General features: G+C 44.4%; 9 protein-coding genes and 3 non-coding genes across 16 annotated transcripts; 6 read left to right on the top strand and 6 right to left on the bottom strand.

Moving 5' to 3' along the window:
* Positions 1 to 2,199: 2,199 nt before the first annotated feature.
* Positions 2,200 to 68,006, top strand: mbo (Nuclear pore complex protein Nup88). Of its 2 annotated transcripts, XM_043420665.1 has the most exons (15): positions 2,200 to 2,222; positions 2,298 to 2,787; positions 3,299 to 3,531; positions 5,453 to 5,885; positions 54,178 to 54,347; positions 64,628 to 64,750; positions 65,024 to 65,302; positions 65,391 to 65,583; positions 65,945 to 66,105; positions 66,215 to 66,300; positions 66,551 to 66,798; positions 66,894 to 67,010; positions 67,103 to 67,329; positions 67,455 to 67,703; positions 67,789 to 68,006. In XM_043420665.1, the coding sequence occupies exons 4-15, from the start codon at positions 5,676 to 5,678 to the stop codon at positions 67,850 to 67,852; spliced, it is 2,127 nt and encodes a 708-aa protein (XP_043276600.1). In that variant the 5' UTR covers positions 2,200 to 2,222; positions 2,298 to 2,787; positions 3,299 to 3,531; positions 5,453 to 5,675; the 3' UTR covers positions 67,853 to 68,006. The 2 variants fall into 2 exon arrangements, with proteins under 2 accessions (XP_043276600.1, XP_043276601.1); XM_043420666.1 differs by lacking the exons at positions 2,200 to 2,222; positions 2,298 to 2,787; positions 3,299 to 3,531; positions 54,178 to 54,347 and having other exon boundaries at positions 5,574 to 5,885.
* On the top strand, positions 4,685 to 4,758 carry TRNAN-GUU (transfer RNA asparagine (anticodon GUU)). Its single transcript has one exon. It is a non-coding gene; the product is annotated as a tRNA-Asn (tRNA).
* On the top strand, positions 5,223 to 5,296 carry TRNAT-AGU (transfer RNA threonine (anticodon AGU)). Its single transcript has one exon. It is a non-coding gene; the product is annotated as a tRNA-Thr (tRNA).
* PNKP (Polynucleotide kinase 3'-phosphatase) lies at positions 48,592 to 52,103 on the bottom strand. Of its 3 annotated transcripts, none has more exons than XM_043420668.1 (6): positions 51,874 to 52,103; positions 50,542 to 51,380; positions 50,119 to 50,397; positions 49,687 to 49,968; positions 49,537 to 49,598; positions 48,592 to 48,932 (listed from the first exon to the last, which is right to left on the bottom strand). In XM_043420668.1, the coding sequence occupies exons 1-6, from the start codon at positions 52,013 to 52,015 to the stop codon at positions 48,809 to 48,811; spliced, it is 1,728 nt and encodes a 575-aa protein (XP_043276603.1). In that variant the 5' UTR covers positions 52,016 to 52,103; the 3' UTR covers positions 48,592 to 48,808. The 3 variants fall into 3 exon arrangements, with proteins under 3 accessions (XP_043276603.1, XP_043276602.1, XP_043276604.1); XM_043420667.1 differs by having other exon boundaries at positions 48,592 to 49,046; positions 51,874 to 52,102; XM_043420669.1 differs by lacking the exon at positions 51,874 to 52,103 and adding an exon at positions 51,822 to 51,855 and having other exon boundaries at positions 48,592 to 49,046.
* On the bottom strand, positions 67,705 to 69,679 carry LOC122411680 (3 beta-hydroxysteroid dehydrogenase/Delta 5-->4-isomerase type 4). The gene is made up of 5 exons (XM_043420671.1): positions 69,523 to 69,679; positions 68,885 to 69,415; positions 68,635 to 68,793; positions 68,305 to 68,561; positions 67,705 to 68,184 (listed from the first exon to the last, which is right to left on the bottom strand). Exons 1-5 carry the CDS (start codon positions 69,557 to 69,559, stop codon positions 68,032 to 68,034), a joined length of 1,137 nt encoding a protein of 378 aa, XP_043276606.1. The 5' UTR covers positions 69,560 to 69,679; the 3' UTR covers positions 67,705 to 68,031.
* Positions 69,679 to 76,823, bottom strand: Cse1 (chromosome segregation 1). Its single transcript, XM_043420664.1, has 15 exons — positions 76,509 to 76,823; positions 75,841 to 75,986; positions 75,403 to 75,741; positions 75,203 to 75,310; positions 75,024 to 75,116; positions 74,741 to 74,908; positions 74,525 to 74,654; positions 74,155 to 74,318; positions 73,594 to 73,783; positions 73,231 to 73,429; positions 72,790 to 73,142; positions 72,397 to 72,700; positions 72,089 to 72,256; positions 71,702 to 72,012; positions 69,679 to 71,615 (listed from the first exon to the last, which is right to left on the bottom strand). Exons 1-15 carry the CDS (start codon positions 76,591 to 76,593, stop codon positions 71,470 to 71,472), a joined length of 2,904 nt encoding a protein of 967 aa, XP_043276599.1. The 5' UTR covers positions 76,594 to 76,823; the 3' UTR covers positions 69,679 to 71,469.
* A 676-nt stretch (positions 76,824 to 77,499) lies between these two features.
* Positions 77,500 to 82,601, bottom strand: LOC122411681 (structural maintenance of chromosomes protein 2-like). Its single transcript, XM_043420674.1, has 6 exons — positions 82,565 to 82,601; positions 78,600 to 78,742; positions 78,286 to 78,521; positions 78,084 to 78,147; positions 77,745 to 77,926; positions 77,500 to 77,660 (listed from the first exon to the last, which is right to left on the bottom strand). The coding sequence occupies exons 1-6, from the start codon at positions 82,584 to 82,586 to the stop codon at positions 77,540 to 77,542; spliced, it is 768 nt and encodes a 255-aa protein (XP_043276609.1). The 5' UTR covers positions 82,587 to 82,601; the 3' UTR covers positions 77,500 to 77,539.
* RhoL (Rho-like) lies at positions 81,073 to 92,491 on the top strand. 2 transcript variants are annotated; one of them, XM_043420675.1, is made up of 6 exons: positions 81,073 to 81,408; positions 89,814 to 90,061; positions 90,813 to 90,948; positions 91,292 to 91,406; positions 91,523 to 91,640; positions 91,885 to 92,491. In XM_043420675.1, exons 2-6 carry the CDS (start codon positions 90,037 to 90,039, stop codon positions 92,085 to 92,087), a joined length of 597 nt encoding a protein of 198 aa, XP_043276610.1. In that variant the 5' UTR covers positions 81,073 to 81,408; positions 89,814 to 90,036; the 3' UTR covers positions 92,088 to 92,491. The 2 variants fall into 2 exon arrangements, with proteins under 2 accessions (XP_043276610.1, XP_043276611.1); XM_043420676.1 differs by lacking the exon at positions 81,073 to 81,408 and adding an exon at positions 88,861 to 89,263.
* Cbp20 (cap binding protein 20) lies at positions 92,487 to 94,028 on the bottom strand. The gene is made up of 3 exons (XM_043420677.1): positions 93,793 to 94,028; positions 93,381 to 93,701; positions 92,487 to 93,095 (listed from the first exon to the last, which is right to left on the bottom strand). Exons 1-3 carry the CDS (start codon positions 93,847 to 93,849, stop codon positions 92,991 to 92,993), a joined length of 483 nt encoding a protein of 160 aa, XP_043276612.1. The 5' UTR covers positions 93,850 to 94,028; the 3' UTR covers positions 92,487 to 92,990.
* Positions 94,029 to 94,136: 108 nt separating this feature from the next.
* On the top strand, positions 94,137 to 99,122 carry LOC122411679 (adenylate kinase 8). Its single transcript, XM_043420670.1, has 8 exons — positions 94,137 to 94,560; positions 94,640 to 94,949; positions 95,051 to 95,220; positions 95,303 to 95,480; positions 95,611 to 95,735; positions 95,850 to 95,959; positions 96,028 to 96,169; positions 96,240 to 99,122. The coding sequence occupies exons 1-8, from the start codon at positions 94,273 to 94,275 to the stop codon at positions 96,498 to 96,500; spliced, it is 1,584 nt and encodes a 527-aa protein (XP_043276605.1). The 5' UTR covers positions 94,137 to 94,272; the 3' UTR covers positions 96,501 to 99,122.
* Positions 99,123 to 110,259: 11,137 nt separating this feature from the next.
* On the bottom strand, positions 110,260 to 110,366 carry LOC122411751 (U6 spliceosomal RNA). Its single transcript, XR_006261211.1, has one exon. It is a non-coding gene; the product is annotated as a U6 spliceosomal RNA (small nuclear RNA).
* A 2,086-nt stretch (positions 110,367 to 112,452) lies between these two features.
* LOC122411094 (homeobox protein GBX-1) lies at positions 112,453 to 118,308 on the top strand. Its single transcript, XM_043419632.1, has 3 exons — positions 112,453 to 112,895; positions 115,170 to 115,506; positions 116,576 to 118,308. Exons 1-3 carry the CDS (start codon positions 112,826 to 112,828, stop codon positions 116,844 to 116,846), a joined length of 678 nt encoding a protein of 225 aa, XP_043275567.1. The 5' UTR covers positions 112,453 to 112,825; the 3' UTR covers positions 116,847 to 118,308.
* Positions 118,309 to 124,543: the final 6,235 nt, after the last annotated feature.

A 124,543-nucleotide genomic window follows, 5' to 3' on the forward strand; every position in this document is an offset into this window, starting at 1 on the left:
ATCCGGCCAGTCGTAACCACGTCGATTTGACGTCTTTCACAGTTTTCAGTTTTCCAACTATTTTTCAGTGATCAAACGATAAAACGCTGTGAGTGATCACGCTACCTCGAACGACAGGCATGATTCGAGCCTCGTTTCAGTGCCCACCCTCGAGCCTCGCATCGAAATAACCACATTAATAAACTCAAATGGCCCATCAATCTTTCATTAGCATGCACGATACTCGTGTGAATAAAAATATCCTTCTTTTACTGTTAAAATATCATTTTTTAATACACTCGTTCGAATCGTTTCGTTCTCGTATTGGAATCATTGAAGATACGTTATCTTTTCACCACATCGGGGGGCAGAGGTGCTTCCAGCTCCGTTGCGAATGAACTTGGAACGCTTCAAATCCATCTTTTCCTAGTTTTTATTATTTATTATTTTTTAATTCATCGTTCAAAGAGTTTTTCAATCAATTGAAAAATAGGGTATTACACCTTTTTTCGAATAATGTTTTAAAATAATCCTGAGATCGTAATAAACCAGTAGAATTTTTATTTCAATTTTACAAGACCGAAAACTGTATTTAAAACTATTTTTTATTTATGACTTTCAATTTTTGTACAGAAACGCTAGCCGCCACGTTGTTTAGTAAACAATACAATTGCGAAAGACCAAGTAATAAGATTTGTGAAAATAATGAGTTATAGTGGAATATGATTGGTGTCTCGTGCCTCAATGCAATAATACAAGTGTAAAAATGCCACAAAAATTTTGTATTCATCGCCACCATAAGCATATTTATCATTGGTAGATTTGTACTTTCTGCTTTCACAAAAATCGTTTTCCATAATGCGATTTTAATCAAATGAATGATAAAGTCCACAAACGTGCATAATAACTTGTAAAATTTCAAAATAACACAGAGCGCACAATGAGAATCTATATTGTTTACTATCGGAGTGACGTCACGTTGGAATCCAATATGCCGGATGGCGTTTTAGACATTTAAAAAGCAGATGAAAAAAGACGATTTTTAAAATTAAATTATAAAATTAACATTGCATTTTTATGAATAAATATTGACGTTTCTCGTTTACTTTTTACCAAATCTATCATAATCATGCATTTTTATATATTTTTTTACATGCTCTAAAATACCCTATTCTTCTATATAAGCAGAATTTCAAGGAACATATACGAAAAATGGGTTTCAACAAAAAACGCCATTCGACGAACGATTTATTTCGGCATAAATCCGTTTTGGAAGGTTTTTATTAATTTTCGAATAAAGAGTCGTAGGAAATGGCAATCCTTCGAGTAAGAAAGGGCACAAAATCGTGGGGCTTTATTTACCGCATAAATTTACCAATTTATATATATAATTATTTTATTTTATAACTATAATTTATTTTATAGATATAACTAAACAGTTATAACACCGCTCGTGTGTTTTCCAGAAAAATGACAGTTTTATTACAGCCCTCGGTCTCGTTTTAGCCCCCCCCCCCCCCCCTCCCACCCTCCCTCGCCCCGACAATGCATTCGTTCGAACGGCACTTTTTTGTTATCTTGATATTTTTACGAAGGGTATTTTCCAACGTCGTGGGTGTTCTTTTCGTTTCATTTAAATGAAGAACGGAGCAACGTGGTTTGCTGAACAAGAGAATAAGGGAGGAAAGTATTCGTGTACGAGACACGAGACACTTGTATATACGCTTATGTATATATATCAAGTAACTTTTATGTACCGTATATACGTGTATGAGAAATAGAATGAGAGGGGCGGGGGGGGGGGGGGCTGCGGAGGGATGAGCTCGGAGCTTTCTAGATTCGTTCCCAACGTAGAGGCGGATAGAACCACATTTTCATTAAGGCTCCTGATTTATCGGCATAGTTAGCCCCGCCGACCTGTTCCTTCCTCTCCTCTCCCCCACCTTCTCAAGCAAGACGCGGAGCTTTTCATCCCTGTACACCTACGCACCCTTCAGCCCTTGAAAAGCTTGTCTGTCTTCCCCCCTTGGCTCTCCCGTGCTGACCTGCCACGTGCAAGAATAATCTTTGTCACCGGGATACCAAACTCGAAGCACTTGCGGGACGAGCTAATAACGATTTACATCAATTTTTTAACCTGAAAAACGAACTCCGTGAGTTTGGCAACAAATAATTTCATTTCTTTTATTATTTTTTAGTTCGAGGAGGTGAAAAATCGGCCGGGATCGTCCAAGCGAAAGCAGGTAATCGTAGTTCCATAAAAGAAGTCATTTTTTGTATAAATTTGAATGGTGAGTTTGATCGAAAGAATTTTTCAGTCAAAAACGAAGTATTTGGGCTTTCCGAATTGAATACTCGACCCCAAGTCCCTTCGATGCCCGCTTCAACTTCGAGAATATCCACATAATTGATAAGGGACGAGAGAAGGAGCCAAAAGCTTTATATTCGAGAAGACGGTTTCCAGCTTGACCAACGGCCTAACCCAAACAGTTATGGATGAGCTTTTCAGCGATAGCTGAACATCACATTTCACCCTAAACTCGTCTATGGTGGATCCACGTACGAGCTATCCAATCTATCAGCCTTCGCGGTCGTGCAGACTCCATTTATAAACGCAGCAGCACGCGAGAAGAACCGCTTCGGATGCTGCGGCTGTTTTGTGCAGTGCCGAGCTAAAAGCAGACGCGGGGGAAGAGATTTCACGAAGAAACGATGCCTCCCTTCTTCGAACAACATTTCTCCACGACCGAAGACGAATCGACGACATACCGTTTCAGTCAGCATCGAAAGAGCTCTGCACACATCAATGTAGAAATCTCATCGCTACACGATACATCTTCTTGAAAATTTTGCATACCTTCCCCAGCCAACTACCGACCTAAAATTCCTTGTACTCGTATCCCACTGCAATCAACCCTAGAAATTCATTTTTTTTCTCCTATGAAAGTTTGAAGCTCCGGTTGCATGTTTTTTTTTCTATTCCCAGTTTTATCGATATTTGCTTGATTTTTTGAATATTCGGTATGAATTGAGAACTTTTGAATTCCTTGGCTTTGCGGCAGTCAGAATTAATGGGGAATGTGGATTCGAATTGACCGATTAGCAGATTTTTTTTACGATTCTTCATACTTATTGGTATTCCGCTGACTTATTAATGTGTTCGTTATTCTGCTCATAACTGGGGGAATTGGAGTCACGAACAATGAATAATTGCACGATCCCGTGCAGGCGAATGCGACACTATAATTTCGCTGATTAACATAGAAAAAGGCACGATGGATGAATATAAATATCTGAAATTGATCATTTCTGCTTTCAGGAATAGAGTGAATTATTAGGAGCACTGGGAATTGGCAGTTAATTAGAAAGATTATACGTGCATGGAGCGACGTTCCTAAATCGTGGAAGGGAAGCTGCAGATGTGGGAAGATTGGATTCACTGTCGAGGGCTCTGGATTTTTTTCTCCCTTGTACTCTATTCCGAATGAGCAAAATATTTTTGTAATAGCGAAAGCAGGCAATTGCTCTCGCAGATTTTATGAAAACTTGCAAGTAAGTAAATGATGATAAATTTTTATGTTAAACTTTTGTAAAATTCATTTTAACGATTCTTGTAACGTCGAGACTCATTTTATTATGAAAAAACGATGTCGGGCGGGCAGTTACACGTCTGAGCTGCTCCCGGTACATTATTATTTCGGGGTGTTTAGAGCCGCCATCTTTTTGTACAAGGGTTCGGCAAAGATATACATTGCTAGAGGAAGTTTATTAGGGCCGAAGAGAATTTCTAGGAAAACCGATAAATTTCATCGCGAGTGTCTCTTACTTGTAATTAAAGGAGCAATTTAAAGCGACCGTTAATGTCAGCATTCCTAAACCGTTTCGCCTTTGGAAGCTCCGCGTTATTTCAGTATCGTAATACGCGTACGTGTCGATGGCTCAACGCCAAAAAAAAATCGTTCATGAAACTATGAACGCACTTTGAACATTTTTTTCCCTCTGAAATTCGCCATAAACTTTTATTCGGATCAGCACGACAATTCTGATGAACGCAATTGCTTGTGGTCGGCTTCTGATAAAAATCACTGCAAATTTGTAGTCAATAAAAATGTCGATGGAATATTTCTAATTATTTTAGTAACAATCAATGAATTTATCGAGTTTATCATGTCAAGGTGAACGCAAATTTTTTTCACGAAGTCCTTTTAGATTTTTGTCCTTTGAATTGAAACTTGCAACTCATTAAATCGTTTATTTTCATTTTTTTTCAGCATCTCAATCATTGGTGGCTGCTCTAAATAAAAAATTTTGATGAAACTCTAATTTTTTTCGTTTTTCGAATTAAAAATTTTTTGAATAATTAAAAGCTCCATGGTGGCGCGAGATCGGCGAATGTGATTCGTTCGAAGTAAGCTCCGCGGACAATGGACACGAGACATCGCGTTGAATGCATCAATATTTGAATCTAACTGCGCTCACGTTTTCAGAATCTCCTGAAATTCCTCGCAGCACGCTTTTTCCTTGCCAAGATTAAAATCACATGGAAATTTACTCGATAACGCTCCTAAATATCTGAATTATTAGAGGAAAAAAATGTGAATGCTTTTTCGATGAGTGAGAAAAAAATTGCTTAAAGAATTCGAGTTGAATATTGGGATTGGGCAAAGAAGTCTATGAAGTGTGACGAACTTGCATTAGTAAGAAAGCCTCCGTGGCGCAATTGGCTAGCGCGTTCGGCTGTTAACCGAAAGGTTGGTGGTTCGAGCCCACCCGGGGGCGTTTATTTTTTTCATTCTCAAACTGGCTTTCACGAGTCTGCTTATTATTGCCGGCTTTCACGAACGACCTCGGTAGACAGATTTCTCAACAAGTCGAGTCACCGGTTTAACGAAGCGATAAGAGTGTTTGGCGGCTTTGAAAACAAATAAAAAATCGGAGTTGAAACGAAAGATTCAATTTTCCAAACGCACCTTGCCAGTTCGATCGTTTCAGAGCAGCTGTCAATTTTTTTTGCTGATCCGATTGTTACGTCAGAATATATTTAAATGTTGATATAAAATTCTCAACCCTTTGCGTCAGAACCTTCCACGAAAACGCAAAAATACTCCAACTTCAAAGCGACTTCAATTTTTATAATTTTCGTTACATTCCGGTGTCTTGGAGTAACATAATGAAAAAATAAGACAATTGAATTCAGCAAAGAAATGGAACAATAATGAGAATTTTTTAAATGCAAGCACGAAGGCGCCGTGGCTTAGTTGGTTAAAGCGCCTGTCTAGTAAACAGGAGATCGAGGGTTCGAATCCCTCCGGAGCCTAGGGTTGAAGCCTCGCTGTAAGCGAATGATCAATTCCATTTATTTTTTCCTTCTATTTTTATGATTTTTTCGACCAACTTGCCATGTGCCTATTACTTACGATCCGATTGGTAAACTTTTCCCAGAGTGAAGTAATTTGTATTTTCTTTATTGCAGAACAATCGATACAGTCGGGGAATATCGATGTCAGAAGTATCGACGAACGCCGCCGGGTGATTTGAGCGCCACGACGTTGGCAGCCCTGGACGGACGCTCAGCTGAGCCGTCCCGTGGCGCGCTTCGTTGTTGTTTCGCACGTTTCCCTCGCAGCGTGGATTCTCATTTACGAGCGCGTTGAATAGTCGTTGCACGTAAAAGCAAAGAACATTCTGAGTGAACAATGAACTCGTGCACCGATCCGCTACACCTAAACGAGCATAAATTGTTCAAACATCTGAAGGATGGACTGCCAAAAAGTGCCAAAGAAACTCGCAACATTCTCGAAATACGCGATGACGTTCTCTACGTTTGGAACGCCGACGAGTGCTGTGTTCTCACACTCAACATCGCCGCAGCATGCAGCAAACCCGGCGAATCGATTCCGTATCAAGTAAGCACTGACACATTTTTACAATTGAATCAAAATTTCCCGGTTTCGAGAACAATCGCTTTCCACGATTCTCGTACTTTTGAGCTCTCGTCCTCAATTTAAATAACATTTTGACATAATTCTCGACGCTGTTGTTTTTTTGCCCGCCATACTCGAGCGAGTGCGTAACCTCGTGACTCGAGATGCTCCACACGTTCGATCGCCCAACGCATGCGCGCGCGTCGAAATTTATCCAACCACGCAGAAGTCACGGAATTTTGCGTCATTTTCATTATTCTGACTTTTTCAAAGTTCAATATTTTTCAAAATTATTACACAGGTCGACGTCGCCTGAAATATGAATTCCGGGATGTTTATTTTTTCTCATCGAATTGATAAACAAAATAAACAATTTCGCTACTTTTATATTTTGAATTTCCACTGTTTCACTGGAATAAAAACAGTGAATTCGTGTTACTGAATTTTCACAAACATCACAGCACGTTAATGTTGATAATTTTTTTTTCAGCGATATTTAATTAAATAATCGAAAGGATTGGAAGTTTTTATGTCTCAAAATAGCACAAAGTTTTCGAAAACGATTCGAAATTGACTAAAAAACGACAATTTCGTAATATAGGCGCAGCGCTCGAGACAAAGTCACGTAGACGAGGGAGCGCCGCCAAATTCGAAAACTTGCTACGACAATTGAGCTTGTGCTTGCCCCATAGAGAATAGAGAAGTGTGAAAATCGAAAAACTTTAAAACAAAGTTCAAAAAATCGTCATAATTCTAGTTTTATACACTGGTACGATGAAACTCTGACAAAAGAACGACTCGCGTCGATAATAAAAATATATCATATCTTTTGAAGCAGGGTCGCATTAAGCGTTTGATTGGAAGGCTGGTAGTGGTAAAGCGTGGATGAAATGTGGATCGAATAGCAGGTAAATGAGTGCGGGCGCATATGGCTAAATGAATTTAGGACAATGTGCCCGTTCTCGTTAGCCAGAATAAAAGAAATGCCGGAAGTCGGAGATTCCTGACCGACGCCGGGAATACTCGTCGGGTCGCTTGAATTCCGATGAAATTCAGAGTACGTAAAATTGACTTGGCGTTGTATACGCGCAGCGGCGTCTCCTCCCCCGGATCTTTCGGAGTAAAACTCACACTCTCTGCGGGACGAAAATATACGTAGGTGGCTGGTAAGTGCAGGCGAGGAAGCCGCACTTGGAAAATGATTACGCGGTAAATGAAAGGGATGCTGGAGGGAGGGGCGTATAAAGGGTGTGTAGAGGAGGATCACACGATAGGAGAGAGAGTGGAATTCAGAGGACCGCGGCGAGGACGGGTCAGAACGTTTCATTCGCGCCGGTGCTTTTATTTCATTTCAATGGCAATGCTCGCGTGGGATCAGCGAGTACATTAATGCCTCGACGCCCTTGCACTCACCCCGCGATCTCGGATGCCCCAACCCCTTTTATGCTTCCCGAAAAGAGCGGTAACGGGATAATTTATAGGAAATGGGTTGTTCGACGCTCCGGAGTAATTTAATTAAAATAAATGTCCGCGTGGCCTCTCTCCCTCTCCGCGCCTAGACTCGGGCCAGCAGGAGGACTCTCACACCCTCCACACTCCCTCGTGCTAGTTGCAACTCGGACGAATAAAATGCAAATTCAGACCCTTCCTGACAATCCTTTACATATTTCTACACATTTTCATTCCATTTTATAGATATGCGCATGGATATTCCCTCGAGTGTAAGGCTACACTCGGATGAACGATGCAGACTCGTGCACAAATCCATTTGCGTTGAGGTGGCTCCGCAACAATCTTTACTCGCCCTGCTCCCTAGCCTCAAAGTGCACCAAGATACCGGAGAAAACGCGCAAGTGCAGAGGGACTTTGGTACCATTCGAGGACAGATTTATATCAAATTACCAGGCTCCCACGTCAGTGGGAACGAATTCGGTCACTCATTTACCGAAAAAGTTGAGTCGAACGGCCGGAGTATCCAGGATCTTGGCTTCGAATCCCCGAGGATTATACCTCGGAGAGTGATGCCCCTGAATGGATGTACTCGACTCGCTACGACGAACGACTTACTTACTCACAGGCTCCTTCTCTTTTGGACTTGATAATACGACTTCCGGCAAGGGCGTTAATACGCCTACAGAGACGTAGAGAAAAGCCCGGCGGGTGTGAGGAGCGGTGGTTCCCCGGTGCAACTGAAATATCAGTCGTAAATAATAAAAGTTAGCTTCGCGATTCCTCTTGGTGAGAGCACAGGCGAGAGAAGCCTCTTTCCCTCGCTGGTACTCACCGCCCCGTGGACTTTAAACCGGAAGATAGGTGTCGCCGAGCACCCCGGCGCGGGGAGGGCTGGCTTCGGGAGAGATGGCCTCGCGCGCTCCGAACTCTCGGTGTGCTGCGGAACGATAGGGGCATCGGGGAGGGGTGCACAAGGGAGCACAGGAGACAAAGACGCGCCATTGTCAACCGCGACTACGCCATCGGAACTCGCCATCCGCCGCGGGAAACTTTGAATCATTTTTATTGCATAGAGTTATCTTTGTTACCAGCGGAACGAACGTCTAAACGCGTCCTCTCGTTCTCCTTCTCATTCTCTTCTCTTCCCGAAGCCCGAAAGCCTCCTCCCCTTATATCTCACTATAGAACGACCCGCCACCATCCAACTCGGCTACCCTTTTTCGAATGGCCACCGGCTTTGCCAACCCTCCTCCCACCTGCCCTCTTTCTTCTTCCCCTTTTTATCTCTCTGTCTTTTTACTTTCTATATCTTTTCTCACCCAAGAGATACGAGATAATACCAACGCGAAAACGTTCACACCCCTTTGACTACCCCCAAATGGAATAACTTCTTTAATTTGCAAATTTACCGCGCTCATCCCCCCCCCCCCGACCACCGCACTAACATGACGCCCAAGAAAGAACGACCTCAGCGCTCCCTTGTCTACTCACCAATTCACCCGGTTATCCCACTCCTCCCAACCTTAGCCCACTCGCGTTCAACTCTGCCTCTTTCTCTCCTTACTACTGAAAAATAACACTTTAGATTACTTCTTTAGCAACATTCCTCAGCCAACTAATCAGAATTCTGCGAAAATGTCTCCGTAAATATTGGTCATTTGGAACCGTACGGTTGATTGAGAATGATAAATGTTTACGGCGATCAATCAAATTTCTGATACCGACGCCCGCGTTACTTTAATCCATCGATGCAGAATCACAAAAAACATTTGTGACGATCGACGTTGCACCCCCCGAATCTCGATATTTCATGCCCACTCTTTTTATTGATAGTTTGCTGGTTACCAAATTTTGGGGTTGAAAATGAACAATAAGGGTGAAGAAGGCGTGAGCTCGGTGTTCTCTTCGCTGCAGGACTTTTGCCCTGGTGCGGGGCGAATGAAAGGACGATATAAAAAAGTGCGACACGCTTGCGAAAGCCCATAAAAATTCCAACGACGTGAAATCGTGCTCAATAACCCGCATCCCGAAAAATGTCTGTGGGATCCTTACATTTATCTCCTTTTCTAACACTCGGACGAATTCCCATTCAACACTTCTCGCCATTCGCAGATAAATGTGTGAATAAAAAATTCTATTATATGGAAATTCGACTATTGAGATTTGACCACGAAATTCTTAGCCACAGAATCCCGTGAATTTGTTCCCGAGAAAAGAGGCCAACAATTTTATTTTTCCACTCTTCTTTTTTAAAAGATGAAAGACCAGGCCACGAGTTTAGAGAAGAAAATTTCTTTGGAATGGATTTCATCCCAATAGTGGCCTTCCCCGTGTGCACGTATAAACTCGAGATGAAGGCAATCTACTCCGCTGACCCGACCCCTTAACGAATAGCGAGAGAATAGTTTGTTCCAGTTGTCCAGCCGAAGGGTGCGCCTTATCTAAATTAAACCGCGTGCTCTCGCTCTCTTTCCCTTACGCAACGTCACGCGGAATCTTTTTAGTCCGCTCGAGTGGTAAAAAAGCGGCGAGGGTGGGAGCTGAAACGAAGGAGCAGGGAGTCGTGGGAGGGTCAGCGTCGCGAACGAAATAGAAAATTCCTCGCGGATATAGTCCGTGAGATTCCTGCAGGGACTTTATACCGACACCGGGATATGAGCTCCGTGATAACATCGGGTAATGAGCCGCCTTCCACCGCCGAAGCTTCTTCCACGACGATAATTAAAAACTATTTTTTTCCTCGTGTCTCTGACGTTTCTAACTAATCGCGCTTCCCGTATGCACAAAGATTGATGGTGATCAAATTTGTAGCAAAAAAAACTCACACACCGAGGTCCAGGAAGCAACGGGAGGCGAGAAACGTAAGCGGGAAATTTGGGGAAAATTTGAATGATCGATTCTTGGCCTCGCTTCCACGAATGCTGATGGATCCTTCGTGCGAGATTTGAGCAAGCTCAGAAAGCCAGAATCCAAATTTTTTATAACTGCCCAAATGAAAGTATTATTTCGTCAGTGACAAGAGCATTTGTCTCGCCCCCTTTCATGTTTCGGAAGAAATCTAATGATCAGAAAGTTTGCGAAGACGATAATTGTTCATTTATGGCACGTACAATGATTGTAGAACAAGAATAAGAGATATAAGATTATGGGAATAGTCGTTTTGCTCGAGAGAATGGACGATACTCTCCTCTATCTCGCGAACGCACAAGTACCTTAAATTCTCGTACACTCGGTGAATATGCGAAGGGCGAGGGAGAGAGGAAGGTACGACGACTCACATTGTCTATTGTCAAACTTGCCCGTTAAAATACACGAAACGCCTTCCTCTGGCACCCTCGAAGAAACAAACCTTACCCCGTAGATCTCAGGTTGTACACCGGCAGGCCAAAGGCAATAATTTTCCAGTAATCGCCGTGACCAAATCTTAGTAGAGTCGAGAAATTTGTAAGGGCTGCGCTTGTTCCTCCGCATTATATTATTTCATATATACGTATATAATGTTTATTGCGCTGCGTTCCGCGTACCGCCAATTGTCTTGTGTTTTATGCCTGCCAGCAGAACTCTACTTAGCATTATTATAGACTTTAACGACTAGGGCTGATCCCAATTGTTCTTCCTACTTGCTCACAAAATCGCTCACGATAACTGTTTGTACCTTCTGTTTTTAAATTTTACGCACTCCGAACAATAATCTGAGGCCATGAATGGAAAAAAAAACATTGTCAATCGATCTCGATTGATTCGTTTTCATCGTTTTAATCTTTCAAAGAAACTCGAATTTTTTGGGATTGTCGTGATAGAACGTTGGTCGTTGGACGAATGAGCAAAAACTGCTGATTCGTTAATTAAGCAATGTCCGATGCACCTGGTTCTTGATTAATCGAATTTGATTGCTCGTACGACTCGGAGTGAGCAAGATCTCGGAGAGCTTCGCAATGCATTTATTTAGAGTAGCAGTGAGGTTACTTTTCTTACGAGCATATCATATTTTATCAAGAAGAAGTTCTCTTCCGGTGGTGTTGGATACAAGGGGATGGCTGGCTGACTGGCTTGCCACAGGGAAGTGGATGATGGGTCTCTTTCCACGAGGTTGGTACAAGGAGCTCCGGACAAAACTAGAAGAGCTACTGGGAGAGGTTGAAGCCAGTGGGAGAAGAAGCATTGTCAGCTCGAGGGTGGGCTTCCTTCGCGCCTGGGAGCTAATGCATTTCCTTTACAGTTTTAATGGGCATTCATAACTAAGTTTAATAACGCACCGGTAGGAGGGCAAAAGTCGTCGTGGTTGCATATCTAATAATTCCTTGAAGTATCCTCCCAGCGCGAGGGCACTCTTCCCGAGAAGAAAAGCACGCTTTCTCATCAGGAAGTGTGCTCCCGGCACGCCGGGGGTTCTCCAACGGCATTCACGTGCATATCGAGCTAACCTTTATGTTCAACTTGACAGTGGTACGTCGTTTCGCGAAGCGATGCGAGGCTGAGGAGGCACAAACATCTCGATACTCGACGATCGAATTAGTTGCAGTTCTTTTGGATCGGAGGACCAATAACGATCGGCTGTAACCAGGAAGAGGAATGCTAACGAGAAGCTTGAAGATTCGTTCACCCTGCAATTGGTTCGAATTTATCAGGTGCTGAGAGTTGAATCTCATCGAAATCATCCAAGTTCCCGAGCTTGAGCCTCGGCTTTGTCACGGTCCTCGAGGTGCTCGCAGCTCGGTGCATTATCATGGTAATTCGTTAGAAACAAACATAACGAACGTAGGCGATGGCGGCTGCTGGAGGAACAAGACAAGAGATGGTCTCAGCCGAAGAGGGAAGCTTCGCGAGGCACATCCGGATGAAAGTGCGTTCAGGACTGTGGGATCGTGGCGAATGAGCGGGAGAGGAAGAGCGAGGGAACCCGACGAAACGAAAGGCTTGAGACGCCGCGTACTAGCATGACGCTTCTGCCAGGGGGCGAGTTAAAGGCGCAAGATCTACAGTGTTTTGGACAGTGTCCATTGTCTCGAGGAATATTTATCGGTTAAGAAGCGTCGCTCCTTCTTGGCGAGTGGCTCATCCCCGGCTCTTGGCCCAACTAAGAAGAGATCCTTGGACCAAGACGCGCCCGGGCTTATGGCGTAACGCGGGATTTATATCGTCTCAGAAGCGAGCGCAACGTGCAAGCCACCCGCCACCAGGATGGGGGTGAGGCGCGAGAGCCATCCTATTATGTACACGCGATGCTTCGCCGAGACATGCTGCCCCTCCGCTCGACCCCTTTCTCTCCACCTTCCGGAAACTACTCGCTTATATATTCAACAACTTCTCATAACTACTTCTTCGGGGCTCCAAAGAGTTGCTTAATTCAATTGCGTCTTCTTGGAAGACGCGGCTCCCGAGGCGAGAAACCGCCCGGGCAAACCTTATCAGGATGCTTGATGTCCAAATGCGGAAAAATTGAGACACGATTCCGCTCGTTGACGCAGCGCTTTCCGGCAGTTCGATCTCGGCCGTCGAACTTTGAGCCCGAGCCTGCGAGACTCTCCGCGTTTCTACTTCAGTCTGCTCTCGCTCCTCGGGCCGGAGCTCGACATCGGGGAACGAGGAACTAGCTTATCGCTGGAAATAAACCTTTCCCGATGTTTTCCATCAGGGAACGCTGCTTCTGGGGTAAAAAACGAGCGAAGGAAAGTGGCGATAAACGAAAAGAATTGCAGAGCGAGTCGAGCCGAAGGAAAGTATCTCTGACTCTCGGAGGGGGGGAGGTGTGCGGAAGATTCGGCAAGGTTTACGGCACGGTGAGATAATGCGCAATCATTTCGAAATGGAAATTAAAATCGGATGATGAATCCTAACGATGCCGTTTATTATTTTAATTTTCCGCGATGCTGCCGGCCGCGCTCTTCCCCGCGGTATATTACTTCGGCTCCGGATACGATTTTCTCAGCGGTCTTTCGCCCGGGTGAAAGAGAGGATAGCGGTATACATTAAGTTGGGCGTTGATCTCGAAGCTTTTCGCTGGGCTGTACACCGAAGCCGGTAACTCGAGTTCGAGACACTAAATTACGTTCCTATTAGCCGTATAATTACAAGATGGTCCCAGTAATTTCCGTTTATTCCGAGTTTGCCTTTGGCTCGAACGGCTCCTCGCGCTTTTTTCTTCCCCCCTTTCCGTCTCGGCCGCGCTCACCTTTTGCTGCGTTTAACCTCACCCCGAGTCCGCAGCACCGCACACTTTTTTCCTCACTCCTCCGGGCATTACATCATCAGCATCGCGATCCGCGCCCGGCTTCTTCTCCCACATTTATCCCGATGCGAAACACGCGTGATAATAAAAAAAGAAATACGATGAGAACATGGTTAAACGAGCCAATGATAATCGTCTCAAGGCACACGAAGATTATTTTCCTACGCGTACCTACCTGCTTTTATCTTCTTGCGTTAAACGCACAAACGCGGTTTGCGCCGGCCGTACAATCGAGGCAGGCAGCAAACGCGAATGCGACGCGGGTAGATACACGTACTACGGAGCTTATACGAATTTATATATTTCCCAGCAACGAGAATCGCCCGAGCGAGACGCCTAAAGTCCCTTGCACTTTGTGCTTCTTCATTTTATTTGAAGCTCCTTTTTCTTTTTACTTTTTAACCCGCGCTCGCACCCTCCACCACCTACGCATCCTTCACAGAGCTCACTGATAGCTCTCGAGAGCTCTCCTCTCGATCTCTCGCTTTTTTCCAGTCCTCAGGCACTTTATTATAATGTAACTGTTACGTTTTTATGCCCCTGCTCGTAACGCGAGGGATCGTTGAGAAACGACGTACGATACACATCGTACGTGGGCACATACATATTTCCCTATCCGAGGATGAGTCTTCGTGTATGCATTTGTGCTTTTAATGGGCGCCTCACTACAAAACGCTCTATCTCATCTGGCCTCAGCCCGCGCGTATCGAGTCCGAGTCGTATATCTCAGTGATTTCTGCGCGCGTGGAAAAGCAGCTTTTCTTTTACGACATCGTGTGTGCATTTCTCTCTGCCTCTCTCTCTCTCTCTCTCGTGCATTGTAAAACTCGTAGCTTTTTTCGTTGCCGCGCGGAGAGAATTAGAAATCTCTGACTCTTATAAAACGACGCAGCCCTTCGGTATTCCGGGTGGCGATATCGCTCGGACGCTCGGTGCCTCGGGGAATCCGTTATGGCCGACGGACCATAGCCCAGGTCGCCGTTTTTCATACTTTCCGTTTTTCATACTTTTATCGCGAGTGCTCCTTGATATTGGGATCCGACATGTGCGGAGCTTTTTTAACAGGAGCACTCAAGCTTCATGGGCTCGGAATCAATCTATTCTGGTAGAAACGAAGATTCTGCGATGCTGCGAACGCACCGCTGCCCTGTTCCGGAGCTCCGACCTGCGGAGGAGACTCCAGCGACTGGTGAAACTGATTATTTCATCGGAGCGAATGTAGCTAATGAAAAAATTCGGTAATCTCAGAAACGCCATTAACGAATGGGGAAAAGATGATCACGCACTCACTTTATTAGCTAACAGCCTCGAGGCTAAACACCGACAAAGAATGAAATCGTGGAACACATTCGTTGGATTAGAATTTTGTGGCAAAAGAACTTGTGATTCTGCGGGGGTAAAAAAAGTGGCTTTTTTCGTCGAGTATTAGCGAAAAAAGACTTTTATGCCAACGAATCTTTTACGAGTAAAACTCTCGAGCCAGAATTTCGCGCAGGTATACCGGACACACAGAGAAACTGGAGAGAACGAGAGAGCGAAGGGCACGGGGAATTAAGCCGTTGGAGCCGCAACGACGTTAATTAGATAGGTGAGTATTATTTTTATCCGCAGAGTCGGGCATAATTAAAGCCTCTCGAGTAGATAAATATATCAGAGACCGAGAGGTAAGCACCGCGAGGGGCTCGGCTACCTTGAGCTTTTCCTGTTTGCTTCCCTTATGCTGTTATGTGTTGCTTGGTACATATCCACCGAGAATTCTCCATAAGCACACTCCGCTGCTGCTCTTTTCTCTGCCTAGAGCCGTCCCTTCGTCTAGTGTATTAGCCTTCGCCGAGTGACTCCTAACTCGAACGAATATCAGTTATTGGCCACCTGTCGAGTCGAAAAACCACTTTTCTCCTCACTTTCTTCGGTCTTGGTGATTCTCTGACTCTATATTTTGATTATTTCATTGAAACAGTGGAAAAGGCCACCGGGTCGTTGCTGAATCTTCGCTGTCCCCGATCCTTCAAAGGAATTCCAAAACTGCTCCGTGAATGGATGGTCCCACTGACGATGGCTTCCCGAAGAATCCTCGTCTTTGGCTGCGCCTCTTTCCGTTCATTCGAATGTTCGAATGGAGTCGCTGCAAGGGTGCCGCAATGCGGCCAATAATTGTGCGAGTTACACGAACTGCGATACTTGATGCTCTCGTTTGCTTTTCTCGCGGAAAAAGCAGCTCGCAGGAGCCGCAGCGAATTCTTGCATCCACCGCGCGGATGCTCGACTCGTCGCGGCACCTTATAAAAGAAAACGCGGAAGATACTCAAAAAAGGGAAAGATAGAAAAAGAAAAAGGCCGTTAGCGAAACCGCCGCTTCGTTTTTCGAGTTAATTTGAATTTCGTAATTACCCGAGCCTCTCCCGCTGCATATCCGCTCCGAGTACTTCGCCAAACTCTCTCACTCGCTTTATGCTTAGTGTATACTTAGGAATTCGAATAGGTATGTACGGGAAAAAAAACTACTTGGCCAAGATACCCCCCGTCGCCGCCGCCGCTCTTTCTCTCTTTTTATGTACGCCACTTTTTTATTTGACTTAATTTACCTTCTCGTTGAGCACGCACTCGCGAACCCGTTGCTTTTCACTCGCCAGCAAAAAGGAATGTGCGCCCTTATGAGAAAAATAATAAAATCGACTATGAGACATGCGAGAATGCGGCGAACTCGCGGATTCGCTGCGCTTGGGAAAACTGAGTCGAGCCACTGGTGCAAGTGGATTTACTTAGCCTCGTCATTGATTTTCGTCAACGCTCTTTCATAAAACAAGAAAGACTTTTGATCTCTAATTCAGAGTTACCCAACGCTTGAGACTATCCGACGACTTTGCGCGTCATAATCCCTCGAAATGTATCGCCTCGTCCCCGCCAATTCGACTGAGAATAAAGTCCCATGACTTCCATGAGAGATGACGACAATAATTTGAGGAGGAAGATTAAAAAGCGAGAAAGAAAAACATCGAAATGCCGAGGCGTAAAATTTAATTCTCAAATGCTTTCGCAATCTCTTTTATTTCAACGCTCGGTAGGCGCACTTTTTCAATTCGTCTCATGAAATTTAACATCTTCATCAAGATTTAAGGTCGCGACACGGTATATACAGCGCGGCGATCTATCCCCCGTCAGCGTGTACTCGAGGGGCTTTTATCGGGAAGCGAATGCAGAGGAGAGAAAAGACTGTATACAGGAGGGAGAGAGAGAGAGAGAAAAAGTGCGCACGAACGGTGCGGCGGTGAGTGGTGCTAGCACAGTATGTATATTTGTGCCAAAGTTTTCAACGGGAGTGTCGTAATTACCGAGTATTTTTCACGTCTCGCCCACTACCCGAAACTCCCTCACCCGAAGGGCTGATTGATACTTTGTATTCAGCTCGAGGGCATCGCTTCTCGCTCCCGTTTGCGCTTTTTTCTCAGCGTCATCCCCCGAAGAAAAAAAATGGAGGGTGCGCTAACTCGGGGAAAGACACGCTTCGGAAGCTTAAGACGTTCCCCGAGATGTGAAAATGAGGCGCGAGTGCTCGTCGGACGAATCGAGACGTTTTTGACAATAAAATCAAGTCATTCGAAACTTGTCACCGCTCGTTCTAATTCTATGTTGTCAATTAATTGAACCGGAATATCTTCCAAGTACGAAATATGTCAAGATCCATCTTTTAGATCACCGATCGAAACCTGACGTCTCTGAAAGCTCGATTGCTACGAGATTTGTTCGTGCAATTTCGTCACGACTGAGCACTATTGTTTTCGTGAACGAAGTGTCTCAAATAAAGTAACTGGAAAATAAGATTCACGCTGTTTTTTGAACTCGATAAAATTCTCCGGCAGCATCATCGTATCGCGCGTTGCGACGTCGGAGCAATTTTTTTCCCTCAGTAAACGGGATCGTTGTCGAGGATATTAAAGAGCTATCACAGAGATGCTTAGGCACAGAGATGCTTAGGCACTCTGATTAAACTAAAAGAGAGGTCGTAGTGTGAAGAACGAAGAAGATGGAGAGAGAGAGAGAGAGGAAAGTGTGTGTGTGTGTGTGTGTGTGTGTGTGTGTGTGTGTGTGTGTGTGTGTGTGTGTGTGTGTGTGTGTGTGTGTGTGTGTGTGTGTGTGTGTGTGTGTGTGTGTGTGTGTGTGTGTGTGTGTGTGTGTGTGTGTGTGTGTGTGTGTGTGTGTGTGTGTGTGTGTGTGTGTGTGTGTGTGTGTGTGTGTGTGTGTGTGTGTGTGTGTGTGTGTGTGTGTGTGTGTGTGTGTGTGTGTGTGTGTGTGTGTGTGTGTGTGTGTGTGTGTGTGTGTGTGTGTGTGTGTGTGTGTGTGTGTGTGTGTGTGTGTGTGTGTGTGTGTGTGTGTGTGTGTGTGTGTGTGTGTGTGTGTGTGTGTGTGTGTGTGTGTGTGTGTGTGTGTGTGTGTGTGTGTGTGTGTGTGTGTGTGTGTGTGTGTGTGTGTGTGTGTGTGTGTGTGTGTGTGTGTGTGTGTGTGTGTGTGTGTGTGTGTGTGTGTGTGTGTGTGTGTGTGTGTGTGTGTGTGTGTGTGTGTGTGTGTGTGTGTGTGTGTGTGTGTGTGTGTGTGTGTGTGTGTGTGTGTGTGTGTGTGTGTGTGTGTGTGTGTGTGTGTGTGTGTGTGTGTGTGTGTGTGTGTGTGTGTGTGTGTGTGTGTGTGTGTGTGTGTGTGTGTGTGTGTGTGTGTGTGTGTGTGTGTGTGTGTGTGTGTGTGTAAATTGTAGGAGCGTGTCACGAGAGATTCGGATGGGGGGTGAGACACGGTTGGTGTATCCAACGAGGCGAGAGAGAAAGACCCTTATAAACTGGAGCCCCATTTCACTCAAGGTTCATCTTTAATTTCTGCTCGTTTTTTTTCGACTCGAGGCTCTTTTTTTGCCCTCTTTCCCGTATTTCCTTGACACTTCTTTAAATTCTTGGAGGCTTCTCCGCCCCTCCTGTAGCAGCAAGCAACGATTCGGTCGCTTCTCATTCCTCCCGTTTTTCACTCGAGTTGCGCGATCTCTTCTTCCATTGGTCCCTTATTCGTATTTTTTTTGACCTCGCACCTCGTCCGGGAGAGATTCTCTCTCGGTAGCCAAAGTGGTAGGTACTGCTCGCTCATTTCTCCGGTTGTCTCACGGCGATTAACCAGAGCTGGAACGTCCCATGCTCGGCACCCTCTTGCCACCTCCTCGTCCTCCTCTCCTTCTCTTTCTCTCCTTTTTCAGTCTTTTCTTTCGTTCGAAGCCTCTTGAGGAGCGAAGGAGAGCCTCATCCCGGCTTCTCTATTCCGGCCAAGTTCCTTCAGCTTCTTTCGCTGCCCTCTCGCTGCTAGTCACATCCTTAATATCGTCTTTTTAAGATTTTTTTAAGCCCCATTAGGGAAACTATATTGCCACTCGCCGACGCTCAGCTCCCGCTCCTTCTTGCTTTCGCTCCTTTATTCTCACCCCGACTTTACACGTCCTCTCTGTTCATTCAGCACGGGACGTGAGCAGGGGCAGGGGCCAAGCAAGTCGGTGAGCGAGTCGAGAACTCGCGCTCTCTTCTTTCCCTCCAGCCAGCCAGCCAGCCAGCTTAGTACGAACATCCAAAAAGCATACGCTCCCAACTCCTCATCTCTCCTTTTCCACTACTTCCCTCACTCGCGAATTGCGCAAATAAATTTTCTTTATTTTTACAACCGAACCGTGCTCCACGAGAATGAGAATGACTGGCCTGCTCTCTCCCAGCGAACTTGTCACCCTCGGCCAATCGTCTCACCGGTTTCTCTCGCTCGCTTATCATTACCGCATTTTATTCCTTACTGTCGGCACGACTTTGTACTTCGCTCAATGACCTTTCGAGCCGAGCAACATTACGCGACCTGAGATCCTCAGGATTTTACGATCATCCGAATGCCGATCCGAGCTCCCGTAATGCCCCGGCGACTATGCCAATCGACGTAACTTTTTTCATAACTAAAAAATTCATGGCTAATGCCGAAGAAAACGTTGCTCGTACATTTATAACGAAAAATTATGAGAGTTTGTCGCTCGAATGTCTCTCGATACAATTTCAGCTCACGTAACAACTCGATTTTTATTTTAACAGCTCACTTTACAGCTCCGGAAACTCTCTCCGTTCGACCGTCCCCGGCGAGTCGTCCAAAAATCTAGAAGATTACCCGACGTGTCATAACTCATAACTGACGGAAATGGGATCGGAGTGTTATCGAAGCATCGCCCCCTCGTGGGTAGTTTGTCGCCTAAAGGCCGCTCTCCGTAGACTCGAAGCATCATTTTCGACGTCGCTGATAGATTTATTCGCATTTTGAGAATTCGATATCGTCGATTTGTTGGAAAATGTTGTCGGAGACAACAGATTCTGATTTTCAAATGAGATTACACTCGGATGCGACCCTCTTGGCGTTCGACGAAAAAGCTCTCGGGGAACCTGCGGAGCAGCGAGGGCGCGATTGAGAATTCTTTCGAATCCAGTGGGGAATATGAGAAAGGACACTCACGAAATTGATCCCGCACTCGAGTTGGGAGAGAGAGAGAGAGAGAAGGAACCTTGAGGGGAAATGGGATAAGGGCGAATTTTAAAAGTCACAGAAATAGTACGAAAATAGGAAAGCAGTGGCAGCGCACGCCTTACGAAATAGCGCGAGAGCGCGCGGCACGGCTTTTCGCAATTAGACTTTTTAATTTTTATTAGCGACTCCGCGGTCGGCGGCCGCGCCTAAGCGTATGCATAATGCCATGAATATTTTCGTCGTAACTCTGCCAACTTGTCTCCCAAGGAATTAACCCTTAAATTAGCAGTTAGCCTCCGACGCGGTCTCAGACGCAAAGTCCCTGCGTCTCGGTAAATTAGAACCTCTCGTAGCTTCTCGTGCACCATAGGTACGGACTAACGGAGAAAGAACGAGGCTCTCACAAACGCATAACGAAGAAAGCTAAAAGACAAAACCCTCCTCCTTCTATATACGTATACAAATAACTGCGCTGCTTTTCCCTCTTTGCACCTTGCTTGCAAAACTCTTTCCCATTTTATGCCCCCGACCCCTGATCCTTTTGCCCCGCTCCAGAAACAAAAACTTTTCGTAGCCGTCCTTCACGCCGATCTTCCAACAGCCACAAAAGAACCTCCTCCGCGCTTTCCTCCTCGAGAAAAACTTGCCGAAATCCTCTGGGGAATTATGACGTTAGTTCATTTTGTTTATTATCTCTATTTCAGAATAACCAAGCACATTCATTGACCTGTCATTGAATGTCTTTTTAATTCCGGACATCTCATGGCTTTTAATGTTGAATACCAATTTGACTCTGTTATTCGCTTCGCCTTCTCTGCTGTCTCGCGTAAAAGCAGGCTTTACTCTCCGTTTGAGAATCTTTGAGAAAGTTTCCTGTGCGGTATAATGTTGAGAGATTTACCTCGAAATCTTGATTTTTCAATCTCGAAAATGTATGTTGGACGAAGATAAGGATAAAGGGAGAAATTATTGAAAATTAGAAGCATTCGATTCTTGACAAATTCAGTTTTTCACGTCATTCCTATTTTGCAGTTTGAAGATAATGAGAAGAGCGCGATATTCCTCGCTGATTGGTTCACGAATGAGGAGTCGAAAGGGATGGAAGAATTGGTAGAGACTTCAATGCTGCAAGCTGTGCGAATCGAACGCCTTCGTTTCGCCTCCATTCGCGGTCGAGACCAAGGAGAAGCGCTTCAAGTGATACGAAAAATGCTCAGGACCGAAAAGTCCGTTCGAGATGATTATTGACTCGAATTGATCGGAGCAAAAATTGGCTCTGATCGAAACGGCGGTTCGTCTCGGGGAAAATCTTCCAAAAACAGTGGACCGAAATGCTCGTTTTCGCTGCAAGATCGAGGAAACGGAGGCGACCCAAGGTGATGCCTGGCTCCGGTAATTCCCCGGTGATTTTAAGCGCTTCGGCGTGTGCCCGGATGGCTAAGAAGCCGGGGATTTACGGTGAACATAGCGAATAAAAATACGACGGTTTCTGGGCAGTGCGGAGGAACTTATTAGAGTTTTGCTTCCGCGAGTTGAGCTCAGGATTCCGGACGGTGGCCGAGTCAGGGATGGTGGTTATTTAAGCCGGTTTCCTAAGTGTGCATACTAAATATGATAATATTGCAAAGGTGGACGGTAGAAGGAAAAAAAGCCCAGATATATACGAAAAACGTCAGAGTGGTATTTAGCCTTCCGTAATTAGAGAATCGTGACTCGTTTGCAAAAGTTTCGCATTTCCGTCGTTTCGCATATGCGTGTTAAACGCAATATACCCGGAGCCGCGCTCGCTTCTCATCTCGCGTCTTCTCCATACGTCTCTCTCCTACTGGGAATACATTATGCGACAGGAGAAGGGCTTTTGAGTAACGCCGATGGACCCAACGTGACCTCTCGCATGTTTTTGTCGCCTTCGACTCGCGCGCGCTCTTTCAAAACTCCTTATTCTGACTCCGCCATGCTCGTTCAGTATCGTCCAGATTCAAGGCGATCCCCAAAATCAAGGGCTGGAAGAATCTCGCGAATCTCCGGAGAGGTTGACTCGAGCCATGAATCTCTGGACTCTGATTGAACATTCGAAATAAAAAATGAGCCGCTGAAGGTCAAGCGGGCGAGTTTTTTTCCCCCCATTGCTATTCCGCTCAAACAACAACCTTGAAGCGTAAGGAAATGATAATTTTGGACAATCGAGTCGATGATCATCGACGAATTAATGCTCCAATGGATATCGACCGGTTGAAAATCCCATGGGAGGGTGCCCGACTCGAAATCCTGGTTTGCAGAGAGTCAGAATTTCGTAATCTCAAAAACATGCATAAAACAAGTGCAACAAAGTGTGTTCAGACAAGATATGCCCTCGAGGAGAGCGAGAAAATAGCAAAGTTCCTCTTCTCTGGTTCTCCTGTCAGAGCTCGCGGGCTGGCCAGACCGGCGCGATGGACTCGGTGGGTGGAACCCGTTCGAATTCCCGGGATGCACCGTTTTCGTGTGCCCAACCCCATCTCGTGCAAAACCAGCACCGCGCTACGTCTGCTGATACTCCTTTGCACACCCCACGCCGAACTTGCCCTCTCCCACGTCACTGGCAACCAGAACCAGGTGTGTTACACCGACGTGTATACACTCACGGGGCTCGTGGTCCTATCTCAACGTTCAAACTGTACCCACGGATTCGACTTTCATCCCCTGGGTTCACTGTTGTGTGATCCAATGGGTGGAGGGAACCCCCTTGGAGGAAGGAGCAGCAAGTTTCTTGGCAGGCTTGAAACTGAGTATTTGGGGAAAGACACGAACCCCGGAGAATCGCTAATTCATCTGGTGACGCGATTGACCCAACGTGGCGAGTGTCCGGGACTTGTCCAAGGTGTTTTTTGGAAAAGCTTCGGAAATTCTGGTCCCTGCATTGCTGTTGTAGGCAACCATATTTCTAGCAGGTAGCGCGTCGAGATACGAGAGTCCGAAAGAGTTGCACAAAAGAGAGGGTTGAGAGGAGAGCACGAGCCAGGGCCACCTGAGTGTGCTTGAAAAGGCAGAGAAGAATCGGCCAAGTGCGCCGGGGCGGAAGAGAGCGACGAGCTACGAGTTGTACGTACAGGATAAAAGGCGATCTTGCCCCTGGAGAAAATTCCGGACTCCGGTGTTCGGGAAGAACGAAGGGGAGGCTTGGTAGCGAAGGATGAGTACCCCTTTGGCAAACTTGCTTTCCTCCTGGATCGTTCTCGCAGTAGCTCCCAAGCCCGAAACCACCCCCAGTCATGTCCTCCCTTCGGTCACTCTCATCCCCTTTCGTGGATGCTCCGTTCCACTTTCTATATCGCCGGAGTTTCTCTCCCTTCTTCTATTCCTCGGAGCGAACATCGCAACCGACACAGCCGTAATGATTTTGTTTTAAGGGCGTGTTTAATTATGAATCCGGATCCGGTGGAAGCTCCACCTCCGCTAGAGGAAACGGCGAAAGCACTAGCGCGGGAGTGACGCTTTTCTCGCGTCGTCCGGAGGAGGTGCGCCAATGTCGAAATCAGGGTGGTGGAAGACCTCATTCCTGTATAAATACACAGATACGCCTATAAATATATGCGAGTCGTTCTCCACAAATAGAACACGCACACACACGCACACACACACACACACACACAGGTATGGGAAGAGAGCGAGAGAGAGAAAAGCTCCCGCATTCTCTATCATTCCCTCGAATTTTCCCTTTCTCGTGACGCGGCGGCCTCTCTGCTCCCACGCGCTCTGCAAAATGGATAGGGAGGAGGGTGCGGGAACGCGATATGCTGATGGCGGGTCCGGGTGCTGCCTAGGTGGCCCTCTTTCGGCCTTAATTGCACCGTATATTATCCATGTGGTATTTCTAATTACTTATTTTTTTCTCGACCTCCTGACTCGCCGTGTCTCTCTTCATATCTCTTTTCTCTCCTCCCTCCTTTCCTTTTGCCCGGTCTAATGTGTTTGACAGACTGCCTGGGAGCGTTTAATTGGTGTGTGATAATAATAACAAGATTTCAGGCTCATAAAATGGAGAATGCATTGCGATAGGGACACTTTCTTTCATTATTTTCCAATGGAACTCTTGATGGCGTGAGTTTTTATGAATTTTCATGAAAATCAACGATCGGTTGGGAGACTTTGATTGATTTTTGACACTCGATAGCAACGATTCGATGGGAATCGTTAATGGCAAATTGTCACCGTGACGTAGCCATCGCTGCACGCGATTTAAAGAACGTTGGATTTTAGTAGTGAGTGCAGCTCGTTTCGCTGGATTTTCTTGTCTTTTTTATATTTTTCAATGTATAAAAGTGCTCCGCTCTCGTAGGGCATGTAGGAAGGGCGTGGGTGCTCAAACGAGCGGATATTCTCTTTGACAATAATTCCCGTAATTTCTCAGTACAAAGCGCTTTTATCCGAGCTTAGCGTTGCGATACGTGCACGCGGTAAAGAGGAAGACGAAGAATCAGCGAGCGATTCGTTTTGCTTCTTTTTTATTCTTCCTCGCTTCTTCCATCACGTTGTTTATTTTTATCCGCGTTCTGTCCCTTCCGCCTGCTCTCCCTCTGTCTTTTCGTCGAGATTTTTCTTCCAAGCTGCTGCAAGCTAAATGTAGAGACTCCATTATATTTTCCGTCTCGAGACGCTCCGCGCTGTGCTCATCTCCTCGCGGTTGGTTGATCGCGTCACTCTCAACACATTTCATTTTTTTTTTTGGTACATTCTATGCCATTCGTTGCCGCGCTACGTCAAGTACATTGCGACTGTGTACCGCAGGTACAACGGGAGCACGAGAATCCGAGGAGGTAGTGGGAGGGGAAAAAAAAAGAAGCGAAACGAGCTGGAGCAGGGAGTGGTTCGTAAAGATGAGAATCTTTCACAGCTCTTTTGCTCCAACCTCCGCGAGGAAGCTGAACGCGATTATTTTTATTCTTTTGAAAACCAAGATGAGCCACGAGAAAATGCCACCTTTTTGCTGAATAGAAAGATCGACTCTATGCGGATACTTAACCAACGAGGTCTGGGAAGGAGTCCTCCACTTTTTCAGGGCGCAGTTCTCCAAATCGTTAATTGTTTCCACGTCGACACGAGCTCCCTTCAATTTTCACGAGGAACGAGAGAAAAGAGTTTTTAAATGAGCTCTAACATCTCTCAAAACACGCACTCGCTCGCTCGTCCTTCAGAGCAAAAGTTTCTCGCTCTCTCACAGCTCTTTGCTCATCCTCTCTCGGTCACACTTGCCCTCCTCCCTGCCCTATTCGTCCGCTGTACGCTACAGGTTTGCGGATTAACGCTGCGTTTTCCCTCTCTCGAAAAGCTTGTGTTTCAACCGGCCGCACAGAGGATCTCAGCGTTGACCGCTCCCCCGTTGATAGCAGTGGACGAGAACAACCTCCTGGTGCGCTGTTGAGGCTAGCCGCGATTTTTCACTCGAATTCATTTTATTTCCATCCCTCTGTGGAATCAGCGAGTTCTAACGCGATGGGAGCAGCTGCGAGACTTCGTTTGAACTGCTCCCTGGCCACGAAAGCGTCCTGAACGTCGAGCGCAAGCTTGGCTCTTATATTTTGAAAACTATTTTTCATCAATGGCAAAGAACTCGATCAGCAACGAGGATAATCGATTTGCTCGAATCTACAACTCCCTGCCCATGATTCGCTCACGCCTCAATCTCGTCGGCAGATCCAGAAGGCGTTGCAATTGGTTCTCTAACCGAGTGCAATTTGGTCACGCGAATGACCAGCACCGAAGAGGCACAATCCAGCCTGGCAATTCCCCGGGGAGGAAAGCCTGCGATGAGCGTTGCGCTTTGTGCCATCTCCGGGCGTCTCTGTCCCCATGCTCGGGAGACCACATCGCTTCTGCTCCCTCTCTCTCCCTCAGGAGACGTATTCGGGAGCCAAAATAAGGGCTTTCTCATTCCACAGAACGTCAGCGTTCAACTGGTCATCCCTGGTCGCATATCCGCGGCTCACTCGCAACACACTCCGTATACATATGCGCGCAGCCTCACTTTGTTTCAATTCCTCTCTGATGGTCGCGCAGCATCGCCGCGACACAATTAAAATAGCTGTGCTTACCAACGGTTCTTGTACGTACGTATATAAGGGATGCCGGCAGGCGGAAGAGCGAAAGAGACGCTTCGGACGGTGCAAGGGGGCTGTGTGGCCAAGGGGTGAGCACCTCGCGGACGCTGCTCTCTCCGTCTCCCTATTTCTCCCGCGTAGCCCAGGCTACACCGCGAGGGCGCTGGTAAGTTCTTTCCGCTCGGCTGCAGGCAGAAAGGGAATTATTTTAATTGCGGACAGCCTCGCTTGGCTACCCCGCACGTTCCTCGACCCTGCACCTCTCCCGCGCGCGCTCTCTCTCTCTCTCCCTGAATTTCTAGATCCTTCTCTCTAACCCCGTGTTACAGTCTCATTCAACCCACACGCGTGTGCTCTCCACATGCTCTTTCTCTCGGCGCGCAATCCTCGCTGCATTTCACTCTCACTCGAGCTGAAGCTCTGCTGTACTTAAAATTCTTCTTTCCCTCGGTCCGGCGAGCCCGAAAAGACAATTTCGCTGTTTTTATTATCAAGTATTTTCCGAACAATGAAACTGCACGATTTCATCGCGTGGCTGAACGGAGTCGCGACTACTATTTCAATTTTCGTCATGCGAAAGTCAATGGCTGCTCCGGAACGATCCCAACGTGGTGGCCAAGACCCGAAGAAATACCCCAGCTTCTTGTTGCTACGAAAAAACATTTTTTCCACACGTGACCGATGAGAATCACGTGCCAGCAGAGCATTGACCCTGCGAGGTTCGAATGCCATCAATAAGACGTTTCAGCTGGACCAAAGCATTCGTCCGAACGCAATTACGAGTCAAACCTACTCGAAATAAAGACGGAAACAAACGGGCCCGAAGTGGTCTTGAATTTAGTGAACTCGACGACTTTACACCTCTCGAGGGAGTACGTGACCGGGTACAAGCTCCGTGGATGTTACAATGTGGCAATTACACGCTGTATAACTCGTCAGCGCGTGTACACGATATATGGGAAAAGCATAGGGAAGAAAATATAAGGAGAAGGCGACGAGATACGAGTATGGTACCCGGCTCACTCGCAAACAAGTCGGAATAATGGCCAAGATGTTGTCAGCGACACAATGTATCCCCTGCTCCGAGTGTTCCTCTGCTCTCGATTGTCCTTACGCGCTGTACACTATCCAACCCTCAAAAGCAATGCAACATCCCTCCGTTGTAGCTCCGACGACGACACTAGTTGCCCATCGTAAGGTGGCCATTCGGAATGTATGCTTGAACGTGTGGATGCTGCGCAGAGTCGTTTGACCGCTGGAGAAACGGCACTCGAGCAATTAGAGAAGTGAGTTACCGAAGGGAATATCCGCGGAGGCACGAACGGCCAGTAAAATGTACAATGGCAAAATCGACCTCGAGCTTCGTAATGTTTGCGGAATGTGATGAGCTTGAGACTCCGACCCGAAGATTCGTTCCAGTTTCCAGCAGACATTGGAAGAACACGTCACCGACGATACTCGAGTCCTTTGACACCAGGATTCGCCTGCGAGACTCTGCTCTGGAGTGGAAAACAACGAAAGCAAAATTGCCTCGATTCGGTGCCGGAGAGCATTCGTGATTAAAGTGGTGGAACGATTATCGCGTGAATGGTATAGAACCGGTCATCGAGCGTGGCTGAACAGGAGTCTGATCCCGGAACAATGGACCGTTGAAAATGACACCCATCTCGAGTGCCCGCATGGATACTCGTGGCGTTACATTTGTAGTGTCACGAAGGAACTTGCTTGAAGGTACAATTGAAAGAATCTCGGCGGAAGTCGCGGGCGCAGTAGAAGCCTCGCTCGCTGGCACAGTCGAAATATACGGGAGGAGGAGGCGAGCAGGCAGGTTGCAGTTTTCAAGAGAAGCAAGAGCTTCCGCTCGCCCGTAAAAGGAAGGCGGTTCGCCTCATTGTTAAACAGCCTTGCCGCCATACGATGACGCAATTATCCCTCTCCCCTTCGTCCCAGGCCCTCTATCTATGTCTCTTTCTTTACCGTCCGTTACGAGAAAATAATTAATAACAATTAATCTCTTGTGTGGCGCGCACACGCGCTTCTATACGCTTTCGGCGCACTCATACCAGATGAGCGAATAGTTAAGGTAATACACGTTGACGTAACTACGGGGCGTGCAACATTACCAGGCGAGCTGTCGACCGCCTTCTGTGTGTGAGCGTCTAGTAATTATGCTAGGATTATAAAGGTCGAGGACCACCAAGAATCGTTGTCGTCGTCGTCGTCGTCGTCGTCGTCGTCGCGCGATCGTACAGCATACCAACAGCCCCGGCAGAACGGCGAGACTGAGCCGCTTCTCGTCGAGGGCTGTTCACTTGCCGTTTGCACCCCGCTTTCCTCCTCTCCATCGCGCGACGTGCACTCTTTCTCTTCTCTGCCCACCCGGTATATGTCGCGTGTGATTCGTTCAACCCGACTCTTTGTTCAACGCTTTTTCATCCCCTAATTTCACCCGACAACCTCCATCGCGCTGTGTCTCTGCCTGCAAATATCAACGTTTATTAAACACCTGATTCCAGAAAGATTTTTCGAATACGTCGACACCAGGACTCGTAGTAGCCTCTAGTCGAGCGGATTGTTATAGGTGGAAGATTTGGGAGCTTGTTGATAAAAAGCAATAACCTTGCCAGAGTTAACTTTCTTCTGAGGAGGAGTGATCACTTGATTTCATTGAAAAGGGTGATAAAACCTTGCTAATCCCGGAGTTGCCTCGACATTTTCCCAATCGCCTCCGCTTCTGTCTCCGTCGACCTTTGGCCAGGTCCCTTTTTCACACCGGAGTGCTTCTAGATCCAGCATATGACATGTTGTGACCCTCGTCCAAAGTTTTTGCGGACGATTTTTGTTCACCCCTTCGAGCGATTAATTTTGATGGGGAATCGAGAGGTTCGGGGGGCAGGGGAGCGACACGGTGAATAAAATGCTTTCAATTTAATTGATGCAAAGAAATATGCGAATGGACGAGATCAGTGAAAATCCTATGGAAGGTGGCTCCCCGAGGTCTCTCTTGCCATCTATTTATTCGCTACTTATTCTCCTCATCTCTTTGGCGACTTATTTATCCAGATAAATAATAGGAAGTAAAAAGCCGCTTCGGGGATAAGGCAGCTATACGACTCCGATGTATATTTATAAGAGAGCAGGGAGCCCCGCGAGCCCACCTAACAAATGTTCGCCACTCGATCTAAATTGAGTTAGGAGTTTCCTGCTGGTGGCCTCCGTCCCAGTCCCCGGGCTTTTCCCAGTAACAATATACTCTCCACCTTTCCATGCGTCGGTTGGACCAATTCTTTATCCGTGTGTGAGGATCGTTCGGATATTTCTCGGGCCGATGAACTCCTGTGGCCCTTCGTCCTCGAAACAAGTCGTCACCGGGCGAGCGAAGAAAAAGGAATATCCAAGCCTCGAGACAACAACCACATTGCTGCGCTTTTTTCGAAGCTCGCTTCCCCCAGGAGCCGCCCCTCGTTCCTTCATTCCTTCGTCCTTCCACATCCGTAGCCGGACTGGATAGATTTTTCTTCACGGTCTTGATCTAAGCTCCGGCAATAAAGCGACAACGAACAAGTCCGGAGTAACTTTATCTTCCTCCTCTTGCCAGCTTTACTCCGCGCTCTCATTTTCTTGCTATCCACGAGACTGCGAAGATACGCGATTATTGGCCGCATCCAACCCCCGAACACTCGGCTCTGAAGATCCGTTCACCGACAGAAACACCGCCTTTGGCCTCATACAACCGATTTACCAATAAACAATCCTCATCTCTGGATCGATGATGTTTCCCAAAAATCGGACTACGAGCCTTTTCTCACGTAAAATTCGTGAATGCGGTTAACTCTCGACTCATCTTTGGATCACGCGAATGAGGCAATTACCTGGAAATAGAGGCAATAAATGTCTCGTCATTCTCTTGATGAAGCACCGCTTTCGTTATTACGTGCCACGTCGTTTCTCGTGTGTGCGTATGCGTTTCTCTCTCTCTCTACTCCTTCCGGTTAACCTAGATGTCCGGCTATCCGCGAGCGTAACACTGCTCTCATCGTCGTCGCCACTAGCACCCACGTCTCGTGTATTTCGAGCATTCGTACGAAAGGTGAAATGCGCATTCCATTGTGGTGTATCGTTCAACCGGACTCGAAGGCATATTCTTACTTGAATAAATGCTTTCCCCGATGTCGCTATTGCTGCTGAGCCTTCGAGCGTAATGCCTATTACGCCTGTCGACCCTTCACCGGAGCCCCATTCGTGACGAGTCGACATACTCCCCGGTGATAAATGGTAGCAGTGTCCATGTGTTTTCTCTCCGTCCACTTTAGTGAGCGTCTTTTCATCCGCTCCGACTGTTTCTTACACATACCCTCGCTCATTCCTTCCCACCGGATTATTGTGCGGTGCTCAATTCGATTCGAGTATGATTACTGTGCTCGGTTGTCCAGCAGGATCTTCCATTGGGCGGGGAAGTCGAGGTGAGGTTTTCATTTGCCAAAAGCATCTTGGAAGTTTCGTTGAAATAAAAATAAAACAACTGATGATTGATCAAGCGCTGAGCAATGTTGCTAACTTCGAGAAAGAGTTGGCTTCGGAAGCAAGTCGGTGTTTATCACGCTGCAGGCATCGGTGCGAATTAGCGACGTCAGAGGCTCCTCCGGAAAAGACGGACGGTCTGTTGGGAGTGGAGGAACGAGATGAAAACCTTTTGGAAAATAGAGGCAAAGATCAACGGAAGAAGATCGGAAGGTTAACGGAGAAGGTGGTTTTATCCGTAAGAAATAACATTGAGATTCCGCTCGTCTGCGGAGTTGCTAACGATTCTCCTCCGCGTTGTACAGCGGCATGGGACTCCGTCGAGAATGATGAGAGGGGTGGAAAAGGGACGCGTTTACGTGGGGGAACGCCGAGGGACGAAGACGGATGGAAACGGAGCTAAGGAAGCGTAGTGCTTTTATTGCCTGGCTCTTTCTCTAGCGAAAATTCTCTCCTGTGGATGCCAGGCACTCGGGAAGAAAAGGACCTAACCCGAAGAACGGAAAATCGAGTGCCTCGTCCATCGCGCCCTTTCAACTACGTGCATCCAACGGTCGGACTCCTCGTGAGAGTTTCCTGCCGCTTTCTCGCTCCTTCGCTCACCCGCGACATCCTCGTACTCCTCTCTCGTTCGTCGCCGACCTCTTGGCCAATATCCCACAATTAGCTTATCCTGTTAAACCCCGGGCCTCTTTCGTCGCTTCGTTGAATTCGTTAAAACTAACTATCCAACCCCTTAAACGCGGATGACTTCTACCTGCGTATGTACACCGACGTCCCCGCGAGGCGATTGCCTTCGAAACGGATCTGCGTATGTGTGCGCAGGTGTTTATAGTCGTCGACCTCGCTCCGTGGTTTTGCCCCGCCACATTTTTTACCTACTGAAAAGTAAAACCAGCTACTCTTCCGGCGTAACGGCGAGCACCGAGTTCCCCGTTTCGGCTCATTCGAACGAGATGATCCTGCGAATTAGCATCCTCCCCGGAACTAGCCGTTGCGTCAGCGACGACTCGTCCGAAAAAAAACACGATCCAGGAAACGTAATCCCGTGCACTCGGTCAGGGAGGACTTTGAGAAAAAATTACGGTTTTCCAGGACCACACCTGGCGGTGCATCGACCGGGTATCAATATTCTTGTTCCCAGGCGATGACTCCCGGTGCCCGGGAGATTTTTATCAGTCCAGTTAGCAGAAGTGCAGGATCACTTGAATAAAGCCTCGCAATAAAGTCGATCCTGAGCTTTATCTCACAACGCGCGTGCGTGGTCGATCAGCGAGAAAATGTGCCGGATTTTCTGAGCCCGCTGACTGGCTAATGGCGTGTCTGAGCCTCCGATTTTTCTCCGGCGAATCCGACAGTCGATAATTCAAAGGAAAAAGTCAATGTATCAGAGGCTCCGAAGATTTCCCCTCGGAAGCTCCCTCCGCGGATATTTATATCTCAGTTTAGTCATACTTAATATTTATTATTCGACGTCCCTGCGGCCGAACGGAATGCTTTACACTAATCCATGAAATATGTGAATTTCATACGCACCATCGTATCGAGCTCTCCATCCTCGAAATTGGCTTTTCACGCTGCGCCGCAGTTGAAATTCGAACGGATGAAGTACGAGCCACACCGAACAGGCGGGAAAGAGATCCAGCGTTATGGATATTCGCCGCTCCGAGTGAGAAAACGCATCGATACTCAACAGGTGGAACGACTGTTACGAATAACTCGCTTTCCCGATAACATTCAATCCGATATCCATTATCGAAATAACCAACCCTCCTCTGCTCGGATATAATTGTTCAATTAGCTCACAAATTCCAAAGGTTTGCTGAAGTTCGTGGGAACCCCTGGCCACTCATTTGGTGACATTCCGATTAATCATCTCCATCGTATTTTCATCGATTTTCCATTATTCGTATTTTGCGTGTTCTTAGCAAGATTTGGAGTGCAAAGGAACGGGGCGTATTTCAAGAAAAATCATTCCCTTCACAATTTTATCTCAGAATACTTTCTAGTTTACGAATCCTCTGTGACATTTTAGTTCTTTTGCTCGGAAATACGAATTTTTGAATGCTGCGTGCACGAAGCACCAAGTATACTCGGGGGGGGGGGGGGGGGGGGGATCAGGAAAATTTACCAATGAATCTAGCACCAAACACCTTAAATACATCATATTAGCTTCCTTTTGAAAAGATATGAAGTTTGCAGCATGGAAAACAAATGTGTGCTCACTTTTTTTTGCGGAAAGCACTTTTTCAGCACAGCGTCAATTTCGATGGGTTGAAGCAGTTTATCTCTTGGTTTAAGAATATTTATGGTACAATCTGACCTTGCTGATCGATGCAGTGTTGCGTAGAAGCAACGTACGCCCCGAGAGCGTTGACCCCTTCGTTGGCATTGACGTCAGATCGATTTGTGCATTCTGTTCCGCTATTTTGAATTTCTGCATTTTGCGTGCAGATTCGTAGACCTCAAAAACCCCCGGCAACCAATTTTCCTGGGAATCTTTTTATTCTTTATTTTTTCAGCGTTTCGGGCACGTGAAAAATGTCTTGCCGCACCGAAGGGGTTGAGAATGTTCATTTCTATGCTCCTTGAGTGCGCAGGCGAGTTTTGGTATCGCTCTGTTCTCTTCCTCCGTTGACAAGCTCCGCAAGTCCAAAGACATCGGAAAGCTGTTTCCTCGCTCGATGTCGAAGACCAAGTTGATTGGTTCCTGCTGATCACGTAACGAATTTTTTAGCCTCGAAATATGAGCTCGGCTCGAGCCTCCAGGCTCTCGAAGACCCTGGACGATGAATGTGTGAGGATCGTTCGATGCAAGCTTCCCGGTAATTCAGTTTGCTGGCGTAATAGATCATAGGAGGATGAGTGTGCGGCGCCAGGCGATATGCCCCGCTCGGTCAGTCCGCACCCTCGGGGGGGGTCTCATAAAGCATTCCAGGCTCATTCTCCTCGTTCCCACAGGAATCCGCCCTCTTGGCCATATAATAAAACGCTCTCGGAAGATCGAGTCGTCTCTTTACAGCTGTCGTATCGAACGAGTCTGTAACTTCCGGTTTTCCCTGAGCACGTGAGCCAAAAGCCCGAGTGAAGAGCTCTCGTGGAATCTTGTATCGTAAATTCGTTCATTCAGATTTTGAAATCCAATTGAAATACTCGATTAATCGATTAGTCAAAAGCGCTCTGGAGCAGTCGCATCCTTTTCTGTGCATCCGCAGATCACGATTCATCGTTGAGCCACCGAAAGAGACGCGATGAAACGTGACAGACCGATCTGCTAGTCCAGATTCACGTGCACACACATTCGCTCCTCAACCCATCAAATTCCTGAATAGCTTTCGTACGACCGCCAGCGAAAACCCCTCGGTTTCCTCCACTCGTGGATACTCCGACGTAGATAGACGAATATCTATGTATACGGAGGATTGAACGAACCCCATCGTTCGAACGCAACAGGTGATGATCCTTTCCCGATATCGGACCGTTTCACTGGCCATTACCCCAAGCCAGTGCGAGCGATAGCCCCTGAACACAAACTCTCCGCACGCATACACTCACCGTAGTATTAGCACTTGCTTTTTTTCACTCCACGTCCTTAGTTTTTCTATCCGTTCTCTCTGTACTCGGCTCTTGACTCCTCGTGGATCCTCTCATCCGTGCTTCTAATTTGCAAACAACGGGATTGCACCCCATTGCAACAAGCTCCCCGGATAATCCAATCACAATTTAATCAAGTCTGCATCCTCTTTCTCACACCCTCCAGCTTCCCCTTTCGCTTCACATCTTTCCAAAATATTGGATGCTAACGCTCCAAATTAACGTTTACTCACCTGCTGCTACTGCTGCTGCTTGTTTTCGAGCACACCTCCGAACACGCCCCGCATTTCGTCGTTAGGGTCTCGTAACCCCTGCCGATTTATGGAAGCTCTTCAGCCACAACGAGGAACCTTGAGAGCTTCAAAACTTAAAAATAAATTTCTGTTAGCGAATTGAATTTTTTTTCCCCGATTTGGTGAATCTGCAAATTTGTTTTCTGTCGAAAACAAAAGCCTTCGAATCCCGATCTGTTGTACAGGAGCGAAAGATTCGAGTGAACAAAAGAAACGTTTTAAATAAACGGATGAAATAAAGTGGAGAGGTTTTTGTGGGCCGGTTTTGTTCAGCTGAGAGGAAGGCGATAGCTGCGTTGAATTTTCCGACGGCAAGAAAATGCCGAGGAAAGGGGAGAGCGAGATGGAATCGTTTCTGTCGAGGACGGGTATTATACGATCGGAGGCTCACCGAGAGCTCCGATTCGCTCGTTCTCTCTCTTCCTTTTTTGTGATTTATGGTCGCGCGCCGTTGGGCGGTAAGACTGCGAGAGGGAGGGACGATTGTGTGGACTTTGCGAGAGAAAATGGTACGTCAATCACCCCCGCGTGTGTGTATGTATCCAAATGAAGGGGGCCGAGGAGGCGGGGGGGTCCCCGTCTGAATCGATGACGAATCCCTCGATTCGATTCATCAACTCGCTGTCCAGCTAAAATTAAATTCTTCCACAATCGTTTCTACAAGCCCCAAATATTTTCCGGACGATTCGTTTCGGTCAGCGTCGCTCGGCCTCTTCACAAATCTTCCTCATTTATTCTCGTCGTTTACCTACCGTTTGGACAAACCCCAATGTTTGCGATGCCATTCACGTCGCGAGTATGAAAAAACAACTCGTATCTTTTGGCGTAAAACGTCACTAGGAGCCTCGTCGATTAATCACACGACTGTCATTTCCGATTGTATCGTCAGTCGCGAGCATTCCGATCTTTCAATATCGCTGGAAGATTGTTTCCGTTACTCCTCGACGCGAATCGTCCTCGAATCTGTTCCCGAGGAACAATCTCGTGTCTGATTTAACTGAAAAAATGTTTATCCCACTCCTGGAACGATCGGAAGCTCCCGATCGTCTTCCCTCGAATAAATCTTTTAATAAATGCCATTCATTTGATCCACTCTTATGAATCAAAAGATGAAACGCACTCGGAGAATGAGGAGCCTGCGAGGCCAGGAAGCTCCAGTTCGAAGCTCCGATAATCTTCTATCGAGACAATCGGCAAGTTTTCTCTCAAGCTTTACGCCAAAAGCACTGATAGATCAGACTGGCTCGCGGCTAAGCTTTTCTCTGGCAGGGATACATACTCTCAGATGTATAAAGTACAGAAGATTCATCGAGATAAAGTAGCACGAGCGAGAGAGAGAGAGAGAAATGTCCAGAATACTGAAGCTCGCGGGGGTGAACAAACGACATCAATATACGGAGCACGAAGTTTCGTCAGGAGGATCACCCACATTTATATACACAGGCGTCCATATATCCCTGCTCGAATGTATAGAACGGAGGAGTGGATTTTGTCTTTTGCTTTCACTGGCTCCAGAGGGAGGTGTCTGCGGAGTATCCACCATATATCATGCCTAATACTGGATCCGATTCTCGTATCGTCTCCTTATATCCACACGCGTGACCTGTAACTTCTGTATCTGATACGCAGATGCTCAGAAATATATCAAAATTTCGATTATTTCGTTATTATTAGACTCATTTTATTTGATCGAATGCACGGATCTTCAATGCTTCTTACTTCACTCGCATTTGGACTCTGCTCAACCGAGTGGAAATCTCTGAGAAAATTAACGAAGATTAAAAAAGATCATTGGAGTGAGAGATGGTGGAAGCAATTTTGAAATTCGACTGTCAGAATTGAAATTCTTCGCAAGTTTCTTTCACTTTGCTTTTACGATGAATGGACCAATTTTTTATAACGAGTCAAAATGAAATCTCGAGCATCGTGACGAGTTAGGACGTCATTTTGAAATGCTCATCTCGTACTTGTTTCTCAGAGAAGCGTGGTGTTCGTTTATTTGTGCCTTAATAATAAAGCAATATAAGAAAGGAATTAACAATGATTAAAGTATAATAGAAATCTATTCTAAAGAGTAACAAAATTTCGTAATTTATACAGTAACGCAGAGGATAGGCATCACAATGAAGAACATCAGGATTTCACGGAATAGAAAAAACCCATGGCTGACGATGCAAGAAAATAATAATAAAAATAATGAAAATGCTACGCATCTAAACACTTCCAGTCATTAAACTAAAAATCCTGTATTCTTAAGGAGGAACATCAGCTTCACGTAAAGTGAGGTTATGTAAATATGAATTTCATTGTTTTTATCTAAATTATCTAGGTCATGTAAACCCTGTTTGCTTTATTTTTACGGGATTAACCCCCAAAAATACGTCATTTTTGGGTGGAATTTATGTGATATATAAAAAAATGGCAGAATTAAACGACCTCGAATTTTACACACATGTTCTTTAGAGTTCAAACTGTGGAATAGTACTTTTTTTCTAAACTATCGCCATTTTTTATTTCTTTTTGAATATGAAAAGTTGGGGTCCGTGGAGTTATTTCCTAGGTGTTAAATATTCGAAGTTTAGAAAAGATTTATTAAAAAATGGCTGAATGAAATGGATTAAAAATTGGAAAGGCTATAGAAAATATATCCAAAAATATATTCTGAATAAACTCATGAGAATCATTTTAATTTATAGAGCATCGTCATAATTTATCTTGTAACAGCAGGAGAAGAAGCAATTCTGGGATATCGAATGAATTCTATTTATTTCATCGCGATAAAAAGTATCGAAGAATTATTAGAACGAGCACTTTGTTTTATGTGAGATGAGTTTTTCCGTTTGTATATTGATCCGAGGGAGGGAGGAGGAAATTTAAATAACAGTTTCTATCTGTCACGTGAATTATGCGCTTGTTTTTCATCGAGGAACATTAGACGGAATATTTTGCTGCGAATATCGATGCTTTAGAACGAAAAGGGCTGATCGACGATGCCCCGGTGCGGGATTTCCGCTGTCCTGGTTCCCTTCGACGCAAGTAATAAGGGCTCATCGCGTTTTTCCGTTTTATCGATGAGGGAAGAGGCCGTTAAAAGGCGCGAGAAAATTGATACGCCAATTTAAATTGCCTCGTAAAATTCGGTCGCGAATATCCGATATTCATGACTCGGAAGAATGAAATGACGCAGCACGACTTCTGCATGAAACGTTTCGTGCGAATATCCGCCACATTTGTGCCCATAATCCTGAGAATCAATAGAAAAACTTCGAGACAATGAGACCGCATTTTTTCGATAGTCCTTCCCCTGGGCAATGATTTTATCGAATCGCTTCAAATTTCCCCACAATTACGATCGACTCGAACCGAAATTGCTCTTTTTAACGTCGAATTCCCCATGGATTTACAGCGAAATAACCGTTCGAATAAAACCCATAATGATGACGACAAAGTCGCTCTTTATTACCCTAATTTGGTGAAAAGTCAAATGAGCTTCGTCACTGAAACGTAGCAGCTCTATTTCTTCCTTCTCGTGTATCTTCGGCGTTCAATATTCCGTACAAGGGATGAGTCGGAGGAAAAAAGCGATGCTGCGAAGAAAGACAGCTGAATATATCCCTCATTCGTCAGGCTGTCGGGAGCGGGGAAAAGAAATTCGCGTCTCTCGGCGCGAACAAATGGTCCGGGCAATCGGAGAAACGCCGTTGAAATACCGAATCGGATTGTAGGCTCGCATTATCATATTCACAATTTAGTCTCGAGTTTTCGTATATAGAGAGCGTCGCGTATCCACCCTCGCGGAGGACTCACGTGCGTGCATTTTTCCATATCTCTATACATCCGCGTATATCTATTTATACGCAAACGCGAGTTTGTCCTCAGACGGGAGTATGACACGAATACGACGACAATGTATCACCGAGCCTGGAGCGCGAGCTCTCGCCGCTGCGATGTCAGATATCACGCGAAACCACCGTCGCCGCAGTCGCTACTTTTCCTCTTCGTTCCCGCGATCATCATATTTTCAGAAGGAAAAAGTGAGCTGCGAATATATATTTAACTCAATTTATTTCTTCAACCCCTTCGAAGCCCTATTTTTTATTTCCCACCGAGATAAAGAGATACAAAAACCTCGAGAGAATTTCAGCGCCGTAAATCATCATTGCCACGTTTTTCGACGTGATTCCACTCGAATCACTTCCGTTTCTACTTTCACGCTTTTCTTTATCGGCTCAACGCCACTCTCGGATGAAAGACGCGCCGAGAATAAATAACCTCGCGACGCCTCGTTCCCATTTTTCGTCATTTTTTGCTTCGAATTTGAAAGTCCAGGAGGCGAATTGGTTCGATAACGATGAATAACCCATAACGATGCCAAGAGAGTTCATAAGCTCCCTCATACGTTTCGTATCAATACACGAGCTTCGGCTAATAAATTAAAGCCATTCGTAATAACGATGCGGTCGCGACGTTTTCAAAGTTCCCGATAGTTTTTGCTATCGGGTTATAAATTACCCATTGACTGGGAAGGCGAAGACGACGAGTGCATCTGAGGGTCCTGATCGGCCTTCTGTCTATAAGCCTGTGGGGAGCTTTCTATGCGGAGAGAGAAAGAGGGATCTCGGAGGGCAGGATATCCATTATATTATATCCGATGTCGCGGTCGTTAATCAAAGATATTCCTTCGGCGCGCGGGGCTCACGATCAGTCGCAAGGGTCTCGGAGCAAGTTTTCCTTCGATTACAACTCAACGTTTACGTTTTGTTTCCCGTTGTTCCGCAGCCTTCCTGCTGAGCGTTACTCAATCATTTCTCCATGTGGTTTTTCTCCTCAAATACTTTTGCAATTAAGGAGCTCTCGGACGAATACGAAGCTTGGGAATTATTTAAAAATCAATTGGTCAAAATGATTTTGAGTTATCGCGCGGGGAAAGGCACATCAATATTGAGAAATTCTGCTCCAGTCGCCCTCTCTCCGGGCCCCGCGACTAAGATTTCCGATTAATAAGGTTTTTCGTCCTTGCTCAATATATTTGGTAATTGGAGGCGGCAGCTCCATCGCGCTCATTGTTCCCTCCACGAGCAGGTTCTCCGTGGATCGCACACGTCCGTCATTGTCGTAGAATTCGTCTCCGGATCGGGGTGAGCCCTCGCGAGAAATCCGTGCGAAATTAAACGCATCCGAAAGCTTTACTTCTGGCGCACAGAGACGGAGAAGCGGCGAAAAGGTTGAGCGGGGAAGCGAGAGCCAAAGGTGTGTACGCCCAACCCAGTTGCACAGAAACTTGCGAGATATTTTACAATTAAAGCAAAATCCATTAAGGCAGCTAACGCTATATGCGGAGGTCTGTCCTCGCCTGTAATTCGTGAACGCGCCTCTGGTACACTCTTATACTCTCACGCACACAATCACCGTTCGCGTTAACCGCAAACATCGTCCATGCTCACGAAACTCCTAAAGGGAGAAAATGAAATTCAGACACGTGGAACTTCTCGCGTCGGGGGTTTACGATGCGAGAAGTATACGGACCTCGCCACGTTTGAGGATAACACACAGCTCATGGGATAATGCGCGTCCCCATATAAGTGTTGTGCTGCTTTCCTTCCTCCGCACGGTGCGAGAGCGCGCGACTCCCCGAATCTTGGATTACTTCGCGAAAGAACATTTCTATTATTTCTTTATGTTCTTATTTTATTGATGCTCCGAGAGCGGCTGTTTGCCTCTAACTTTCAGCCTCAATCTTCCCTCAACATCGACTCGACCGAGAGCTCCGAGCCCTGCTGCTCGCGTTACTTCGTCATTCTTCGCCTTCATTTCCGTGCCACTTTTAATTACGAATCTTTGGAGCGTGAGGACGAAAAATTGGGTTGAAATCACTGAAAATTTCGAATTTTCCTCTCGCAACGTCGAAGCCTCGATCACTATCTAATTTCCCGACTCGAATCTCTGCTCGAGTCAGGCATCAGGCCGTCAGATCCCAGGCAAGGATCGTAGGAAAAAAGCCGTGAGAAATTTCACCCTCGCGCGAGTTCCACGAGCGTCGAAGTTGCCGAGGAGAACGAGCGGAGCAGGATAGATAGAGATTTTTTGATGAAACTTCTCGTACAATGGTCGAAAGCAGCCTCGAATAAGGGAAAGTAAGAGAAACTAATATTCATACATCTGGGAGAGGAAGAAATTCGAGAGAATGTGTCTGGAAGGCTCCCTCTCTCTCTCTCTCTCTTCAGCCAGGTGAGTTTCCTGTTTCGGGGCTGCGATTTTAGCCCGATAGGGAGATTTGTACCCGTAACCGCGAGCCGAGGGGTTGAAGGAAAGTGGCAGAGAAGCGTTGCGGAAGCTTTTCCACTGCGCGAATATCTATGTTCATAAAGAGTAAGAGTACACCGCTAAGATATGACATTTGTGCTGCGGTTTAACTCCCGGTTGTATGTATAATTATGAAACTAGCGAAGGATCCAGCAGCAGAAGAGCTTCGCCCCTGCCCCTCTTCTGTATGCTGCAAACAATAATTTACTTCCTTGTTCCTGCGAGATGCGTCTGTGTACAGGAGCGTGACTTCGCTCCCGGAAAACTCGAACCCTCCCCGCACGCCTCTCTCTTCTTATTCAATGTATTCCAAAGATTTGGGAAGCTCCGAGAGTTACCGGAAGGGCGACGGGGAGGCGCGATATTCAGCGAGCATCATATCAAGGAAGAATTGAATCGGTAACGACTCCCCGGGCCAAACGGGTTTTCGCGAAGACAAAACGCTCTTCTCCGGATAAGCCCGAAAGGTTTTGTCTCATCCGTGCGCGTGGAAAAAGGCGAGCGCAGCGATGTGATCTAAAAATTCTGATTAAAAGCGATCCACGTGTGTGGTATGTGGAATTAAGAGCAGAAGGGGGAAGAGAAGGCAATGGAAATTGCTGTGTTCCTTATTCCGGGTGTGCTGTAGTTACGAATAATAGGAGTTGCGGCTCGGGCCGGGGGGAGTACCATGCAGAAGAGAGTCGAGCCGTACACGGTAGCGTTTCGTATATATACATGAATAAGAGTCCGCGGGGCTCGCCAGTGGGGGAGGGAGAAGAGAAGGAAGAGAAGGAGCAGAAAGAGCAGCGGATTTTCCGAGTTTAAGAGCCCTGGCTTGCCAGGCGCGGCGGCGGTGGCAGCGGCTTCGAATAAAAGGGAAATGCATGGAAGGAAAGGTCTAATTTGTTCTCGTCGGCATGTGGGAAGAGGAGAATGAGAGGCGAAATGGGGTGGCGGTGGGCGGGCTGCTCCGAGTTTCGTGGTCGGCGTAATTAATATTCATAAGCGTCCAGAGAGGTCCCGAGGGCGGGGTCAACTTACATGTATCTTTTACCGCTGACCCCCGCGAGAGTGGCCAGAAAAGAGTGCTTCAGACCAGCGAAACTCTCGTGCAGTCCTCCTCCTCAGCCTCCCTCCGCGCTCTCTACCCCCCTTCCGACACCCTTTTTCATCCCCCCACCCTCTCTCTATATCCGTCGCTGCGATAACCCTCAGAAATGAAAATACTGACCACAGCAGCCTTCCCAGGACTTGCACCCTTATTCTTCGGGACTCTGCTCCGACCTCAAAACTACCGCCTACTCACAGCTCTTTCGACCTTCTCTATATCTTTTTCCTCCTCGTCCCTCCGCGGCTGTCGCTTCGTTCCAAAAGAGCATCGAAACACCGATTTTCCGCACTCCTCTATCCTCGACCTTTCCTCCAACGAATGTTTTTCTTTACCCGAAAAACGTCGTTGAATAAAAAACTCCATTCGTTCCTCGCCAGCGTTCGCTGCGAAACAACTAAAAATCTCGTGCTAGAAAGATAGTAAAGGATCGAAGAAAGTCAGCAACACGTTAGCGAAAATGTGAGCAGATCGAGCAAATTCTCTCCGCGTTACCAACGAGTTTTTCCTTTCTCCTCCGTGCACGTCTAGGTTATCTGTAGCCCAGTAATGCGAGCCGCAAGTCCTCGGACCACGAAAACCGCGCACGCATAAAGAAAACTGTACGTTTTGCGGAATGTTGAAGGGTCTTTTTCTCCACTAAATCTGTATACACGTATATATATACACAAATAATAATATTAAATATATACATATATATAATGCAAAATACATTTATATACATGTATAGCTTTCACTGCCGACTTAAGTTAGACTGGCAATAATAAAATGATATAGTGCGGCAAAATATGCATTTAAATTATCGCCCCGCGATAATAATTTGCATAGAGAACCGCGACGGCACCTACGCCCCAACGCTTTTCTCGCGCAATTCCGCCCCCTCTCTCGCTCTCTTGCTGCTGCCCCTGTCCCCGTGTTTTACTCCGCCTGTACCACTCTTCGATGCTTCGTTCGCTTAGTTTAGCCCCCGTTTAATTTAAATAATACTTCTCCGCGAGAGCGCGAACTACAGCAGACAAGATATACATAAAATCGCCATAACATTGTAAATTATAACTGATACGCGGGGCTTATATCGCTCTTAGAGCTATGTCTATTCGTATACACGTATATAGGTGCCCGGCTCCGCCTAAATCGCGCGAGAGAATTCGTCCGGATGATTATATGCCGAGTCTCACAAACTCGCCCTCCTAAAAAGCTATACGCAGCAAGATCTTCCTTTTTTCACTCCCTTTTACCCTGATTAATGCTGAATTAGCTGTACACACGGTCCTCCTATTATTTTCGCTAAATCTCCCCGAGATAGCGGATTCGGAATTCCCTCTTCTTTCCGCTGCCACCGCTCAACGTTTGTGCATGATTTTTAATACCAGGAAGCAATTGAGTTTCTCACCTCTTTCTTGAGGCATTTTATCGGTCTGCCAACTTGTCTTTGCGCGCACGAAAATTTCGTTGGGAACTGGCCACGCGAGTTCATGAATTTCAATCCGAATTTCGACGCTTCGAAGCAGAGGATCGAAAGGCTTTCGAAATATTTCGACGCGCTCGTCAGTTTCATTGCTATTGCGGAAGCAATTTATTCTTAAATTGCGTTCCAGCACAACTAGAAGTCATTTTGACCAGGAAATTCCTGGCGAGTAGAACGGGGCGATTTTCGACCAATTTCGCTTCTTCATTGAGGAAACTATGTGATGATGAACATTTTCTTTTTCCAGTTTTCAATATCAATGTGCTCAAAATGTCCCAAAACATCGAAAAATCATATCTAGAAAAAATGTCCGGATTTTGTGTATGTGTGTGTGTGTGTGTATGTTATGGCACTGCAAAATTAAAACGCATATAACTCGGAAACGGTTTGATATACAGGGCTACCGTTTTGCACAGATGTTAATCTATGCAAGCTCTTAATTCTCTGATAATTTTGTCAGAATTTGTAAAAAATTACGAATCCTACGACGTTTTGAAATTTTCATAAAAAGGACGTCGACGCTCTAACTTTCGAAAATTTTGAGATTTATTAATAATTTTTTTTTTATAAATAGACTATCATAATAAGAAGGTTCGTATTGAATTTGGGAAATATCGGTTGAGCGGTTCAAATTTTATGATTTTTTTAATTTTACGAAAACATGAGTTTTTCAAAAAATCGTCTAACCGCTTCAATTTTTGGAAATTTTGTAAGATATTGTATCTGTACTTGCTCTATACTTTCCAGCAAAGTTGTTGGAATTATTTAATATTTCAATGTAAATAGAAAAACGATGAAAATTGAAAGTTGCAAACTATTTTTTCTGATGGCTCGTCATTTAGTTTTTTTTTTTATGAATTTAAACAAAGAGATAAATTAAAGTTCGTAAAAGAAGGTAAAGAAAATACATTATTTCCTTGTATACAAAAAAAAACGCTGCAAATTAAAATTTGCAAATTGCTTCCTCAAGATGGTCAAAGCTTCCTCTATGAGGAAGCCAAAATGAAAAATATAGCACCTCACAGAGTAAGCTTTGAGCGTCGTGCATCTTGACCATCTTGAGGAAGCAATTTGCAAATTTTAATCTGCAGCATTTTTTATTTCTCCTTGCCCAAACGGTGCTAAAATTCCCGAGTACAACGACGTTCGAAACTGCACGTTTTCTGAAATCCATTCGAAAGTCTGAGAGAGCAGCTTCGAGATGAAATTTTAAAAGCTTCTGTGATCCGCGTCCAAGCGATATTTGTGTGTTCAAATATTTTCGTCTCGTCGTCCTTCCATACTCGTTTCGTTCTTTCCTCCAGTCGGGAGGGAGAGAGAGAAAGACAGAGTGGCGCAATTGCGCAAAGTATGCAGATCTAAGAATTCAAATGGCCGTTCCATGGAGCCCCGTAAAATTGCGGACAATCGCGCTCGTAAAGCACTATATTAAAATTCTATATCGCTCCGTACACGCCCGGCTGTCCGTTGCGGTATTGCCGAGTACCTCCTGCAGCATCAGTGCGCTCCCCCGCCCCCCCCAACGGCTCTCCACACCCCGTCAGTATTTGCTTCTCGCCAGCGAGAAGCCCGTTCTCGTCCTTATTCCCGATTCACGCGCTCCCATCTCCATTTCTCTTTCGCTCTTTTCGATCTTTCCAGTCTTTCCCTCCGCATGTGTGCGAAACCCCGGAACCTTCGCATCCCCGACTATTCTCTACTCGCTCAACGACATTCTCGTACCACTGCATACGTCATAACGCCCGCATATATGAGCCTCCGAATGACCTGGACGTGCCAATGTCTGTATATTAATATATGCCTTTAATACTTAATAATACTTTGTCCTTCGTGACCTCGCACGCTCTATGCGTACGCATTTATGCTCCCTCGTTCACGCCGACCGGAGCTTCCTCATCACTTTTCACTCCCGGTGCATGGAAACCTTCAGGAACGAGCGATGTCGGAGCAGCTGCTCATCCAAATTCATCTGTTCACGACACTTTTGTCAAATATTGTGACAAGCGTCGAGAATTTATCGAACGAGATTTTCGACTCTCGATCTTGGAATCGTAAACGAAATTTTGTCCAAGTATTCCAATTTTTAGCCCAATTCGCCAAATTTTTTAGTCCTCGCAACTTGCAACTAAGTTGTATTTTAGTGTAAAAAAGGTTTTTTCCCGAAATTTTCTCGCGTGATAAAAAGTTTTGAAAGTATGCAAAAAAATGTTTGAAAATTTGGAAAGAAAGTCGAGTTTCGGGGTTCGTAAGAACATTTTGCTGATCGGAAGTCAACGGGAATTTGGAATAAAAAATGTCATTTTCGGTGTTCGCAGAATTGGGTGAACGGTCGTCAGGGTGATATAGGGACGAAACGCGTCGCTCGTAAAAACCATGTAATTAGTGAATTTTTGAATTCATCACAAGGAAGTTGATGGTCGAGAATAAAAGGGAAGTTGGAGATCTGGTGGGTTCTGGGTGTTGGAGAATCTCCACCAGAATTTCGCTCACATGGTTTTACGAGGGTAGCAGAAGAATGAGAGTGACCGAGTGCGAGCTTATCTTCGCCGGAAATCCAGAAGTTCTCGTGTCAAAGCATTAAAAAATTGGGCGTGGTTTAGCCCGTGATATTTCGAGAATATTTCATCGGAAATGGAAGCTTCAGGATTTTCGTAACGCAGACAAATGAGCGAGGCGCCACGGGACTCGAATTATCCGAATTATATTCCAAAAAAATAAGCAAACAACGAGGAATTACGGATCATTTCTGTATCGATGACGCGGCTCATTACGACTCCGTCATCCGCGCATGATTCATAACGCGTTATTATTTAGTGAGTAATAATCGTAATTAATTTAAGCCCCCGGCGTGATACTCCGGAGTTATAAAATCAACGTGCTCCGTCCCAATTAATCATGCGACTCATCACACGTCACGTATTTATCACCGATGGTTCACATAGATTTCACCACCGCCGCCGCTCTGCCGCGTGCTTCCGAATAATTTCATTAATTGTACACATCTAATTAGAAATCGCTCCTCGCTCGCTCCAAAGGTACGTCGTATCTGTACGAGCATGCTTGCGGCCTGATATCATTGATGTGCGGAATGTGCTCTACTTTTCAAACTAATCTCGAAACACGAGAGTTCCGGGCTTCCATAAAATGCGCGAGGACGATTGAAAATTTCAGAAAAAATGATCAAGATAAAAAATGAAAAAGAAAAAAAAAGCGAGGAACCTGATGGGACAAAATATTGCTTAAAAATGACGAATCAAGTGATGCGAACGCGAGCTTTGAACAGCGGTGTTTTGAACGATCAAATGAAAATCTCGCGCTCATTGATAGTGGAACGATTTGCCAATTTGCAAAATTCACTGAGAATTATTGCCCTCCAACAATATTGCCATGTTAAACGAATCCTATCAAAGATTGAATAGTCAAGTTACCATTGTTCAAAGTATTCACGAAATTTTATCGGATTGCGAGTTAATTAGCGACGGTAATGAAGAAACGAATTGTCTTTGTTCGGCCTGTACAACATCTTCGAGCTATTAAGTGCCGTGGCTATTAACCGGCGAACCAAAGTCTTGGCGAAATCTTAGACATATATTTACAGACGTTAGCTAAAGGGTTTTGGGCTCGAGGGTGGTAGGTTCACGAGAGTGCCAGTTATTATGTGCCCCAGAACCGAAGAGAGGCTTTCTCTCGCCACCAACTAAATATATATACGAATATGGCCGGGTATGTAATGCGTTATTAATGAACACCAAGAATTTCATTAAAGATTGTTTGTATATCAAACTGTCCACTAAATTATGTCCTATAACCCTTCCACAGGTTGCGAATTTGGCCGCGTGGAAATTATCGGCTCACCGTTGGCTCTCCACCCGACAAACCCCAAATTCCGGGCACTTTCCTCCTGCTCCCATACCCACCTCGTACGATGTTTTACCCCCGAAGTGAAAATACGCGCTGCCACACATCATCGTGCTCCATACACGAAGCTAGAGTAATTGAGGGACCGCGACAACTTTTTCTTATCCAGTTCTGCATCTCGTTTTACTAGAAACATATTTCGGGTTGGAATAATATCAATCTTCCAATTTGGACAATCGGGAAGTCCATTTTTCAATGAAATTTATTGCGCTCAATGCGAACTCAGACCCCACCAAGCTCGAAGAATAAATGGAAATAAAAGTGTGACATTTTGTCAGACAATGTTGATCGGAACTCAATCAGGCGACCTCAAAAGTTGAAACATTCGTGACCAATTACGAATAAATGATAAAAGCTCCTCGGCAACGAAGAGCATATAAGACATTTTAGGCGAAAGATTGTTCAGTTCATTGGATCTTGACTGAGAAAGAAAATGCCACTGATGCACTTGCCCATATGAGAATATATAATGGGGAGAACGTTAAAGCAGGATTCCGAATGGGAGGGAGCAAAGCTCGGGTCGGTAATCACGTTTCTTCGAAAAGTTGGGCAATTCAGAAGCGTGCTTCCCGCTGTATACGCGATCGACGTCGTAATCGGCTTCGCGTTCAGGCCACTCTTGCTTGCCAGGGATAAAGAGAGAGAGAGAGAGAGAGAGAGAGAGAGAGAGAAAGAGCATCCACTCGACTGCGTGTATGTGTGCAAGCGAAACTATAGACACTCCATATCCTTTGGCCACTGTTCTCGTTGGGAACATTGCAAGGGCTTATTAGTTTGCAAACTCTCTCTCGAGCGTTTTCGCTTCCTAATATAAAGTTGAAGCGTACAGGATAAACGAAGACGGAGAAAGCTCCAACTTATAACAGAGTCGTTGGTGACACGAGACACGTATAAGTGCATCTGTGATACAGCTAATCACTAACTTTCTTCCTCTCTTTCTCCAATGCTCGTTCGATTGTTCTAAAGGGATCTTCGAGCTCAATTATTAACAATATTTGTCGAGAAATTTGCGAGGCAGGCATCAGGATAACGTTCATTTTCTTCGAAAGAAACATAAACGTTCCAAAGTAATGGAAAAATTGTTGGACTCCGTGTTTAGAGGATTCATAAAGCTCTCGACTGGTGTTAAAAACTTGACAGAAAAACACCGTGGCGAGACTTGGAGTTTTTTAGTTTCGCGACTCCCTGCAACACGAATTCATCCACTGAACGTCACACTCGTATCCGCGAAATGATTTATTATCTGTTTATCCATACATTTTTCTCGAATCGAATTGAAATAATTAGGCGAATTCTGTCCACTTGATTGCTATCCTTCGTGTTCTTTTCGAGATGAGCAGGCTGAGGGCTTTGTACCTGATGACCCCTGCCAGAAGTGTCATTTTGGCTCCATGGAGCTCACAAACTGGCACTTCATTTCGTGACTTGAATTTTTTTGTTACTTCTCGAGAAGGTACATCTCGTAGAGTCTCCGATGTTCGTCGTTGTGGAAACGTGGCACGAAATTAACTCGCACTATCTCAGTGAAGCCCTCGTCCATTCTTGGTGCGACGTAATTCTTTCTGTAAGGTTGTACATGGTTGAAGAAGATAGTGCCGGCCAACAGCCGGAGGCACATGAGGAGCAGTAACTTCACAAATCTCGTGCAACGCCAGAGCAATGTGGAATTGGTGTAGCTAAACAACAGAATGTACTTTAAACTGGGAAAAGTCCAGATGTCAACTGACTTCGTTAGTTTTTTTTAATGAAAAAACTGCTGATTTCGTTATGTTTCATGACCACGAATGTGCCCCCGGGTCATTGAACGTCCACCGTTCCGACACTCGTGACGAAACAGGTCTTGAAAATCCAATCGACGATTGCATCAAATTGATTTATGTTATGAGAACATTTAATGATCATTCCTATCGTTATGACTGAAATGAAAGACTTTAAACCTGCCTAGGCAATTTTTATGACCCTTTAACTCGAGTGAAAATCTTACTGACGGACTGATATTCTTCACTCTTGACAAATTGCATGAAATTCATTATCAATAAAAAGACTATTTCAATTTTAGTTCAAAATTTAGTTTGCTTTGAGTGTTCAATGTCATTTCTAGTTTTATTAATGATTTGATTCACTGCAATGATTTTTCTGCCCCTCGAACACAGTCTTGATACTCACGAGTAAGAATTAATGATGACGTCACTGACGGTCATGTGGCTGGAATCCGTAAGTTCTCGGAACTGCGAATAACACAAGTTCAAATCGAAACATTGTCGAGAATGTTATCTCAATTTTTCTTCTATCTTCAACTGTTTTCTGGAAATCTACCTTGTTATTGTGTCTAGAGTGTTCCTTGCCCGTATTCATGACGAAACATCGAACCGGAACCCCGTGGGTCTGAGCAGCATCAATAAATCTCTTTCTCGCTGCTGTATCAGGATTCGTATTATCGATAACGACGCTCTTCCCTTCTGTCAATGCATTTTCCATTGCTGAGACACATTTTTGCCAGCTCCTCAACTGGTCGCGATTCACGTAGTGATAATCTTTCAGATAATTCTGAGCAAAATGAGTTTTACCGCTTCCTGGACTACCGACCATTATTATTACCTATAATAACAAAAATGCTGTTAACAAAACGAAAACTATGACCATGAAACTTGAAAACTGTATGGAAAAATTCTGAGAACGAATTTTTTATAGTAAATCAAACACTAAAGGAATTTTGAAACTGTGGAACGCTGGTCCACTTGTAATTACCTCTTGCTTCGTCGGAGATAATCTGCTATCCGATGGATCACAAATCGGTGTGTTTTTGTTCACTGCTTTTGGGTTGAATTCTGGAAGAACATACGTCGCTGCTTTATGTCCTAAAAAATGTTCTTCCGGTGTATAAAAAAGGAGCTCCAAATTAAGACTCATCAAACGATCGGCCAACGAGTGGTCTTTCTTTTTTCCTGGTGCCCAATTATTCGGCCTGCCAGCCGCATCACCAACGAAGAAAGATTTTGACCTTTCCACTGGGACACCGTCATTTTTCTGAGTCAACAATTAATTTAATTGTATCTGCTTGTCTAGCTTGTTCCAAATTCAATTGATTGAACCTCATTGTTATTTGGACGAATTTTACAAAAACTCTTTTCTGACTCTGTTAAAGAATTCCAAACTAGTTTCTATACCTACATCATTAACTAATTTTTCCCACATTCCTGTGCGAGGCTTTCTGTACATATCTTTACCAGTGGCTATGAAAACCTGAATAGGTACTCCAAGTTTTTTAACGATTCGCTCGATCTTGAGCTTGAAATCACTCGGTTTCACTTTGCCCAAGAACATTCCCCCCTGATTGGTGAATATGACTATTTTGTATCCTTCAGAATGCAATTTTTTCAATTTTCCCGGCACATCAGGAAACAATATTTGCCAATCGTTGTGGTCTTTTGGAAAAGCATAACCGGATTGAGTTTTTATCAGGGTGTTATCCATATCGTAAGCTGCTATTTTGCTTCTACTTTGAACCCCCGCAGCAGTATAAATCATCAAAGTCCCTAATTCTTCCCAAAAGTCATTATTAGTTTTTGCAGACGAATCAATGTCCATGGGTTGTTCCGCCCCGTTGCCCATCTCTCCATTGTCTCTTTGCAGCTCTTGCAGCATTTCTTTGGTATTTAATTTATCAACAAAGTCCATTTCCTTGTCAGGATCATTTTCTGTTGCAACTATTGGTTTTGACTCGTTCGACGATTCTTTTTTAGGTCTCTTCTCAGACCTCTCGCTATCTTTGCTCTCAGAATCTGTCAAAATTCTTTTCTTCTTCCCATTTTGTGGCTCAACCGGACACACCGGTGGTGGATTGAATTCTATGCAGTATGGGTATTGACCATAAAGGATTTCCAAACGGTCACTGTGTTTTCCAATGAGTTTCACACCTCGCTCTGTTTTGTACCCATTCAACCCACATGCATGATGTCCCAACTGCTGAATTATTACTGTTCCATTCGCATAATTTGCAAACAGACGAACTAACGAAACGTAAAAACATGAAAATACTAGTAATCGACACATTGATTTTCTGCTGCACAATATTAAAAACTTGCTCTAGACATATAAATTTAGTTTTTTTGATATGTTGTTTCTGTGTATGCAAAACTGAGATATGAAAAGGAAGTTTGAATTTGGATTCAGATAATTTTTTAATTCTGTTTTCGTCACTATTTTCAACTTTGGGTCAATTTTTCAAAATTCAGAATATCGAGATAATCATTTTTCACGGAATTTCGGAAGTGTCAAATTTGGAGACTCTAATGTTTTGAGGTTAGATTGCAAAGATACGAAAAAAGATTTGAAAGTGACAAATTTTGATGAAAATACAAAATTTACAAAAATTAAACATACGAATAAAAAATATTTTTGTACAGGTTAAGTATTCGAAAATTTTTTGTAAAAAAAGAACAGCGACGCACTAAAGCGGTTTGTGACGAATTTCATGGTGAGAAGGATTGGTGGAAAACTAACCTTGATTTCTCGAGCACTTTGTATTTGTTATTTTCGTTTCAGGACTTCTGCCAACTGTTATTGGCGCTTGATCCGGCAAATAAATCGCGGATAATGATTTGTCGTCGCTGTATATGTAACAACTTTTAATTTCCGAACTCATGTTAGAGTTTCGCAAGATACGCGTGACATATACGGAAAATAAGAGAAGTCGTCTCGTTCGTATACCAATTCTCAATCGCAATGTGCGTAGCTGTTTCCCCTTCTCGCTCCTGCATTCCGGCACTCTTCGTACTTGAAAAATATACATTCAAAATGTTAAAGCTGATATCGTATCTTTACGTCATAGTAGGGACTGAGGTAGTGAAAGTTATTCTAATATTAAACTCTGTATATTTTTTACGGACCTCGACTATTTCACCATATTTCGATAGGTGTTTACTAAATAAATACCGATAAAATATTGACGTTGATTGAATTGTAATATTAAAAATTATTTACGCAGAAAATTCCGAACTATAGAAAACGTTATCTGACATTTCGAGGGCAGACATTTTTTTACCGAGAACGGCAGTTTGAATCTCCGATAAACAAAAGCAATTTGAAAAACTTTTCGTTGCAAATATTTTTTTTAATTCCACGAAACAACACTTCTCCAAATAATCACTGTGCAAAAGCCTTGAATATTTTCTCTCATAGATATTCGCAACTAGAAAGTTGGGATGTAAACCCAAGAGTTTCCAGTCGTACTTCGTATTTCGAATGGAAAAAATTTTCCATTATTGTGCAGAAATTATGTAGAATAAATTGATTAGATATAATGATCGTAATAAATCGATTCCCAACAAATTTGGCAAAATCAAGGAGCCAAAAATTCGGAAAATTATTATCCAGATTCATAAGTAAGCTATCAGCACGAGGTTTCGGGAGGAAAGAGCGAGAACGGATTTGAAATCCTTGACAAGACTCAAGAAGCTATCCGCGTCTGGTGCTTTAGCTCAAAGAATTGAGTCAAGCGGCAGGGGCAGAGGGGCGCAGCGAGAATTCAGAGAGTGAAAATGGTAATGCTTCGCGTTTTATATCCCACAGCAACGTCTTGGATGAGAATATATAAGAATGAAAAAAGAAGATGGTGTTGGTGGTGTATAACGAGAGGAGAGTCGTTCATAGGTGGGTTGCTGGGATGGATGTATTCGCATTACGTTCGCTCTGCTCTTTTTAATTTCTTCAAAGCATTCGCCCCAGGTTTGAAGAGTGTAAAAGTGGCTCTGGCACCCTCGAACACTGTTTCAGCGTGTTCCTTGAAGCAGCTCTGAACCCCGGTGGAGGTGGAGTCTCCGGATTAATAAGGCGTCGACAATGCGATCGTCGTTGTTTTTCATCCCCCTCTCCTCTCCGCAAACACAGAGCGGACTAGATACACGATGTCCTCGAAATGGCGAAGCGGGAGGGGGCGCTGTGCGTCCAACGGACGAATCGTACTAAGAAAACAGAGCGCACGAAGCTTTTTCCACGAAATTTCTCGATCCACCAGTTCCAGGGAGGTTAAACACGAGATTTGAGACACTCGGTATAACTAAGAGAATAAGAGCTTTGGCTGATCGCTGCTGTCGCGCGTATAAGATGCCACAGTGAGAAAACTTCCTTTTTTCTTTCTCCCTCTCCCTCTGCCCCGCGTGTTTGAGGTGAGGAGCCTCTCGCCGTTTAATATAAATGTATTTTCTCGACAGTGCGAGACACGCTCGTACTCTTCGTTCCGGCTTTTTCTACCGAATGCTCGTACACACAGTCGTTGTACGTCTCTTTAACGTACTTTACTTTTCTTAACACTCTGACACAACACATAGAGCGGACTCTCTCGACCCACCTCGCAGGGGAGTAGGTCTTAATGAGTGGAAACAACTTTTTAAAGTCTCTTCAGATGTCTCTATATACACTTGGCTCGCTCCGTCATGCTCTCTTTCTACGTCCCCTGCTTCTTCTGTCAGCTGATAAGCTTCGTCTCACCCAAACAAATACATTACTGATTTCTTTGTTTGAAACATTACGAGCCAAGTGTTTTCGACGTTTTTCCCTAATGTCCGCGTGACATTAATCCCACGAATCGTCCCTTTTATTCGACGTTAGGACGAACGCAACCATCTTCAAAATTTATTTATACTCAACATTTATGAGTTTCCCTTGACACTTGACACTTTTTCAATTTCAACTAAATCGAAAATATTTTATTGCGAAATTATTGAAAAAAACTGATGAGCGTTGAACCTTTTTCTCGATTCTTCGTCTTCGTTCGCGGTGAAAATTGGATATTTTTCTGTTTGAAAGACGCTGCAGCCCACGGACCCCCCGATAATGGAGATCACAAATTTGCTCGTGAACGAGACAGTGACGCAGCTCGCGCTGTGGGGCAATTTGGGTATCGTGCTTCTCGAGTTGCCGAGACGTTGGGGCAAGGACAACGCTTTCCAAGGAGGGAACGAGGTCGTTTCTTGCATGTAAGTAAACAATATATTCGAAAAATAAAACAAAATAAAAAGAAAAATTATTCGCGATGAGGAATTTTTAAAAACCCGAAAGAATATCGTTCGGAACGAAGACTCCCCGGGAAGTTAACGCGGCGGGCTCATACAAATAAGGAAACATTTAGTCGCTCGATCTCTCCTCGTCATCCGGCGCTTCGGGCACCTCCTCAGCCGCTGTTCGCACCGCTCTTCCTAATATCCGGTAATTAAACGGAGCTCTCTCGGAGATGACACTCGAGAGGTCTCCCCCTCGCGTGTGTCCTCCTTAGCCATTCGGCTTTGCCTCTCATGGAATTAAGGTGGCTTTGCTCGGTTAGTTTTCAAAAGTTGGGACTCGCTTCCTCGTGGCACACTTGCAACGTAACGCGGCCCGGGGCTACGCAGCGCTGAATACTAACCGCCTCATCAACAACACATGCGACCCCCGCGCGCGTGCACCTCTCGCGCCTTTCCTTCGCTTCCTTCGTGGCCGCGTTACTTTCTCCACACGCTCCGTCCTCGCGCGCGCTCCGCTCGCTCAAAGAGCGCCCTCAGCCTCGTCCCCTCGGCCTTTCGCGGAGCAGCCAACCTCACGGGCGATTATAACGTCGGCCCGTTGTAAAACCTCTATTATCAGAGATAAACGTCATTCCAGAGCTCCAAGTCGGCGAGACCCGAACGCGAAACGCTTCCGAAACTCCGCTCTCGCACCCCCCGATCCCCGAGCTTTTCGCCGCCTCAAAATTCCACCCTTTCACACCCCGAACTTATGTATCTTTCTCCGGCACTTTGGAAGACTCAAACTTTCCTTAATTCGTTCGAGACTCGAACAACTTTGCGGAATCGTTCCTCACCGCGTTTCCTCGCGCTGCTCTCCGCCCTCGAAACTCCCCACATGGTTTTCACTCGTTTGCCGCGTGGCTTCGAAAAAATTTTACATTCGCGGAGCCGACCGGCGTTTCGGGAAATTCAGGGGGTCGCGACCTTCCAAATTTCCAACGTTTCTTCAAATTTTCTCACGAAAAAGGTAAAAAAATGTTTTTTCTCAGCAATATCACGCCATCGTTCGTGCTCATTTTGGGCCCAATCGAAAGAGAATTTATTTATTGGCTTAAACTTCAATTTTCGAGTTGCTCAATGGCCTCTGAGCTTCGCAATTCGACAAAATGACCGAGACTCTCTGCCGAGTCCGAAAAAATCAAAATTTGGTAAAAAATGAAAAAACGTAATGAAACAGGCTCAAAAAATGATGAAGATCGAGCACCGCGGGAACGAAAAAGTCTCGATTCGTTTAATCGGTTATTGTTTCATAATCCACGGCAAAGATAAAAGCTCGAGCCGCGAGTGTTCGCGAGGTGGCGCATGATTCCGAAATTTGTGCACTTCAACCCGAGCTTCTCAACAGATCCTCGGATTTGGTAGGGAGCAGCTCTAACGAACTTTAAGTTAAAAAGAATAGAAAGATGGAGAACGAGCGCGGAGCGCGAGGGGGCGAGAAATAAAAGCGGAGGATTTAGAGAAGCAGAGTTTTTGTAATTATTAAGAGGCATTCTTTAGCGGCGACTTGCTTCGTCGTGTCCCATTCCTTCTCGCTCTCTCGCAAGCGCGTAGCGAGAGCCCTTCTCGGCTATCCGAGGGCACGTCTGTGTGTGGCTTCGCGTTCACGATTCGCGGCCAGCGTAATATCAGCGACGTTAGTCGCGGACTAGCTTGTAAGCAAATGTATAGCAAGGACGCCGGAGTCTCGCGACCAGTTTGTAAGCAAGTTGCGGTCATTAAAACGAATCTCGGGGATTTAATGCCTCCTCCAGCTCGTTTCCCACCTTGCCGACTCGTATCGCATTCACGTATATACTCGTACACAGATATACGAAGCTCCTTAAATATAGGCGTGCAAAAGTGTGTCCTCCCGGGACGCTTAAAACTGAAGATCCTAAAGGAACTCTTGCGCGAGGAGAAAGCAGCCGGGCAAACTTTACGACTCGGGCCAACGCCGGGGTTATCGCGCTCCGACTTCTTCCCCCTCCCAGCCCTTGGGCCTCTTCTCGACGCTGCACTTCCTTCTCACCCATTTTTCTTCCCCTTCGTCGTCCTTTTCTCTCGCGCTCCGCTGCTTCCTCCCGAGTCAGCTTCGCTCCTGGGAGATTCAGTGATTTTCGAACGGTGATCGCGAGCCCCGATTGACCCGGTTCCTGGGAGACGGCCTCTCGCGGCTGACGAGCTTCGACGGACCAGAGTTCTCGATTAATCGCGGTCCGAGTCTCCGGGGCGGATGGGGTCGGAGCTCGGTCAACGAAAATCGAAAAGTTCGGCCACTTTCCCTGGTCCGAAACAACAACAGTTGGACGAGGCATCGGATTTCGACCGGGGCGTTAAAACCCCTCTAAACGAAGCCCGAAACCGAGGACGAACCGCTGGAACCGTGAGGGGCGAAAATTAAGGTCGGAGAAGCGCCTGGAGGGTTCGACCCCGGGACACCCGGTATCGAGCTCATAATCGGGGAGGCAGCTAATATTCTCTCGACTTGGAAGAGCCTCTCGCGGCGGCCTCGAGATTCTCGGATTAACCAAATGGCGGCAATAATGGCGATTATTCGGATTATGATATCAGAGTGCGAAGTGGCTTCGTTCTCCGCGCACTTGTATACCTCCGACGCCAGCACCATCATCGCCAAACGGCCGCTAACTGCACTCCTCTCCCACACCCCCCTCCAAATCCTCGCGCTTCGAGACACCGGATTAAAACTATTACCCTTGAACCACGTACCCGCCACAAGCACTGGATAAATATACACAATTTCATCGTTGCATAATCTCCACAAAAATTCTCCCCGAACATGAAAACTTGTACGAGTTTTCACCGATTTTCAGACCGTCCTTCGCTTCTCGGCTGATTTTTCTTCCGAACGAGTTGCTTCGAACGTCAAAAATTGGCGCGAACCAACATTTTCGGGCAGGAAAACAGTTGTGCCGGCGTTCTTTCCCTCTTTTATTGCGACGAAACTTTGTCACGGGAAAAAAACAGTGAAAGCGTTGTTTTAGCTGTCGAGGAACGAGCACTCGAGCTCATTGACGTCCCACGACCCTTTTCAGCTCTTGAAACAACGTCGGCGAAGAGCCTTCTCATTTTCCGAATACCTATTGAACCAGAGGTCCCGTCCCATCGGACCAAGAATCTATAAGAAATGATCTCAAAAGTTTTCCATCAGCACAAAAGTGTGCAGAGACCTTTCGGTGAAGAAAAAACTCGTTTGGAGTTTCCGGCTACATGCGCACAGAAATAAGGTGAAAAAATAGCAGTGCCTTTCGTTAATTGCATTTTTGACGGTGACTCCGGATAAAAATTTCATTGGAAGGTAGACGCGGAGCCGGGCGCACTTGTACAGGTGAAAAGTACGCGCAAATAAGTCTCGGAACATTTGTGAATTTGCAAACTGCTCTGCTCGCATCGAGGATTCCCTCTCGAGTCGTAATATTCCATATTCCAAGAACTCGTGGGTAAGCTTGACGCGTGTATATAGACATATGAATGTATCGCGTCGAGAGTACGTATTAATTCGACAACGAATTGCGAACCAACGCTCTGGGGAAGATCACTTCTCGTGGTTATTGTGTCTGTACATAGATATGCGAAGGCGAATACGAATGTATGAAGAAAGAAGCGAACGCGAGGTCGTTTCCGCCTCGGGAAAAGGCAGAGAGTGGTCGCGCTCCCAGCTAATTATTGTTTTAAGGATTACCGTTATGTGTTTATTATGCGAAGAGCATCTCACTCTCGTAGCGCCGCAGCATCCCATAACATTCGGGAGAATTCAGGCTCTGCGTGGCGAAGCACGAAATCCAACCCGGAGCCGTGGCCTACGTTTATGAATAATTCTCACCTTTCGTCTCAACTCCCCGCAACGTACGCGCGAGTCCGCCGCACACGCATTCAGCTTCATCAGGACGACCAATGCGCGTTGAGCGTCTTCCTCGATCCATCCCATCGGGATAAACCGCATTACGATTTTGCATTTGCCGTTACGGCTCTATTCATCCCTGCCCGAAAACTCCCAAGTTTTCGATGCCAGTTCCCAGGAATTTCGTTGAAGCGCCTGAAACTGTTTGGTCTCGGCGACTCGGTCGATTCATCTGTAAAAAGATTTTCATGATTCCGCATAGAGAAAGACTCGATCGTTGTTCAGCTCCGACCTGGTGACAAAAACGATTATCGAAGCGCGTCGCTTCGTCAGGGTCCACGGAGAGAGTCTTGGAAATATAAATTTTCATGGAGTGGGAGAGTCGAGTTGATAAAATGAAAAAGTACGTGACCGGGTTGTCAAGTGCGAAGCGAGAAATGGAAACGGAATCGAGGATACGAACGGCATCGCGATATTTACACGATTTTTGTATATTCGTTTGTTTTTTTAATGTTCGTTATAACCGTTGGGAGTTATGATCGGGTGGGGGTCGTTTCGGAGTGACACGAGGCCCGGTGTGTTGCGTGTGAAACAAATTCAACAAACGATATGGAATCGTGACCGCCGACGTGCGATATCACCGTCGTCGTAGTCGTCTCGTCTCGTCTCGTCTCTCTCGTGCGCCCGTTCGGGCTGGCCACACAGCGCGAATTTATGTTCGTTAAAATCGTCTGTCGGAGGGGTAGAAAAACCGCAAAAGAGGAAAAAAGCGAAAAATAATAATAACACGCGTGTACTAACTAACGGATGATAAAAATTGACCGGAGACTCGACGAGAAAAAGCGTTAAATTTCTCCGCTAATAAATATTCTATAAAGAGCTGGCACACGCGCGGGGGCGGCTTGTAAAACGGAAATTCCCCTTATCACTGCTGCCGGAACGCTCCTCTCTTAGGGCCCATTCATTATTGTTTTTGTGCACGTAAATACCTTTTATTTCTTTCAACTTGTGGCAGCGCCCTCCCGAAATCTCCAGAAACCGAAATACTCTTCGTTTCTCGTCTTAGACTCGTGAAAATTTGCTCCAAATTCGGCGCCGAATCGAGCGCCGAAGGCGTCGAAACGCGAGTTTCTCTCAATTTCATTAAATTTCGATGACCGTTGAACCCCGACAAATGGTCGTCGAAACATTGGAAACGTGTTTCCATTTTCCCACGAGAATTATGCCGTGACAACGAGAGAGCCCAGTTCGGTCATCTCGTTCCAAAACATTCGAGGCGCGAAGGGCTTTAGCTTTTTCCATATTCGTGGATCGTCAGTTTATTTTTCTCCCTGTGGCCTCTCTCTCTCTCTCTCTCATTGGCCCGAAATCCGGGGCGTTTATTAAAAAATCCCCCTCGAAAAAAATGATTCAACTTTATGGTTATACATGTGTAATCCCGATGCAAAGCCTCGGCTAATCTCGTAGGAACACACGGGCTTGACTCGTATATGATACTCCGTCGTGTCGCTCTCGCCCGGCAATCCATTCGCACCCCTTTCGCACCCTCCCGAACGTCCTCTCTCGCTGTCCTCTTCCTCCTGCTCTCCGCCGGGGTTGAAACACAGGAAACTTGCGAGTCCGCGTTCAATCCTTTTTTCCTCCCGCTGGCGAGCAGACTTTAACAACCCATAGACGATTATCGCCGATCAGGGGCCGTAAATTTCCACCGGATCCAGGCTTTTTCTCCCGGCACCGGCGTTTAAGCGCCGGGGCGAAAAATGCCGTCGAAAGATTTTTCCTACAGGTCGTTACGAGTTGTCAACGGTATCTGGGCTGCAGGCGGAAGTGCAAAAACAGGAGGAACGTCGATGTGAAAACTTGCGAAAAAAGCGGCATTTGTGCGCTTGTTTTTTCCTTCCTGCTTTCTCCCTTTTCGTCATCGATTGCAGTGGTCTCTCGTCCGAAGCTCGATGAAGATCTCCGGGTCGCGGTGGTTCCTCGCCGATTTCCTGGGAGGGTTCGACCCCCGACGGAGCCCAAGCGCCTCCGGGCACGGCAGGGACGTTCTTGCTCGAAGAAACGCTCGAATTCACTGCGAAAGATGCGAAGGGAATCGTCCGACGAAATGAAAACTCGTGAATGACCAAGCGGAGCTCCCCGCTGATAAAGATCGTTCCGGGGGGCAGGTCCGTTAATTCGAGAGCCCTCTTAACGAGATCCTGTCTAAATTAGCGCGATCCGTGCCGGGGGGAGTAGAGTCGGAGGGTGTACTTTGTATACCAACAGAAGACGAGGATGATGAATCCACCTGACTTTGTTCTCCGGCGCGTAGCTCCGTTTCGGTTGTTTTTCCTGTCGGAGGAGTCTTTGGAGCTGCATACTCGTCACTTCCCAATTCCGGCTACGTACAGGTGTGTAATGCGGAGTAGTCGCAGCGAGGAAGTACGATGGGAGAGTGGCTCGGAGGTCCGAAAGCGAGTGAAAAAGGAAAGGAGAGAGAGAGAGAGAGAGAGAGAGCGAAGGCTTCTTTCCCCACGGGGACGAGAAGTTGTAATCAAAGAATTTTGTCGACTCTGAGGAGCGAGCGAGCCCCGAGTCGGACCGGGCTCGAGGAATATTTAAATACCCGAGACACGCGTACACCCGCGTAACGAAATAAAAGCCCCAACGGCGAATGAGACATCTGTCGGTTCTTTTAATTACAACGGTACGTGTGCTCGGCGTATATACCTCGAGTACTTTGCTCCGGTGGCAGTGGCCACGTCCGTCGGCCATCCTTTTGTCGTGTTTGTCATTTTCTTCCTCGACCCTTTCGAGAAGGCTCTTCTTCTCGCGGAGCATGTATATCTAATGAGCGAAATGTTCTCTTTTATTCCCGGCGTGTTTTGCATCTTTTTACCTGGGAGCGTATTAGCTGTCGGCGTCTTAGAACAAATTCGTTTAATTGTCGCGAAAAGAAAACTGAAAAGAGCTTTCTTTCGAGGGATTAGTCGCGTTTAGCTCTCGCCGGTAGCTCTCGAAATTGCAGGAAATAATGAAGGTAGAACTGGCGAGCTCTCGTCCTCGCATCCTCATTATCAGCGAACCTTTTCCACCGAGTTTTACACGAATATCGCGCGTTTTGTACTTGCCCGCTTTCTCGGCAAGGCTCGAGCGCAATAACGCGACAGAGATCGGAGGGCTTTCGGCACACGGGACCAAGAATTAACGGTCTTAGTTGGCATGTGGCACAAGTGTGCGTCCCTCGGGAGGAATGGCAAGAAGAAGAGGCTCCTCGGCCCTCCTGAGGAAGAGCGCGAGGAGCGCCCTCCTCCGCCTGCCTCTTCCTTCTAGTAACGAGCGAGAGATCACGGAGCAGCCGCACACGCGAATAAAACACCGACGCAACACACGGGGGAGGAAAGCTGCGATGAAAGAGCAGAGAGAGAGCAGAGGCCACGATGAATTACGAGGGAGGCGTCGGGCTATCAGTAAGAGAACCTCATCCCCCTCTCCCTCCCGCGCTCTCGCTTCCCAAATGCTTGTTCGCGCGTGTATATTTTGCTAGCAACATCCCGATTTTATGGGCTCGCCATTCGCAAGGGATGCGCAAACTTCCGTTTCTCTCGGAGCTCCTCGACGTCGTTACTCTTTCGCTACCTGCTTCCCTTCCCCTCTTCCCTCCTCTTCCAGAAAAACAACAATAAACGCGCAAGTTTACGTGACAAAGTGCACGCTCGCGGCGCGATGACAGTTATACATTCTAAATTATTCCTGATCTGCGCTCAGATTTCATCCCGATGCCGTCTTCTGCACCTCGAAATCCTCGGAGAACATCGAACGAAGCGATCGTCAGAGCCGCTCGAGTCGAAACTCACTCACTTATTTGAAAAAACCACTCTTTCGATCAATGCTCATCGACGAGGAGCAGCCGCAGACTCCCCATGAATCACGCAAAAATGCATATTTATGGGAGGCACAGGTGGGCTAACGAGTTATTCCTAATCTATGCTCCCGATTATCATAATGGGCATCGTTTCTCCAAGCTTTTCCTCCCCCCCACGAAGCAACGTGTCAGTAAACGAACGAAAAATCGTGCTGTACAATGAAACAAAAAAAAAACTTGTCTCCCGCAGCTCGTGCGGTCCAGACCTGATTCCGCTCCCAGGCCTTCTGCTCCTGCAGTAAATTCCATCGTTATACACCATAATTTTCCTTTCTCGCTTCTCCCTCGCTCTCTTCCTTCATATTTTTATCTCGCAGCTTCCCACTTTTCCTCGTTATTTCATCGGAGAGCGTATTATATATTCTAAATAATGTAATATTACGGTGCAACACATTGCGCGCTGCTTATCCCAAGAGCCTTTAGCGAAACCTCCAACTTTGGCAACTGTCGTCGTTCTGGCCACGACAGACTGCGCCCTTTTCCTCTCGTACCAACATCCACGACGTGAGAACTTAACAAACTCGAGCTCAACCTGCCTAATGAGACTCGAGTTATCATTTATACGATTTATGCCTACCGAGACCCTACAAAAACTAAGCAAACTACAATTGCCGTTACTACTCGAGTGCCCGATCCTCCCGCAGAATCCACTTCAACTTCTCTTTCACGTCCTGCCTTTTTCTCCGCAAACTTTCCGCGTCTCGGTGCGCCTCGAGACTCGCGATGCCCGTTGGAACACTCTCGAAGGCTTCGAAACCTGCTAAGATTTCATTTCGCGAGGAACGTGCGAGTTTCTTCAATTTCATGAAGCTTATTTGACGGAAATCGTTGGAATTGATCCATCAATAAATCGCTTGGGTATTCGTCGCTTTTTATTCTCAGAAAAATATTTTTTTTGTATATCGAAGTGAATATTTTCGTCGAATTTAACGGAAATTCTTGATCGAGAAAGTTTTCACGAATTCTCGAGCGCGGAGTCGGAAAAAGCGTCGCCTGTCGCGAGCCCGATTGGAACGGAAGACTTTTTCGTTGAATTGAATGAAAATGAGATTCCGACGAATCGAACGGTCGTTGGTGAGCGATGGGGAATAGTAGTTGGTGCGGAGCAACAGGAGAACGAGGACGAAGAACGAGGGTACAAAAGTCGTAAAAATTTTAACGGCGTTGCGGTAAAGAGGGGAAAGCGATTATCCCTGACGCAACGGGCCATTTAACCCGAGGAAAGTAATATTTCTAATTAGCTTGGACCGCGATAGCTCCTTTTTTCTCAGCGCGACCACACGTAATGTACCCTCGTGGCCCGTGACCCCTTTCGGGTCTCCGGTGGGCTGCTTCTCCCGAGAACAAAAATATTTAAAAGGAGAGAGAAAAACAGTTTTTTCGACTTCCGAAGATCGCGTTATTCCACTCATTGCTTTTCGTTTGCGCTATTTCTCTGCCCCTGTGCAAAGAAAGAGCAGGAAGACGAACATTCGTTTCCGTAATTAGACTAAAAACAAGGAAAAAGTTGACGGAAAAATTGCGAGACGAAGAAAAGTTCGCGGTCGACTCCCACGGCTCGGTAAACCGCGGCGAGGACCCCCGCAAACGAGCAACAAATCCTGCTCCCTTTTTCTCCGCCCTCCTCGGGTACTCCGCGTCTTCCCATCCCGGTTGTGCACCAGGAAAAACGTTGCAGGGTTCGCGAAGGTCGAGTGACGCGGGACGAGGGAGCGTCCTCTGGCGAATGAAACTCCGCGGAGCTTCCAAAAGTTATCCGGTTCTGTTCAACTTGAGGGAGGATTCGAAATTTCGAGTAAAATCCTCAGAACTCGATCGTCTGATCTAAATCCTTTGTAAAGACACTTCAACGTCCCGCGGTTCGCCAGGAACAACCCTCGAGCGCTGTCCCCGGCAAAGATATCGGTTTTCCGGACACTTTGTATGTGAAATTCGGGTGCGATAAGCTCCCCGGAAATGCGCGGAATGCGCGTGTTGCATACATTTTTATCAATTATTAAGGAGCCGCGACGGGGGCGCGGCAAATTTGGCTCGTTTCGGGTGAATATCTCTGCACGGTTTGTGTGCTGCGCGCCGAAACGCGGGGAGTTTGTCGTACGTACATTCGCGGAGCCGGATAGTCGGAGCGCGCGATATTTCATGCGAGCACCGTATACGCGGACATTAATAACTTTCGCGAGTTAACCATTCTCGTGGCGCGGAGGCACTCTCGCGAGCCTCGCGCTGTTCCCGACACCGAGACTCTTTATATCCATCCATATGACCGCATGCTCACTTTTTTTCTGCCAACTTGCAGCCGACCTCGTTCCCCCTGCTTAAATTATATATGCGCGTATAACGACCGGAAGAAAAATCAGCGCGGCGTCGGAAACACGAAAAAATCGAGAGACCCCCGACAACTTGTCAGCTCCGATGGACGTAATCAGCTTTTCTAAACGATTTTTCTTCTTTACTTCTCCAATCTCACAGGAGCCACAATCTCAACGCGTGCAGCTCACAGCTCTCCACCACCGAAGTACGACGCGTCAGATGGCATCCAGGATCCGCCAACGACTCTCATCTCTTGGTCCTCACCTCCGAAAACACCTTCCAGTGAGTTTTCGACCCTTTTCCCATTGTTCAAATATTCATTCCAATTCGTTGATTCGGTCTCTTGGGAGTTGCTCCCAAAAAAAACAAAGATATTCATAAAAATGATGTTGCTTCGGTATTCTTAACGTTAGAATTCATAAACTATACTCGACCTTTGCGAGGACCTCGATGCTTTTGATTTTGCACGATTATTCGTCGATCGGATGATTCGCCGACGTCATTCCGAATTTTTTATATCCGAATACGTGACTACAGCGATTGCGAATTGTTCAGGTTGTACGAGTGCGAATTGGGGAGTTCGCCGAGACTGATGAGAACGTGGAAAGTCGGCCCAACGCCTTTGGCTTCGCCGTCGAAGTACATGCCGACGATAGAATCACTGGGCGAAACCGCGGTGGACTTTGATTTCGCAACGCCAACGTTGAAAACGGAAAACGATGGGAAAGAGGGAGGAAGCAAAAACTACGATTGGAATCAAATCGATTGGCCGATTTGCGTTCTGTGTGGAAACGGCGAAGTTCTGCTCGTCGTTGGAAATATTTTGTCAGGAACGTGAGTGCTTTTTGCGTCGAGGGAGAAAATTCGTACGAACGTTTAAAAATTTACACGCTCATTGACTTTCGTTGCTATCTCGTTGAAGCCAATCGAAGCCAGTCGTCCTCGGATCTCTCACCATGTACCCGCCCGCCGACGATAATTATGGCATCGATTCGTGCTCGATAATGTGCATTCAAACTACCCCTCCGATCGTCGTCATCGCAACTTGCACAGGAAAAATTTATCACGCCATCCTGTTGAAAGATTCCTTCCTTCCTGAAGAAGACGAAACTCAGGTAAGCAAAGTTTAGCCTCCGGAATACACCACGTCCCCAGAAGCGATGAAAGTGCCAAACTTTTTTTACCTCTAAGCAAAGAGCAAGAAAAGTCGATTTTCTTTATTGAAAACTTTTATCGAGTGTGCGAGCGAAAAAAGATACATTTTTTTGGGAACGAACGTTCATTCAGAATTTTTTAGACTCTTTACCTGTTTGACATTTCAAATCTGCGAAAACAGTTGCACGAAGCTCATGAAACGAGAGCAGAATTAAAAAAAAAAAAAAAAAAAAAAAGCGTGCATTGTTTCCGTCCCGTTTCCAGTTGCATTAGTTGCGACTGAAGTTTAATGGACTTTTGATGAAAACAATGGATTTTTAGACGCGATCTGTGTACGGCTCTACGTACAGTCTGCACACACCGGTGGATGCACTTTTCGTGGTCGAATGTGTCGAATTGGAGCTCGGCCTTTTGTACTCCGAACAGGACAGAAAGTACAGCTGTCCGATTCACTTGCACAGCGACAAAGGCAATAAATCGAGGTTCGTTTAAAAAAATTTTGAGTAAATACGATTCTTTTCGGGAAAAAAAAAAAAATACCCGACCTTGACTACGATTTTCTGAACTTTTTGCTTTTTTCAAACTTCGCAGATATTTCTGTTCTCACAACGCCGGGATTCACGCCATAACTTTACCGATGGTGTCACAGCTGGACGAGTACGTCGGAGCGAAAGACGGTTCGTGAATTTCGAGGACTTTTTCCATTTTTTTGTACTCTATGATCGATATTTTGTTAAAAATAAAGGGCGATTCCGATCTTTGTAGATTTTAAAATGACAATGAAGAATCAACGTTTTTTAAAAACTCTTGAAAAAAAAGTCAAAACCATAAAAACCTCAAATAATTCCAGTGATTGACTACTCACTGATTCTTTGAACTATAATTATTGTTGTTTCCAGGTGATTACTATTTTTTATTCGTTTCCAGAGGAGGCCGACTTACATTTACCTACATCTCTGAATCCCTCGAACTCTCAATACCTCGTCTGCACGCGAACGAAGCACACGGTCAGCGAGGACGCAACGCCAGTTTTTGGTTTCGGATTACTGCAGCAACCCTGCCCAGTTCTAATCGCTTTGCTTCACACCGGAGTAGTCGTTGATCTGTCGGTCGTGGATCTCGATTATTTGCCACGAATCGATACGCCGAAGCCGATGGTTAGCCCGAACAAAAAGGTGAGCGAGAATTTTTCTTGCAAAAATGTAGATTTTATGAAATATTTTATCTCCACTCGTCACATTTTCTTTCCATTTTTCATTGATTCGAAAAGATCACGAGGGAGCCGTTCGACACTTACATTCGAAATCTCCTGAAACACTATTCGACGTCTCAGCCAATAACGAAATTGGGAACCCGATCAAAGCTGTCAGCCAAAGAGTGCCTCGAGGTATCGTAATTTTTATCATTCTCAAATTTCGTTAGTACTAGAAAAAAAAACAGATTTATGATACTGATTCGAGGACCGTTTATTCTTCACAGCTTCTTTATCGAGCGACTCACGTGTTTCGCGATCAACATTTCGCACGACTGGACGAGGTTCGTGGAGAGATAGAGAAAAAAGTACGGGCTCTGAAGGCCTTGAAAAATCATCAATTGAAAGAACTTGCAACGTTGATGGAGACGAGGAACGAGCTACAAGAAATGGCTGAATATTTAGCTGAACGATACGAGGACATCAAGGACACTCAAGTCGAGTTGGCCGGGAGGTAAGATCGAGGAAAAAATTCTATTCGAAAAAAAAAACGATTTTATTTTTTTCAATTTTAACTTTCATTTAAAATCCATGCTGATTTTCGTCCCATTTTGAAGTAAACGCTTGTATTTTCTTCAGAGCGAAAGAAGTTTTGAAGCTGGTGAATTACAAAGAACCCTCGATGTCGAGTTCGGAGCGAGCCGAGGCGGCTGAGCTGAAAATCATGGACGACAAAGTACTGGAGCTCGTCGTACGGATAGGCCAGTTGAAGAAAAAAGTTGAAAATCAATCGAAACATTTCGAAACACTCGAAAAGATCGAGAAGCAGAAGGAATTGGTATTCAGCGAGAAACAGGAAGAGGCGATTAAAACGAACCTCAAAAAGATGTGCGTTTAATTTGCGTTTATTATTCCGTATTAACGTTTCCGTTTATTTTTACTTCATAAATGCATACAATAATATTTGTTACAGGGGCAAAGATATAAGTGAATTGATTTCCCAAGTTAAAGTGCTCGAGGAAGATGTTGACGTCTGAAAAATCAACCGGAAAACATACGATGATCTAAATTCGATTCCACGTGAATGTAAAAAAGCGAGTTTTTCATTACCATCATAACGTTTTTTACTTTTTATTTATCGTTTCAAATCTAGAAATAAGGACTTTTTCAATAAAATAATGCTTCCTGAAATACATTTGGATAATTATCCAAACAATTAATTATCCAGTAATTTACAATAGTAGTTAGAGGCCCGAGTCAAGGATTCATCTGCTGAGTAATAAGGATCGTAATTCAGATGAATCGAGGCTCTCGTTCGATCGTACAATATCAATGACCCCATATAAGCTACCACGCTTCTCGGCGCTATCTGTAATATCATGACATTCGGTTCAAAAGTAATCAAATTAATAAATTAATAAACTAATGAAATGAGTTTGAATATTCGATACAAAAATAAAGTGGTGAATATTATTCGAGTTCGTATTACCGGTAATTTGCCGAAAAATCCTGGATCAAAGTTCGTTAAGATTTCAACGATCCAACCGCACAAATAGGAGAACAACGACGGAATATTCCAAGCTGATGGGCTCACGCAATTTTTACTGTCTTTTGAAACTTTTTGACAGAAGCGCAAAACGTCAATAACGGGAGTATCGTCGGTGATCGTAATCGGGAGTCCGGCTACTGATTCAGGGCTCTCTCTCAATGCGTTTTTCGCGCATATGAAAGCCCATGCCGCATTACCTGTTGGGAAAACATGGTCACAAGGGCAACGAGAAAATTTCATATGAAAACTTTTCATCTGATGGATACGGACCTACATACGTGATTTGCTGCTTTCCGCCAACACCAGCGAGACGCAGCAAAGAGTTTCCTCGATTTTTTCCAATTTTGAGAAATTTTCCAATGAATTTTTCGTCACCGTCGCCATACAGAAAAGACGGCCTTAAAGAGAGCGTGTGCAGGACTCCTTTTCCTGATTTCACCGGCAAAAATGGTTTTCTTTTTTTCAATTCTTGCAACATACATAAAGGAATTATTGTAATTTTTTAGGTTTCATTGAATACCATTTGCCAAAGATTTTTCATTGGCTCGGAGAACCAATTTTTCAGCTTCCAGTTTCGACGCGGCGTATTCTCCGAAAATCAATTTATCTCCATTTTCCGGTGTGCCGGATTTCGTCTCATTGGCATAAATGACGACAGAAATGAATCCGCCCCTTCCATATGACTGGAGTGTCACTTCAGTCGTGCTGCAATAAATAAAACGGTTCACACCCTCCTCTATGCACAGCTTCAACAAATTTTCCGTTGCTAATACGTTGTTTGCACGAAGGGCTTCTTTGGAGGGTGGGAATTCGTAGGACACGAGAGCTGCACAGTGGAGAACAACGTCAACGTCTTTGAGAACCGAACGACAAGATTCCATGTCTTTTAAATCTCTCTGATAAGTTTTCATTAGTTTTCCATCTTCGGTTACCGCTTCATCACCATTTTCCGATTGATCGCTAGGCTGCTTATCCAGTTCGCGAATTTCTTTCACCGTTTCATCCTTTCGTAAGTGCCTGACCACGTGTCGACCCAAAAAACCTTGGGCACCTGAAACAATTTGTTCGATTATACTTATCGAGACTATTTTACAATGGACCAATGAGAGACGCCAATTTTGCTTTCGTCGGCTTCAATCAGAACGAGTAAAATCGAACCTGTGACGAGCACGACTTCGCCTCGAGCCCGCTCCATCGTGACTGATACCAAACACTCGACTCAATTTTCCGGGATTCCAAACTCGCGCTTCCGCAATTCAATAACAAAGGAGGAATTCGCTGACTAAGGTTTACGTCAAAATAATATGATCCACGTAGCAACAGTGTCTTTTTAATAAACTGACCACAGTACAAAATTTTACAGTTAAGCACTAAACAATTTTCATGTATTCACATATCGAAGAATTGTTATTTTTTTCCACCTTAGAACGAAACTCTTTTTCTTCTGCATTGTTTATGTTACATTTTAAAAATATTGTGAGACTTCGATTAGGCGTCAGTGCACGTTGAGATGCCTTGTAAAAAAGTTTGTTCCGTTTCAATAGTTTTTTTTTTTTTATTTATGTATTGAAACAGAAAATGTTTTTCGATTTGTTTTCTCGAAAAATGACACTCAAAATCATACATATCACTTGACAACTTGAGGCATTACACGTAATTTCGAATTTTCCATTCAATTCTATTTTAAAAAGTTGTTCCTCGTGAAATATTTTACAAAAATAATAGTCCCTGGTGCGTTTACTTTTCATTGTACAATGTAAACGTTATACTTTCCTTGCTAGTCACGTAAAAACAGTTGGAACGAAAAACTTTTCAATACAAAAGCTCGTACAACGTACTGGAAAAGTATGATTTGCATTGCAGAGATAACGAATCGAAGGACTCATAGCAATGGTTGGATTTCAACTTTTAAAAAAGTGGTTGGATAACGAGAAAAATTAACGAATTTTTTTTTTTCGCTTCCCATGGAAATGCCCATCTTTCTTTTCGTGTCATCGGATTTTGCGAATGCCCTTTTTCTACTAGCAAATGTTTACTAAAATTTCCAGTTTTTCTTCTTATACATTTTGACGCAAAATTATTCGTAACAAATTTCAAGCATTCGGATGTCCAAGAATTTATCGGGTACATAATCGCTTTCAAAAATCATGGATTCTTCCCTTTCACTAATTTCTACTGACGCATTCAAACCATCGATTTTATTCACTGCTTGTTAGATCTATCACACATTCGATAAACATAGAAAAATATAAATTGTGATAAATTTACGAATCATTTCACAGATTACAATTGTTCAAGAATTTTTTACTTTGCCATTCCCGTTGAACATTAACTTATGAGGAATAAATTCAAATTCGATGCAGCACACTTCACGGTGATTTTAATGAGAATGAAACTAGGAAAATTTGTATAATTTTCAAAGTTATTCTCTTAGCACTGAGAAATCTTTTTGAGTTCGTTAAGACATGTGAAGTGAAGTCATCTGTCCAGAAATCCGAATTCGCCCTCAAACTTTGCGTCTCTTTGATCTTAAGAATGCTCCGAGAATCGAAAACTTTTGAGGTCGTTATATTTGTTAAATTCTTGAATAAATGTATCCCGAAAAATTCCTGTATCATACAGCCGCCCGCGGAATTCTCAGGCTAAATTCAATCTGATTTTGTCAGAGTGACCGAAAAAGCTTATGCGAGCATTGTTTGATCGTTCGACAAAACTCGGACGTGATCTATTATTCTAACTTTCTCTTCTCATTCAGTGACATTTATCCTGTAAAAATTGAGAAAATGAGTACTAGCGGTTGCAATGGACGTAAATGAATTTAAAGACAAAACTTGAATTACAACAATGAGTTCACTCGATCGATGTAGAAGTAACATCAGAAAATTCAAGTTCACTTTCAGACTGAAACAAACGCGGAAATTTTCAAAAGCCCATTCACACGTCGCAAATTCATTTATCCGTCGGTTTTGTCATAGCAAAAAGTAAAAGAAATAATCGAGCTTTGAGCGAATTAGTATTCCTATATCATAAATTGCTCAGCTCAATGTTGTTGAACTTTCTCGCCATCAGGTGAATCTTGAGTTTGTTACGAACGTCAAGCTCGTATTATGCAACGCTAATGCCCGCTGTTTGTAAGTAGTTTCTAAGATGATTCGCATTCGGCTCTGGAATCTGACCTAGAAGACCCGGAAGTTGACCAGGAGGCAGTCTGCCCAAACCTTGAGCCAGATGCAAACGTACGTCGCCAATAGCTGGAAAAAAATTAGATCGATACAATTCAATAAAATTTCACAAAAACAAATATTCGTAGTCTTGATTTTTAATTGTATGAATTTACCTCCAAGAGGATCTTTCTTGGGATTCCTAGCGCAAATCAGTTGACTGTAAGCCGCCTGATAGCCGGAGGAATCGTCGACATCCTGGAACAAAGCATCCTCAGGCAAAACAGTCTGATCGTGAGGTAATTCGAAGAATTCTACCAACGTAGCCAAAACGCGTGGATAAAACACGTTGTAAGGGCTTTCCACCATGGCAGGACAGTCTATTAACAAATTTGATATCCCCACCGCAGCAACTTTGCGTTCGATCTCACCGGAAACTTTCTGCAAATCTGCTAATATGACACGCTCGACAACCATACCGAACATTCTGCGAGTTGAATGTAAAAAGGAGTTAGAATGATTCTTCGTGATACCAAGGCTTTCAACGAGATTTTTTTACTCACTGTGGCTGAATCGAGTCCACTATTGTCACCAGACTCGAGGACCCGTATCTTATAATGTAGTAGGCGAAAAATACTATGAGACCTTTTACGAACTTTGTTGTTTTCGTCGACGATAACCTCTGGAACAGTAGCACGAAGACCTGCTTCATGAAGGGGTCCAACACGTTCCTAAAATTGATGATTTGAAATTCAACCGTGCAATATTGAAAACTCGTATAGGTTCAGTGATTTTACAAATTCATTTCAAAAAGTTTCAATCGGAATCAAACGAATGAAAGTACTGTGGGAGCCAACACAGCTCAACTTACGGAGGGAAATGTTCGATGATGCTTTGCATCAGCAAGAAACCTTCGTGATCGTTAGCTTTCGAGGCGATGAGTTTCTGAAAGACGCCCAACAGACCGCTGGTTTTGTCTTGAGCAATAATTTGATGTGATCCATGACTCACGAAAGCTTGAAGCAGTCGGTTCAAGGGATGAATATTTGCTTGACGTTCGAACAGAACAGGAGCCAGTAAGCATGGGAACAGGGCCATGTATGGTTCAGGAACATCCGGACCGGTTTGGAGTTCAAGAAGCAAAGCCAAAATTTGAAAGACGTATGGGATAAATTCTGCAAAAAAAAGTTAATTTTTCGGTCAATATTTGACAAATAAACGGAAAATCAAATTTATTGATAAAAAAAAACCCAAGTTTCCAAACCTTGAACGTCCTGCTGCAAGATCACTTGGAAAATTGGAAACAAAGCCTGTTCAAACGAGGCTACAGCCGCAGGATTAGTTTTGCACACGATTCTGATCGACAAACTCAACGTTTCAAAAAGATAATGATTGAAATTCGGTCGACTCGGGTTTCTCGAAACAATCGTCAGTTTTTCCGTCAATTTTGGCAACAGATCACCGAGATATGGTACAACGCTGTCTTTCAAAGTCCCAAAACTTCGCATGATCGCCTTCATCGAATATTCGTTCTCCTCGGAGCCAGGCATTTCCAAAATGGCGAATAAACCTTTCAGTAAATCGGCAGCCAACGGTGTGAGCTCTTCACCCTTGACTCTGTGAATTCACAATAAAATTCCGCAAAGTTTAGACGTCGTCGTCAAAACATTAGACTTCTCTTAGTGCTTTTTAAAAAATAAATTACATAGGCACGTTGTTAGAATCCTTCAGAGCGAGGATTTTCTCAATCGCACAAGCAGCGTAACTGTGCACCACGGTACTGGTCGCTGATAAATGTCTTATCAAATGAGGAATGCTTCCAACGACCAATTCTCGTGGTAAAACAGATCTGAACGACATCACAAATTTGATAGAGTCCGCTTTCAGTACGGGAAATTCGTTCACTGAAAAAGAGGAAATTACTCTGTAAATTCAATCATTTTATCCAGGCAATGAAAAAAAAGTAAAGAACAAAATATTTTTTGTAGCATGAAATGAAAAATATTTACAAATGTTCAGTGCTAAAATATTAAGAAGAAACTTAATTTATTCATTTTCTTTGACTTACCATTCTGTTTGACAAGTTCGGGTTCAATATGTTGAACAGCGAATGTTGGAAGTGATACGAATTCGTTACTCTGCGTAACACCGTGTTTTTGTGTTTGTCCTTTGCTCGCACTGCTTGTTACAAGATATATCGCAGCGTCCTTTTTCCGCCAATTTTCTGCCGGTTTTGCTGCATATTCAGACAACCTCAACTGGAATTAGTGATAAAAAAAAACCATTATAGACGTTTAAATATGGCCAACATTTTCAGAGTTTCAGTGCATTTGCGAGTTCCAAAACTCTTTTGAATTGGAAAAAAAGTAAAAAAAAAAGGCTTCAGTTAATCCAAATAATTTTATGCAAAGTATCGAATTGCATGAGTCAGATCATTAGGATCCGTCATCTCTTCGTGGTAAAAAACTTGAATACCACACTGAAACGGTCATCCAAATCACGAGAGAATTCATTTTTTTTTTTTTCAAGATATATTTTCATGTGTCACGAAGCAAAAATTAAATCAGTTTTTTCATATACGAATCCTAACAGTTACGAGGTGAATGTCTTAATACTGTTTCAAAATTACCATGACGTAGTGACCAAGAATATCCATTATCTTGGCCCCGAAATATTTGGCTAGAACCTTGACAAGATCGCAAGCAGCTCTGCGTCTGGTATCAACATCACTGCCTTCGATATCGCGTCTTATGTACTCCTCCGGATTATCCTCGAACAATTCGTTGTCGGACTCTAAGCACAAAAAATTCAAACTCACGTTACGCTTAATCAGAAACATGCAGCTCTTAAATATCTTTTCGGAGACAAAGATTTATTTGTCAGTAAATTTGTATTTGAAATTCTGAGATTTTAGTTAATTTGATAAAAAGTTCCAACCGTTTAGTAGTTCAGGGTGAAATTCAGAAATTTATAAAATATTTGTTTAGTGTTTAAAATACCTCGGAATTCGACATTGGGGGTGATGAGATTATCGCAAATGCTCCGTAACGTTTCCGGTTTTTCGAACAAATGTCTATATTGATCGCGATCGGCAACAGTCACCAAGAACTGCAGTGCATTCGACACCAGCTGCGAAATGAAAGCAAATTTTCTTCGTGCACTCGCATTGAACGAAATTTCGGTAAGTACACATATAGTTAAAACTGTACGCTTACAGCATCGAACTTGGCCTGCTGACCAGTCCCGTTGAGAAGCGCCCAAATTGCTTCGAGAAATTGTGGGACGTATTTTTGAAACTCTTCGTCATACTTTTGAGCATAAAGAACAATGTTGTCGCACACTTGAGACTTGAGCTGCTCGATAATTCCGGGCTCTTCCTCGTCCTGGAAAAAAAGGTACAAAAACATGTTTTTTCGTATCAAATTAATTTCCATGGCATGCTAGTAAGAACTTATCGGACTCAATTGGATTTTGATTGATCTTCAGAAGAAATTTTACCAAAGTTCGTAAGGATGGAACTTCTGTTGTTAAGAGAGTGTGGAAATTCGTCATCCATACTTCCATGTTGTCTTCGAAAAATTCGGGGAGATCCTGCAAATATAAAAACAATATTTAACAAGAACGCACATTGTGCATACACTTTTCATACGAGTTCCTTCTCCTCTGATGCCACTCACTTGAAAATTCAGAGAGTAAAATACTTTGCAGAGTATCACGAGAGAATTGTATATAACTTTCAACGCCTCATGATTATTGGCATGAACCTGAGTGAGATTCATTGTAGCCTGGAAAAATAGAAAAGAATTCGCATTATTTCCATCACTTTCAATTCTTAGCTATAAATGAATAATGAAGTAAGATCTAAAAGTCTTTTTACCAAGAAAAGATCGGTTAGAGGTTTGGCAAATTTGTTCAAAACGAATTTGATCTCTGTCCACAAAGTTTGACTTTTAAATTCGTAACGGTATCTCTTGAAAAGTGAATGTGCAGTATGGAGGACACCGTTGATAACATGGAAATCTCCGGTGTTGAATTTTTCAACCATTTGATCTATCAAATCAGGCCATTTTGTGGGAAAATCATGTTTTCCGATGATAGACACAGCGTCGGACAATTGCTTTTGAATCGAATCCGGCGAGTGCAGCATTAAATTAACAATCAATTTCTTAATCGCGTCGCGATCAGCTGCATGTATGCGATCAACTCCATCTTCATCCTGCATAGAGAATACAAAAATTTATTCTTCATTGAACGGCTTTCTTTCTTGGGCTCTTGAAAATGAACCCATTTCAACTGCCATCTTCGAGCAACTTACCACTTTCCAATTTCTTTTTATATAATTCTTGAAAGCAATTGCTCCCGCTATTCTGATCGTTATATCAATCTCAGCTTTGTCCACGAGGTGCAACAGGATCGCTGGATAATTCTGGTTTACTTCAATAGACTCAAGAAATTTCTCAGCTGGAATAATTAGATAATTTTAGGAAATTTATACTTAAATCTTGTGTTCACAGTAGAATGGTAAACCATGTTTAAAACGCATTGCCATATATAATAATTTTTTGGCTAACAGCAAAAAACTTTTTACCGAATGAGCAAATTCAAAACAACATTCGTTGATGGCACTTTATTATAGTACACTGCAGTTTTAGTAAAAAATATCGAATAAATCAATTCAACCAGAATTAAGATGATTAAGAAGAAAATATTTGGTAGTGAATTGATCAAAACAAGGAGGAAATGAAAAATAATTTGAAAGTTCTACAAATTTTTACATTCTCAATGAAATTTTAGGCGGTTATACATCTTTTTTGCCGGGAATCCTGCATGGTGTGCGATGCGTTAATTTCAAATTTAAATAAAAAAAGGGATTTCCTTCGTATGGTGGAGCACACCGTTAGAATTTTTTGATCTTGCAAAATTTAGCGTAACGTTACGTAGCAAACGGAGAAAAGACGAGTTTGTTTTTTAGGTTAAACTTACCGGGTCGCCTGACGTCTACGGCAGGGTTAAGCGTTGCTTTGAGATATTCGCTAAGAGTAACCAAATTATCACCTTCGAGCTCCATACTTAATTAATATTAATAAAAACCAACGAAAATCACGTGAAATGTAATGCTTAGCGACCAAACAAATTGCTATTTTTTTCGTGTATATAACCGAACGAAATTCTTTACACCAGCGGGATAGCCGGCTTCTGTGAATTGAATTTCAGGATTTCCAATAAACCGGCGCGCCACCGCCGTTGTACTAACCAAACCAACGGACCATACCGAAAGACGGGAAAATACGGTAAATTTAAAATCGGGTGAGCTACTGCTCCAATCGAAACAACGTAAACAGTAAATGACGGTCGACACAGCTCACTTTTCCATGCAATTACGATAATCTATTGCATGTCGATTGGAAATTCGACCTGCTAATTTTACCCGTCTGCTAAGTGTCGTGAAAAGAAAACTGTATTATTTGCCATAATGAGATCGAATGATTATGAAATTTTCTGTGGCAATTCGTCGTCAGACGAAAAATACGGAAAATTCACGATTGTGCATTACTGCAAACTTTTAAACAATGGACTTTGTGATATACTAAAATGAGAAACTGTCATGAAGGGAATCGCAATAAAAACTGCCAATTCAAAAACTGTATCAAAGTGAGAATAAAAACCAAACTTACCATGCTATGATAAAGTGATAAGTCCTTCAGATCTATCGTGATATAAATATCTAATTTAGGCTCAAATGTATCGCAAGACGATAAACAATCAAGCAAATAACGGCACTCGAAAAACCTAATTCTCTCCATGATCCGCCGTGGTTACGAAAAATTGCTAAATTCGATTAAATTTTGGGCGCCATAAATTTATCCATGAATATTCCCGCAATCGTGACGATATTTATTTTCAATTGAGTCACGCGGATCCTAATCTTGCAAAATAAAAATAAACCAATAATGGAGTCTCGTAAATCGTAATATATACTACAGGTTACCAAAGATTTATTTCGCTTATTTATATTAGATTGATTTATTTTGAAGATAGACGATCTCGTCAATTTTCTGTTTAACTTTTAGCTTCAAAACAGCGATATCGTTTTCAGCTGATTTCGTAGCACGAATTAAATCCGTCTTATCAGATCTGAAACGATTTTAAAAATAATCATTCATAAGAAAAGCAATGAAATGAAATGGGTATCATATAAATTCTCATGAAATAATTTACATTGCTTTCTTGGCATCATTTAAATACTTCAGTAGATTAGCTTGTTCATTTGTGCTGGAGTCAACCAATCCATACTTTACTCGCAAAGCTTCCATGTCTTTCTCGATATCGTTGATTTTATCCCGAATCGCACTGCAGTGTCGACGATATCCTTCAATCTCTTGCATCAGACAATTTGAACTCTGTATCACCAGTAAACAATGAAACGTTAACTATCAATCATAATGACTAAAACACAATGAAATCAATTCTAGTATTCTGTTAGAATTATACATTGTGGGGGTCGACGAACAAAAAAAAATATATTTTCAATTGTCGCTCTATAAATTAATTACTTACATATTCGAGGTGACCGTTGGTAAATAGGTTTGAATACTTTTGTGTTTCTTCTTCAAAATCTTTCCTGAAACATTATTTTATCTAAAAATAACATGGTCATGCTTCGATCAAGTCTCAAAGATTGATTTTGAAAAATGATTACTTTTATTGCTTCTATTTTTATTTCTTTGACCATTGTTGTTATAACTATGATGCTGCTTACCAGAATTGAGTAGCTTCTTGTTTATTCCGCGATTTATATGTTTCCAATTCATTGAGAGATTCGTGGCTCTCTTCAGATTTCGTGACAACTTCACCTTGAAGATCATTAATGTCGTCTCGCAATTTCTTCACTTCGAGTTCCAATTTCGAATTACGCCTACCCAAAGCTGCGTTTCGTATTCTCCATTTTCGTTTGGACTCCAGTGCGGCTTCAAGATTTTCCTTCAGTTTTGCATCCTGTAGCCAAAAAATCCCACGAATTCAATCGAGAATGAAGCTAACTTGAAAGAACCGTATTTTTATCTTCCTTCGTACCTCTTGTATTAACTCGTCAAGTGCTGTTCGCGTTGGGTTCTGGCTTCGGTTATCCTCCTGATTATTATCGTTGTTTTCGCGTTCAGCACCGATCGACGTGTTATTCTCCGTCGTTTCCTCCATCCCCAAAATGTTAAAGAAAACTTAAACAAAGATGACGTTTTTACTTCAATCGACTCAACGATTTTTGAACATGTAAACTCATTCTCACTGGCTCGACATGTTTTTCGAATTTAATGATAACCTTGTTTTTCGTAAAGTTGACATACACAAAACAGAACTATTAACTATTCTTAACCCCCGCGACCGATCGGTGGCGCCACTCGATCGCATCGCAAATTCTAAACAAAGAACTTTGTCTTTGTTTAGACAATTTTGCTCTGACATGGAGTCAAATGACTTATTGTGCTTCGTACATTCCGTTATCAACTTAGTTGAGCATCCCGCCAAAAAAATACGTAGAATTCATTAGTCGCAACTTTTTGTGATTTTTTGTGTCGAAAATGAACTTCGAGACCCCCAAATTGTGTTAGTTTGTGCATATATGTCTATATCTGAACTCTTTCGAGAATTCGGAAAGCTCAGTCATGTGTTATTCGGATGTGCAAAGAGCCTACACGAAACCGAGCAAAAACCCTCGAGCAAAAAAAGGTTAGCGTCCGTTAAAACAAACCCTTTCCGTAAGCAAGCGAAAAATGCAGCATGTGACGACGGAGAAGGACCGCACGATCAGTTCTCTTCTGAATCTCGTGTTATTCGCGTCCATTGTTTTCTTTTCGACTTTCATAAACAGACGAATGATCGACCTCAAGATGTAAAGAGTTGAATATTTTAGTACCGATAAAATGTTCCATCGACTATTATTTTCGTCTCAAAAGTTGAAACTTTCGGGTAAATTTGGATGTATATAGTCGAGAATGACGAATGACGTCGAGTGCAGAATATTGCTTTACTTTATAAATCCCTATAAGGTTTTCAGCTTTTTCTTTCGTTTTATCGGCCCATAATTCTGATATGAGTATAGAGCAGGAAGTTTTGAGCACTTGTGATACTAGCTGACCCTTGAGAAATTTATTTTCAACGGGCACTCGGAGCCACGCGTACCGTGCCGGCCACGAATAGGCTCATACGAAAATATTGTAATTCAACACGTGCAGATCTGTCTGAAAAAAAATGTCGCATAGTTTCGCGATTCGCCTTCGGTAATTCGATATTTTTATACCTTCAAAAAATAAATCTAACGCTAAATATTTTTTTCGAAATTCCACGATTTTTTGGTTCGCTTTGATGTGGGAAAGTTCATATAATTATTTTTTGCGTGAGCTCAAATTTTTTTCGAAATATTTTTGATCAAACGAGGCGTGAGGCATAACGAAAAAAAAGTTTTTCGAAGATTAGTTTCAACAAAGTCAGGGATAAAGTTTCAATCGAACTTTTCTCGACGTCTTAATTCGGGATCCCTCCTTAATACAAGGAACAATTCGCAATGAGAAAGCACGTGCGAAGGCTCCGAAGAAATCCTGGTGTTCAAAAATATCCGTCGCACCTGAAATCGCGATGCAAATCATAGCTATTGTACCATATCTGTCAAACAAACGATGCAAAGAGAAGCATGAAGGTGGTTGCGGGTATAAATATGAAAATTCCCTTGTAGTCGTCCAGACGATATCTGAGAACCTGCAGCGAAGTATTTGCGTCATCGATTGCACGGGAACACGCATAAAAAACGAACGAACGATTATAATCGAGTGACTCCTGGCGGAGACTCTGAGAATTGCGAGTTCCAAAGCCCTCGACCGACACGGGAATACACACTCAACGCACATATGTCTATGCATTTTTGTAACGAAAAAATAAAAAAACTCAAAATCATGGTTATTATTTACTAAGCTACGAAGAAAATATTTTGAACACCCCTCCATCGATAAATCATCGAGACCCGTTGGAAAAATGAGTCTGCTTCGACTCGGAACCACGAAATCATGTCTGCAGCGAGATTTCAACAAAATAACACACCTTTGAAATTTCTCGTTTCATAAACATCGGAATTCCGTAAATGGTAGCGGGAATTTGAGGAGGTTTTTGCAAAAATAAAATTCCATCACGTTTCCAAACTCACAAGAACAAAAGTTTTTTCCTGTCGATACGAAACGTTTCGAAAGTTTCGAAGGAAGATTAGGATGTGGCCACCAGACGTGCTGGAGAAGCGTCTGAGCCAGGCGTGGAGTTCCGGTCGCCAGCAAGGAGAAAAAATGTCAGGGCAGTGGGGAAAGGGAGAATAGCCCATCAGGGTGCGTGGGCTTTCCTCTTATGTGGTTATCCGCGTACGTGGGCCTTGTCGTTTGTGTACATGACCATCAGTAGTATATACGCACAACCGTTTTTCTCTCCGTAGTATCGCAAGCCTCGATGAGCCTCTCTCTATCGCGTGTCTCCCGTGCCATTAGCGGAGGCGCGAGTAAGCTAAGCTTCGTTTATTCAGTCGTCGTGCGTAACCCGTGCGGCTAGCACATACGCGTTTGCGTCACGGAACCGCGCTCACGTTGACATCACAGTTTTTAGGCTCGTCTTGTTATTTATTTTAATGTAAACTACAAGCACGACAATTTATGGTAAAACTTGTGCCGATCGGTGACTCAACGACGTTGATTCAATGCTCTTATAATATTTGTTTCAAACTTTTTAAAGTAGTGCACTTGAAAAGCATAAAACAAGTTTTTACGAACCGGCGTAGAAGGACTGAAATTCAACTCTTCGTTCGCGCGAACATACTTGCGCGTGTTTGTATACACTTTTCAACTTTTTAGCGGTAAGTCTTTTCAGCTTTTTTCCCAGTTTAGATCTGATTGAACAGTCCAAGAAATTTTTGTGTGTTCGATCAATGGCGATTGTTTTATCATTTTTGACATTTCATGGTAACTATTATGCTCCGATAACGCTCTTTTCAAGACGTAAGAATTGACACAGAATAGATAAGAAAAAACCATCGATTCGTAGCAATAAAAGAGCAAATTCGAGTTTTTTTTTAAGAAATAAGTTCAATACGTCGTTATCAGGCTCATTTTTTCATATTCGAATATCTTCGATTTACTATAACTAACACTCACATGTACACACGAGAATTCCCGAATTTGAATGACGATGTGTCAATGCAACTGCGATGAGTCAATGCCCTTGAACATTTGCAAGTATAATATGACGAGACAGGAAGAGTAATATTCAACATTTAACATTTTTTATGGCCATTGATCGACGAACACAAATTCGTGTTTCTCGTTCTTTTTTATCAAAAATTCGATGCTGAAAATATCAACTGACTTCGTAACACACTAAAATAAACCCTACGAGTCTTCCAACGTGAATATTTTTCTTTCGATTTTTTTTCACTTTTCTTCTGACACTTAATCGTTCTCCGTCTAACCGGATACACAGGTAATAGAAATATGCTGACATTGTTTCGCGATAGTAGTTTTAGAATGTTCTTTTCCCATCACTTCATCTGCACATTATTCTATGGATTTCCTCATCACAAAAATAACATTTGTGTTTGCCCAAAATGACGACAGCATCGATCGAGTCCTGATTTGTGCATGCACAGACGCAAGTTCGAAATTGAATTTTCTTCCGGAATATTTGACTCGCTCACATCGTAATCCTGACACTTGCAACGAAAACCGAAGGGATTTTTCTGATGGCCCGGTTCTATGTGAAGTATGACGCACGATATTGTCTATCACGTTGGTTTCGCTCATGGGGAAAATCCATCGAATAATCCACAATTTGAACAATGAGCGCAAATTCTAAGTATAAATTTGTGTGATTGCTCCACTCGTATCTTATATATCTGCGTTCTTATCGGACCGCAGTCTTCGTCGCTCTTTATTTTATTACGCGTGTACGTGTGTTTGCGTGTATATAGATCATTCTTTTCGTATTGAATTCTTTATTATCGTGAACATTCGTACCGCACACAGTGATAATGATCATTTTGGCAGGTACAGTAGAAAAGGGTATAGAGATTCGACTCTTTCCGATTGATTTCTTCCTCCTCGAGCATCGAATTTCTGGCGCCACTTTGTATCAGGGTGAATCGAGTCGTGGATCAATATATTTCGACATGAAATAAATTTGTTCTTTTTTGTACTCAATAGTTTGTACCCAGAAGCCAATCGAAGACGCGCTCAAAAATTTGGTCACTTTGTGCTTTCACTTCTATCACTTTTTCAACGAGTCTTCAGCGTGTGTATCTTTCGAGCGTGTTTCGTCGTCTCAGCATTTGAGGTTATGTGAGCTCGAACGCTCGCGCGTCGAGCAGTTTGTAGATGAGTTGGCGGTTAATTGTTTGCAAAGTCAATGACAACGAATGTCGAGAGAAAGTGGAATAATTTTATCTTTAAAATGAAAAAGTGGAATAAATTCGTGAATTTTATTAGTCAACTGGATAAAACGAAAGGGAAGAAGGTCCCGCGGAATGAGAAATGGGGGAAATGGTAAAAAAAGGAAGCCGCGTAATGGTGGATTCACATGGCTCGTTAGCGCGAATCGACTTCGGGGAAGAAAAAAGTGACGCGAATTATCATTTGAGTCTTAATTAAGCGGTTATACGAGAGAGTCTGCAACAAAGAATTCCGAGCCGGCCTCGGGTGAAAGAGAATGAAAGGCTTTATTCAATTTCCGGAAGAATTTCGTGACATTGTCGCCGGAACGACGTCCAATTTATGTGTGGCTGTGAAAAAGTACGTTACGCGAAGAATCTCACGCTACGCGCGTTGTTGAGAACATAAACGAAAATAAGTGTGTGTATCAACGACTGTTGAACAACGGGCACGAAGCACAGAAGACCACGCGTTAACGTAAATAATGCCCTTTTTGCTCAGCCAATCTACGACTTGAATTCTCTTCGCCACGGAACAGGACGGACAGCTGATAAAAGTGACCGCTGTTCGTTCTTGTGTTTTCCTTTTTTTCCTCGAACTCGCCACACTCCGCCGGGAGGATATGGCAACGCCTCTAACGCTATTCGTCGCGTATATTCATCTTGTTTAGCGTTTTCATCGCGACCATTTGTGCACTTTTTTTTCTCGGAAAATTTCGACGATATCGTCAAAGTTTTAGTTTTCACAGTATCGAAGTTCGCTTCCCTGGGACAAAGCGAACCAAGTTTTTTTTTGTGCCAATTTTGCGGTTTCCCGAATGCTTCCGAATTTCTTGGAAGAATTGGCATTTCTGTAGCTCAGCGCTGTGATCCGGTGGTGAGTCTCATCGAAAGGAAATGACAGTTCGTCGAATTCTCGTGTAAATTCAAGAAATCGCTGAACAAAATCAGGCATTATTGAAGCGTGACGAACACTGATTTTCTATGGAATTCCCTCATCCTCGTGAATCATCGGTCAACCGGCGATGGCACCATCAAACTGTCGACGAAAAGTTTGAAAAAACCGTTTTTTGACACTTGAGAGCCACTGGGCCGGAGACAATTCTGATTAGACGTCTGCCTTCAAGGCTAAATTCGATACTTTATATCTGTATACAAAATACAAATTATAATGCGTTGAGGATCCCCTTGGCAATATTTTCTGCGCGACACTCTTTCCATATCTACACTTCTCGATGCCCGTGAAACGTACCCCGCAGTTTATCATCTCCAGGAACTTTGGCAATCAGTTTCATTGGAACGTGGTACTTCGCAGAAAAATTCTCGATTCAAAGTGACAGAAACTGTGCCTAAAAATATGGAAAAATTTTTCGAAACTCTACGACGCTTTGTCCGCAGCAAATTGCACGTTCAGTTCGTCCAACTGTCACTGAATAAATGTCAAAATTTATGAAAAACTCAAAATAATCGATGTCGATCGTTTTCATGAACAAAAAGTCGCACGGTCATTCGCCCTCTCGATGAAAAAATCGTCAGAATCGATGGAGCTGCAAGCAACAGGATAAAAACGTTGGTCGAACTTATCGGAGATTTCGGCTTCGCCCGTGCGCTCATTATTCGCTTGTTTATGCTTTTTTCCTCCAACCAGGCTAAGAAATAAGAGGAAAAAGAAATGTCGTATAGAGGACAAGTTGGAGGGTGTGGTTGTGGCGTATAATGTACTGTAAACACAACGACACACCCTTAAACGTATATACGACCCACGTCGGAGCCACCCACATTGGCAGAGGTTACAAAAGTTCCTACAAACTCCTCCGTCTCTTATGTGTAATAAAGCATTATTCGTGGAGTGTACTAAGCGATGCTGGTTCGCGCGCGGTCTCTCGTCGCTCGTTTCTATTCAAAGGACTTTATTGACGGTGTCCCGAAAGTTGAAACTTTTGTTTCGCGCTTTCGAGCTGTCAAAAATCGGGAAAATTTTCACTGGTTCTATCACCATCGAAGGAGGATTCGAAGCAAATTTTCATTTCGAAATGTTTCATGATGTAGAAGCGGTGAAACTTTAAAATATCGCTGAATCAAAAAGTTTCGTGTCAGCTTTTCGAAAAATGCCTTAAAAGCGAGCTTCCCTAGGCAGTTTTCAAGGAATTTGAATTCGAATGAAGGAGAAACGTTGGGAGAAAAGGTTCCATTCATTTTTCGATCCCTTGGCCCATTAATCGGATTTTGAAAGGACAGGAAGTTTCTTTTTTTCTCACGAAACGATTACTGTCAATCGATGCAAATCGATCCCTCAATATTCGAGGCTCCCTAACGAGGCGAACTTTCGAAAATTTGGAGATAAAACGCCCCGGAATTCTATTACTGTTCGCGGAGCGCTCCGGTACGACTTCGTCACACCTTGTCGATCGAGCCGTCGATGTTACGCGCCCGGTTCGATGCAGCGTCGAGTTGTTTTTCTGTCGTTTAGAAAAATAAGCTCGAAATCGCAGAGGCGTACAGCAATAAAGTATCGTCTCGTTGAGGCCCTCGCACTTCCGGTTTCGATGCGCCTTGCTAGTTGTTTCATGCGGTAAACTCGAATCGAGGATAATCGAGTCGAGCTTCGTGATTCCCGAGATAGGGAGGAGGCATCCGCGGAAATTTTTCCCGGATTTCGGTTCAAACGTTTTCGGAAACTCAGATGCGAAAATTCAGTCGTTGAAACGCCTTCAGGCTTCGAAAAGGAAGAGTCGAAAGATAAAAATGAAAGGCAGTCGTTAAGGAGCCATTTGGACGGAATCGTTCAACTAGAAACAAAAAAAACTCTCAACGTTCGAAGCTTCCGGATTTCCCTTGAATAATTTCCCTCTTCGTAATTCATTATCCGGGTGCTTTGAAAATAAGGAACGAAACAATCACCAGGGAAAATGACCTCGTGAGGCATCCCCGAAATATTCGAGCAGTCGTTGCTTTCGAATGGGAAATACAAATAGATTTACGCGCACGTTTCACCCATAGAGCGACGAAGCTCGCTCGTCGTGAGCACCTGCGATCTGTCCCAGGAATGTCAACATCGCCAGACAAACCTGACAGAAACCAGTTTCGTAAACATCAGATGCTTCGATAGGGTAGAAAAAACTTGTCGGTCGTTTCAATCAATTTATTCCCATTTTTTCGTCGATCATTTGCACTTTTGTCCATGGAAATATTAAACAGTCGAGAGAATTCGCTCTCTCGACTCTGTTTAAGGAGTTTTTTCGGTACAGGCGATAATACAATCTCTTGCCATGCTAAACCATGCTAAAGACATAAAAAATTTCAAAAAGTTGAGAATTTTATAAAATTTGATCAACATATTCTTTAGTGCCAAATTCGACAATACAAATTTTTTAAGATTTTTTCACGTATATAAGCATAGCGTTTTATTCGATAACTGTTCAGAAGAAAATTTTGAAAAAAATTGTCTTTTCGCACTTGATGTCGAATTATTTAGACTTTTGTACCATACATCGTTGATTGAAAAAAAATGATAATTTTCAATATGAGAACACAGAACACATTGAATGGTTGAGCGCTGGAAGGAATGGGCCGCGTGTACACGATCGTGGAGCGAGCTCTGAAAAGCATGTGTGAAGAGACTCGTTGTTTTCATTGGTCCGAACAAAGTCATCGATAGTCGAGGAGGATAACTCGCGCGAGCTAGAAAAGCTGCTGGTTGAAAACCAAAGGGTCGTAAAGAAGGTTTGAAACTCGATAAAAAGACGAAGTGAGCTGGTAAAGACGGTCGTCTGACGCAGCGTCTAAAAAAACTCGGTAGCCGGCTTTATCGTCGTGCTGTTATGATGTCACTGCGATCCGTTCGACCAGCAAGATGCATCGAATTTCCGTGTGCATCAGCGCGTTCGTGTGGGATCGAAGGATAAATAAAATCGAAATAAAATCTACCGGAGCAGTCATAAAACGATATCGGCACGTTTCAAAGCGCTCTCGAAAGAACTCTCGACTCAAAATTGTCTACTTTTTGAGGACGAAATACAAATTTGCATGGAAATGTATTCGAAGAAGCAAAAAGTGCTTTTCGATTTAAAAAAACCGTTGAATTGTGAAAATTCACTCAAAAGTTACCACAGAAACGTGAAGAATGTGATATGGACAAGCGGAAAAGTCCGAGGGACGGGACATTTGAGTGGTTAATGACCCCCGAGATAGGAACGCCTCGAGTACGTGGGTGGTTGGTTGGACGACGCCGGTTTTGCTCGCGTTCGTCACACAAATTAGGAAACGCATAACTCTCGCTTTCCCTACACCATTCCTCCTCGCTTTCTCTTCGTCTTTTACACTCCTCGTACGCGTGTTTTAATTAAACAATTGCTCGAACGGTGAATGACACGAGAAATAATATCATTCGTAGCGTAGATACGCGTACGAGAGTCCGCGCACGCACCACGCAGAAATACACTCACGTTAAAAATAAGAAGAACAAAAACTCGGCCTGACCTCTCGAACGCATCGAGTCCCGTTCGAAACGAATAAAACAGTCCGATAAATAGTAAATCTTGGCAATAACAAGTTAATGAAACACTTTTAAATAAATAAAAATTCAAAAAAATAAACTAATTTTGAAAGAAATACTCTGAATATACGAAACCAGATCCAATTCGCCATGTCAATCTCGATGCATCAGGAATTAAATAAATCGACGCTATTATTTAATAATTAAGGAGGTTGAAGCGTATCTGATGTTAAAACTATTTTCCAACTTTGCACATAAAAATTTTTTAAACAGAAAGCTTAAGACAGTATTAAACTTCTGGCGGGATATGCCGATGATTCACCGTCGTGAAATTGAGATATATTTATTGTTGAAGTTTGCTATTTTTTCAAAGCTTCCATAAGAGCCCATGTTTAACCTTGTCATTTTCGACAATGAATATCTCGATTACCAGGCGGTCTAACCTCTCCAAATTTTTCACACATAATTAAGCGCTGTTCAAGAAGATTCACGTAAATTTTCAATTCGTTATTTTGGAATAATAAAATCTAATGTATTTTTCGTATGACGTCCTATATATATATCGCTTCAACTTCCTTAAAAACGCTTATCTTCGAAGCCAGCGAAATTGAGACGAGACCTCGGGGCCACCCGGTATAAAAGTTGGGACGACGTGATCCCTCGTGAAACTCCACCCTCGTAAATAGTTATGAGATATATGTGTGTACAGCGAGGACGCAGCGTTTGTCTATCGCCACATGCAATGGCTGAAGTACTAATTAGCTTGACCCTCGGTGTGACCCTTTGCCGGTCTCGTCTCATTCACGACTCGCGCAGGCTCCACGTCTTCTTCGATCCCCATAAACGAGTATTATTTATTTCGTATCTATTCGGTAAACAATAACCTCGGCTCTGTGTCGTATCGAAGCGCGGGGGGGGGGGGGGGGGGTTACGAGTTACGCAAAACGGATGAAGCTTGCAGCGGTTCGAACATCGAGGCCACCGATCACGACTCTTCGCTCGCTTTCAACTCGCGGTAGTACGAACGACGCTACTCTTCGCTCGGTATCGTTGTTTGTATTATACATCCGATACAGTAGCCACACACCGAATGGAACCGTCAACGTACCTAAATATACGCGGTTACGTTCCTCGAGATATTGGCGACAGTGAGTGAGCGCGTGCCTTCGGAACCGTTTCATCTATTGCAGCCTCGTATCGTCTCCCGCACGTGCGATCCATCATCGGGAAAATTCTCTCCCTCTCCCCGAATCCACTCCGCTAATCGTCGCTTACAGTCGGATTTCCTTAACGACCAAACAGAAAATTCATTCTTTTTGTATTTTTTGCCAAAATTTTATTCACACGGTACTGTCGAACGGGGGAATTGGGATAAAATATTGAGATTAATGGCTGGACGAGATTAGAGTTTTTGGGAATTTATTTCCACTCGAAAAACTTCGATTTCTTTGGGATTCTGCACTCGACATCTCCGTTCGTCATTATTTTGTGACAAATCACGCGTTTATCGTGAAACTTCCGGAATCCGCTTGAAAAAACTGTCGAAATTCGATGCTCGTCCGATTCGGCTCGAACTCGCCGTAGAATTTTCGAGGACTGCGACTGTAATGTGGGATCGGCCACGTCTCGGTTGAGAAAACGATAGCGCACGTATTCCTTAGTAGCATCTTGCAGTCGAGCTCGCCAGAACATCATCGTAGACAGTGGAAAAAATACCTCCTCGTTACGTCGATCGTCAAACGTTGCCAAGTGGCGATGATAATTCGCAAGGACTCTCTCGACCTGGTCTTGGGTGTACGTGTGTTTATAAATACGCAGACGATGTTTGTATACGCGCAGAAATGAATGACCTGAAATATATTCCCATAAAAATCGATATCGAATTCTATGCAAGATTTTTTATGATTATTCTAGTTTTCGACGAAAATTCAAAGTCGAAGGCTCAGCAACAGAGAATAATAAATTTTCGTTATTTGCACTCTCATAAAAACCGACGTTGATTGACTTTTTTTTTCTCTCAATTTCTTATTTTTTTATCGATCAAGGTCTTCAATCAGTTTTGAAGAGTCAATTTAGAGACATTTTCAAGAAACGTTCGAGTTTGTCTTCTCTTTTCGATTAAAAAGCAGAAGTATTGTTTCGCCCACGCACTACGGAAGAATGTCGTATCAGAAAGGATAAAATATACGACGATAATGCATTATCATCGCTTATCAGCTCTCCCTTTCTCTTTGTGTACGAGTCAGTTGAGCGCACAGGCCTCTGCCGCTTGAGGGGATTCATTTAATTTATATTTTCTTCTTGCTCGCATATTTTATTATTAATTTCGTTTTATTTACTTTAGGTATGCGAACGATGTAGTTTGGACTCGACTACTGAAACGCGACGAATAACACGAGAGAATTCTCCTCTCGTGAGACAAACGAGCTTCCGATCGTATACAACGACCGGAAAAACAAAACGTTTTTTTTTCTCGTCGAACGACCCGTTGATCGAACGCGGGGACTTGAATAACGCAAACACTGCCGATCAGTGAAGAGCTACAAAAGCTCTTTTGACCCGGTCTCATGTGCGTCGGAAAAGGAAAAAAAGGTGAGCTCGATTTTGGAAATGTATTTTTTTTAAATAATTACTCAAAACTTATCGTCGTTTTGAATTTGACTCGTTAAAACTGCCGATTTTCGATCTACTCTGCCAACGTTCAAATTGAGAAATAAGTTGAAATTTGTAACTATGCTAAAGACACTGAAAAGCGATCCGAAATGGGCGAAAAGTATGCGCTCTCGCTTTATAGTATCATCATGGGAATGCAGCTACTCAAGACGTGGCTTCATTGTTATGCGATTCAGGGAGATCGACTCGACCAACTAGCATCGGGGCAGGCCTTGGCTTGCCTTGGCTCGCCGTCGTTATGTCAATGATCGTTGTCCTCTTATAGCACCGGTCGCCGGATGCGATTATCGACTCCTTTTTAGCCCAAAGAAAACGATACGAATCTACGGACATTCGGCTTCGAATGATTGGAATCGAATATACATTTGGATTTTCGTTTTTTTCCTAAATCCATACTTTTCGAAAAAGATTGAGTTTTGGGCTTGGAAAATCATAAATTGTAAAACTATAAAAATATCGATTTATGGAATTTCGCCGATGCTTCGATTCTACTTTTAACAGTGAATATTTTCTTCAATCTGAGAAACTGTTAACAAAAAGTAAAAGAACAAATTTTCACCAACGTCAGAAAAACGATTCGTGGCTTTGGTGTCTCGAAAAAGATTTTTTTTATCGTTTTTTTTCTGTGTCTTTGTATGATTTTAATTGCATGTTCCCTCGGTGCATTTAGTTGCGGAACAAGACAATATGACGTCTCGGATCAGACCGTTAAAGATCACTGCTGTGGGTGATGGAATGGTTGGAAAAACGTGCATGCTCATCACGTACGCCTCGAACAAATTTCCAGTTGAATACGTACCGACAGTGTGAGTATCATCAACTCATGAGAAAATAAAGTGACCCACATTTAACTGTTTTTTTTTTTTTTTGTGAGAACGCAACTGAATCGAAGTTTTATCAATCTCTTTTTTGTGGCATGAGCGGAAAGCGTTAAAAGTATTTCAATAAATTCAAGCATCTTTATTGCTAAAAAAATAAAACTGAAAATAATTGGAAAGGAAATACAAACAAAAACAAATGAATTTTTGAATAATAAATGTTCGTCCTATTTTTGATGAATCAGGAGATTGAAAAATACTATTCTGTAGATTAGCTGCTCAAAAAAATGTGCTCATTGTCATTCAAAGTGTTTCTTTTGCTTGTGCACAGGTTCGACAACTATGCGGGCATTATTTGGGTCGACGGTCAACAATTTAATTTAACCCTGTGGGACACTGCTGGACAGGAAGATTACGAACGACTTCGACCACTTTCGTATCCAAACGTGAGCTCGAAATAACAGTTATTTATATAAATGTACAAAGTCTCGAAGAAGAAAAACGTGACCGTGAAGGCATCATTGGATTTTCTTGACTAATATCGATTCATTTTTCCTTACAGACGGATTGCTTCCTGCTGTGTTTCTCAGTGAATTCCAGAAGCTCTTACGAGAATGTTGCGAGCAAATGGCATCCGGAAATCAAATTCCACTGTCCGAACGTGCCGATCGTCCTCGTTGGTGAGATTCCACGATTGTGTTTACAAAACGAATCAATAACGCTACACAATTATACTGGAAATATAACTTTACGCTTAAGAAAATCAGTTTCGACATGACTCGCGAGATGGAGTTTTCAAATCTCGTTGGAATATCAGAAATTATTGAGGCAAAAAGTGACACAGTCGAGAGTATGATTTTCACGACTTGACCGAGTGAAAATGATCATAAGAATTGGCTGAACTTGTAATTTTTTTTGTTAAAGGTACGAAAGGAGACTTAAGAAGCGACGAAAGCGTGGACGTGATAACGATGCGAGATTGCAAGAAAATGCGGGACAAAATCCGAGCTTCGAAGTACGTCGAGTGTTCAGCTATGAAGCAAGAAGGTCTCGAGGAAGTTTTCGTCGAAGCGATAAGAGCGGTACTCAAGAAGCCATCGTCGAGAAAGTTGTGCTGCATTCTGTGATAAGGACGATTCCAGGATGACTATTATCGTTCCAGTTTTTTTTCTTTTTTTTTCTTCATTTTTCATTCGGTGTGAAAGAAAAACGATATGAACGTTGATCGAATTATTCGAGAGCATTTTGTAACCAAAGACTTATCGCGTAGTTCTTTTTCCAATAATAAGTAAGCTAGCTCTGTAAATATTTAAAACTCTTTTTACTCTCATTCATTTTAGTATATTTAGTCATCGGAGTTTTTTTCTCTAATGACGAATGTGGACTGCCCGAAAGAAAAAGCGTGAAATGAAGCAGATGGAATAATTCAAAATAGAAATATATTTGTACTCACGATTCGTGAGAAATCTTCGAAACTCAAATTTTAAAACTTTTTTGAAGAAAAAGAAATAAATGTTCAAATATTCTTGGATTTTTTTACTTAGTTTATTTCGAACGAATGTTTTGTTGTTTTTATAATATACGAACAATGCGCGGTGTGTTACAAATCATTTGTAGATACGAAATCCGTGCGGTCAATTTTGCACGTTTTGGATCTCTCGTGCATCCATTTTTTCGAATTTCTTTATTGTTTTTTTTAATCAGTCATTTATCCCGCACCGCTTCGTATAAAACACAAGATTTATGGAATTATTGTACTGTTTGAAAATATCAATGTATATATTCAATGATAGTAAATGATTCAAACGAACCAATGGAAATTTATTCCCGATACGAGTAATAAACGTATTTCGATAAGTCGTAATATGCCTTAATGAATAGGGAGAGTTTAACGCACAACTCCTGTACAACGAACGAAACCATGATAGATAGAAGTGAGTTGAATGGCTGGAGGTTTGAATCAAGATCAATTCTGTTCTAACCCACAATTCAAGTCATTTAAATTAAATTCGAATGAACCGTTAGCATATTCACATAGAAAAAGCACTGCTGTCGAGCGGTGCCACTTTTTGCTGTATTATCTTTCCATATCCACCCCGACCACTGTCAAAATCGGATCTGTATTCGTCTCTCACCTGTGAAACAAAAAACAATCGAAATGTTAATTCGAGTTCGAGCTTTTTTCTGCCCTAACCCTTCATCCAATGGCCAAATATCAATAAATAATTCAGTATTCATTTATTTCTATGTCAACGAGACCCCATTTCCAAGGAGATCACCCATTTTTGTTTGATGGAATGGTAACAATGTATCCAGGAGGAAAAAATTTGGTCGATGAATAGTGGAGAAGTGAAATAATATATGAATTCTGTTGGTAAGTGACAGATTTATGATTCTGTTTTGAATTCAGTGATGCTTACTTGACCGCCAGTTTTTCCACGTCCATATTGTCTGCCCTCGATGAATCCAGCGTCCCAATCGGTTCTGATTATTCTATCGTCAAGACGTGTACCATTGACGTAACGCATACAATTTTCTCCATCCGCTCTCTGATAGTACTCGACAAAACAAAAACCGCAAGGAGTTTTCTTGTACTTGTCTAATCCCATGATGATTCTTTTGATGTCACCGCATTTCGAGAACAATTCGTAGATTTGTTCTTCTGTTGTGTAGAATGAAAGATTCCCGATGTAGAGAGTCGTCGAATTTCGCAAAAGTCTATCTTGTTCTGCACGAGAACCCTGTAATTGAAATGAATTTTCGTTGTAAATAATACGAATAACGATGATTTTGATTCGCGAATTTGTTTAGCAGTTAACAGTTTCAACTAACCTTAAAATGTTGATCGCGGTAGGAGCTCAATTCAACCGAAGGCGACGTAATCGACATTTTTCACGTATGTATACAGATATACTTCAGTACATAACACAAATAATAAAAAAAAAAAGTCAAATATCGTCGAACGTGAATAAATTATGCGTATGTATCAATATTCGTTGGTACTTCGGAGAAGAAAAATTCTTGTGATTACTGCCCAACGGAGACCATGGAAACTGAATTACTCGATGCGATTTAAAGTGACCATCAACAGTCAGTCGAGTCGAAATCACCACTACATATGTTTCAGATGAGAAAATATGGCGACAGAGGACGCCATCGACTAGTTTCAGCGGGCGTTTTGGACCATATATATACGTATGTCGTACGGTCGTACGTCACTGTGTGCCGTATTCAACGAGGCTAAGGAGGCTAACTTTGCATTAGCAATAACCCAATTCGCAAAATAGATTTACAGTACTGCACGCTTGCGTTATGATTGGAAGTATTTTGAAATCAATCTTCGTTTTTTATTTATTAGATTTGATCAATAACTTTTGTGAATTTGAATTGAATTGCTATAATCGCGTTCTTTTTCAATGGAGATGTTTTTCGCAATGTTTCATTAGACAGCTGGTTTTCGGCTTGTTTGACATTCGACGTCTGTCAAGTGTAACGTATAAAAGAATGTTGGGATCTGTAGATGCAACAAAGAGACCTCTCAAAATTCCTGCGAAATTCGTGCCTTACATGGAAAAGCACAGAATTTATGAGTTGTTTCACGTTCGTTTAACACGTTTAATAATTAATGAAAATCGTAAATTGGTGGGAAAAACAACAATTCATAAAATCTTCGATTCAGGAGCTCGCCACAGGATTGATAATCCAACAACCCTCGGATCCGATCCTTTACTTGAAACAGAGCTTGAGACTGGCGTCAAAGAAACGTGATCTTCCACGATTGATTCTTCTCGGTGAACCGTATTCAAAAATACTCGCTTTGGCTAGTATCCTCCAAACAAAATTAGGATTGAAGCTTATTACGCTCTCAGACGTGCAAAAAGTGACTCCCGCAATTGAGGAAGAAAATCTTAGCGAGGAAGACATTGTCAGGAATCTGAGCGTTATCCTGAAAGAGTTCGCGATCGATTTCACCGGTTGGATTCTCGTCGGTGAGTTCGTTTTCAAATCAATTTTTTTAATTTTTTTTATTTTCCGAAAAGTGTAGATTCAGAGCGACAATTCTAAAAACAAACGTTCCGCCTTGATGAAGGTCTGCCAAGAACGAGGAGAGAAGGTCGAGCGATTCAGCGTGCCGGCGTAATACCGACGCACGTTCTGGAAATCCTAACCTCACCACAAAAGCCATGTGCGAAGCCAGAAAGTTCTGGAAACGAGAGTCACTTTCGGGGCTTGAGGGAGCTGTACAAGAATTCGTTGATCGTAAGCAAACAACACGAAATTCCCAACTGGGTTACCACATTCGTGAAATACAATTTTCCTGGCACGTTTACTACGCTCTCAGAAAGTGGAGACCGGCGATAGGGACGCGAACGCTCTTGCCGAAGCTTGTGCAACGATGGCAAAGAAAAAAAAGCATTGCGGCGCTCCCTGCTTGTTTCGTGTCGCCCTCATCGGGCCTCGAGGTTCCGGCTGTCGCAGCGTCGCGAATTATCTTTCGCACAGATTTAAACTCGTCCACGGTAAGTTCCAATCGAACCATGAGAAATTCGAATACGACCAAATCGAACCAAATTTCATAACGAAAAACAGCGAACGAATGGGAATCTATTGACGATGCAAATAATTATCGAAAATATTGTTTTATTACAGTCGACTTTGACCGAATTTTGGAGCAAACGCGATTGCAGGAAAACTGTTTCGGGCGAGCTCTGAGAGAGATCGAGTATCGGTGGGGCAAGCGGCCTAAGCCCGACGTCAGAATCCGCGTCGTTATGGTACGCGCACTTATAATAACTATTATTATTAAACATTGACAGTGACGATTGAAAAATCGAAAATAATAAAATTACAGCACGAATTTAATCATTAATTTTTGTTCATATCTCAAGAAATATTTGCTTGGTCCGGAGTGCACGAAACGAGGATGGGTTCTGACGGGCTACCCGACGACGGTCGAAGATTTCAAGCTCTTGGACGCGTCGGACACGCCTCCAAACAGGTGCACCAAAAGCGTTTGATCGAATCAATAAAAACTCGAAATTCTTAACGAAATGCTGCATCGAATAGGGTGATTTTTGTCAACCTGAGTAAAACGACACTGCGAGAAAGAATAATGAGCCGTTCGGATGAGGCTGCGACGAGCAACAGTGAGTATTCCCAAGAAAAGGAGCTTTTCATCACCGATGATGAAGGGACTGTGCAGAGTGAGGTAAAAAATGAAAAATTTCAGTTTCCAACCAAGTGAGAATCGCACTCAATGTTTTCATCGATTTTCACAGATCGAGGAGTACGCGAAAAACGTGACCGCTTTGAAGGCGTACGTGGGAGCGTCCGGCTCGGAAGTGGACGGAGACGTGGGAGAAAGAAATCTCGGGGAGAGAGTTGAAGCTTGTCTGATGAGGCCAGCGCCCTCGGCGCCACCGCGAGTAGGAAAATCGCGGAATAAACTCGAGCCGATCGAATTCGAACCCGACGACGAGCCCGACCATCGGGCGCTCGATCGACTCCGCGGAACGGAATCGATTTTGTCATTCTTCTAAAACACAATCTCGATTCTCAAACTTGACGATTTTTGAGGCCAACCGTAGCTTTTCGTTTTCTAAAATAAACCGATAAATTGACGATCGGTACCGACGTCGAGTGGGATTGGAAGCGAATGAAAGCGAAGTTTGACGTTTGAATAAATTCCCCTCGGTGAACGATCGAAGGAAAGCACTCTGCTGCCCCGCTAAGGGCACTCGATGTATTTCGAGGGGTTGCTTGGCTCGAGCCTCGAAGTTTTCCTGTGCACAGGGAAGGGAGAGGGAGCATGGGGTTCGAGGGGTTGATAGGACCGAATGGGTTCGACCTCCTCGTACTTTCTGGGCTCCTGACCAACGAAGCATCTCGTTGTCGCAACGTCACGTTACGTAATCAGTCGTAGAAGATCATACGCGCATGAATCTCGTGAGGCGTCGTCCCCTCGGAAGTCTCGGTGACGAATCGCGAGCTTTTTTTCATGCGTCCACAAACGTATTGGGAGAAATACAGCGATACAGCGCGCATCAAAACTTAGATATGAGAAACAACAAGGCTGCGCCGAATTGAGGACACGGTCGAGCCCATTCACTCGGAGGTGGTTTTTCTACACGCAACTCGAACGATACATCGAGCTTTCGCGGGGTTGAAAGAACGCGGAAAACATAGGAGCCATGGAAGTTGGCGACACGACTATACCCACCCTCGAAATCAACCCCTTGCTCCTTACTGCGATCCCCATTTCTCCAATTTATTGTATATTTATATATATTATTATATAGATTACATGTATCTTGTGTTGTAGCACACACGCGGTTCCCAGGTCAGCTGGACTCGAACATGTGCGTCTGAGCATAACTCGGGGGCGTGGACTCGGGACTTTGGGAAGAATTCAACGTCCGAGGCGTTCCACGTGTTCGAAATTGGACGAGTGTTGATTACATTTTTCAAAATCGAGCCTCGTCGATGAGCTTTTTTGACGGAAAAGAAGTTTTGACACTCGTGGATTCATTTTGGGTGGGGGCGGATGAGAGGAGTCGAAAAATTGGATGAATATCATTCTAAGGAATAATCGTCAGGGGCTTGAGTCGGCGATTTTTTTCGTCGAGTCAGAAATTTTGTTAATTCGGACACTAATTTGTTGGCCCGAAAAAGGTTTCTGGCGAAAAGGTCGCTGGATCAACAGAGGTTTTGCTGAATTGAGTGTAATTTTTTGTCACGATTCGTCGGCCCGACAGAAAATTCTGTTGACTCGGCAAATTTTTTCGTTTTTATGTATATTTTTTTTCTGTCACATTTTATACATGGAATGGACAGACGCGCAGGAGAAAAGTTGGTAAACCGACAGCGGAAAGAATTCGTGTGTTTCGGAACGTGAAATTCCGTGTACTCGTGATAAATTTGCCTGCGAGTCGAAGTAGATCGGAAGGCGGGATGAGTTAACCACGAATAGACTGTAGCGTGGCGAATTCTCGCCTACGCTAATGCCCGTAATTGCCTCAAACGCGAAGCATATTTCCGGATCAAGGGCACATGAAACGGAGAAGGTTCGTTGGCAGGCTCTCGCAGGATAGGGTCGAGGCGATCCTGCGCAAAAGGACGAACTTCGACCCCCGGCTCGTCTGCGAATGTCCAAGGGGTTATTGCTACGCGCGGTGGATCGTCTCCCAGGGGAAGGGCGTTTTCCTTCTTCCTACCAACCCCGAAGATTCACCCTCCGATTAACAGGGACCCAGAGTTCGAATTTTCATCCTACGAAACACCTCAAGACGCACGTGGCGTCTTGGCGATCAGGATCCCATGAGTTTTGAGAAAATGCCAACTTCTCCCTCGTCCTGAACTCGAACGAGGTCACACTTTAATAGAAAATCCACAAAACTTACAAAAACGAACGTTCTGCAACGGGCAACTTCAAAAAGACTTTTTTTTTTTTTTTTGTTAAATCCTAATCAATCGAGGAACAAAACATTCTGATCGAGCTCTCGAAAAATCGTTTGCCCCAACCGATCGTTTCCTGACCCCCCTCATCAATGTTGAAGGACCCAAAAAATCTGACAGACCAACAAGAATGAAAAGCTGGTGCCAGACATTCGCCTTCCCTGTTTCCTCTCATCCTGGACCAGTTGCCGGATCTACAAACAGGACTCTGATCGAACACTGTGTCAGAGTTACCGGATGAAAACAGGAAGTCCGATCTTAGGGTAGTAGAGGCCAAGGGAGGTCGGTTGGGAGGTCCAGGATCTTCGTGTCTCTAATTAAATCAGCTTGGCCTGGATGGTCTTATGCACGGAGAAAACGGGCTCGTTTTGTATAGTGAGGAATATATTATTTTTCAAGAATCTTCAAAGTATTTAACCATCGATTACAAAGAGCATAGTTTTTTTTTTGATTTTCCTATTTTTCCTCCCTTGAATTCTAAACTGTTTTATGTAGATAGCAAAAAGTGTGATGCACGTGATAACTATATTTCGTTTTGTTTTCGAGTGTTATTCCTCATGTCAGACCAGCACTTACCGATGAGTGGAAATGTATTGTAAATAACAAATTTGTGGTGAATTTAAAATCTAGCGCCAAGCGCACATAGGTAGGGACAGTCGACTGACCACCGTTTACCCCCTCTTAATTGTAGAAATTTAGGGAGATCGTCTCGCTCAAGTAGTTGGTTGTCTCTGGGCTAGCCACAAGCATATACGAAAATAATAAAGTTATCATATCCATATTGTCTCCTGTCTCTTTTCTTGGCCATCCACGCATCTAACGACAAGATAAGTACATGGGTTTTTTGGTTCGAATAACTAATGATTAACCGAATTATTAATAGTTCTACTTCGAAGTTGAATAATAAAAAATCCACAAAAAAATAAAAGAAGAAAAGACAGAATTTTCACAAATTTTCACTGTCAGCGTAGCATACTTTATACAATAAAACGATATAGACAAAATGTCAAAGATGGTTGAATTCCAAGCTGTTGAGTCTTTAGAATAAAAAAGGCATGGGCAAAAAGACCAATGTCTTTTTGCTGTGGTGGATGGAACAATTCTTATTATTGCTCTTCGAATTAATGCTGCAATTTAGTACGTACATACTGTCCTCGAGATACTATATTCTTGGTACTTTCCTCTAGAATTTTCAGCCTCGTTTTTTCCGTGTATTTATGCTCACGTGGGTGTACAAATTTGATTGATAAAGAGAGTGCAGTCCCAAAAGTGGAGTTTTAGAGTAGCGACTCGAGTGTTCGGGCGTAGTGAATGTGTCTGGAAATGATTCAACTTACACGTGGAAGATCTTAAAGTCTAGTCAGGACTGCAGCATCCTGAAGGAAGCTCTCACATCCCCAGCACCAATTGCAATTCTACTTCGAGTACGTCGTCTCTTTACCTCTCCGTTTCTGCGTTAAAACGATTGTCCTGTGCCTTGGAATTCCTGGTAGCCTGATCGACAAGGTTGCATTTTGTTCCTGGTTGGGCAGCAATGTGTTCGGAGATGCAGGATTTGGGTGAGACCTCCAGGAACATGGTATGGGATCGTTTCTTTACGTTTTTTTCTGTCGAATCGATCCTATGCAACTGCGTTTCAATTGAATCGAATTGTTCGAACGTGGTTTCGACTTTTAGCACTTGGGAACATCGATTAAGCTAGTAAAAGTTACGATCTTTCGTCGTAAGTCAATAATTGAGGGATATTTTGATGGTAAAATTAATCGAAGACCCAGGAACCTTGGTCGACCTTAAATCGCAAGGATTTTTAATTTAAACGCAGAAATTTTAGGCATGATTTGACATCGGCATGGTCCATATTCGATGTAAATTTTTTCCGAACTTCCGTCACGGTACCGAGTCTCGTTTCATCAGGCCGCCACGAGGGTGAGTTTCGAAGCAGAGAAAATGGCAACTCGTCACAATAATACCCGATCGATTTCACACTCAGGGAATGGGGCGGGTTTTTGTTGTGACTTCCCCCACGAGGCCGGGAGTCCTGCTGTTACCCTCTGAATGCCTGGTCCTCCCGAGGGCGATAAGTATGCGTTTCGAGGGAGAAACACTTTGTCTTAGCTTGCCAGTGGAGCGTCGAGAACTAACGACGGACAATAGACACGTGTCTGACTCTCAAGTCGAATCGTTTGGATGCCGGGGATGGTGGAAACCGAATTACAAGTCCCGATCACCCAGGGAACCGTAAATAATGCTCGTCGGGTGTCATCGACCTTGACGGAAAGTCGCGGAAGCTGGGAACGATCGATTTCCGGGGGAAATCTTACCTGGAGACTTATTTTTCGCCAGGAACGCGAGACCTTTGCATCTCCGCGTTGTGTATTTACACCCTGGAAATATTCCTGGCACCAGGGCCCCATGAGGTCGAAGCATCCTTTTTTCCCCGCGTACTATTACAACAAACGGTTCTCCCGCGAGCCCGTGCGTGCACGGATCGCGATCGCGAGTGTGTTCCGTTTCCCGCGGGAGGCTTTAGAATGGAAAATATTCCGAGAACCAGGACCGCATACGGGCCAATTTTTTCTCGATCCGAGGAGATTCCTCTCCCTCCGGTTGTCCACTGGCGGGTCACCGAACGTCAGAGAAAAGCCGAGTGTCCGCTGGTCTCTTCGGCGAAAGGGGAGCGAGAAAAGGGGCCGAGTTGACACGAGAGCTCCGGATCAACGTCAACGTCACACTCTCGTCAACCGAGAGTGGCGCCAGAAGCATTCCCGCGACCAGGACTCCATAACGCCCCGAAGATCTCTCGTCCTGGAGGAATTCGTGAGCCACGCTCTCCGCGAAAAGCCCGCCAACCGCGCCTTCGCGAGTCCTCCAGCCCTGGAGAAAAGGGGCGAGCTTTCGCCACGACAGGGTAACAGAAATCCGACGATCGTGGCCCGCGGAAACCTCAGCCTTCCACAGGAAGCTCCGCCTTGACCGTTCTGCTCTAAATTCCTAGTAAGTCCTTCGACGAAGGGATGAAAAAATACGAAAAACACGAATAACTTCGAAGGACTTGCCCCGCTACCAATGTCCATGGGAACATCGAACTTGCCTCGCGGAATATCGAGCGCGATCATCCGAACTTCACATTTTATTCTTACATACTTTCAACAAACGAATTCCCACGAATCAGAGTCAATCTCCCTGAACTCTGTTCGTTCGCTCTCATCGACCGATGATTTAATTCAAATGGAATCTGAGCGGGTATGACAGGAGGGTGAAACTCCACCACGGTTTGTACATGGGAGTGAGATATAGATGCAGAGCCGGAAGGATGGAAACGGACTCGACTATGCGATCCTGTTCGAAATTTATACAATGTTTTTTAAAATTCCGGTCCGTATTGTTTATCGTTGGTATTTAGTGAGCGGAGCTTTGTTCACTGGAGGGCGGAGGGTGTTTGAAGTGCGGGTAGGAATTTGCGGTGAAATGTTATTCAGATATTAAGTAAATTGGCGTGAGAGGGCGATGAGGTGGTAACAGGATTAGTTCCAATTCGAGCTTCAAAGCACCAACTTGTTTTTCGATCAGGATATCATGAGTTCGGTGGAGGAATAAGGTTGAGGATATTTCCGTTGATTTATCTCGCCCTTCCTGGCCCGTGGGGCGAGCCTTTGTCGCCCTTTTCGTCCGTCCAACCGCGCTCGAATTGCACCTTTGTTTTGCCTCTTTCTCGAGCTTCGCGCGTGTCTCACTTCGATCCTCCCCCCTGTTCGATATTCACCGAGGAGCGGGGTCAACCCCGCGCCCGAATCTTGCCGAGGGCTGCGAGAGCTTGCAGCTTTTTTCGTTATTGACTCCTGAGCCTCGTAGAATCCTGGGGACGCTCGCGCAATCGCTACCAACCACTGCCCGTCCATTTCCTAGCACATTTCTGTTTGCTCTCGACCAGTAGATTGCCTCCATTAACCAACAATTTTCCTCGTTTGCTCGAGCTTAAATGGCCGTGAGAGAGAAATGTCCGGATTCTCGTTACGAATAATGTCCCCGGCATTTGTTCGAGGAGCGGCTTGAAGAAGATTCAAACGGTGCGACAACAGGGTAGCAGAAGAGGGGCGGCGGTGCTCGCCTCGGGCTGCGATCGGGCGAGGACGCTTGCGCCGGCGCTTCGTTTTTCGTTCTACCGGCTCGCGTCAAAGTTCATCCCTCGGCCTGAGCGCCGTTTTTCCATCGATTCAGACGAGCCACCTTTTACCGGGTGTTCTCATCGTCAGCTCGCGAAATCGTTGTTTCGAACGTCAGCGAATTCGAGGCAGAGCTGGCGGGGGTGGTTTTCCTTAGTGCCGGTAACTTACCGTTCAAGGGCACGAGCAGAGCCTCCGCAGTACAGATTCTGACTGCTCTTCCAGCAAGATCGTAGATTCTGCACCCCTTCGCCGGCAGATGGCCGGGCGAGTCGCACCCTCTTCTTCGCATTCGCCCTCCGCGCATCGCTCGCCAAAAGTCTCCATTCGCGTTATCTCCGATCGAAAAAACAGGCCCCAAAATCTCGGTGATCGTCAATCCAAAAAGCAAATATTCGTGCCTCGTTTCGGTCAAAGTTCCTTCGCGGCTTGAGGTCGAAGCAGCCTTTATTCTTTGGGCGCGCAGCGGGGCCTCTAGACTTTGGTTTAAAAGAGAACACGCGGAGGTGCCCGAGGCTCGAATGTTTTCGAGCAGAAATTTAGGCGCTCGAAGGCAAAGCCTCGGTTCCGTGACGATACTAAATTTAGAGTGAAGAAAGACTATAGAAATTTCATGACGCAGCGATGCGGCATAAAAACAGACTTTATTAAGACGCGGATAGGTCGTCGGACGTGTCGTTATTCTATAAGAAAGCCGGAGCTCATCCCCGCGGCCCTTTAAACTCGTCAGCCTCTGGGCGTTTAAGTCCTCAAACCATATTCTAATTGAGGTTCATCTCTCCCTCGTTACCGCGAAAGAGTTACCGGAAACAATGGCCCTAACAATGCAGTCAGTTCGGGAGAGAAGGAGAGAGAGAGAGAGAGAGAGAGAAAAGCCACCGAGCTCTTCGTGAACAAAAGAGCGAGCTTCCCATTGTTTTGGCTCGGTGTACAGGAGCGTTTTGAGAACTGCAGTTCTCTACCGCGGTATATACACTTCCGGCACTTCCGGTAACCCTGGTAACAAGTAACTAAGTGTGTGCCTACAAATTATCGAGATAACTATGCGCCCTCGGGGAGAGCACGAGGCTCTTGAGGCGTCTTTATTCCTGCAGGAGACGCTCGTTTGCGCCCGCACCGGGGAGGAATCTTCGGCGCTGTTTCAGTCCCGGGGCCTTTTGTACTTTAACTGAGCTCGTGTAACAATATTTAGAGTCCAATTTTCCGTGGACAATGGCGCGTGTGAGTTTTTTTTTGCTCGACCAAGAACTCGAGTTCTTGCTGCTGGGTCTCCTGCTCCAAACATTTCCCTTACGATTCAATAACCCCGGAGACATTGTTTATCGAATGAATTTCAGTAATTATGCACTCAGGGCTGAAAAGAAGAATTATTCGAACGAAAATGAAGCGTCCCCGTTGGATCGCGCGAATCGCTAATTCCTCAAAGTCAGCGAGCATAAAGCTCGGTTTCTCAATTTCCTCGAGTGCTCCTCTCGTCTTCTCATCTGGCTTCGACATTTTTAATTAATAACTGCGTAATTATGGCATAAAAAAGTAGTAATTATCCTTCATTTCTCGCACCTCGGTGGCCCTCGCGGTCGGCTACGAGCTCCCAATGCCTATTCCACTCGCCCTGCGCCCTCTTTTCCTCTCGGCCCGTCGTTTTTTTTTTTTATCTCTTTGACTTTCATTCCCGCGAGATTTTATTCTGTGTACGAATGCGGCTCCACTGGCTCGCCTCGTCCTCATTTTTTTTCCTCAACTGACACACATCCTCGCCGCTATTTTGTGTGCGCGTTTGTTTTTTTCACGTGCAAATATCACTCCGACTTTTCCACACGAATTTTGTCGACTCTCCTGCCCCCTCCAGGCCTCGACACACCGCCCCATCCGCCCGTTTGTGCGCACCTGCATTCTCCAACGAATTCAATTATACACGTGTCAAAACACACAGAGTGGCCTCGGCTCCGGCGAAGCCGAGTCGTCGCGTTTTCCAAGCATGAACACTCCCCCCTCTACGTCTATATAAATTTCCATATTTCATCCCTCATACTCTCGCAATGAAGTACAAAGTGGGTGCATTAAGTTGATACGCGGAATGCAACCTCCCAGCGAGAGCCTGAAAATTGTCGACTGCTACGAATATAAAGATTCGAAATAATCGAGACGATGAGTCTCGCTCGACCTCGGAGGAAGTCACTCGATTCCGCACGGACCCTCGGCAATGGCCCCAGGAAAGTGAGCAACGTGACGGAGCTGACTGAGAAATTTGTCCAAAAAATTTCTGCAACAACGAGCATCTTCGAATCGTTTAAGCGTTTCGATGCTGTAATTCGTAAAACGACAGTAACTCGTTTACAAGAGATTCCGCGAGAGTTGCTCGAAAATTTGACCGAGAACGAAATTTTTGTCAAGGAAACCAGACGTCAATGTGTTTTGAGTGTTGAATCGACAACGAGTTTAAGAATGAGCGATTACCATTGAAGATGAAGCTAGCGAAATAGTAATAAAAACTAAAAACTCAACGAGAAGCCCGGCGAATAATGTTGAAAGCTCGATAACAAGTGGGACGCAGTTCAGTAAACACGAGATAAAAAGTATCGAGGATCAGTTGGCACACAGTTGAAAAATAATCGTCAAAGAATGTGGAGAAGTAAAGTCTGCTATTAGCCATGGAGGTTTTACCGGGAGTTTCGTGGTATTATATCTATACTAATAAATACAGAGGAAATGACAGCACGAGGGGGTTCAATTGACGAAGGATCCGTTTCTCTCTCGCTCCCTTTCAGTAGAGCTCTCAACCGGTTGGGAGTCGAGTGCGCTCATCGTTTCCACCTCACCCCGGATCCGCGAGTCACTCTCCTGCGAGAGGACGAGCCACAGAGGAGGATCGTTCCGGGGTGGATGGGCTCGCGATACCGAGCGCTAACTTTTCAATCTTGGTCGAATGATCCACCAGCAACCTGGTATAATAGACGGGAGAGCGGAGGAGGGTTACGAGTAAAGAGGTTTTCGGTTGCCCCGGCAACGATCCGGCCTCCCATTGGCTCGAATTCTTCGCTGCTCCGCTCCTTCTCTAACCCTCTCTCTCGCTCTCCCCGCACCAGCTCCGAAGCTCATCCCCTCTCGGTGAAAGATATCATCCCCGACGAGATCGTCGCGGCCACCGCTTCGAGGAGCCACGAGCTCCGCGTCCCACCGCGCCCTCTGCACCCCCGGCCGCCCTGCCGCTTCTCTCTTTCTCTCCCGCGGCACGAAGCTCTCCCCAATCTTGCTCCCTCCCCCAGCCATCTCACCCCAAGCACACACTTAGCCCCGTGGTTAACTTCAATGAGCGGATAACAAGCCACCCTTGCCGCCGACTCTCTCGCGCTCTCTCGCGACGCTGAATACACAGAAGCTCCCAAGACCGCTCTGTAATATTCGCTCTCGCATAAATGGACTCGCGCTGCTTTGTCAAATCAACCGTCGCTTGTGGTAAACAAGCTCCACAGACGCGAAAACCATCCTGAGCCGGAACCGAGAGTGAGCTGGAGCGTCGTACCTTACACCGCGTTCCTCGACGACGAGCTCTCTCCACACAAATGGATAGGTTTGTGTACACGCACCAGATTTATCTCGCTGATTGTACTTTCTCCTCCGCTTCCGCGTACACACGGCTCCTCTGTTTTCTCACTCGGCCGCACACGAGCCCGCAATCTTGACGAAACATTCAAATATTTCTCCATTCCCCCCCTGCCCTCGGATCGTATTCGTCAATTCATATCTTCAGGACACTCAACGTGCATTTTACTCTCTTTCTTCGTTGAACCTGCGGATCGCGTAAGCGAATGGCTTATCAGGAATCTACGTGAGGCTTTTCCTCGCATTGCTGCTTGGCTCCGCGCACGCAGGGACGAATTGCGAAGGGCGTGTAATTACACGTAATCGCTGAATCGAAGCTGATTCTCGTGTCCAGCATTTTAGTTATTATCGTCAATTAGAGCTCATTCACATGTTTCATCGCTCGCATGCGGCGATCTTTAATCGGCTTTATTTTTTTGCTCATCTCGACTCTTTCCCTCATCGAAAAAAAACTTGAGAAATAAACCTTCGATTCCCAAATTTGAGGCTCGATAATTGGAGGAGCAGGGAAGCAAAACTCTGATTATTAATCCATCGTTGATCGGCGATCGCTTCCTCGGTAGAGACACAAAAAAGCTCGAGTTCCTTCCTGCTACAACGCACTGTGCCACGACTTTGGCCCGGTTCACTCTCGAGCCATCCTGTAGAAAAACGAAACTTTTTCGATTTAACTACGTACAAAAGTCGTAGTTGGATGCTTTTCATGGACGCAGATACGTAGCGCCAATATTGTTGTGCAACGGAGATCGAGCTCTGCCGGCCCGTAATTGGAGCCGCGGGAAGCCTGACCAACGTCCGTGTTCAAGCACTCTTTTTCCTCGTACAAGCATCGTCGGGGTCCTTCTTCAAGGGTGTCTCGGGCGGTCCTCTTGTCGAAGGAAGAAACACAATGCCGATCTTGACGCGCGGGCGGTTTCATTTGCCCATAGTGGGTGAAAAATGCACTCGGTCGTTCCGCAATTTCGTATACGTTAATGGATGAATCGATGGGAAATGAATTCGTCGCGAGTTGTCCGTGCTTTTCGCGCAGGAAAAACGGTCTTTGTCTGCTTTTTTCGACACGGTCTTCCTCCAACTTCCACAACGAAATTTGTCCGCATCGGGATCGATCCTCGATCCGAAACCGCTGGAAATCCGAGCTCCGGAATCACCCGCGCGCTCTTAATTACCTAAAAGTTGGACGAGTTGGCTCACACTCTTTTTCAGAGGATTTTCCCTCGATCTTAATCCCCTGGCACACTTTCAACATGCATTTACGGAGGCCGCGCTCTCGCGAAGGCTTTCGAAAAATATTCGCCATGTGACCCGACATATAGAGCGTATCTCGAGTCCTCGGTGAGATTGCAAAGAGTTGAAGAAGTTGGGTCGCAGGCGGGCGGGGGGCTTCGGGAAGGCTCGACGTGCACGAGAACCTGATGCGGTAATGCGGGCTTGAAAAACCTCGAAAAGGGGGGCGTCACGGAGGAGGAAAGGGGCGGGGAAATATGGCGGGAGGGATGAGGAGCCCGTGAAAAGCGGAGTGAAAGCTCTGAAAGTGCATTCAACGTGAATGCAATAACGGAATCTCGAGCTCGCTCTGTTTAACTCTCCGAGAGGAAGCTGCTCGCCGATAGAAATCACAAACTCTTCTCGACTATTTTGACCTGCTCTCCCGCCATTATACGTCAAGTGTACTGTGCACGCCGATATTTCATCGTTGGCAAACCGCGGATTTAAAAAACTCGTGAATCAATGCGAAAGGAGATTCAACGAACTTGGGCCAATCAAGATCGAAGTTTCGATCCAACAGATTTTGCGTACAATTGCTCCACTGCTTTTCCATTTGGGTTGTTCGGAGATTGGAAAATATTGAATTCGGACACGATTCAATTGTTTTTAGTGCACGGGAATTTGACCCAACATTTTCGAGCTTCACCCTGACAACTTGGTTGCGTCGAGAGCCGATGAGGATTTCCCGATCGATTTCACGCCCCGAAGAAACGTCCTCATTAGGACGATTGAGAAAAGAATCAACGCGGAGAATCGCTCCGTCCACGAAATTTGCGTCTCAATTTTTCGGCGGAGAGTCTTCGCGATGAATGCGGACTTTCAAGGCTCCCATTTGCCGCCACGTGTTTATACCCGCATGTTTTTTGTTGAAGAAAACACGACTCCGCCAGGTGACAAATGTTGAGTGTCCTCTCCTCGCTCAATGGTACAAAGTCGAGCGAAAAAAAGGTGAATGGGAATAGACGAGGTGAATAAAGATCGTTGCTAACAAAAAGTAAGGTGAATGGGCTCGAAAGGGAAGAAGCGAATGTTTCTGTTTTCCCTACTTTTCGTTTTTTGAGAACGCGAGACGTTTCGATTCAGCCTTTGGATTCACTCGCGGATCATATTCATGTGCCCGAGTGATGGCGGATTTTTTTCTCCTTTATTTCTCTTCAATTCCTTTCTCGCGTTTTCGTTCATTCGAGCGATATTCAACGGCAGTTATATTCACACGCACGGCCGAGTCTCAATGGATTTTTACGTTTCCGCGATTGTTAAGGATTCCAGGCCACCCTTTCCTCCCGAACGCTTTCTCCCTTTCTCTCTTGCCTCTTCTAATTGTAGTTTCATCTCCTCTCCCGCATCGCAGTCAAATGCACTCTATTCTAAATCGCTCCAGCGTGCAGTCCCGATTCGCTCGCACACACACACACACACGCGACCACCGACACGCTCAGCGATGCAAACGTTCCTCCCTCAGCCGCCCCTCGATCGTTTCCATTATTCCTATTTATCAATTCATCGAGATTGAAACAATCAGACTGAGGGGAGGACAAACGGAGAGGCGAAAATTCAATAACAAACAAAATCACAGTTTCACCATCTCCGCGCTCAATTCAGAGCTAATCTCATCTTTTACCCCTCAAGAAATTGCTTTGGGGTGGCTCAAGAAAATCGTTATTTCCGAGCGCAGAATCGTCGCAGCTATTTCCAAGGTGGTTTCGCTTTTCATTGGAGGCAACAAAAATTGTGCGAACTTTCGCCAATTTTAAGTCTCCGCCTCGTAAAAATCGATTCTTTTCAGTTTTCATTTTTTTTCACTCCAAATCCTTTTCTGTTCCACGAAGCATCGTTTTCACTTCAATCATTAATTTCACGATTTTCGAATATGTTTAGCTCGCTCGCGAATAATTTTCCTCCCGAAGTATTTCCACCAATTTTTCCCTCCCTTTTTTTGAAGTACAATTTTTCTAGGGCAACGCTATACGTTCGCCCACACACGCTCGTACATCGATGTGATCGCGATCATCGCATCTGTTCGTATACACGAGCGGTGAATGAAGGTAAATTAAGGGAAATAGGGTCGAGGGGTGGCGAGCCGAGTCTCAGTTTCTCTCCGCGGAATTGTGCCCTCAAAATCGTCATCCCATAGCAAGAGCTCAGGGGTGCAATCATTACCGCCAATTTGCTGTGATCTTCGCCTCCCCCCGCATCAAATACCACTCCGTTATGTGTACCGCTCTGCTAATACTGTCCCTTCTATTTCTGGCTATAACTGCTGAATAATACTGTATCCTGCGTGTACGCAAACACATAGAAAAATAATCGGGAATCATATAGAAAAGCGAGAACGCAGCACGTTTTGGACAGCAGAATAATTCGAGAGCTTCGAACGAAGGGTGAATTCTCGATTTTTCCAATTCTCCATTCAAACGGTATCAGCGAATTATACTTTTGACAGAAATCTGAACGACAGAAAAAAATTAATTTGACAATTCAAAGTGAACATTTTTATAAAATCGACTTGAATCTTCGGGCACTGAAGCATATTTTGTCTTATTTTATTACACTTTGCACAGTGAAATTGGCAAATCTTCGATGTAAAATTAATTTTCATTATTTTATGAAATAATATTGAGATCAAAACATTTGGATTATAGTTTGTTATTTAACGATTCGATTGCTAAACGAATCAAAATTATCAATCCAAATATGTATTTTCAAAAAAACGTAGAAAATTTACGAATTCGTGTTGAAATATTAACATGTTTTTAGTGAATAATGACGCAGGGTTTATCGTCGAGCGTGAGAGACGTCGACGGAGCCAAAAAATGTGGAACGCTTCACGATTTTGCGTGTCATCCTTGCGCAGGGGCCATGCTAATCTTCTCTGTATCGTTCCAATTTTAGTATATGTACTGCCGAAGCAAGTACGTCAGGGAAGTCCAGGCAGTCGGTATATATACAAACTGAGGGGTAAAAGAACCGTTTACGAGAAACATGCTCGGAATTTGGCCATCTAGCGGCGCCGTTCCGAAGCGTCTGCAAGGAAACGGATTCCTCGGGATTGTCCTTTGCATTTCCATTATTTTGACGGGGTGATGTAAAAATAACATTTAAAAACGAAAAATCGAGCCATTTTTTGAGAAAAAAATATCAAAAGTGCCGAATGGTGTGATCGGAGATATTTTTTCAAGCTGAAAGGCAAATTTGCGCCTCAAATTGAGATTGAGAAACGAAGGAAGAAGGAAAAAGAGGGAATGATTGTTTGGCGCGCGTGGCTCTGCCTTTTGATGCGCAGAAACGGTGAAAAGGACACGAATTTATTCAAAAGGGCATCGGTCCCGTTGCTGGCGGGCAGAAAATCGTTGATTATTCCTCAGTCTCGACGGAGGCACAGAGCCACGGAGAAGCGTCGGGGACTGGCGTCCTTTCCCTTTATTCCGGGAAGATTGCCCGCGCCGCTTTGCCGCCCCTTGAATTAATTCGCTGGATGCATATCATGATTTTATAATGAATTTGAAAAAGGAGAGAGCGCGCGTGCGGTTGCCGGGCGGTGTCTTCGCGCTCTGAAAATACGGATATGAATATCGCTGCGGAGAGAGAAGCTTGAAACAAGCGATTCAAGAACAGAGGCGCCATTAAAAAGTGACATTCACGGGAAACACTCGAGATATTAGTGCAGCCGGGGCACTCGCGCACGCCCCATTTTCCCGATTTTATGCAACGCCACGTTTCCCCTCGCTCACCATATTATTTATGTTGTTCGCCACTTAAAAACAAAGCCACGAAAACGCGGCGGCGGCATCCTGGCAGGCATTAAATTAAGCTGACGTATGCAACAAAATGTATAATCGAACGTGCCGAATCCGAGCGGTCCTCGACTAACGTTCGCACGAACACCTCGCCCTTAACTGCGCGCTCGTCTCGCTCCTTCTCGTTAAAATGAAAATTCTCTTTGACTCCAATTTCCGGATGTGTCAGCGCATATTATTTCGCTCCGCATAAACTTCATTCGCGAATTAAATTGAAGCATGATCCGACGGGAAACTGCATTCGGAATTAAAAACGCGCGTGCTGCGTCCCCGAGGGGGAACGAATTCCGCGGTGAACGCTTCTTCGGACGGAGACTTTACGCTCGTTTCCTTGAGAGCGACTCGAAAAAGTGGATGAAAACGTTCGTTAGAACCGCTGCAAAGTATTGTTCTAGATAAAAAAACTGACCACCGAGCTGGTGGAGTTGAAAATGAGGCAATTACGTCGCAGCTCCTGCAGCATTGTATAAACAGCTCCATTACGAGAGATTCTTTAGCACTTTTTCCATCGCTGGTATTCTCTCACTTTTTTTCATCCTCTCATTTAGCAGCCCCAGTCGCTTCTCCTTTCACAATTCTTTTATTCATCTCCTTATCTTCAGGGAATTCATGTGTGTCTGAAAGTCATTCGGAAAGATCCATTCCGCGGTTCTTTTGCGCGAGAAGACGCGGGTGAATTTTCATCCCCTCGAGGAGCCTCCTCTCGTTCTCTTTACCGCAATCTTCCTTCGTCTCTCTCTCCTCTCAGGTCGAGAGAGACAGCAGAGGCAGCGGGAAAGGGATGCTGCGATGGAGCACAAGCGACGCTGGCTCGGCCAACCCCCGTGGACCGAAGGAAAGTGCGCTCGCTCTCGACCAATGGGAGGAACGCTCAACCCCCGAGACGTTCGTCTCGCGGAGCGTCATTGCCTTCGCTCCGTCCAATGGTGAGGCGCGAGGGAGCTCGGCTCCCGTCCGCGCCTCCACCCCCAAAATGGCTGCGCGAAATCGGGCGCGCTCGCATTAGCGAGCGACGTTCAAAATAAACGGACGGATTAATTCGAGGGGGGAAATCTCGGGGACGCCTGCCTCGTGCCCTCTATCACTTGTCTGCGTAAACAACCCCCACCCTCGCAGCATCCAACTCCCGCACGTATTCGCGGTAAGGCGAGTTAACACGCGTGTCCGTGTGCCGGCAGCGTTTCTCTCCTCGCCCGTCATCCGCACATCGACGAGCCAGTGACGAAGAATCCGAGAAACTGGTCGCGCGGGCCGGCCTCCGCGTCTTTGCAGAACGGCGCCGGGCGTCCCGACGCTAGCATGAATTTCGTCGCGATCGGACTCGACTCGCTTGTGAGAACATCCGATAAATTGAACGACGCGATAACGCTCCGGCTCGGCGGCTGATTTCGCGAAATATCAATCGCACGAGTATCGCGACCGACTGCCCCGCGAATCTCCACAAATTAGCTAAGCTGCGAGAACGATTTCTTGTGTCCGTTAACATCGAAACGAACGTTGCGAACGAGTGTTGGAAAAAAATTCTCTACCCTCGACCACGAACCTACGCCCATTGGACTATTTATCAACGCTTTCGAAATGATGCAGGAACACAAATCCTTCCTCATTCGCGATCTTCTCGGCGATGTGCTCGCCGATCGAGTTCAAGGTACTTTTTAATTACTATTGGAACTGTTGAACTGTTATTTCCCCGTGAAAACATGAGGCAGCGAGAGATTTCATTCAAGTTATACTTTCGAATAGAAATTAAAATGGTTAAACGCGGTGGGAAATTCGCGTCGGTCGCTCCGCCGACGGGTGGAAATGAGCTCGGGTTTGCATCCATAAAGTCGACCGCAGAAATCCAACGGTTAATTTCATTGTTTTGCTTTTATTGATTCGTTTTTTTCGATAAATGAAAATATTCCAGAACTTTTGTGCACGATCGATTCTCTTACAAAAACCGTCACGTTTGTCTTCGGTTCATTTTTTTAGAGACAACTATTTTTAGAGACATTGCTTGAATTTCTCCCTTGGCAATTCTTCCAGGTTCGATAACAAAAAATAGATTCGACAGAACATTTCGTCGCACCAACGGTCCGTCGGGAGCCGAATGGAATTCATTGATTCAGCAAATCGTTCCTCGATCGACATTCGAGCCATTGAATCAACCAAATCGTTGTTTCAACCAAAATGAACCGATCGAATGAACTTCCCCTCGTTCGTCCCGGTTCAAAAAACCTTTAGTTAAATCAACAAATTTCTCTCCTCCAAAAAGTACAAAAAAACCCGAAAATCCATTTGAAAGATTCGAAAATTTTTCAAAATAAACGATATACAAAAATTTATGAAAATTATAAAACCAACAAAAACCTACGAAAATGCCCAGAGCAATAAACAGCCTCGACAAAACTTCCCCCGCACATTGCGTGAGACGGAACGCGTGTGGCGCGATTGCAGCACGGTATAATTGGCGAATAAAAGGACTAACTTGTGCGCCGTACGTGTCGAGAGATCCAAGGAGCTGTTTTGCATAGGGACGTGGTCCCGTTATGGTTACGTCGTCTCAATGAATATTGATGAAACAGGGGGAACAGGGGCTCGCGGTGAATTCTTTTATTGCGTATCAAACATCGTGATACAAGAGGAAGAAGAACTTTACATACATTCGTACGAACCTACAGGCGTATTCGCTTTGCCAGGGAGAGACCGATACGTCGCGTGCCCTTCCTCGGGTGTTCCTCGTTACTCCGCACACCCCGCGGTGTTTCGCCCATTATATTTCATTGGGTTTCTCTCTCCCGGTATCCCCGGGAAGTTTTCGAGCTCCCCGAGGGCGGCCCCCTTCCATTCAGAATCCGTACACTCGACTATCCTCGTACGTATCTTGTACAGATGGTCCGAGGTGCGGACGGACTCGTTAGCAAGCGTTAACGCTCTTTCTCTCTCTCCGACTTTCGTTCTTTTTCCCGCTCGCTCTCGCTTTTCGTATACGCGCCGTGAGAATTAACCGCTGTCGATAAATCGACGGCTCACTAAATTAAGGGCGGAGAACACTTGGTCCTCTATTAAAAGCGGCGTGAGCGACGATCCTTCGATTGGCTGGTGGGCAAATTTGCGCGCGTAGTTTTGCTCGCAGGAATAAATACTCGATTCGCGTGTCCCGTCGTGCTCTTCCCTAACCGATTCAATCGCTCCGTGCGTCACGTACCGGCGATCTCGTTACGGATCCCAATCGTTTACTTATCCCCTATTTTTTCTGCGTGCTCCTCCCTCGATATTGCCGCCGATGAGACGAATCCACTTTCGTCGAAGTTACTTCAATGGACTCGAGTCCTCGGTCGGAGGCTCGCGCTTTATTGAATTTCGGGGCCAGTGACAGACTCTCGTTTGCGTCTCTCTCATTCACTCAAGATCATTTTAGGCCGAAGAGCACGCGCTGCTTGGGAAATTCTGCGCGACGAACTTGCGGTTGGGAACTGAGACGAAACATTTTTTTATTCAACTTTTGTCCATCTTCGAATCAGCAGTTTTGTTGGATCTACTGATCTTGGGAACCACGAAAAAATTTGGTGACTCGGCTGAAATTTGACTGATTCGATCGCACTCGATCCGTTGGCTCGAATAATTTATACTCACTCCGCAATAAAAAGATCGTTGAATTAACAGAAGTTGAATCACCGAAAAAATGTAACTTCAGAAACTAAAAACCCCGAAAATAAGTGAATCAAAAACAACTGCGTGCGTTCTGTAAAGATTCCAATTTTTTATAACGATGGGCAAAGATTGTCGTGCGATCGAAAATGAATTACACTTTTTACGATCGAATGAATATGCGATTTTGTAGAAATTGAAGGTCTCAGGGAGCTGAATAATTGAGTTTCAATGGCGACACGAATATTTGGCGTTTGTATGTGACTCGAAAGCATGTGAATGTATTCAGACGACTCGGAGGACGATTCTGCGTTGCACTCGGATTCCGAAGACACGATAGACCCTGGGAGCAGTCCTTGCACTCGACTGGGAAGTCCGACGCCGATATTATCGTCTTCGCCGGGTCCAGCGACTTCCGGTAAATCGTCATGCGCTGTCAACGGTTCCGGGACTCCGAGTGGCCGGAAACCTCGCAGAAGAAGAACCGCGTTCACACACGCCCAGCTGGCCTATCTCGAGAGGAAATTTCGGTGCCAGAAATATTTGAGCGTTGCCGACCGCAGCGACGTCGCCGACGCGCTTTCGCTGTCCGAGACACAAGTCAAAACTTGGTACCAAAATAGAAGGTAAGACTTTTCTCAAACTCAACGAAACTGAAAATTAAAGAATTTCATTAACTCCGAATGCGTTTCTCGCCAATGGACTCAAGTTCGAAGACTTTAAAGTAGTTCGGCCGACTAGTCAAATTCACAACTACTTTATGTTGATTAAATTCCAACCAAAATTATTAATAGAATGAATAAACACTTACATTGAGAATATTTTTATCACAAGAGTGTCATAAAATGCTTTAGGAATATCATAAAAAATAAAATTTATACTTCAACTTGACTAGTTAATGATTGAGTCGGTACCGGTGACACTTTAAATACACATAAAATAGAGAACATTTTTATTGTGCAAAAGAAAATTTTTATCGGTATAATGCCACTGAGAAAACGGAATGGGCAATTCGTTAAAAAAAGCGAAGCTACTAGACGAATAAAAGTACGTGAGTCAGTCTCAAAAAAAAATTTAATGACATTCCCGCGACTCCCGAATTTGTCCGAAGTTCAATCAGTTGTTACCAGCAGTCCAACGTAATGACCGACATCCGCTTTCGACGCGTCAAAACCTAAAGTTTTTTCATGTTTTCTTTCTAAAGTCCCGTAAGGTAATGTTCTTCTTCGAGTAACGGAATGTGTGATAAATTTTCTTCACGATATAAACTTTTCCGAAGCCCGAGCACTGTACAATTTTTTCGCAATTCATATTATTGTGAGTTCTTCCAAAGGTACCATGTTAAAAACTCAAAATTGTCAATGAAATAATTGAAAATTTGGCCCCGTAAGAGGCCTCGGAACTGTGCTTATCGTTATCAGGGGGCCAAAACTGTAATTTACCGTAAAAAAAGTGGGCCCCCGCCGTACTTTATCGAACTTTTGACCTCTTTCATTTACGGAAAAGAACTGTGAAGAGCGAAAAACAAAAGTCTTTTGTCCAAAAGATTTTCGGTCTGAATTTTCAGTCAAATCGATCGTTGGCTTTCAATGATTCCCGAAATCAAAAATCGGTTGGCGAACCGTAAAAAAAAAACCGAGAACCCACTAACAGACTGTTTTTTCACGAAATTCGTGAAAACGAAAAAATTGACAGGACAAAGTGGAAACGTCAAAATCAACTTCGACTGGAGCAGCTGCGTCATCAAGCGACCGTGGAGAAGGAGCTTTTGGTGAGAGGAGTCGGTCTTCATCACGGTAGCATAGACGCTTATTGTCCAGGCGCTTACACTCAAACCCCAAACACGAATCATCAGCAGCAGCCTCCGCAGCCTCCGGCCTCGACGTCGGCTTCGACGGCCGCGTTTCTCTCGACGGCAGCGGCCCTCTTTCGCAATGTCACGTACGTTCACGGTTGTCCCCTCTAACCCATCCCGTATCCACGATTCGACGATCGTTGCACCCTTCTCAACTGCGGATGCAATCTCACCGAGTGATTATTCTCAGTAAACATCATTTTCGAACTTACGAACGAGGACACTTTTCGTCTGTAAATATTGTAATTAAACATATACATATATGAGATATATATAATACAATTAATAATAATGAGGAATCGGTAGCGTGATATTCTGTTTCCGAATAATTGGGACGAACAACGATATTTGGGTTCGTCGATTCGTTCCCGTCGAAGTATACAAAATTGCGATCCTCACAGACAAATCCTCATTTTCGCTGAGGATCGATTCACTGGGAAGAGAAATTCGTTGATTTGACGAATTTTTTGTTCGATCAACAAGTCGTGAGGAACGAAATGAAATTTGTTGGTTCGTCAAAACTTTGATGATTCAACGATCTCCTGATGGTTGAGGTGAACAATATCTGTTTGATTGAACGAACTGAGAGATCTTGGCCGACGAAGGGGGGCCCTGCTTTAGAAAGTCAAAAAAATCGATTGTTTTTGGGAAAGCTTTTCTGGGATGGACGATAATAACTCCCTATAGCGAGCTTTTCGGTATAGTTTCAAGGATGTTTCAAGCGTACAAAAACATTTTTTTAATGTGAGAAATTTTCATTTGTACATGCTTTGTATACGCAAAGTCTGATTGGCGAAGTTTCTATCTCTATTGTCCGTGACAAAAATTCAACATTTTTTTTCATTATCATATATTTTCCTTCGCTATGAACCTATGAAAACCCAAAATAATTGAAAAATTCTATATTTACAGCACGTTGAAATGATATTCTTTTCTGGAATTGTTTTTTTTTTCAAAGTCTCTAAAAATATAGAGTTTCACAATTTTTCGCGTTCTTATAGGTTCATTCGAAAGAAAAAAATTTGGAATTTTTGTTGCACTCCATTGCGATCTCCAAATACACAAATTAATTATCTACAAATTAGTATTTCTCACATTAAACAAATGTTTTTGTACTCTTGAAATATCCCTGAAACTATACCGAAAATTTCGCTATCGTGAGTTATTTCCGTCTATCTTAAAAACTGTCCCAAAAACAATCGATTTTTTGACTTTCTAAAGCAGAACCCCCCTAATGAATTCCACTTGGCTCGCCACGATTCGTCGGTTCTACAAAAATTTTTGGATTCAACGAGTATCTTTTATCCCAGTGTAAAACTTAGCCATTGAATTGCTAAAAATTAGAAGCCATTTCTCGTCGTCATTGTCAGTATTATTACGATTATTATTATTAAAATCTGTTGTAATTAATACAGAAACGTGCAATCTTTAACGACCATGATATTTCGTTGATTCAAGGGTTCTCACGACTCGAAAATGCAATGATATACTTGTAGATAATTCAGTTATCAAGTGGATATGATTCGAAATATAATGGAGCGTGTAAACGCGTGGGCAATCGTTGGGAGTTGAACTCTTCGTGTTTATTGTATTGCATGAAGCGTGAGTTGGTTGTAAATAAATGAGAATTGGCTGCTGCTGCTGTTGCTGCTCTCGAGGAAGCATCGGGTGGCGCGTGTGCCAATGTGCTCAACGCGAAAGCATCCTGGTCAAGTTGTATAAAAAGTGCTTAATTGGTCGAAACCGATACTAGTCGAGAGGCCTACTTCGGACATCGGGGCTGTGGCTTTCGCGCAATTCAACGGGAGCTGCCCAATCGGAGGGAATTCAAAGGATCCGGAGTTCTCTGTATGTTCTCAAAATCTGCTATATTTCACGGCTTTTTTTGACACTTTCGCATCGGATACTTTAATTGGATAGTTTCGGGATTGAAAAAACTGACGAAACGCATGAAAAACTGATTTTTTTTAACGATTACAAAAAAAATACGAAATCATTCTGCTCCCTGCTGTCGCGTCGGTGCGGCGGCAAACTTTCCATGTTTTTTTCAAGTGTCTGAAGGCAATGAATATGCCCCAGGATAAGAGATAGAAACAGTTTTTTCACACCGGAATCATTGCAACAGAACTTCGACATTTCTCTTCACAAGATTCTTCCGATTTTTCTCGTTTCTTTCCCAACTGCGCTGCTGCGGTCACTCCCCGCGTAGGAAGCACTCGCTAGAGACTCGAAAATCGTCCAGTTTGCCAAGAAAATTCTCCGCAGCCCTTCGAAACTGGCGGATCAATTATGCGGAGTCGAAACTCAAGTGAATCCGACAGGACAGAAAAAACAGTCCGAATTGACTAGCCGGAGGTTGAAAAATCACGAAATGCCCGAATCCGAAGCCCGGAGGATCTGCTCGATGGCTGAGTTCACATGCTCAAGTGGTTCCTCGTTGTGTACAAATACACAAACAGCGTACGCTCGATCGGCAGGGGCGCGTGTGCATTATTGTGACCACACGCTGGTCCGCGCACGCCTTCTTTTGATGGGGCCATCGCAACCCCCGACTGATGCGTTATTCGCGTACGTTCATATCGTATACGTGGATGAATATTCGTTCGGAATACGTGCGTGAGTCGCTTTTGGCACTTGGGCACGCGCTTCTCTCGCAAAGAATACGCGCGCGTTGGAGCGCGGCATCGCAGCGTTCGCCTCCTTTTCGACTCGTGCATCGCTCTTTCGCTCGATTCCTCCGCACGTCGCTCGTCTCTCACGTAGCCGAAACACTTATCGCCAGAAAGGAGCTTCCCTGGGGGAATTTTTTCAAAAAAATTCACTGATCTTTCCGCCCTGCCTGCTCCCGGACACTGCGGAGCTGCCAGGAAAGTTTCGCTACTGGGAACGCGGATAAAACGAGCCACTCCAGAAAACGGAGACGAGAAATCACGTCGTTAGATCCTCGCCGGGAACAACGCTCTTATTTCAATTCTATTCGCTCTCTGCATGACCTCCCATTCACCGTTTTGTGTAGAGATTCTTAAATCTCTACACAAAAGTTTTCCAATTTTTCGTCAGTCCCGGCGACAAACCTCTTCAGCTGGAAAATAAATTGGATTTAACATACCCGCCCAAAAAACACAACTTTCCACCTTTAACGTCTTCGGCTATTCTTTAATCGGAAGGCTTTCGCGTTGTCGAAGATGCGGAAGGCGAAACAGCATCGAGGACTTTGAAACTGAGTCGGTGCGGAATCATAACAATTTTCATTCGCTGGTGCAATTGAAAAATCCATGTTTCTGCGAAATTCAGTAACTTTTCGCATTTTCTTTGAAATTCAACGACTTTTTTAACGCTGAAAGCAGTTTGGAGCGATTAAAATTCGTGGTGGGCTCTCGAACGTTGAAAGCGCGGCTTGTTCTTGCTGCAACGCAGCAAAATGTCCACGCAGTTTTTAAAAAAATAGATTTCGACACCCAAATAACATCGAGGTCCTGAATAAAGTTGAGGATTTCTGACATTTCACGAGCGTGTTGTCCGGGTCAGAGAATTTGGGTTAAGCACACGACGTTGAAAGAGGCAGAGGGAGAAAAGGGATGAAAAAGCTGGCAAGAGAATCTGTGCGCGAAGGGTGAGTTATGTAAATGGAAGAATTTGCCCGATCGCTTCGCTACGGGGGCAAACTCGGTGGGTCTGTTTGCTCGAGGCGGCTCAAAGCAGTGCTACACGTCGAAGTTAAAACGAGTTTTGAATTGTTCTCGTTGGCCCTTTAGCGATAGCACGAATTTGCAAGTTAACGAGCCAATAAGAGAGCTACTCGGGAGGAGCCCAGGGCTTGTTTGCGGTGCGATCTTCGAGACGTTCTCGGCGAATCAGTCGCCGCTCAGCGAGCAGGCGAAAAGTTTGATGAAACTCGGGGTAGTATGACGAAAGTGATTAACAACGGAAGCGTTGATAATCGGCAGAAAGATCGCATGTCCATTCCTTCCGTTTCTTTCTATCCAAGCCGACCCGGTCGATCAGCCCTCCTGGCATTTTTTTAAAATTCCTCAGGGCCGAAAAAATCAGCGTATTTCCGGCCTTGCCGCGGTTACTCCAACCCGAAGAGTCGACGAATGGGTCACAGCGCGCGTTAAGCATGTTTTTCATCCGCACACACATCCCCGTAGCATTAAAACGAGGCGCATGTTTTCCCGTATAACTGCGGAGGTCGGTTCGCGTTGAGGAATCGCGAGGGATGAGCAGGTCTATCCGGGGCGCATTCAGAGCATCAGCTTTTGCCGCTATGAAAAGGCGTTCCGCTTTCTGAATATATTCCAATTAAAAAGTCGGAGCTTCGTTACACTCGCCCCTTTGCTTCTCCCCGCCTCTCCTTTATCGCGCCGAAACGTTCTACGTACATTTCTCAATGTATGTGTGTGTGTGTGCGCGCGAGCCTACGTACGAGCTATAGATACCTCACTTTTATCTCATTCAAGTCGGCACAGCTCGCTGAGCGGCTTCGCGCCACTTCTTCACTCCGGAAAAAAATCGTGCTCCGCAGCCTCGTAATCCCCGAAGCTCCCTTTACTTCTGGCTCTTTACTTTTACTTCTTTAACCTCCCCCTTTTCTACCGCCACAAAATCGCCCACTCTCCTGTCCATCCAACTTTTTATTCATTCTTTTCGCCATCGCCGGCTCCTGCTTTTCCTCTCCCTCTCCTCCCTCTGTATACTGCCTCCGATCTCAATCCTCTTTCCACCAGCAATTACTCGCGCTTTTCTAAGGAATTAAGAGGATCGCCCAACTCCATTTAATTCTTGCTCGTCTATTCCACCCTAAATCTTCTCCGGTCCTTCCATTATTTTACTCCTCCGAAAAATTATTTTACTCCAAATCCTTCCTCCCCGACAGCTCGTTATCGCTCGATTTCGAATCGTTGCCATTCATCCAGAAATTTTCAGCCACATTTTTTGACATCCCGGGACATCCTTGGCGCTCGACGGCGAGTTTGAACCTTGAAATCGGAGCAGTCTTTCAGCACAGCACCGGAGTAACGATCTTGAATGACGACGTCTGAGCACAACGACTTTGAATACGACCAAGAATTCTCGTCAAGGAATTCTCATTCGGGGAATCAAGAAATCGATCTTTTCGGCTTCAATCGATTTTTGCGGGGATGAAGAATCTTGTGCTCTTTGAAAGTTTTGGTTGAAAGTGTCAAACGCATTCACAAACTTTTAAAAAATCGTTGCGATTCCTTTATTAATTTGAAAATTTTTATGAAAAGAAAAAACGGAATAAAAAAAAAAAAATCACTGAAAAGGAATGAAAATTTTTTAAAAATCTCACCCTTTTGATTATTCTGATGCGAGAATAATGTAAAGTGGAGGTTTGAAAGTGCCCGAATTTTGAAGTTGCGACAGGAATCGATTTGTTATTCTGGGGGCTTTTCATTTTGGACGATAAATATTTACGGACTAAAAAGGGGGGTTCCGGTTTCCGGTTCGTTGTGGTAAGACGAAGCTCGGATGCGCGGGTCTTTACGAGGGACAAAATAGGGGATTTAGTGCGAAAAAATAAAGGGAAAGTGAACAAAAAGAAAGAGCTGGGTGTGGAAAGCAAGTGGAAGTGTGGGCGATACATGAGGTCAATTACCAGGAGTGAAATTTGGCATTAGGAATGGCGAAGCAGAAGTGAGGTTAGGAAGCGTGAACGTGGCGTCGACCGTTACGAGCAGCGCCAAGAAACAGGCGGAGCAAGGGGAAAGGAGTGCGCGGAAAAGATCGCAGGGGGCAGCACTGGAGGTAATGAAACAAGAAACAAGGAACCGGGAACAAACCGAATATTTAGAAGAGAAGAGAAAAAGAGGGGAATGATGGAAAGTTCGAGTTAGAAAACTTTTTGATACGAGAGGCGGAAAGGAAGAACAAAAAAGGAAACCGAGAAACATACACGAGATGAGTGTCATTGTGACATCGGAGGAAGAGGATGGAAACCTCGAGGAGAGGGAAACGGATCGGGACGGAACAAGAGGGGAGGAAGGAAAGGAAACATCGAAGAGGCACGCAGAGGAGGAGAACGGGGATGGCAATGGAAATAAGGTATTTTTAAAAGGGATGGAGGAAGTTTTGAGGGCGACGGAGTTAAGATGATGGATCAGTCGGTTATCACAACCGTGAGTGCGAGAGAGATAGCTGCAAATTTCGAAATGGAAATTCTTTGAGACAGTTTGACCGATTAAAAAAAGGCTCTGTCAGTAGATTTTTGCCATCGTTCTGCGTAGGCTGACAGAGCCTTTTTTTAATCGATCAAACTGTGTCAAAGAATTTCGATTTCGAAAATTTCAAGTGAGGTTCGTCGACTGATCCATGCTCTTAAGATGATAGATCAGTCGGTAATCACAACCGTGAGTGCGAGAGAGATAGCTGCAAATTTTGAAGAGGACATTTTTCCACATCGTTCGTCTGATCGCAAAAATAAAAATGTCATCGGATTTTTGCGATCGTGCTGCGTGCGATGACATTTTTACTATTTTAATCGGACGAACGATGTCAAAGAGTTTCAATTTCAAAAATTCGAGGTGTGATTACCGACTGATCCATCATCTTAAGATTAGGAGGAATAATCGAAGAAACCGGGAAAATTAAGAAAGAAATGCCGTGCTGATGTGAAGATATGAGTCGGATAGTACGGGAACTGCTGGCGGAGACGGAGCCGTGGAAAATGCGGATGTACCGAAAGAAAGTAGTATGGAAGGAGGAAAAAAAGAGAATTAGAAGACAGAATGAAAGAAATTAATGAAACATTGGAGGAATGGAAAATAAAAGTGGAGGGGTTGAAGGAAGAGAACATCGAACTGAAAAATCGACGGGAAACCAGAGAGTGTACTTGTGTTTGGGCTGTCCGGAGAGGAGGAAATGCGAGCAAAGCCAAATAGGAAAAGTGGAACATGTTTAAGGGAACAGAAGCAGCAACAAAACAGCGAAGAGGAAGAAGGGACCAGGAAAAAGGTTAGAGATGGTAGATCAGAAACGAGAGAGGAAGGACGTATGTGGGAGGAAGGGAGAGCAGTCTTCTTCTTCTTCTTCTCTTCCTGAATGGCTAAGGGGGAGCAGTCGGGACTAGACTATGTGATAAAAATGGAGGACGAGGAAAATGATGCGGTCGTGAACGTAAAAGTGGGGAAGAGAATGGAATGCGATCATTTACCAGTAACCTTTGAAATAAAAATGAGAATCGAATGATCTGGGGGAAGGGGAAGCAGAGGGGACGGAGCACGAGAGGAGGAAACCAAAAAATTACGGTGGAAAAAGGACAGAGCCGAAAAATTTGAAAAGTTATTGAATGATTTGGTAGAAAAGAAGGGTAAGGAAAATAGGGAAGAAGGAAATGAAATGTGGAAAAAGTAGGGGAAAGTAAGGATATGGGTGATATGGGCGAGGAAGAGGAGGATAGCTTACCTCACGTGTGGATGTGTAGGAAAGTTAGACAGAAAGTCAAGAAAGAATGGGCCAGAAAAGTTGAGGAATGGGGAGGACGAAAGATAGGGAACGAGTTGTGCTTATGAACGGTGGAAACACTGAAAGGACAAATGAGAACAGATCTGTATCAATACTTGAAAGCGGTTAGTAGGATTAAAAACGAGATGCGGGGCAAGAGGCAAGGGGAAGGATGTAGAAATAGGAGAGCGAGTATGGAAGGATGAGTGTACAAGGTATAAGGAAAATAATGTAAATGAGTGCTGGTATGTGATATACTTATATTAAGATACTGAGTGTTATGTAAGTTGGGCGGTGTAAAAAGCGCATGACGTTGTAAATGGAAATACAAAATACAATACAAT

The sequence above is a fragment of the Venturia canescens genome, chromosome 5, assembly GCF_019457755.1.
Source record: "Venturia canescens isolate UGA chromosome 5, ASM1945775v1, whole genome shotgun sequence".
Lineage (NCBI taxonomy): Eukaryota > Metazoa > Arthropoda > Insecta > Hymenoptera > Ichneumonidae > Venturia > Venturia canescens.

What these genes read in the sequence shown, in the direction of transcription:
- mbo (XM_043420665.1), top strand. Translation starts at nt 5,676, where the DNA reads ATGAACTCGTGCACCGATCCGCTACACCTAAACGAGCATAAATTGTTC. An exon ending in AACGAGGTCGTTTCTTGCAT is followed by an intron (nt 54,348 to 64,627) that starts GTAAGTAAACAA and finishes CCAATCTCACAG; the next exon opens with GAGCCACAATCTCAACGCGT. An exon ending in GTACGTCGGAGCGAAAGACG is followed by an intron (nt 66,301 to 66,550) that starts GTTCGTGAATTT and finishes ATTCGTTTCCAG; the next exon opens with AGGAGGCCGACTTACATTTA.
- PNKP (XM_043420667.1), bottom strand. Translation starts at nt 52,015, where the DNA reads ATGAGTTCGGAAATTAAAAGTTGTTACATATACAGCGACGACAAATCA. An exon ending in AAAGTGCTCGAGAAATCAAG is followed by an intron (nt 51,381 to 51,873) that starts GTTAGTTTTCCA and finishes ACGTTTCGTTAG; the next exon opens with TTCGTCTGTTTGCAAATTAT. An exon ending in TATCTCCGACGAAGCAAGAG is followed by an intron (nt 49,969 to 50,118) that starts GTAATTACAAGT and finishes TTGTTATTATAG; the next exon opens with GTAATAATAATGGTCGGTAG.
- LOC122411680 (XM_043420671.1), bottom strand. Translation starts at nt 69,559, where the DNA reads ATGGAGCGGGCTCGAGGCGAAGTCGTGCTCGTCACAG. An exon ending in CGAAGTCGTGCTCGTCACAG is followed by an intron (nt 69,416 to 69,522) that starts GTTCGATTTTAC and finishes AAATTGTTTCAG; the next exon opens with GTGCCCAAGGTTTTTTGGGT. An exon ending in GCAGCAAATCACGTATGTAG is followed by an intron (nt 68,562 to 68,634) that starts GTCCGTATCCAT and finishes TTTTCCCAACAG; the next exon opens with GTAATGCGGCATGGGCTTTC.
- Cse1 (XM_043420664.1), bottom strand. Translation starts at nt 76,593, where the DNA reads ATGGAGCTCGAAGGTGATAATTTGGTTACTCTTAGCGAATATCTCAAA. An exon ending in CCCCAATGTCGAATTCCGAG is followed by an intron (nt 74,319 to 74,524) that starts GTATTTTAAACA and finishes TTTTGTGCTTAG; the next exon opens with AGTCCGACAACGAATTGTTC. An exon ending in ATCATCGAACATTTCCCTCC is followed by an intron (nt 72,257 to 72,396) that starts GTAAGTTGAGCT and finishes CATCAATTTTAG; the next exon opens with GAACGTGTTGGACCCCTTCA.
- LOC122411681 (XM_043420674.1), bottom strand. Translation starts at nt 82,586, where the DNA reads ATGATCATTATCACTGTGTGCG. An exon ending in CAAGAAGCTACTCAATTCTG is followed by an intron (nt 78,148 to 78,285) that starts GTAAGCAGCATC and finishes ATAATGTTTCAG; the next exon opens with GAAAGATTTTGAAGAAGAAA. An exon ending in AATGATGCCAAGAAAGCAAT is followed by an intron (nt 77,661 to 77,744) that starts GTAAATTATTTC and finishes AAATCGTTTCAG; the next exon opens with ATCTGATAAGACGGATTTAA.
- RhoL (XM_043420675.1), top strand. Translation starts at nt 90,037, where the DNA reads ATGTGCGTCGGAAAAGGAAAAAAAG. An exon ending in CGTCGGAAAAGGAAAAAAAG is followed by an intron (nt 90,062 to 90,812) that starts GTGAGCTCGATT and finishes CGGTGCATTTAG; the next exon opens with TTGCGGAACAAGACAATATG. An exon ending in CGTGCCGATCGTCCTCGTTG is followed by an intron (nt 91,641 to 91,884) that starts GTGAGATTCCAC and finishes TTTTTGTTAAAG; the next exon opens with GTACGAAAGGAGACTTAAGA.
- Cbp20 (XM_043420677.1), bottom strand. Translation starts at nt 93,849, where the DNA reads ATGTCGATTACGTCGCCTTCGGTTGAATTGAGCTCCTACCGCGATCAA. An exon ending in ACCGCGATCAACATTTTAAG is followed by an intron (nt 93,702 to 93,792) that starts GTTAGTTGAAAC and finishes TTTCAATTACAG; the next exon opens with GGTTCTCGTGCAGAACAAGA. An exon ending in GTGGAAAAACTGGCGGTCAA is followed by an intron (nt 93,096 to 93,380) that starts GTAAGCATCACT and finishes TTTGTTTCACAG; the next exon opens with GTGAGAGACGAATACAGATC.
- LOC122411679 (XM_043420670.1), top strand. Translation starts at nt 94,273, where the DNA reads ATGATTGGAAGTATTTTGAAATCAATCTTCGTTTTTTATTTATTAGAT. An exon ending in TCAGAATCCGCGTCGTTATG is followed by an intron (nt 95,736 to 95,849) that starts GTACGCGCACTT and finishes TCATATCTCAAG; the next exon opens with AAATATTTGCTTGGTCCGGA. An exon ending in AAGGGACTGTGCAGAGTGAG is followed by an intron (nt 96,170 to 96,239) that starts GTAAAAAATGAA and finishes CGATTTTCACAG; the next exon opens with ATCGAGGAGTACGCGAAAAA.
- LOC122411094 (XM_043419632.1), top strand. Translation starts at nt 112,826, where the DNA reads ATGATGCAGGAACACAAATCCTTCCTCATTCGCGATCTTCTCGGCGAT. An exon ending in GCTCGCCGATCGAGTTCAAG is followed by an intron (nt 112,896 to 115,169) that starts GTACTTTTTAAT and finishes GAATGTATTCAG; the next exon opens with ACGACTCGGAGGACGATTCT. An exon ending in ACTTGGTACCAAAATAGAAG is followed by an intron (nt 115,507 to 116,575) that starts GTAAGACTTTTC and finishes AAAAATTGACAG; the next exon opens with GACAAAGTGGAAACGTCAAA.